The sequence below is a fragment of the Falco biarmicus genome, chromosome 7 (genome assembly GCF_023638135.1).
Source record: "Falco biarmicus isolate bFalBia1 chromosome 7, bFalBia1.pri, whole genome shotgun sequence".
Taxonomy (NCBI): domain Eukaryota; kingdom Metazoa; phylum Chordata; class Aves; order Falconiformes; family Falconidae; genus Falco; species Falco biarmicus.
Window position 1 is genome coordinate 44,842,127 of NC_079294.1, and position 115,047 is coordinate 44,957,173.

General features: G+C 43.2%; 2 protein-coding genes and 1 long non-coding RNA gene across 6 annotated transcripts; 1 reads left to right on the forward strand and 2 right to left on the reverse strand.

The window, feature by feature from the left end:
- Positions 1–1,730: 1,730 nt before the first annotated feature.
- LOC130153031 (uncharacterized) lies at positions 1,731–7,430 on the reverse strand. Its single transcript, XR_008823187.1, has 3 exons — positions 7,215–7,430; positions 5,643–5,848; positions 1,731–5,542 (listed from the first exon to the last, which is right to left on the reverse strand). It is a non-coding gene; the product is annotated as an uncharacterized LOC130153031 (long non-coding RNA).
- Positions 6,558–81,387, forward strand: AKT1 (AKT serine/threonine kinase 1). Of its 4 annotated transcripts, none has more exons than XM_056347437.1 (15): positions 6,558–6,749; positions 8,337–8,411; positions 13,768–13,949; positions 45,997–46,125; positions 52,715–52,826; positions 55,620–55,767; positions 57,559–57,690; positions 57,855–57,920; positions 59,618–59,686; positions 60,407–60,532; positions 61,808–61,936; positions 66,222–66,436; positions 74,434–74,521; positions 79,248–79,350; positions 80,069–81,387. In XM_056347437.1, the coding sequence occupies exons 3-15, from the start codon at positions 13,904–13,906 to the stop codon at positions 80,146–80,148; spliced, it is 1,443 nt and encodes a 480-aa protein (XP_056203412.1). In that variant the 5' UTR covers positions 6,558–6,749; positions 8,337–8,411; positions 13,768–13,903; the 3' UTR covers positions 80,149–81,387. The 4 variants fall into 4 exon arrangements, with proteins under 4 accessions (XP_056203412.1, XP_056203413.1, XP_056203411.1 ...); XM_056347436.1 differs by lacking the exon at positions 6,558–6,749 and adding an exon at positions 6,781–7,236; XM_056347438.1 differs by lacking the exon at positions 8,337–8,411.
- A 17,698-nt stretch (positions 81,388–99,085) lies between these two features.
- Positions 99,086–100,858, reverse strand: SIVA1 (SIVA1 apoptosis inducing factor). Its single transcript, XM_056347442.1, has 4 exons — positions 100,699–100,858; positions 100,374–100,562; positions 99,831–99,987; positions 99,086–99,315 (listed from the first exon to the last, which is right to left on the reverse strand). Exons 1-4 carry the CDS (start codon positions 100,814–100,816, stop codon positions 99,258–99,260), a joined length of 522 nt encoding a protein of 173 aa, XP_056203417.1. The 5' UTR covers positions 100,817–100,858; the 3' UTR covers positions 99,086–99,257.
- Positions 100,859–115,047: the final 14,189 nt, after the last annotated feature.

Here is a 115,047-nt window from a genome sequence, read left to right on the forward strand (position 1 = left end):
TGGAACCTGTATGCTTTGAAGTATCTGAGTACTGGTGTTTTACTGACTTGCAAAGTTTTCCTGGCCAAGAATAAATCAAAAATACTTCAAACAACTGCAGCAAAACTCTTTTTCTCATTTTTTCTCATAATCCGTCTTTAGGAAAGAGTAACCTCTTTGCTGACTTAAAAGGTGACACCGGTGAAAGGTACATGGAAAATAAAGATGCTATAATGAGAAGAACCGTGAGCACGTTCAGAGGACATCTGCTGAGATGTTATCGGTGGCACAGAAGCCCTGCCCATTCCATTCGGTGACATCATTTTCTACAACTGCCAGCCTGTCCTGGCAGGCTCAGGGGCTGCAGCGGGAATGCTGTGTGAGAGCCAGGCTGGATGTAGCAGAAAAATACCCTGGGCCCGATTCCCTCCCGGCTGGCAATGAGTGTGTGGCCGAGGAGCAGCTGCTTCTCCAGCTGAATGCAGATGGCAAGGCTGAGGGCAGGGAAGACTGCAAGGCAGGTCAACAGGTTGATTTCTTTCACAGTTGCCTTTATTATTTTTATGTTTAGTGTCTGTTAGATAAGCACCAAGAAGGTCCTGCAGAGACTCCCCTTGGCACTGGGCACGGACCTGCCAAGAGGTAGGTCTTGTTCCACACAGCCCCAAAGGGATGGTCGCATCCTGATTTGTGCAGGCTCTTGGTGGACCCAGTTTAATGGGTGAGCATTCTGTTCAAGGCTGGGATGGGAATTTCAGCAAACAGGCAATGTCGGACAGCTTGAGGCCCAAGAAAACCAGTTATGTGCTGCGTATGGGGGGGGACGGGGCGGGCAGGACAACTAAATAGGTCCTTGTTGTATCAGTACACAAGCAAGTTTTTTAGCCTGAATTTTGCAGTGTTTATGCATGTGCCTGATTCTTATTCCTAGTATCTTCTTAAACTACTACTTCTTCCTAGTATCTTCTTAATTTCTGGATGCCTTCAGCTCATGTGGCAGCAACGTTTTCAATGCCTGTGTCTACATTGAATCAGGAGTGTGCTTTTAAAGCAGATCTCCTGATTGTACCAATTCACTGTGCTTCGGTCTGTATCACACGGACCAGTCTAGGAGTGCATGAACTGGGCCTCCTTCCAGTGAACCTAAACCAGTGAGATCCTTCAGACCAGTCCACATGAACTCTGACTACCACTGGGCAAGCAGTCCCTGGGACCCTGTTACAGCTAGCCCGAAGCCCCCCCCCCCCCCCCACTTCACTGCAGCACCTTTGGTGTGGAGATGGGATCCTCAGCTCCAACCGGATCACTCCAGAAAACCACTCCTGTGGCCAGTGCTGCTCAGGCATCATGGCTTGCTGCTCACAGGGAACTGCAGGCTGGGGTAGGGGAGAGGAAGAGGATTTGGGCTTGGAGGGGACCCTGTCCCTCAAAACACGACGGGCAATAACTCGCTCTGGCCACAGGGTGCAACAGCCACAAACCTCTCTGTAGGTGCAGCTAAGAAACCCAGCCTAGATGTAGCCAAAGGGTAGCAAAAGCACTTGAAAGCTTTGTGACAGTAAGAAGTCAAGCAGAAAAGGAGACCTCAGTGATTTCAGTGAGGGCAAACAGTAGCAGGAGCTCAAACTTGGTTAGACATGAAAGAGCTACAGGAGAGAGATACTCAAGCAGCAAAAGATATATTTTAAATATATATTTATTTAAATTAATAAATGATTTATTGAATATAAAAATTACTATCAGGACTCTTCTTTCGTAGAAGTGCTTCTTGTGTGATAAATAAGCAGAAACTCATCTGGGTTTTTTCCTCCATAAGCTGTTGCATTTTATTTGGTGTCTGATCAGCGTGGCTGTAGAAACAAGTACACAACAGGGCTCTGAAGTAAAGAGTGCACCAAAGATAGGAATTTCTTTCTTCGCTTTTCCTGTTTTTATTCATGGTAGTGTCATCTCTTACCTATGAGATGTGAATACAGATGAAGACATCACTAAGTGCAATTTTATGTCTGAAGTAGCCAGAGGGTCAGACCAGAACGATGCTGAAATGATCACTTCTGCCCTTAAAAGTTTCCAAAGGATACAATTTTGAAGTGATCCAAAGGACAGCAGATCTTCACGTGCATGCAGATGCCATTAAGAATGCACTGAAGAAATTAAAAGCAATCCCTTCTCCTCTAGCGTTAACATGCAAACAATAAAAGCCCCTGCCAGTCCACTGGATAAATGTCATATGTATGACATTTTAAAGGATCTAGGAAGCCCCTGTCACCATGATGCCTCAAACCTTAACAGCTCGATTACAGCTCTTGATCTCTAGGAAAACTGCACGTATCATGAGGAAGATGACCTGCTCTGCACTGGCTTTCCCCTGGAGCTCAATGCAGGAGGACCAGGGCCCCAAGAACCCATGGCTGTGCCAGTGTCCACATCCCGCAGCATGGCTGCTGCTCCTTCCACGTTTCCACGTGAGGACTTGCAGGGGTGATCAGCCACTGCAACTGCATCCAAAGGAATATGCCCACATTGTATTCAACTCCATAATTTTGGGTTAATAGCAGAATCAGGGTTGGGTGTGTGAGAGTTGGGAAAGCAACAGGAACCTGACAAGTTTTTATTTTTCTTTTAATGTATGTCTATACCTTCAGCATTTCAGTCTCAGAGGATTTGCCTTTCTGACTGTGGTTAAGAGCATGATGTTTCCTCCCACAGATCATTGAAATTTCAGCATTTTCAGGTATCTTCCCTGAACTAAGAACTCCTGACATGTTACTTTATAAGCAATGCAGCGGTTTGAAGCAGACTTCAGTCCTTCAGATCAAAGACCATGGCTTATGATGTGTCTCTACAGTGCTAATGCTGCCTGGTTCAGACTGGGGCTTGTGGTTAGTACTGTAACAACAAAAGCAACTGCAGTGGTATATGGGACAGAACTGATATATTTGCTATTTTTATATGTTCTATATCTAACTAGCGCATTTTCTATGCAAACCAATGCAGTTCCTGTTTATATACCAAATTCTCCAGAGCGTGTTTGCTGCCCCTTGTCATGGCTATGCTTATTCCTGGTGAAGGGGGCTGTGCTGCTCGCACCGTGGAGTTTGTCAGCAGCATTTGTGACCCAGCCAGAACAGCTCTGCTGGACTGTAAATGCGAAACGTGCCTTCTTCCTCCCACTCCAGCTGCAGAAAGCAGACTGCCACCCCGGGGCTGCCCAGCTTTAGCATCCTGGTGACCAGGAACAGAAGCTGGAAACCAAACCTAGGTCTCCTGCCTGACCTCTGCCAAGGCCTTTAGCAAGCCATTGGGAAGAAGAGCTCCCCAAAAATGCTTCAGCAAACAGGCATCATTCAGCTCACTGCTCTTCGTGTTACCAGTTTAGCTGATGCTTATTATTGTAGGAAATTCGTTGGGTAATTACAAACATAATCATACAACTATTGATTCACAAAATTAATTTCTAAAAAGTAAAACTACAATGTTTCAGTATGACTATATTTATTATTTTTTCCAGATAGCCTGTTATTGTTTTGCTATTGAGAAATAAACCTTCAAACACTGGATTCGTTCAATTTTAGAAGCATAACTTGTGTTCATTATATTTGGTGCTGTGAAATGCACTTTTAATATGTATTTTTATTGAGCTATATTTTTGTCTGAGACCAAACCTGAGTTGTTTGTTTAAAAGCTATTAATGCCTAGACTGAGATACTAGCTCTGTAATTCTAACAGGATGTCATATAGTCTCTTCCTTTGAGTACCTTTGAGTACAGCCCACCTTTTAAAAAGGGAGGAAGAAACTCACTGTTGGCCCATAAAAATGCTGTCATTACTTGCAGTCATGGAACAGAACTTGTCCTGCTGGGGTTCAACTCAATAATTCCACTTCATCTTAACATGCTAGTCTTTCTTCTTATGCTTGACTGGATAAAGAACATTTTTATCCAAAGCTGCAGAATTTCAATGTTTTAAAATAACTTCAAGAAGTTACATTGAATTACATGTTACTTACCTATATATATGTTAAAAATGGATGAGAACGGGAGTGCCTGCTCTCCTGCTGTGGTATCAATACACTGTTTGGCAATCAATCATTCTTTGCCACTAAACCCCTGTGTTCAGTATTTTCAGGTAATATAAATCTAAGGAACAATTGATGCCCCTTATTCTGAAGCACTTAATAACCTGGAATCAACACATATGAAATTTGAGGAAGCGCTCTGGGAAATCTAGGGACTTCCCTGAAAATTAGGGTTTATAGACTATAATCCTATTGATGATAACTAAGTGATAAAACCCACATTGTTTGCATTTATAACAATTCTTGAGTGATTTCATTGTTCTCAAAGGAAAAAAAAATGCTGCTTTTGTTCATTGTTAATACAAAGTCACTTTTGTTGTTGCAGACCAGGCACTTCCTACTTTACCTGGGTATTTTTATCCACAGTACTTTGCTGTGTTTGAAAGATAAGCCCTTACTCCAGAATCTGAATTGCACTTTCCCCTCAAATCTGGGGCATGTCAGGTCCAGATCGGGATCCAAACTTTCTAGTTTGGGCCTGTCTTTCATCATGGTAAATCAACAGTCGGCAAATCTAAACAATCTGTTCGTGTTGAAATTTTGGGGTTTTTTAATTGTACTTCCTTTCTAGCAAACAACAGAGGTTTATTTTGTTCTCTTCAGGATGGAAAACTGTTTACTGTATAGCTTTATTTTTTAAACTGCTGCTTCATTTGCAAGGGGAAGTCCTAATGACCTTGCTCACCACGCCGCCTGGGAACTTATCAATCAGGACAGGATTTGGCAGGAAAGCAAGAAAGCTCTCCTGCAATCAGATATATTACCAGAGATCCCCCTGCCTGGACAGAAGTGTCTTACAACCAGTGAACTCCTGTACTCACACATGCTCTTTATTGCTAGGTGTAACTGCAGTCTGAAGACTCAACATTAGCTCCTAAATGAATTTCCTTCTTGTTTTTGTGAAGTTTGGTACATGTCCTCTGAGCTGCCTGCAAGATTTGCATACTGTCGATTAATTTAATTGTCAATATATCTTTAATGTCTACCTCCATTTTAATCTACACTGGATATTCTGTACATAATGCACAGTGGGTCGAAATGCAATCACAAACCCAGGTTTTTCCTTTCCTCGGCCTTTGCATCTTAGAGACCTCTCACAGCCATTTCATTCTGCCCCGCTATCAGCAGAAATCTTTCCACTGACTGCAGCAGATGAAGATCTGACACTAAACGAGGTAACTGAGCCTGTACCACGGGGTTTGCTTATTCTGCTAATGCCTGAATGGTACATTTTTAAAACTGTGCTGAAATATGCCACAGTAAACCTAAAGGTGAACCACAAAAAATACAATGCTGGTGTAGCAGGAAGGGCTGTTCCTTGGTGGGAAAGGCAGTCTCAGCCTTTATCCCTCCACCACAAAGAAGAGTGAAGCCTCTTCTCCTCTCTCCCAGCGTTGGCTCCTGTAGCACACTGGTATACCCAAAATCCAGCCATCCATTTGACGCTTGGGAACCCTTGTGACAGATACGATTAGGCAGACCTGGCTGATCAAAATGAAAGAAGAAAGTGAATTTCACTGAACATGTACAATCATTCAACTGATGTGGTAGAAAAGCCTCTTATGATATCAAATAGGCTTCCTACCCGTGAAAAGGCAGAGTCGTAGTCCCCAGCTTTACCACTGTAATGAGTTTTATGCACCTTTGTGTTGTTAACAGTGCAAAGCTGTGGGAAGATGTGCTGTTTTCTCAGGTCCAGCTAGCTTCCGAGTGCAGAAATGCAGTCATTGGTGATCCCACATTTCTGAAGAAACCCCATCAGTTCTTGCAGCCCAGTTGGTGTTTATGGCACTGTCAATTAGAAAATAAACAAAATCCCTTAATGACCAAAGAGGCCAAATTTTGATGCTGGAAGTGCGGAGAAGTAACAGATCTGTTGAAGACATTTCCACAACATCGTTCTTCAGAGCAGAACGGCTCTTCAAAAAAATCTCACAATATGTTGCTGTGCGGTAAAGCGACAGCTCAAGTAACTGGTGGTGGTGGGAGCCATTCCTGCTGGGAGAGCGGGATAGCCTGGAGCGCCGCACCCGTGCTCACCGGCCCGGGCCCTGGGGCCACCGCCCACCCTCCCCACCGCTCAGGCCCCCCTGCTGCCCACCGGGGGGGTGAAAAGCCCGCTGGGGCCCGGGACACCGTGGGGTGCCATCAATGGGCACACGGGCAGGCTCCGAGCGCAGGTGAGCGGGCTGGCACCCCGCGCTGCCGCTGGCGGCCCCCCGGAGGTTCACGGGGCCCTGGCCCTTCCCCGAGGTTGGAAGGCGGGGGGCTGCCGGGCCTCTCCCCTGCGGCCGGGCCGGCCCCCGTGTTTGGGGCGAGTTGCCCACGCCCCGGGCGCCAGGCTCCTAATGCTGGCGGCTTCCCGCGAGGCCGGGCTGCGAGAGGCCACAGCACCGCGCAGGGCCCGAGCGCCCGGCCCAGGCAGCCGGGACCGTGCCGGGGGAGGGGAAACCCCCGCCGCCGGGCCGGGCCGCGCCGCGCCGGGGTCCGGAACCGCCGCGGGGCCGGCCTGGCGGGTGGGCGGAGGGCGCTGCCCCGCCGCGCCGAGGGGCGCTCCGAGGGCGGCGAGGCGGGGCCGGGCGGTGAAGTGCCCCCCGCCCCGGAGAGCGGCGCGGCGCGGGGCGGCCCCTCGGCGCGGCGGGCGGGAAGCAGCGCGGCGGCGGTAGGACCCGGCGGCCGCTCCCCGGAGGATGTGAGCGAGCGCCGCGGAGACGCGTGTGGGACGAGCCCGGCCCCGGCTGCGGGAGCTCGGTCCGGTGGCGCGGGGGGAGGCGGCGGCGGCGGCGGCTGCGGGGGGGGGCTGCTGAGCGAGGCGAGGGGCGGCCTCCCCCTCCCGGCCGGAGGCAGGGCGGCGGCGGGGGCGAGGCGGAGCGGCGGGGAAGGCGAGCCGGCAGCCGGAGCGGGCGTGTGAGCCCCATGGGCCGAGAGCCTGCGAGAGGGGGAGGAGGAGCCGCCCCGCCGCCCGCCGCCCGGGGATGGTGAGGAGGCGGCGGCTGCCGGCAGCCCAGTGAGGCCTTCGCTCGGCACCCGCCGGAGAGCCCGCCTCGCCAGCCTCCCCCTTCCCCCCGCTCGCTCGCTGGCTCGCTCCCCCCTTCCCTCCCCTTCCCCTGCCTCCCTCCCCGGCTCCCTTCCCCTGCCGCCGCCACCCTCCCATCACCTCCTCCCCGGGCTCCAGCCATGTAAGTGACCCGCTCCCCCGGCTGGGAAGGGCTGGGGGAAGGAAGCGACGGGGCCGGGGCCTGCTCCGGTCGGCCGCGCCGTGCCCGCCGCATTGTGCGAGGCCGGGAGGGGAAGGGAAGGGAAGGGGGGCGGCCGCCGTCCGCCTTCCCCGGGCGGCGGCCGCTGACCCGCCTAGGCCGCGGCGGCGGGTGGGGGGCTGCCCCGCCGCCCCACCGGGCACGGCCGGGTTGCGGCGCGCCGGGGCGGCTGGGGGGGTGAGGGGGGCCGGGCTGCGGGCGGCCCCCGGCCGGCGTCCTGCCGGTGGGCCCGGGGCGGGCAGCAAGCTGTTGGCTCCCGCGGGATGCGGCGGGGGGGGCGCGGGGGGAGCCCCCGGCGGCCCTCGGACCTGCCCCCACCCGGCCTCCCTCGGAGCCGCGGCCTCCAGCGCCGGCGGGGGCTGGGGCCGCCCGGGACGTGCCCGAGCATCCCCCATGGAAACGGGGGTGGCGGGGGGGGGGTGTGTGTATTTCTAAAACTGTGGCAAATAAAAGTAGCCGAGTGCCCCCGCTTCTCCCACCTCACCCGCCCCCATTTTTTCCCCTTGTCTTCTGTAGCCGCGTTGTTCAGCCCAGCTCCGCTTTGCGGACCACTGTTTGCCGACGGGGGTGTGATTATCTCCGTGGGCATTTGGTGTGTGTAGGTGGCTGTGCAGCGTTTGGGGACTTGATTTTTTTTCTTTTTTTTTCTTTTTTTTTTTCAGTCTTGTTTTGCAGAGCTGTAGGGAGCTGTCTGCAGATACACCCACCCCCCCACCCCCATCTCAGGTGAAATTCTGCAGTTACCAAAATGTTCTCAGAGACTTCTAGGACTTTTACTTCTGTTTCCTTCTAAAGCACATAATTATAATCGAGTATATGAGCGTGCTGTGACTTCTAATATATTTTACTGACAGTATGCTACTGATGCTAATGCAGCTTGCACCTTACAGTATCCCCCCTGCTCCTCCCAACCCCCTTGGGGAAAGTATTTAACTGTTCTTTTTGGTTTGCTCTCCTACCACCTTTTAACATTTAAGAAGCAAATCCCTGATTTGCTCTTGTTTGTTTTATTTATACCACAGGAGGGATGTACATTTCAAAATACAGTTATAAAGGGGAGTTACTAACACTTAATTCAGAAGAATATTTGTTTACAGGTAAATAAATTTGACATACTGCATGACTAGTAATTACTTTTATGTAGTAGTTAATTTTCTGATGACAGCCACAACATTTGTCTGAGTTAACAGACTTAAAGATGCTGTGGAACTACCTTTGATTTTTTAAGTAGGAGGGTTTTTGTTGTGTGTGATGTTTATAGAACTGGTTTTGGTGTGCAGCGATGGTAAATCAAATTCAAGAATTGATCCAATGTCCACAAATAACTTATAGCTCCAGCATTCACTTGGCGGCTTATAAAAATGTCCTGTAAGTGATTACATTAAGAATGAAATAGGTTCATGACTGACGTGGTTTGTTTGGGGACAGAACAAAACTTCTGTTATAAATACGTCAAAATGGAATTTGATTAAATGCATCTCAAGTTGGTACAGAAGTTCTGAGCAGCACAGTTCTTAAATTATATGAGCAGAAACTGTAAAAGGGCTTGTTTGGGAACATAAAGAGGATTTTGTCTGGGCTGTGTCTTTGACAGAGAGGGTATGAAGAAGTCTCTTTTCTGCCATCATTCAGTTTTGAAATAGCTTAGTTTGTCCTATCAAACCGTAGTTGTAGTTGCAGCTTGGACAGCTGGATGTCGTAACTCTGGCCCCCTCACCTGAACAGTGTCAACCTCCTGTCTATTGATCAGCGAAGGCATGAGAGCACAAGTATTTCACATTACAGTTTTGTAAACCTAGATTAGATGAACAGACTGAAAGAAAAGTGGATGTGGCTTTAGAGATTTTTTGTTCTCCACTTACCATTTTCCTTGTAGCTTAGTATCAGAGAAGCCTTTCTGAACCTTGTGATAAGCCGCACTTGCTGCCATGAAGCGTAGACGTGATGTCATTCGTCGCAGAACATACGGTAGCAAATATTAGTGACCACACCTAACTCATGGGCCACAGTATGTTTTTGTAAAGTAAGCTAAGATGCTGGAACAACCTGGTCCTTCGAACACCGTCTGCCCAGATTTGGTAACTGGGTCATGGTGCGAAGCTGCTGCAGGCTTAGAGGGCCCTGAGCACATTGGAAATGCTGCTGCTCCTGCAAAATATCCAAGGCAGGATTTGTGCAATGCAGGAGATGTACTTCACTGGTCAAAGCCTGGTGGGGACACGTTATCTCTATGCTCCACTTGAAATGTTGGCTGGAGCCCAACTTTGTTGTGTCAGTGCTGTTCAGGTGCAGTTGGCTCTCAGCTGTGAGCTTATGCTGGGATGTGGGATCTGCTGTGGGAAGAGAGCTTAGGTTGCTCATGGTATAAATGTAATGGGCCCAAACACACACACACCCCGCCCCACTCCAGTTACTGCGTGTCTCATCTGCTCTCATGACAGTGTCATGTGGCCAGGGTATGCAGGCATGAGCAGCTGGATCCTTTTTTGCCTGGTGCTGCTGCTGTGCATTGTAACAACACCTAAGGATGTGTAGTGCGTTAGGAGGGCTCAGGGTATTCTGGGAGCATCAGGACTGTGCCACACCAGGGCAGCGGGCATCAGTAACTGGTGGTGTGATGGGCAAAGTGTTAGTCCTGGAGCATGCTTTGCTCTAACCTGCTTTCTGATCTGAGCTAACTTGTAGAGCCTGAGCACAGTCTAATGTGCCAGGTGAGGCAGTGGCAGGGCTGAGGTTGGTGAGTGTGATCCACATTCAGTCTCTTACTGTCCCTCAGGAAGATGAGGTGATGACCGTAGATGCTGCTTGCATCCTGTAAGCTTAGGTTTTGGCCTCAGTATTATGGAAGAATTCCTTTCAGAAGGTGAGCATAATAAATGGAAGAGAACGAGCGAAGGAGCTCTGATGTAACTCTCCCAAATACGGAAAAGATGGTTCTGCTCCACCTTCAGTTGGACGGTTGGTTTGACTGACTCCTTAAAGCAGGTTTTGCTGCTGCTGCAGTGCCTAGGGAAGTGAGTTATCTCAGTATTTATGAAGAAGTTAATAACCTTTAAGGAATTAATATACACGTAAAACCAGTGTCACCGTGATACGATGCTGATGTGCTGTTCGTGATTTACTGCACTTCAGCATGTGAGGAATACGTTGGTATTGAAAAAGGTATTACAGAAATGCATATTGAAAAACAAGCAAACATCAGGCTAAGAGAAAGACTGAGTTGTTTAGCTTTTGACAGTATTCAGTCATGTGCAGACACAGGCTGGAGCAGCCAGGTCATACTTACCTCAAATGCCCTCAGTTCGCTGGGAACCATTCCTAGATGGCCATAAATGAGGACTGTAATCATTCCTTTTTTTTTTTTTTTTTTCTTTTCCCCTCTAAGGATTTTATGGAAAAGGAACTTTCTCTGGTTTACGCATCTTCAGTAGTACATTGACCTGTAGTTAACTTGCTCTTCTATTCTGAGAAATAGCTCTTACTTGCTGCCACTGTCTTCAATAGCATCTTTTACTAAAATAGATATATTAGGCACAGCTTGAACTTAGTTTTAAAATATAGCAGATAAGAGTGGGTTTGCTGCTGTTGGAACTGTATATGGACATCTTTTTGGACAGCGAGAAGGGATCCCCAGCTCTTTGCAGTGTGAAGAAAAATAAGCTTAAGTTCCCCCTTACAAAATACGCGCTCTGGCATAGCTGACTGAAGGACTGAGGTGGAGCCCATGCTGCAGTTTGGTGTCGGGGAATGTTTAGCGTTTTCCCACTTTGTTGTGCTGTACTACCCAGTCTTCTGTGCGTGTCTCATTTATAATACCCCCTACCACCTTCACCACCCCTCTCCCCTGGAAGGAGACAGGCAGGTAAGGACACATCCATGATAGCAGGGTTGCGGTAGCGAGTGGGGAGTGTTTCTTGGGTACAAGTTTAAGGGAAAAGGCAGTCCAAACTTTTTGAATGCTGCAGAGAGTAGAAAAAAGTAGTTCCTCTGAACTTTGAATTTCTTTGTTGATCTGCTTTTTTGGGCTGTATTGTCATTCAGATTAGGAGATTTCAGTTTGGATGGGAGCAGGAGGCTGCCAAGTGGTAATTTTGGCAAGCGTTAACCCAGAAAACCTGGCGTAAGTTAGCTGCAGATTGCAGAATTTTGGGCCTTCGCGCTTTTTTCTGTTTTTAGTAATAGAATTGGCCTTTCTACAGACTAGTTTGGCTTGTAGCTTCCTTCTTTATGTATGGTTATTGAAAAGGATATTGATTGTTTAATGCAGCTAAATTGTTGAATTCAAGGTGCAGAGGTGGGTTGCACAGTCCCTGTGTTCTATTATGGCACGTTAGAAGCATTAACTTTCACACCTGGGTGCTGCATTTCCAGATGTAAGCTGTGATAATCTTAGGGGTTTTGTTTAACACCTTGCAAATGGCTTGATGCTTAAACGAGGCCTCTAAATGAGGTCTGGTCTACCCTTGACATGAACAAGTAAGTCTAGCTTGCGTGACTCTTGTGCATGCAATTTTGAAAGGAGAATGAAAGCCTGCAGTGGTCGTCAAGTTCTATCCTAATTCCTCTGGAGCCAAAGGAGTTTGTTCCAAGGTAACTCTGGCAGCTGTGGGTTACTGGTCTCTATTCTGCAGCATATGGTGTTCTCATATTTATTAATGAAATTAAGGCATTCTTACATGTCTTTTGTTCCAATGTCATTTTTTTGTGTGTGTTTTCCCTCCCTCAGGCAAACATCTTATCTGTTTCTCGGAGTTGATAATTATAGCCAGTGAGATATGGCAGATTTGTAATTTGAAAAAACCCAGCCCCACTACTCCTTGTTTCTGGGGGAAAACCAGAAAATAAAAGTGTTACTGGAAAAACTGAGGAATAGTGATAAACCGTGAAAGTTCATAGGCAAAGTATCAGGGGAGGGACCTCCTTTCTCCCAGTCTATTTCTGCTGGCAGTGGTGGGACTTGTTCAAATTTGGCCTCCCTGCTTTGAAGGCTGCCCATTTCAGAGCACTGGCGATGTACGGTACAGAGCCCTCTGGCCCAGCTGGGGTTTCAGTTCTGGGTTGGATTCATTCAGATCACCTGTTTCTTCCATCCAGGGTTGTGTCTTAATGAGTTATGGGGAATTAGTTGCTTTTTTAATCGAGTTTCTGATGGATGGATATCACCTGTGTGCTCAGAGATAATTGATACATGTGTGCCAAATGCATGCAGAGATGGTAAATATTTTTCAGGTGGGAATGTGATGTCTCTGTGGTTCAAAAGTGACTGCAGTAAAAAACAGGTCTTTGGTGGCGGGTGACAAATGCTGCTGAGTTTTGTTTTATTAAACTTCTTCGTTACTGCTGGGAATTTGTCACCAATTACATTTTTTTGATCACCCATGTAATACCAAATTGAATGGCGGTATGGACACTTTGGAGAGCACAGAAGTCATTAAAGAAAAACAAGCAGAGAACGTTTGTACCACAGGCAGAAAAATAATCGGATTCAATTTAGAAAAATAATAAAAGCTAATGCATTTGGGAAGAGATTACTTTCAATGAGGGAGAAAAACGCAAAAAACATTTCTGTGGTAGTCAGCCATGAGCTAGACACGTTTTCAATAAGATAGGGCAATTTTAAGCTATTTAGATAGGGACTTCATCTCATAAAGCAGAGGAGTAAAAATCCTAAGTTGTATTTAGATGTATTTCGTTGCAAGGAAGACAGCAGCAAACTGCGATGCATTCAGGGAAGAGCAATAACATTGATCAGGGTGCTCTAAGGGCTGATTTAAGATAACAGAAAGGTATGTGAGCTTATCTGAGACTTTGTGTACCTCTAGCAGAGGCAGGAGTTATAAATAACAAAGGTAGAGAAGACACTTCCTGGGGAGTCGAGGAGATCTGAGTGGGATTAACAGGATGATGGTGAAGGTAGGAAAATCTGAAGCAGGGTATTGGGAATTTTTATTGCCAGAAGTTTATCTCTAAGATGCCTGTGTGTTGCTAGTTGATAGACTACTATACATTAGACTGTAAAAAAACCACACCTTCCAGAAGAGGTTCTAGAAGTCGTCTTATCAGGAAATACTGAAAACTGGACTTTGTGAAATCTCAGAATTGTTATTGTTGTGGAGAGTGAGGTGGTGTTGGAGAGATGGAGGTCTGCTGGGCAAGAGCTTGCATCCACCTCTTACTCAGACAGCATCTGGTGATATTGTGAGTCTGTCCACAATTGATCTGCTCAGTGAAGAAGCAGGACTTCAGCAAGCATGTATTTTGTCATCTCCACCCACGAGATACAAAAATCCTCGTAAAGAGCTAAGCCCGCATTTAGGATTTGTAATAATAATAATAATAAAAAAGTGCCCAAACCAACAACCCAACAATGAAACCTACTCCCTGTTGTATCCCTTACTGTACATATGTGACATACATCAAAATGACAGTTCACTCTTCTTTTGATCCTTTTAGAAATAGCTGAGAAGGAGGAAAACGGGAAAAAAAACCCCAAACCATCCCTTTTGTGGAGCCTTCTGCAGGAGTTCAGGAATTTCAACAGAGTGATCTTTTGGCATAAACTGGTTTTTCAAGAGACATTCCTGCCATTATGAATGAAGTAGCAATAGTGAAGGAAGGGTGGCTTCACAAACGAGGTAAGTGTCTCTTCACTCCAGGACAGTAGACTGACTTTCGTGTGATGATCTGTCCTTTAGCAGCATGTCCTCAAATAGTCTGCTATTTTTCCATTCACCCTAACGGGCAGTGGCATGTAAGGAGTGTGCGTGACTTTCTCTTAAGTTTGAGAAATCACACATAGAAGGGGTTTTCTTCGCGGGTGTGCGTGTGTGTACGCTCACTGAAAAGTGTCAGCTGCTTTGAAAATGGCGATAAAGATAGCAACTTAGGAGGTACTGCTTGGAGCGTTAAAGGTTAAATTGTTCTAAATTATTTTGGTTTATATGTAAGTCTGCAGCTTTTCTTTTTATGTTGGAAGGTAGAATTGTCTTGAGGTGGATCTTCATTTGAATGGTGAAAAATACGCCTGTATTTTGTGAGCAATGCTGAGCTGTTGCAGAGACTTGCTAGAGAATGCACCGTTTGGTTTGAGTCTGAACCGTTCTTGGTACCAGTGTCTTAGTCAGGAAGAATAACCTTGAGTTTGTGCACCCTGTGCATTTCTGTTGTACCACTAATGGCGTTTGATTTTTATTTAAAAATCTTTATTCTTGACTGGGTGGCAAACGTGAAATAACATAGCTATTAGACTTCAAATGTCTGATTCCCAAAACACCGGGGCTGTTTTTTTGGGGGGGTAAGGTGGTGTTTGTTTTCAAGTACTGCAGCATTGCTCCTATAAGGTACTTGACTCACCTGTTTCTTTGTATTCTGCTATCATTTCTTGGAAGGGATTGAGCAGTGTTAGGTACTTTCCGTAATACCGTCATTTTTTTGGACCAAAAACAGAATCTGTGTGCTCCAGCAGTAGGGAAGCTCGCATGGTTCTGCAGGCTCAGGATTTTTCTAGAGGGTTTGCAACAACTTGCCTGAAGGTGCAAAGGTGTAGCATAATTATTTCTGGAAGAAAATGGAAATGTATTATCATAACCTTGATAAAGGCTGGTGGTTCTTCTGCAACAATAAGAAATTTCTAAGAATTTGGAAAACATGATGATAATCTGTGTTTTAAAAGGGTGAAAATAGAGATTTCTAATAGCTGGATGTGCAGCCTAGCTTAGCATATTGTCTGATGATGTAAAAATATTTTGATAAAGTTCTTTGTTTGTTTGTTTGGTTTTTTTGTTCTTGTTTATTTCGGGTAGAAATGCCTTTCCACTCATTGCCTTAACTCATTCAGTAATTTTGGTGTACCCAGGCTACCTTGTTCTGATGAAGTATTTGAGAATTATGCTGTGTTTGGGTAAAACAGGAGAAAGTAACACAGAATTATGCTTCCCATTCCCATTTATTAATTTAGAAACTCTTCAAATCAGAGAGATAAGTTTTTAGTTTTAAATTAAGTGATTAAGCTTTTTTGTAAACTAACTGTTGTTACAATTCTTTCTGCACTTACCTGTAACTTTAAAAAACCCAAAGTGTTACTTTGAGGAGCACTGAATGAAAACCTGAGGGAGAAGCATTTGTTTTAAAAAGTAAAAAATCCTGGGGAAGAAGCATTTATTTTAAAAAGTCCAAAAATCTGGGGGAGAAACATTTAAAGTGTGAAGCTGGCTTTGTATTGTCAGGATGATTCAGAGGCAGATGTGCCTGAAACTTTGAAACAGTCGTGTTGCATTTCAAGCTTGTCTGTATTTACTCTTGAGAATTTACTTTTCATTGTTTCTAGGATTATGATAAAGCTACTTTCAAGTAAGGAGACCTCTGGAGGAGCTCTTAGTAAAAGATGCCCTGATATTTTTTTTTTTTTTTTCAATTACCTTAGAGAAACAGATTATGATCTTTGATGGTTTGGTGATAATATTATGATGAGATTATCTGCTGAACCCATTTCCAAAATGTTACTCTGCATGTTCTGCATATTTGAGACTGCAAATTTGTGCCCAAATGCCCAAACTGTTAAGCAGGTGTTTTTTGCATGCTAGCTTTCCTAATCTTTTTAACCTGCTCCCCAATGCCTTTTTGCCTTCTTGGTATGTGTGGTGACACCTATTGCATTCCACTGCATTGACTTTGCAGCTGTTAATTTGGTGTTGTCCATGCAAGGAGGATTTTAGAAAGCAGTGCTGTCTCTCCTCCTCAGCGTGCCAGCATGTCTGCTCCGTTACTCTCTTCTTGGTTTTTGTAGCTGTTTCAGGATCAGTTGACAAATTCAACTTTGGCTGGGGGTGTGGGGGAGAACAACTGATCCACTTGTATGCGCGTGTGTTTTCTAGAGGGTTGTGGGTTTTTTTGATCATGTACGTTCACTGCCAGACCCTATCAGTTTGCTGGCTCTGCAAGATCAAGTGCTTCAACCACAGGATGTTTCCAAAACTGATGTCTGATACTGTGAGCTTCTGAAGTTAAGGCATAAACAGTAATTACTGCAGGGAGGGACTGCTAAAGAAGGATTTTAGATATAGGAAACTTATGTTGTTTGCCTTTTGGATCATTTATAAAACCAAAAGTTGCACTGCATGTGTTCTTTAAAGATCCTAGGGCTTTCCACATGCAGATATTTTAAGTAGTGACTGGCCAAAATCCAGTTTGGGCATCGATGCTGTCTACCTAACGTTCCCCTATAGCTTTGGTTGGATATGGTGTTTTGTAGTTCACGTCCTGAGCAATTGAACAGCATGACTGTGTGCAGTTAAAACAGTTGGCTACATCTCACCCCAGCAGTGGCTTAATTTTGGTGGGTTTAATGATTTGTGTATGTGTAAATCAGGCTGCAAAGTGCTCTGGAGCCCTTCTGGATGGCAGGTGTATATAAGCATAAAGCAGTCATTAGCAGGAGCAGGTGTTTTGGCCTGGCAGGGAAATAGCAGGGCTTTCTAGAATTGTGGGGTTGTTTTCTTCTGTCAGCATGCTGTACATTTCTGTTTTTGTTTCCAAGATTAAAAATACAAATGGAGAAATGAAATTAAACATCGCTGCCTGGCCGAGAGCTCTCAGCAGTTCTGTAAGTCAGTCCCTTAAAGGAAGCTGTACTTCCAGTAGTGCAGACGTTTGTTTATGCAGGGGCCAGAGTCATCTCCATGACATGTCTAGTCTCAACCAGGCAGAAATAGAATAATTAATGAATGAACTTTTTTTTCCCCTTTTCCCCATTGGCAGTGCTTTGGTGCTGTTACACAGTGAGGCGGTACTCTTGTGTGAAGACGGAAACAGTAGATAAAATACTAACCACTCTTTGAATAACTGCGTGGCTGAAGTATTCCAACACGCACGTAGAAAATGTGAAGAAACTCAGACTTGGAGTTGGTGTATGTGTATGTCCGGAATGTGTAGTCCCTGATTGTGTTACATTGAAGGTTATTTTAGTAGGAGAGGATGGGGGAAATGGGTCGATGCAGAGGTGCTGTAATTGTGATTGGATATGAGGGGAGAAGGAGAAAATTATCTGCCCAAATTGCTGCTTGTTGAACTCTGAGATTATAGATTTTCTGTGTATGTGTTGTGAATATCCTTAGTTTTGGTTATGTGTTGTAAAAGAGGTATGCCCAAGTGTACTTTAATTGCTTTACTGATCCGTTTTAAAGATCTTGCTGGATTTCTTGCATCTTTCTGCTCTGGTCCTTGTTTATAAAGGTCCTTCTATTGTCTTCAGTCTTCATCCTGTGTGGGTTTTTTTATTTTTTTATTTAAAAAAAGTCTTTCTGCAAGGCTAACAAAGAGGGGGATTGTGCATTTTGATACTCTGTCATCTCTGTCTTCCCTAGTATGTCCGGCTTTCTTATTAGGGCATAAACTTGTATAGAAAAAGGAACCTTTTGGAGGCAGGGAAAGAGGGGGAGGGAAAACTGTACACTGACATTTGAAAAAGGAAATGGAGATCTTGATTTCTCACTCTGAGAACTCCGAAGCAATTATAAGCAGCAGGAGAGACTTGTGTATTCATCAATTAATATGTAGCAGCAAATGTGGAGCTACTTTTTGCTTTGTTTTTAAATAGGTTATAAACACCATACAGTAATTTTAACAGTGAAAACCAATGTGAAGTTGTGCGGACTTTAGGCAGGTGAAACTGTTTGGTTAGGAGTCAGGCTTCCAAGATGATGAAAATTACTAGAGGTCCTTGAATGAGAAATTACACACAAGATACTTATTATAGGAATGATACAAAATACATTTATTCTACTTATGGAAATACAACTTTTGTTTTGTTCAGAGAATTATTTCTGTAATTAAATGGAGTGATACAGATGTCATAATAAATAACCAGTAGTCCATTGTGATTTGTCTTCCTGTAGCTTCATTCATAAAATGAATGCGGGATCCATATGTAAAATACAAGCCAGGAATTAAATGCTAATTGTTGCTTTTTTAACTTTCTCTAGGAGAAATGCACAGACTGTGAACTTTAGCTTTGTTATTTTGAGCACAGGTTCATACTTTGGGTATTCTGTTAGTATGAACCAAAACAGAATCTTATAAGGTATGAGCAAAGTTAACTTTTTTTTTTTAAAAAGCCAGCAGATCTCTTGTGTTGCTGTTTTTCTTCACCTCTTCTTTCTTCTCTCTTCTCTGTTCTCACCATGTTCCCTACCTCTTTGTGTGTGTGTGTGTATGTGTGTCTTATTTTGGGGTGTTTTTTATTTTGTACCATGGTTTCTGCCTGTCCCTGGGATATAGCAGTGCACTTTCTTGATGGCCTGTGTAGCCAGAACCTTTGAGGTTCAGATTAGTTCAAGGAACATCTGCCTTTCATGGTATTTCAAAGGAGTGGCTGTGGCACTTGATACAAAGGATCCTAAGACACATCTGAACTCTGAGGATGCCAGCTATGGAGGGCACAGCTGCTTCAGAGGAAAAACTGGGGGGAAGAGGAAAGGTAAGAAACAAGGTAGGGGCTCAACAAAGAACGGAGGGGTTGTAACAGAGGGAAAGAAACTGATGCCACTTCCAGAGCTGAAGGGTTGAGTTTATAGGGAAATCTGTTGCTCTTCTTATTGGAAACAAAAGATAAGCTGTGTCAGTTTGTGGTTTTTCTTGTGTGTCTCTTTTTCAACACAAGGGGCAATAATTTTGCAACGCTAGCTCTCGGTTGCTTTTATTTTGCTTGCCTTGTTCTGGGAAAAGGAGATTGGGGAGGAACCAGGAAATTGTTGACCAATAAATCTGACCTTGGTGGTAGACAAGATGCTAGAGACATTAAGAAAGGATGAGATCACAAAACATCTGGAGAAATATGAGCTGATAATGGCTAGTCAGCTAGACTTTTGGAGGGTAAATCTCATCTGATGGAATTATTTGTGGAGAGATCACAGGAAACAGGCTGGATCCAGTGTACTGTGAAAAGTCTGTTTTGGATGACAGGGCATTCAAATGCTGAGAATTACCTAGTACAGTGTAACTATACTGTACTACATCTTTGAAAGAGCTAGTGTAACCTCGAGATTGCTCATCTTCCTTCCACTGAGCAGACTTCTTAAGTCTTTTACCATCTTTGTTACTTTCCATTGTCCTAGAAAAGTCGTTGTTTTGGAACATTTTTTTCATGTAGCAAAACCCATTCTTTAAGCCACAGCTTTACATTTTTGAAGGGCGAGGTATTTCTTTTTTTCAGTAAAAATTACTCCCCCAAATTTTTATTCTTACATTTTCCCCCACCTTTTTTGCAAAATACTTCTAGTTCTTTAGAGAACTCATGCTAGGTTAGATGTTTTTCTCTGTGATTGTAAACTGGAACTTACATGTGAGTGACACCAAACACACTCCTGGTTTGAATGGCAAAGAGGATGAGCTCAGGTGTTGATGCCCACAATATTTATGTCAGTCCTGGAAGTTTACTTTCATATTCTGTATTATTGCACATCAGAAGCAAAACAAACCAGGTCTCAATTTTATCTCTAAAAGTGGGGTAGCATCATAAATTACTGTTACTTGTTGTTAAAAGAGATTTGAGAATGAGAGATGTAGCACGTTGCTAAACCTGTTAAAGTCAATGTGAGAATGCTTGATACGTTGGGTCATGCAGAAACTGCTTGAATTGGCTTTGATCCTCTTTTTTCATAGTTCCCTCGTTTTCAAGAAGGAAAAGGTAGGCCTGTGCAAAAAAAAAAACCCAAAAACAGTTGTCCATGTGTGGTTTTCTGTTCTTTTTTTCTCTCAGTAAGCATATTGAGAAGTCATCAGGTTTGGATTTAGGAAGAAAGAAGTACTAAGTGAGTATGCTATTTTGAGGTAAGGGAGAGCACGAGAGTAAAGCTTGTTCGTTGTTCTTGCAGGAGTGGTTTTAGGCAAGGTACGGTGCCATGCATTTTAAATTTGGTGCCTTGTCCTTACTTGAAAATATTTTCTGTAGCCTCTGTGATGGATGCCAGAATGTTCCCTCCCTTCCAGCATTCCCTGCTGGCGGTCCCCCTGCCTAAACACCGTCATTTGCACTCCTCACTTGTGCCCACGGCTTCCCCTGCCTAAACTTCCTCTGTGTTAGCACACTTAGCCCTAGACTTCACCATCTGAACAAGCTGGTTAGGACTTTGCTCTTGGAGCAATACATGGTGACATGCACTATATCTTCTTTTATCCACTTTTTATGTTACTAATAATTCTCTTCAAAGTTAGGATGTTCATTGGTCTCAGACTCATTCAGAAAACAAACCTGAATATGTATTGGAAAGAAATATGCTTAACATTCGAACATTTAATTTTAATGCATTTTAAAAGACATAGCATTGTCAAAACAAACAACTGTCAGCCTTCTGGGTTTTTTTTCTCCCTTTTAATATTAAAGTAACTGATTTACTAAGAAAAAATAGTTAAATCTTATTTAAATAGTCTTCTCTCATGGGGGAAAGACAGAGGAGGGATTATTATTTTCAGATGTATTATGTTACAGGTACAATGTGCCACTTAAAGGGGGAACAAAAACCAGGAAACTATGTGAGGAAAGAGGAAGAAAAAGAATGGAGAAAGAATAGCACCATATTAGGTGTGAAGTACTGTGCTTCTGTGAGAAATATTTACTGCAACTGAAAGGGGGAAATAATGAAGACCAACTTTGAGTGCAGTTGGAAAACAAGTTACGGAACTCTGGGATTATTCTCCCACCTCTTCAAGTTGAGCCAAAAATGTGCAAAAGATAGCTGGTCAAACAATATTGTGAAATTTGTCAGTTTATTCAAAAGTGCATGGTCATGTTTGAGGACAGCTGAGATAAACAATCATCACAGACTGTGGGCAAGTCGCTTACTGTTTCCCTGAGTCTCTTGGGTAAGTGAGGAGAGCGTGTTTTGAAGTGCTGTCCAAAGCCCAGGCCTTTGGTGAACTGCATGTAGAAATATGCTTTGGAGTCAGTGGTTCTGTGAATGAGTGCTGTGGTGTTTCATGCTAATAGCGAGTGCAGCATCCAGATCATTTACAGGGCTATCCTCTGCTTGCGTCTTACTAATGTGCCCTTAACGAGTCCCACAGAACATGCATACAAGAGGAGTGGGTTTTGTGTCAGTCGTGAACCACCTATGAAATACCTTCGTAGAAGATAATTGTTTTGGGAGAGAGCTCCGGTCTTAGAATGGTTTGGGTTGGAATGGACCTTTAAAGATAATCTAGTCAACCTCCCTTGCCCTGGGCAGGGACATCTTTTCAGTAGCTCCGATTGCTCAAAACCCCATCCAACTTGACCTTGAATGCTTCCAATGATGGGGCATCTATAGCTTCTCTAGGCAACCTCTTCCAGTGTTTCACCACCCTCATAGTAAAGAATTTCTTCCTTCTATATAGGTAGTCTAAATCTACTCTCCTATAATTTAAAACCATTACCCCTTGTCCTGTCACTATAGGCCCTGGTGAAAAGCCTGTCTCAGTCTTTCATACAAGCCCCTGCGATGTAGTGAAAAGCCGCAGTAAGGTCTCCCTGGAGCCTTCTCTTCTCCAGGCTGAGCAGCCCCAGTTCTCTCAGCCTTTCTTTGTAGGAGAGGTCTTCAGGACAAGGATTATTATGCTAATATGAAAGTCTGACTCATGAGGTTGACAATGGTGTTACTGGAATGGACTTCAGCTGCTGATGGAGGTCAGGGCTGCTTAGAAGAATTGCTGCTAATTGTCAAATGTGAAGTGAAGCCCTTATGTTTGTGGTGGCTTTATGAATCAGTTCCCACCTGTAGAAGTCACAAGATTTTGAGAGCTTTGCCCCTTTTTCTTTCTGAAGTGGAGGAGCTTGCTAATCTTCATAATGTAGAAAAAAAAAAGTGGAAAACATAACTGGAGTGCCGCCTTCACAGTTTAGACAAAGGAGAAGAAAAAAGGCTGTTTATTTATTAGTGAAAAATCTCAAAAAGTAGAGGATTTAAAATAAATAATTTATAATGTGTGTTTTTATTTTTCTGAGCTCTTAGTCTTAGTAGTATACCCTACTATTTCTGCGGTTATGTCAGAGCATCTGGGCATCAAGAAATGCATCCTGATTACACTTCAGTAAGCAAGTAATATGAAATGATAACTTTTGTTTTTTTCTGCAGGAGGCTCAGTGGGTCTGATGGCTAATAGAAACATACAAATGAAACTGATAAAAAAGCAGTTAAAATATAAACTGCAATTAAACTAAATCTCAAGATGTAAGAGAAAAGTATTTAAAATTTTTGCCATGTGTTTTGATGTGACCCTTTGTACATGCCATATTACGCCTGCCAATGTAATGCCACCTTGTTGAGAATGTTGTAGTTACACTGGTGTGGAAAATACTTGCACTAGGTACGGTTTATGCCCTCAACTATAAGGGTACATGCTATTCTGTATATTCTTCCCATTATGCCATAGTTGGAGCTTCACAGTTGCAGTGTCAGTAACAAGTTACACCCTTGAACAAACCTGAGAGGCAGTTCAAAATCCATTGTCAGGCCTCTTCATAGCTGCAAAGTGGAAAATGCTACCTGTTATTTGCTAGTTGCTTTTCAGGGGCTTCCAGGCATGGATTGTCTGGACTGGTGGTTTTTTGTGTGTTTTATACATCCCTGCATCTGCCTGTGGTCTGTAAACCTTTTATAAATAGCAGTCAGTTAACTAAATGAAAGTGTAATGCATATTTGGGGGAGGGGGGTGGTTGGTTTTTGTTTTTTTGTTTAATTTTTAACTTTCAGTCATGTAGTCTCTTTCCCCTTCTATTCTTGTTAAGTAGAAATGAAATTTCTGGGAACACCAAGAGAAGAGAAGGCATTTGTTTCATAATTCAGTAGTTGACTTAAATGTGTCATTCCATAGGTTTAGCTATATTATATGTTTCTTATTCCACTGCAAGTTTATATGTGGAGCAAACTAGAATTCAGTTGTGATAGTCTATGGTGACAGTGCTGGTTCTGGGGCTTGGAAGTAGTTTTATAGGTGGAAATTGATTTGTGGACATAGGATATGAATCTTTTGCCACTGTAAATTCAGTAATCAAGTCATTCTGTGGTAAAGTGTTCTTTGTGCTGCTCTGGCAGTGCCTTGAAGACCATGCTTTAGATTGGGAGGTTAAATGCCACTAATCATCGTGACTTTTACTTTTGAAGAAGAAATCTTGCCTTTTTACATGGTTGCTAATAGAAAAAAAGGTTTCACTGCTTTAATACTACCTTTGGTGGTGTGTTTCAGGCAGTGAAGGAGTAGGATAGCGCTTGACTTTTTCAACTTGAAATTTTGTGTCAGACATTGTAGTTCTAGGTCATCTTTTCTGGTACAGATACATTTTCACTATTGTATGAGTATTTGAAGGTGTACAGCTGATACATCTGGAGTGGAAGTCAAAGTTATTACAAGAAAGTTGTTACTTGCATGATAGGAAAAGTATTTCTTTTAAATAAGAATTGGGGAAAACCAACTTTTTCATATATGGAAAATCACTGCGAATTTGCCAGCAACAGCCTTCAGCTGACCTGCAGAGATACTGCCTATTGAACAGTGTTGTGACAGCTTGTTTCTGTGGTTTTCGCTGAAGTTTAGCCTGTAAAGTCAAGATATCATGATCAGAGAGATGGGGAGATAGTTAAATTACATCATCATGGAAGAATACCAGCATACTTAGCTTTAAAGCCATTCAAGACTACATTGGCACCCCTTTGTTATACAGTGTAGCTGAAAACGAACTGCAGCAATAATGAACCAATCCATCTAAATCACAGCAGCTGAACAACTGACTGTTCTATCTCAAAATGCAAATGCCTTGTGCAGAATGGATTTAATTGTAAATGTTTGCTTAGTAGGGAATATGAGCCTTTTAGTTTGTGACAATAATCGTGAATACAAAGACCCACAGAATTTTAGGGTTTACATAGCTTGTCCCTGTTCTCATAACAATCTTTCAAAGTCAGTTTTTTAAAATGTACCATTTGGCTTTTTTCTAGCTAGTGAATAGAACTCTAAATGCCCAATCTCTAAGCGGTGTTTCGAAAACTGAAAGATAAATTTAGCTCTATGTATTTAGATCAGACAGGATTTTCTGTTGTATTTCTTTCAAATCTCTGTTAGGGCTTTTATATAGCTTCAGATAATAAGAGGGAAAAGTGCTGACTTTCAGAGCTTGGATTTGTTCTTGCAGTGCAGAAATGTTGAGTATAACTTAGAGTATTAGCATTTTCTTTGAGGCTGTAGTACGGTGCCTCCAACAGTTAAAAGGTTACTGTTAGAAATTTATTTTCTAGTCAGACAGACAAACGATTCCCCTCCATATCAAAATCTTTGGGTTTTGTTAAATTCTTCAAACCTGGCTGCTGAATGCAACTCATGAGGATGAATTTCTGTCAGTGATTTGAATGAATTAAAATGAAATAGTATTGCCATTTTGGGGGGGAAAGGAAAAAGCTTACCAAGCTTCACAATAAAAAGAGAGACAGCAGAAATACCTGCTTCCAGGCTGCTCCTAGGTATCTTTTTGTATTAGGAAAGACAGATAAAACTTTGAAAACACACACACATGCAAGTGTGCATGTTTATGCCTCTGTTGGCATTTTGTGTGTTCTTTAATAGCCTTCACATGTGGATTAGTCCTTCTGAAAAAAAGAGGGGGAAAAAGAAAAGACAACCGGAGCCCCCTGAAGAATAGGCCTTTGTGACACTGGAGAAGTTTACTGTGCCAAAGTTATGGTAAGAATTTGTAAATTTTGGCTGCTGGAGTACTTCCTTCCCCTGCTATAATGCTGGAAACTTGTAAGTGTGGAATAGAGGGTGTTTTTTGGTTTGTATGCGTGTTTTGTTGTGTTGTGTTTTTAAATAACAATGCAAACATTCATTTTACAAACTAAACTGCCCGTTCACATGATGCTGCTGGCTGTATATAAACACCCTGTTGATCTTGTTCTGCAGAAGTCTTTGCTGGGCTTCCTGAGTCATACAGAAATGCTCCGCTGCTCTTCTTAGGGCTGTGCTGTGGGCTTAGGCTGTATCTGCTCAGATTTATTTTGCCAAATTAATGTCCCTGAAAGAAATATCTTTACTTGGAACAGGGCCCTCAAAGCTGGGATATTTTTCTAAGTCTCTTTTTTCTCTGTGTGTTTAAAATATTTCATTCTGCTGTCTTGGGAATGGTTTTTGTTTGGCCTGTATTCCTGAAATAAAGCTGAACCTGTTGGGGAGGTGTTTAGTATGTCTGGTTTTGTGGGTAGGAAGACTAACTTGGGCTGAGAGGATGCTGGTAGCCATGCTGCCAGGTGAGCCTTCCCGGCAGCCCGGGATGCGGTGACAAACTGTACAACACAGTTGACTTCACAGGGGTGTTCTGGAGTGACCGAGGGCAGAATTCGAGTCCAAGGCTAGACTGTCATGGTGACAAAATATTTAGAAAACATTTTCTTGCTTGAAACAAAAGCTTGGATTGTGCAACACAAAGTACTGTCCCAGTGTAATAAACGATGTTGTGTGTTTTTCAAGGGTTCTGTGTGTTCCCTGACCGTCAGCTCTTGCCAGATTCAGCATGTTCAGGTAAAATGAGGGATTTTTTCCTCTGGACTGTTGCCTTTACAAGCTGGGTTAATTCTCTCCCTTTGCACAGTGGGGTTGCAAAGATGTAGCAACCAAATATGGCCTTGCATTTTGAACATAGCAGCCAGCCCTGTTAAAGAACAGATATGATGGAGCAGTGTCTTCCCTTCAGCCATGGTAGCTCAGCTGCATTAAGAGCAACTGCTTAAAACTTACACCTTGTCATTGACACAGACTGATCTGATCACACGTGAGCTCTAGAACTAGACCTGCTGATTGCTTTTATTGGGTTAGAACGTGCTTTTCTTGCCTGCGTTAGGAACCTTTTGTATTGTAGGTGTTTCATCCTTCCATAGTAACTGCTATAACTTTTTTTTTTTTTTTTTTTTTTTAATGCCTGAGGTTTTGAGATGTCCCAGCCTTACTGGTAGCCACCCTCTGACCTGAAAGGAAGCCAGAGGTCTAAAGTGGCTGTAGTAGATTGTTCATTGGGAATAATATGAAATTATTTTGATTTGAGCAAACCTGTGACAATTGAGTGAAGACTACTAGCCAGCCACTACAGCTCCATTCAGCCTAACTGCACCATTTGGAGTTAGTGCATTTTTTCCCAGACTAGTCTGTGTTTCCTGGGTAATATCAGTTGTAATTTCTGAGAAAAGCATGATTTTACATGTATGCCACCACCTCTGCTTAGAGCAGCAGGTGGCCAGATTTCTTTCTGAAACAGTGACTTGTCTCAGCTCTACAGCAGCTATAAACCAGATTGTCCGCAGAGTCTATATTTTTTGATCCTCAAAGAAGTTGGTGTTTTCAAAGTGGCTGTATTTGCTGGAGTATACTGTTACTCACAAAAATGGAAAACAAAAGCAAAACGTGGAGGGCTGGGGCGGGGGACGGGGGGGTGGGGGGAGGCGGAATATACTTCTTGAAGGTTTGCATCATCTTGTATCTTTGTATGCTTGGCATGTAACAATGTCCCATTCAGAGTGCTGGCCTGAGCAAGGCAGAGCTCGTTCTTTTTGCCTGCTGCTTTGTTGCTATCTGCTAGTTCCTCTGTTGCACTGAGCTGCAAAACCAGCTGCTTTTGCTTTTCATACCTATTTTTACCATCTCTAATTTGCTATTAAGTTGTTAACTTCTGCCTTCAGTTAGCCTAGCATGTCTCTATACTGCGACTACAATGCAGGGGCAAGCAAGCACTTCTGTGCTTTCTCTTGTGTTATACTTTCACACTTGGGAAATGGTCCCTGTAAACAGCTGCAGTACTGCTTTATTATCCCCTTTAAAAGCTCTTGCTCCTTGTGTTGCTTATAAAAGGCTTTGACGAACTTGCAGTGCATGTGTACTGAGACTGCTGTTCACTGTGATGCCCAGTATTGGTCCCCCCTTTTTTTTTGTGTATGTGTCTGTCTGGCCTTCTGTTGTCCCTGTCCTGTAACAGTAAACCCTGCAGAGCAGGGGCTGTCTCGGTGTTTTATTTGTACAGCAGGTGGCTTGGCTCCAGATGTGTGTCTGAAGTTGCAGTGTACTGCAGTAATACAAATCATCATGTTATAGAAAGATGTATCTAAAAGGGGGGTGGGGGTGGGGGGGGGAGAGATTTACTGTGATAAGTTTTATCTGGTTTTAAGGGTGCTTTTTTGGTGGTGGGTTTTTTTTGTGGTTGTCTTTTGGGTTTTTTGTGTTAACCCTCTTCACAGGTTACTGGCAGGGATGTGCAAAACTTCGAATATATGAAGTTTTCTTCCCATTTTAAGGAATTCTCCTCCCTATGGCCAGAGGAAAGCTGTCTTCTCAGTAGCTGCTCCAGGCTGCTAGGAGTGGGCTACTTCATAACACCTCTTGTTGGGGTCTTGAAGAGGTTTGTTTACTCCCATGACTAGACTGGGTGTGCTTATGGCAAAACCTCATGTTTCTGGAGACTTTTCTCTTTTCAGGCACTGTTTTAGAAGGGGAATGACACGCACCAGGATATGTGGTTGTAGATACACGTTCACACTTCAGAGGCCCTGCATACCTTTCTGACCATGTACAGTCCTGTGCTATTTCTCTCATCATTCATGTGGTGAAATAAAACATGGAGGAACACAGAATGCATTTCTCGTTTTTATGCCCAGTACACACACAGAATGTTTATTGATACTCATCTTTCTGCTGACTCTTATAATCCTCAAACCAGTTACTGGAGGCAAGGAGATTAAAATGAGGGCACGTGGCCAAGCAGACTTGAGGTTTTGTTCCTTGAATTTGATTTGAAAGTTGCAGTCTGATAAAGTTGCATTCATTCTATTTTTTGCCTTTGTATTTTTATAATTCTCCTGAATTTCCTACACGTACTATTAGTGTTAGGATTTCTTTTGTAGCATTTTGAATGGCCCTGCTTTGAGTGGACAGTTGGACCAGCTCACCTCTGACAGCTCCTTTCAACATCAAGTATTCTGTGATTCTGTGCTGCTTTGATATTGGGAATCTCATGCAAAGCCCAGCCTGATTTTGAAGGAGAAAACCAACCCTATTTGTGGAAGTGTTTGGTTTTAGTTTTGATATTCCTTGTGATGGCCGTCAAACAGAAAATAAATAGCAATTCTTCTGTTGTCAACAGGCGTTTTCATTTTTCAGTGTTGGCTGATCTGTTCAAATACAGAAGTTGAGGTTTTTCAAGGAAAAGGTTCAAAACATGGAATAATAAACAAACCTCGCTAATTTACTACTTGTTAGTGTTCTGGGTCTGTGCTTTGGAACTAAAAGTTGCTTTTTGCTTTAATTACTAGAATGTCTGGTTTACTAAGATTGCTATGTAGCTGTGAAGCTGCTGGGAGTTTTGCTTTCTTTTGTTTGTTTGTTTGGCTCTTGTTGCTGTGAGGCTTGCTTTCAGAAAATAGAAATGTTTCTAACCTCATTCCAGCCTTTCTCCTTCACTCTTTTGTAGTCCTGGTGTAAAAGAAGGGGGAGAAATAGGGGTAGCAGGGTGGGTCATAGGGCTACCTCCATTTTTCTGGTCCTCTCCAGGCAAGGCTTCAGTTACTTTATATCACTGATGGAAGTTGAATTAGGTGCCATTAAGGTCACCTTTGGCAACAGCTGGTTGGCTGCAGCTCCTTGACAGTCTGACCATGGCAGAGGATGTGTGTGTTACAGGTGGCTGAAGGTTACAGCAACAGCCTGTTATAAAAGTAGAGGCCTGGGCCGCAAGGTCCACCTTGTCAGCAGCGATTGACAGGATAGTCTACTGATAGCAGAGGCAACCTGGAAGCTGAGCATGGCTGATCTGGTGTCCTCGGCTAGCACCAACTCATAAATTTCTTCCTTTGTCCCAATCAGTAGAGTGACCGCATCTTTCATCAAGGCCTTTTTTGTAACGGTTAGAGTAGCAGTCTGTCATCTTTTGGCTGTTATGATGAGCAGACACCTTTTGGAGTCAGACCCAATAAACCAGGTAGTCCTTAGGGTGATGGATCTCTGCTGTTTCTTCCAGGGTAATAGTTACCTCAAACAGTTGGCATTAAATGCTGGTTTAGGAATACCCTTCCTTAAGTTATAGAAGCTTATTTCACAACTGGTGCTCTGGATGGCTGCAAGTGGCGTCCCAAAGGACAGAGTAAATTTTGGACCTGGTGTGCCATTTCACTCAGAAAAGAGAGCCTTTGAGGGCAGGGTTGAAATCTTGCTCAGCCAGAAATGGAAAACCTTGAGCAGTCTCCAACCTCTGGAATTTGTTTTATCTGAGACAAGATTGTTGTGTGAAGTGTGGAACCAAGGTGTCCATATGAAACTACGTCAGATTTGTGTTTAGATCTGTGTCTGAAATGAGATAGCTGTAGTTCTAAAGAGATTTTTTTTTATTTTATTTCTTATTGTTTTATAACCTAAAATCTCCAGGACAAGTAGGTTCTTGAAGGATGCATGTCTAATACCAGCTTCCTATTAAAACTTTCACCAATTATTTTAAAATTGTGCTCATGACTTGCCATGGATTATTTTTTTTCCCTACTCTGAAAACTTGATACGTCTTCCTTCCTTTTCCCACAATGCCAGGATAGTGCTGACTGTTTTGGAAATCGTTTTCATTGTTCGGATTTGGACTTCTGAAGGCAAGCAATGCCTGCATTGCCTATTCCATTTTTGCTGTGCTGTTAGTAAAAGCTGTAGTAGGCATTCCCCATTCCTTGTTGCCCAGGGGAGGTAGGCAGGTTGGTCAAAATTAAGGCAGAGCACCTAGAGTCTGCAGAGGTGGCTGGTGTATTATACTGTCCTGGAACTGAGAATCGAAGCCAGCCTGCCCCCCGCCCCGCCCCCCCCCCCCCGGCCCTGCTCTGCCACAAACTTCCTCCTATATGATCATCTCGGATAAGGTTATTTTTATCTCTCTGTGCCCCAGTTCCCTATCTGTAAAGTGGTGATAACAGCACTTCCCTACCTCACAGGGATGTTGTGAGGACAAATGCAGCTCAGGTTGTGGGGCTTTTGGATACTGTGGTGACTGGGAGCACAGATGGAAGAAGGGAAATGTTCTGCATAAAAGCTTTCTCTCTCTTTTTTTTTTTTTTTTTTTTTTTTTTTTTAGCTCGGTGGTAGGTTAGAGCACTGGTGTGAGTGTGGCTTCCACTGAAGTCGTGGCTTGACTGGTGTTAAGCCTTTTCTCCGAATGTTTCTTAGCTCACTACGGCATGCATACCAGCAAACCACTCCTTGCTAAATGCTGTTGTTAGCATCCTTGGCTGCAGGCTCTGAGAGCCTAAGAGCCTGGGTGAGACTTGCTACTCCTGCGTTTGCCAGTGTGGGCTGCTCACAGTGAGTGAATGGAGTATGTGCTTCTGGCAACAGCCACCCAGTGCATGTCATAGGCTTGCTCAGACCCTGGAAGGAGTTAAAAATATGTATGAATGGATCTTCACTTGTGAAATTCAAACTACTGTAGCAGTTACTCTGAGCAAGCCCTGGACTGCAGCCTGACCAGAAGAAAGCAATTGTCCTGATATAATGGGTTAAATTTCATAGAAACCACATCCTTTGTGTTGCCACTGACAACATAACATTCCTTAAAGTTTTATTTTCAAGCTGTGCATGCAAACATACTTTCTTCCGAATAATTTCTGTCCAAAGACACCAGAGAAGAGTGCAAACCTTTCTGTTTTACTGTGGACTTTGTTGTGCTTGTTTATATATAGTACAAGCAGGTAAGAGACAGGAAACCTATCTGCTTAACATTTACATTGTCACATGTCCAAAGGGAAGGCTGTGGTGAGCTGCGTGTTAGTTCAATCAAATCTCGCTCATGCAAATTGAAGTGTGTTATTGGGGAGTTTTTTGGGCCAGGAGGTAGGAGTGTACTTTGTTCATTGCTTGCTCCTTGAAATGTGTGGCTCATGTCATCTTCCTTGTTCACCTGCTTTGATAAATTCTATATTTAGTTGTCTCTGCCCGTCCACTTGAACAGGACAAAAATAACTTCAGTGTAATCCATCTTCTCTGTCCTTTCCTCTCCACCCCTTCCCTCCCCTTTCCTGCTGCTGGGTTTAGGGCATTCAGTTGTTTGGGAAGTGGTGGATGTTTTGTTTGTTTTGCTTTGTTTCCTTACAAGTAGGGTTGGGGGGCAGGAGAAAACATTTACACCCTGCAATAAAATTGTTGTGAAGAGTATGCAAACTGTCAGAAACACTTCCTCCTCTCTTATAACATTTGCTGAGGGGTCAGAGTGTGTGCAGAGTCCGTGGAGGGAGGTGGAGCAGGGAGGTTGGGAAATGACTTGCATGTGGCATACATCTGGCTGACAAAAAGCCAACCGTGCCAGGGGATAAATGGACAAACAAATAGCGTTTCTGTTCTGAACTCGGAGGTTGAACCTAAAGTTTGCGCAGGAGCAACTCTTCAGATAAGTTTCTGATGGACCTTGACTCCTGTTGTGCAAACATGTAGTAGCTAGAACAGAGGAGACTGTCCCCTAAATCCCTGCTCAGGAGAGATCAGTGCATAGGCCATGCTTTGCACGGCTTCTCCTGTGTCCCACGATGGGCATATAGATACATATATGTAGTTATGAAGTCTGACACAAATCACCACTGGCCAAATCCCCCCGAAGTATTTAACTGCCTAACCCCTTGACTTTGGCATTAATTAAGCACAGAGTTACTTAAGCACTTCTGTTAATCTAACTGTGAATGTTGACTGGTTTTATCTGTGAGCTGGATAGAGAATGTCCATTGAACTTACCAAAATGTTTGCTGCCTATGTTATCTGAAATATTATTGTCTTCCATTATTAAACTAATCAGGATTTGAGGGAAACTGTATTGTTTTGGTGAAACTGCATTGAGATTCAGCCTGCCAAGTTCTGTATCTTAGACTGAGTGTTGGGTATGTTGTGCCCGACAGAGACATTGTCTGGAGATATAGGAGGGGAGTGTTTGCTCCTACAAAAAATACCATTTTTTGTAACTTAAGCAATTTTTAGGTTGTGTTAAGGTGGTGATGAGGAGCAGAAAGACTGAGGGGAAAACCCCATAGGATGCCCGACAGAATTAATTCAAGTTGTTTCTTCATGAAATTTTTCATTCAGTATCTGCTTTCAAAAGAAAATGAGATATTTTTTGTTGTTGTTTTTTTGCTTATTGTTGCTTTTGTAGAATTACTGCAGGACAGGAGGAAGAAACAACTGGTTTTGAAAACTGGTCGCAGTGTTAAAGATTAAAATTCTTTCTTCCTCCTCTTTTGCTTGTGTGCTGATGGAAACCTGAGCCCCATGGCAGTGCTGCCCCATTTTGACTTGCAGCACCCCAGGTGACGCAGGTGTGAGGGACAGCTACTTGGAGGGCACCAGATCACATAGGGGCTTCTGCGACATGTGGACGTGTGTTGGGCAGTACGGTGAAACTGCTAACCAGACCGGGCTTTCACTTAGGAGCCTAAATCCCTGTTTGAACCCACAGGCTATGAATTTGTAACAGGACTGGCTCCTGGAGCCTGCCTTGCCACCTCACCTCTGTGGGGTGGCATGTGATTGCCTTGGCCCCTGTGCTCGGTCCTGCTTTTAAAGCAAAGGGCGCTTTAGGTTTTAGGAATGTTAATTCCTTACTTTGCAAGCACAAATATATGTGCTGAGTGTTTGAAAAGGAGAGGGCCCTGTCTTACACTTCAAGGCATCGTGTAATCCTGTTAGGAGTCTGGGTTGCTGGGATGGTACTGGGCAGGCCAGGCTGCCTTGCAGGCATCTGCTTCTCTGCCTATTGAGTCAAGTCAATATCCTCAAAACTGTAATTTTCACTGTAATGATGGATTACGCTTGTCATAGTTTACAGATTTTTGTCTTGTGTGTTTAATAAAAGAAAACAGATTCTAATGCTTATTATTTCTGAAGTCCAATACGTCTGAACTAAAGCTCAGTGTATGCAAGACAAACTATGCTTTAATTTTACAATTGTCTGATGGGACTTTGCGATTTATTTGTTGTTACTTCCTTAATGATGTTGCAGTCAGAGGCACTGTTTTGCTAAATGTTGTGTAAAAAGTAAATTGTAGCACAGCAGATGTTGGTATTTGGATGGATGTCGGTGCAATGGGGGGACAGCAACAGTCATCTCTGTCAGCTGTCTTCAGGCTCGGCAGGCCTGCTGCGTGGTTACTTTGGTGTGTAAAAACAGCTCGTTTTGCAACTGGGAAGTTTGGCATTACATTTGGCACTGAGCCATGTAACTGGGTTAACACAAGTGTTTATCCAGCAATTTTCTGAAAATTGGTAACTTAGAGAAAATGTTTATTAAACTTCAGTACAAAGGAAAGGGGAAATATGGCTGGACCTCTGATTTTTAAAAGGTACTGATGTTTGTAATGCTAAAACCCATTTTTATTAATTCCGTTTATTTCCCCCACCCCTGTCTGTCTTTTTGATGTTTCATCACCAACCTTTATGCAGCTTACTGTTTACAGTTTCCTTTTTAAAGATTAAAACAGGGAAGCATGCCTGATGAAATGCAGAGTATATAGAGTACCATAATCACCTTTCTCTCCATCCTGTATTCTGTCATGAATTAGGTGCAAAGAATTGAGGACTGCAAATGAAGCTATTTAATTACCACCAGCCCCTGTTTGGAAGAAATTCCAACTGCAGTATGGAAAGGGAGCTCTGACCTGCAGGGCAGTTGATTTTTATATGATAGACTACTGTAAATTTTACCTTTGACCTAAGTACAGGAATCCCTGCAGGCCATCAAGAATTTTTCATAGAACTTTTGTCAATATCAGACATATTTGTTCACAGCAATAGCAATTCAGACTGCATTTTTAGTAAGGAGGGGCAGGAGAGAGCAGTAGTTTTGCAAAGCAGTAGCAGTTTCAATCAGATTTTATACCTGAAATTGGGAACCTGTTGATTTAAAGTTCATTGGGAGAATTTATCATAATGGAGACATTTAGTTTGGATTAATTTTTCTAATCCATTTAAATCTGGTTCTGCCCCCGATTCAATAACTTAAATGTTTTCATTGTGTAAAGGCTCCCATTTCTTTTGGAAAAGGGAAGATGATTAAAGTAAGAAATTTGGATTCTTTGGTGAGTGGAAGAAGAGTATGAAGAAAAACATGTTCTCAAACCAGTGACAGTGACCCAGTAGTGGACTTGTGCATCAGCTAATTTTGTCATTGGACTGCAGTTTTATCACTAAACATAGTATCATGATGGTAATTTTCATGTGGGTCCTTTGTTCTTTTTTTTTTTTTTTCCCCCTCTTCTTTTTTTAACGGAGAGGGTGTTACCTGTACCTTCTCTAATTTCTGTATTGAAGCGTGGCTTCGTTTAGAAGAACATAATTTACCAGAAGATCTGCCCACTACAAAGATTCGTTTAGTGTGCTGTGGATAAACAAAAATTGCAGATTAGCCACTGCAAGTGTGCAGTGAATGCTTTTTGGAAACATTTTTGTTTCTTCGCTTGATACTGAAACTGTAATTCTAATGTTAAAATGGTTTTCTCACAGTATGGAGGGGGAAATAAATGCATGAAGCATTAATTTGGGAATAATCTAAAGTTTATGGCTTTATGGCTTTCTCAGACCAGAGGGTGGGCTGAGTGTTCATGGCCAGTCTGACTTTCGAAAGATTTCACTGTGAGTGTTGGCTCTGCCTGTGAGGGAGTGGGGTCAGTGTGCAGTGCTCATGGCCAGCCTCTGCGTTAGCTCTGTTCAGTGGACATGCATAGGGGTGTGTGTATTTCTAAAGGATGTAGCTTTGCTGTTTAAACTTGCTTGGATTTGGTGATGTTTCCAGAACAAGATCCTGAATGGGGAGCAGTACTCTCTCCCTGGGCTGGATGCAGCCTGCCCTTCCAGCTCCCCCTGTTGCTGCTGGGATGGGACCAGGACCAGGACTGGTGATGGCCACATGCAGAGCTTGTGTGGCCTGGGGTGAGGGTTAGGCTGCCACCTATCCCTGCCCTGCTGGTGCTCTCAGCAGCCCAGTGCCTTCCCCCCTGCCCAGCAGAGGCCCACTAGGAACACCCCCGCTTGTCCCTTTGTCAGCATCCTCCTCTCTGATGCAGCAGACTCCAGCTATAATTTTGGTACCGCATCTTGGCTCATGTCTCTCATGCTCTTCAAACCTCCACAAGGTGCGTCTGTGCTCCCCCACTCTCCTTCTCCCCTCCTGCCTTGCTGCAGCAGCAGTGGCGTCTTCAGGGTGGCCTTGGTTGGCTTGACCCCCGGCGCAGCAGAGGAGCCCCTAGCAGCTGCTGCCTGAGCTGATAGCATCAGATCAGGGACCAGTGGAAGAAAGTGCTGCAACCAGTGTGTGCTAAGCATTGAACGACAAAGCAGGGGTTGCGTGCAGTGTTTTCTGTACGTGTGCATGTACCTTCCTTTGCAAAAGTCCCTGAGGCATGAACGTTGTCTCAGATGACCTTCTTCAGGAACATTACCCTGGGTGACCTGTAGGATTTTTCTCTCTCTTTTTGCCCTTTTTTTTTTTTTTTTAAATTAAAAAAAAAAAATCTTAGAAACTAGACAAAGCAAAAAAACCCCTCCTATGAGTTCAAAGCTTTATTTATGGCTTTCTGATGTCCTTATGCTCAAAGTATGGGAATCTAAGTCTCCTGGACAGCTGCTGTGGTTGTTGAAAGTTCTCCTACAAACCTGAAGAGTAGCTGCAACCCAGCTAGGCAAGGGATGTGTTTTGATGTTTGTTTTACTTCTCCTCTTTGGGGACATGGTAGTAAGAGTCAGAAGATGAACTACACAGAGCAGACTGCTCAGTTACAGGTTGGAGCTCTTAGGATTCACTTGGTAGAGGCAGTCTTCATGGTGTGCTGTGCTTGGAAGATCAGTTGCAGAGGAAAAGTGGGACTGATGCAGCAGTCCCTGACCTCTGAAAATCCAGTGGAGCAGGTGCCAGGTTTGATGCCCGTGGAAACTGGTGTGAGTTTAGGGCTGACTGGGGTTAGAGGGTAATGTTTGTTTTCCCCCTGGGAATAGGAGCGGTTTTAAAAGAGGAGTTTGGAATTTTTGCAATGTCTTCCTCAAACAACAGCGTATGGCATTGCGGGCTGGAAAGTGTAATTGAAGCTCCTATCTTCCTGTGCCTGTCTGCTTTTTGCTTCTGTGTGGCATATACCTTTCATTTTTGATACTTTATCTAAAGTGAAGAGTGGCTTTAATGTAGCAAGATGTTGTTGCAACATGAAAATTAATTCATGGTAACAATGTCAGGGAGGTGGGTCTTTATTTCATTCTTCTTATGTAAGAAACGGATTTTTGTGTCACTGGAATGCATCTCATCTGGGGCTTAAGCTGTTAGGGAGAGGTGTGATGAGCTTACTATAATAGATTACTTTGGGGTTCAAAAAATAATAGTCACAGTTGTATGTATGTAGTTTTAGTAGTACATATGTATATTTCAATATTACAGGGCTAAATAGTGGTACTAGACAATCCAGCAGGAATTTTGCTGTTTGAATATATTGAGACTCGGTATTTTTTGTGATGTATTGTGAAAATAAATTTTAATAGTGTTTAAAGTGATGGAAGTGTGTCTAGCTGAGCCTGTGTCCCTTCTGAGGCAGCAGCATGGATTGTGCTCAGCTTTATAGTGATGACACACCTCAGTCCAGAGCACAAAAATCCTTGGCAAAGTTTCTTATGTCAGTGTTACTCAGCTGAGCTTAGCACCAGAGCTGCAGTGACAGTTTGCTCTCATGTTACCCAGCGGTGAAGTTGCTTTAATAAATAGTCAGTATGCAATTAAGTTACTTTGCAAAATTCCTCTGGACTGAACTGTTATCTGGAGGAGACTTTCATTGCTGAGTTTGGGGTAGTGACTCAGTAAAAGTTATCTGTGGAATACTAAATTTGGAGGTGTAACCAGGAGGTTGCCATGATAACAAATACTAGAACTTGCTTTCTGGGAAGTGCTTGTAATTTTTCCATTGATGGCCATTAAATGGCTCAAGATAAATGAAACTTTTTCTTAGAACTAACATGGTCTCCATGTGCTCCTCCAGGGTTTTACAGACTTGCTAGTGATGAAATGAAGAAGGGAAATGCAAATTAGCCCCAGCCATACAAACAGTACACTGCTTTTTTTTTATATTGCTTCTTATTTTTGCCATTGAAATATTTACTTAACTTGGCTTCTATGCATCTTTCTATAAAATATTTACCCAGTAACTCTTTGTATAAACATGTTTAAAATTTTGCATTGATTTTTTTTTTCTTGGCACTTTCAAAGATTTCCTGATGCACAGCATGATCACACAATTGCTGGTAGAGCTTTTATTGTAAGTGGCCTAAAACAGCTCTGTGTATTTATGTTGAAAATTGGGACTCAAACCCAGAAGCTAAAGGATAACAATACAATGTGTTAATTTCTTACCCTCCGTGAATTGCTTATTTATAAAAGTCCATGTTCTGCAGCTTAGTTTTTACAAATAGAGCTTTTTTTCCCATTTCAAACTTCCTCTGAAGTTTGTCCATATCATCTGTTTTAAAAAAGCTGCTGTTTCCATAAATCTCCCCTAATGTCCCTTAGCCTTTTTTCACCGTTTCTTTGCAATTCCCAGAGGTTTTGATTTGCTTTGTGAATGACACAATGATCTAGTAATGGGAGCCTAGAAGAGCAAGCCAGGGACATGGGAGTCCTCCCCACGGATGTTTTCTGCGCGGCTGCATCCTCTTTTTCCCTCCCCTGCTCTTGCTTTCCTGTATGCGCTTACCCCTCCAAGTTACCAGCTTACCTCTCAGCTTCACCAGCTTTGGGATTTTAATGGGGAGACTCTGCTGAGTATTTTTCAGGTTTAATGTTTGCAAAGCAAATAAATCCATCGTAAAAATCGGTCTTGCCTGAGTCTTTGGCTCTCCTAATTTTTTTTTTAATGTGACAGAGTAGGGGAAGGGACCTAAAATAAGTTTTTAATCAATTAATGATGCTTTTCCTGAACATCATCTATGTGCATGCAGCCCTAGGAATACAAGCTAAAACTGTGCTTTTGGACTTATTTTGTTTAATCTCTGGAACAGCTTTGGTTTGTCTGCATTTCTTTGCTTTGTCCCCTTTTACACTATCTGTCTGGCTCTAGACAGGATTTACTGAAGAACAAAACTGAGTATGTCATATACAAATACAGCACGTGTTCAGATAAGCACAAGAGTCACAGCTAAGGATGCTTATGCTAAGAGGTAGAATAATTAAATCAGCTTTTAGATGATGTCTAGAAAAGCCCTTCCTTGTTCAAATACATCAGGGTGTGGTGTGTTTGGTGTTTTTCTTTTTTTCTGTTTGCATTTTTAGTAGAGATCATAAAATCTTTGGAGGATTAAGTCACACCCTTTATATAAATACATGCAGTGTATTTAAGAGCCTGACTTGCAGAAATACTGATTGTATTAACTTCATATTGAGCTCGAGGAATAGTTGTAGGTACCTCCCTCCTTCTAAGGGAAGGTATTTAAAAAGTTGAGGAGGCTTATTAGCTTAAGTGCCTTGTTAGCTGCTTGTGCTATTTTCCATCATAGTGTCAAGGTAAAAATTACTTGGGGAGAAATAATTGTTCCAAGCATGCTTAATTCAGTTCAGTGAATGTGACACCTCCTCTGTCATTGTTATTTATTTATGAAAATGACAGCGAGTTGGGCACCTGTCAAAAGCAGAGGGATACGTGACAGCACTTTCTGTTATGGGAACGTTTTACTTTGTTAAAATGCTGTAGCTGCTGGTGAGCATATTACTGAAAAGATTTCTCTCATTGTGTTGGACAAACTCATGGTAGTTTTAAGTCCTTTTGCTCCCACCATGAGGTAGTGGAGATGCAATTCACTCTGGTTTTGGTGTAGCTTAAGAAATCGCTGTATACTTTCCTGTAATTTATGTAGCTATCATTAAAACTGCTGTTTTTAATGAAACTTCATTTACATCTTCTCCCACTGGAGACAGCTGTAGGTTAAGACTGGCCTGACTAAGCTGTGCCAAAGGTAGGAGTAAGGAGTTTTTTACATGCTGATTAATTCTCTTTTGCTCCTTTGGGAATATCTGGTATTGCTTAAATTGATTGCTGTAAGCAATATGGCAACATTTTTGACCTTCTAAACTGAAATTCAGCAAAAAAAAAATAAAGAAAAAGATAAGCCTTGGTGTTTCAGTTTTACGTAACCCTACAGTGATAAAAAATACAGAGGTGTCATCTTCTGTGGTGGTGGTGTTGGCTGGTGAACTCAAACCCTTGGACAGAGATGGAATTGGGGAACGTGGTAGTTGTCCACTCCCTGCATGGAGAAAGTATTGGGTGAGAGTCTGTTTTTCTTTCTCCCCAATCTGACTTCTGATCTCTCCCATGGCCTGGCTTTGTGAATCAGAGCACCAATTCCTGGCCTTTGGTAGGTGTTGCCCATCCGCGCTGTTGTGTAGCTAAAGGCAGAGGTAGCCTCCCATATGTGTACTTTCCGCGGAGCTCTGTGGGAGGTGCGAAGCCAAGGCTGTTTGTGGCTCTCTGAAGTTCAGGTACAGATGTGGGGTGCCAGGTGACCCGGTGGGGCTGCCTTTGTCGCTCGAAGGCCAGACTGCTCAGCTGTCCCCTCTCGCCCCACCTCCAGGTCCGCTCTTCCTTCCCTCGCTCCGCATATTCCCCCAAGATATGATAATGAGGCAGGTGCCCTGTATTGCAGCTTTCTGTGAGCGTGAGAAACGGCAGTGGGTTTAGAAAAGCTGGAGCCCAGAGGAGGAGGAGGAGGCATTTCTTCTGAACCTGTTGGCAGCCCCGTCAGTCTCGGCGTTGGGCACACCGCGCGGCCCTCCAGCTGCCCAAGGGAGAATAAAGCGGGGAGCAGATTTGCTGTGCCCCGAATTAGCCTGCCGTGACCGTGGGACCCCGTGAGGGCCGCAAGAGGCGTGGGCGGCGAGGCCTGGCGCGGGCGGTGGGCTGCAGGCTGACCTCCCCGGCGGCGGGCCGGCCGCCTCATTGAGATGCAGGGCACAGGCAGTGCCTCCGCAGCTGTACGCTGGAGGCGGCCGAGGAGGCATCCAGAGAGGGGCCAAAAAGAAAATCATCAAAGAACCAGCCCCCTTCGCTGCGCCTCTGAATAGGCAGACAAACCAGAGGTCCTTCTCTCTCCACGAGTGTGTTGGGAAAGACATTAGCATAACCTCCTTTTTTTCCTCTTTTTTCCTCCCCCTTTTCTTTCTTTTCCTTTTTCCTTTCTTCAAGCTACCAAAACCCTGGCACCGTGTTTAAATATCTTGTTTTGACAGTTTGTTGAGGAAAGAGAAGAGTGTCCCACCAGCCTGATGGGTGTCTCTGCAGCTATTTTTTTTTTTTTTTTTTTTTAAAATACATATTTGAAAGAAAAGATTTCATTTGGGTCACCCTAGACTTAATTGTTTGGTGTCAAGTTGTTAAGATCCAGAATTAGCTTGCCGCATTTGGAAAGGACTTGCTTCCGGGTGCTTTAGAAATGCAAAGGCAAGTTTTCAAGTCCGGCTTTCTTTTTTCCAAATCTGTTTTGATTTCAGCTGTTTTTGAAGCAAGCGGACACTTACCCTATTTACTCAAGCAGCAGAAACTAACTATAAATCCCCGTCCCACTCTTCAGCACACGTGAGATGGCAGCTTCTGAAAGCTTCTCGTCTTTAAGGAAGCTGGCATCTGTTCCACCGAAACCTTATTAGGCCGACAGGATGCGGACCCTTTCTTGTGACCATTGAAGGCTCAGGAAGGAGTCAGTCCGCCTTGGACTGGTGGCACGTTAGCACTGCGACTGGCACACCTTCCGTGTTTCCCTCAGACGGTTCAGGGCTGCACGATCGAGGAACATCTTCGGAGCGTGTGGGACCATAGAGAAGGCTTGCCTAACTGAAAAGCTCCAATATTTTGAGTGTTAACCTTAATTGTAATTAATGGTGCTGCTTCTGATGCTCAGAGCAGAAAGTTTAATGCATTATTTATCCATAGATTTGTGGTAGCTACTTGAGTGCATTTCATATCACTGAGACCTTGTTTTCAGGTTGTTCTGGTTACTTTGGAGCATAAGAAAGTTAATAGCTGGTCCAGTGCTTTTGTACATATCAGGGGTATCATTGGATACTGACTTGGTTAACCTAATGATATTTTTTTTTCCAAACAATTGGTATTTATGAGTTGATTTAAAAAAAAAACAAAACGACCAACAACAAAACAGAGGCTTCTTAAATATAGTCTGTTCTGAATTAAAGGGTGTGGTGTTGGCTTTGAATGAGCTTGATGCAGCAACAAGCATGCAGCAGTTGGTAAATAAAGATGGATTTTCTTTTGTTCTGCTGGTGCTTGCTGCTCATTATTCTCCACTTACCCCGTGAGCTTCCCAGGGAGTGGCAGCTGTTTCTGATGTTAGACACTCTATCAGTGGTAGACAGCTCCAGATTCGGTGAGATACTGTTGTGGGGAGGAGAGGAAAATAACCTAACCCTGCATTATTGTAAATCCTCAGTAGAATTAACTTTTCATGAACCAAAAGAGTTTTGTGTTTAACTTTTCCTGAAATATTCAGGCGTAAGTGCGCTTCGCAGTACGTGTTGCTGTAGAAAAGCTTTTCTGGAATGAGATGGATTTACATTCTAAGTGTGTGTTAAGTATTTTAATGTGCAGTGTGTGGGGGCAGACACAAAGCAATAAAGGGAAATCGGTCTATAACAATCTTAGTGGATATTTCCAGATATATACAGTTTGGGAATCTTTGCAATTTGGAAATTGCTTGGAGTAAACAGAATGGTACATAAAGATTTTAAATAATAAAGCTAGCAGGCTACAGAGGAGTCTATTTGGTTCCAGGATTTTATATGTAGGATTTATAACCCATGCTTTTGCTTTCCTGTCTCTGCAGTGTTAGCATTCTGTTACTGAAAACAAAGAAGGCTCTGCCAGGGCATTACACAAGCAATGAATCACAGAGGAAAAAATGTTTTGCTTTGTAAATTGTTCACTTTTCCATGGTGGTTAGTTTTTTTTTGTTTTGTTTTGTTGGTTTTTTTAGTGTTGTCTGATAGAATTTGCCACACATGCTTGCATTTACTGAACGCGGTACAATCCTTCTAGTGTGACTACATAACTACTAATATTAGTGACTTCAAGTAACTTCTTGCTTATGATTCTTAAAAACAAAACCGCAACAGGAACAAAAAACACGGGGCAGAAATTGAAACAGCTCAGTTCACTCTTCAGGCATGACAGCTTACTGAGTGTATCAGAGGAAGGAAAAGGTGTTAATGTTTTTCAGTCAGCTTTGTCCCAGCGGTTCCACATAATTATTTTTTGTCTGTATTGACAAACTCCTTGTCTACCTAAAATACTCAGATTTGCTGTTGTGACAAATGTAGCCCTTCTCACTTTAGCTGATCAGAAAAAAAACTAGTTTCTTAAAATGTACAAATTGCGTATTCTTCTTGATGACTGCATTGGTGATTCTGTGTTTTGGAACTTGTGTAGAGGAACAATAGTTTGCTCAGGCTTGAATGTAAAATTATATTTACAGATTGTCTAGTTGGGAAGTCATACACCAGGCAGCATCTTGCCACTTTGCTGCAAGGTACTGAAGTATAACCTCAGTGTGTTATATAATAAATTTTATACCACAGATGCTGCAGTGTGCCTCACACTGTCCTTGGCAAGAGCAATAATTAATAACATGTATGCTTGCAATAGTACAGTATTCATTAAGCTCCAGACATGTGGAAAAAGTTTGAAATCATGTTACTTATTTGCAAATTAAAAAGGTGGATCAGGAACCAGAACCAGCTAAAGCAATGAATAAAGGAAGGTCCAAGTGGAATGGTCCTTGCCAAATGCCTGGCAGTAATGAAATCCTTGATTTTTCACATAGAGTGAAGAAAGAGTGAGTGTGGAGGAGGATGCTATATATGTATGGAATACACAATTTTAAAGACTGTGATTAATCCTGTTAGATGATGTGTTTCTAGCAGAGAAACAGATCGGTGGAATAAAGCTGTAAGAAAGTATGAGAGCCAAACATAAGCATCTAATCTAAGAGGAAGAGTCTCTTGTGACAGGACAGTGTAATTTTGTGTAAAATTATTCATACTTCACTGAAAATAACCAGATAATAATTTCAGAATCTGCAAAAAGTAAATGTCTCCTCTGCAAATACCGATGGGGAAGACATGTAGCATAGATAAGGGAGCAAGGGAAATGGAAACTCTCTGTCTTGCTGCTCCTCAGATATTTTTCATCCCATCCAATTTGGATTTAGTCCTAAATGCAGGTATGGTAAGGGACATGTGATGGTTCCTAGGTCTCCTGGCAGTGCTTTATGCAAAAGAAGGAAATACCAACGAGTCACGTATGTAACAGTGCGTTCTAAATTTGTGATAGTCTGGGCAGCCACCTCCCTGACCTGCTTACCTGGCCAACCTCTCATCAAGAGCTAGGCTGAGCATGCCATGTGTCGTCTTGTCCCTGTAGTCACATCTGTGGTGTTATAGTAATGAGATTGGAGTAATCTCACTGATCCGGGCTGAGTTGGACTGATAATTTAAATGTGAAAGGCTTCACAATCTCCTACTGATCCCAGAAAGTTTTCAGCTTTTAATTAAGGTCAGAATTAAAAAGATGATGATAAGAAAACCTTCTACATTTACTGCCTGGATTATAAATGTTAAGACATGACAGCTATAGGCTACTTCTGAAATTCCTAAAGTGATGGTGACATTTTTGTAAACCCCTTATAGATGAGCGTAACACAGCTGTGACAGACTTCTCTAAAAGAAAGGCTGAGAAGGTCTGTGCTCCTTTTCTTCTTGTCTTTCTTGCCTCACGCCCTGTTTCATCAGTGCTAAAGGATGTTTTCTGCAGACATGACTGCTGGCAAGCTAGCTCTGCGCAACTCTCTCCACTGGTTCAGTAACTTGGTTTTTTGCTTTAGATTAGAAAATTAAAAGCCTAATGAGTGCTGAACAGCTGAAAGCAGCAGCTAGGGCTGTGTGCACCCATGGCTGTGTGGCACGGGCATTGGGGTTGCTTGTGCTTCTGTGTGTGGGAGAGAAAAGTGTGAGTCTGAATGAGTGTGAGTTCTTCTGAAATGACACAGCTGGTACCCGAAGGAGGTTGAAACTGCACTGCAGAAGGAGAGGAGGTCTGCGGGGAGAGGAAAGAGGCAAAGCAGCTGCAGGGGAGTTACTGGGGCAGGGTGCACATTGCTGGGAGAGAAAAAACCAGCGGAGAAGAGCTGAGCAGCAGGAAGAGAGGGTGTGAGCAGAGCCTGGGAGAACAGGAGAGCAGCAGAAGATTGCCAGAGCCAATAAATCTGGGGAGCCTTTTTTTTTTTCTCACTGCTCCTCAGCGGTTGTATGAAGAGCTCGCCAGCAGATAAAACCGTGGGCACTGGGTACCAGCCGCTGCAGGGGCAGCATCACCCCGTGCGCAGGCGTGCTCCTGCTGTGGCAGACCAGAAAGAAGCTTGGCTCCTAGTCTGCTCCCTTGTCCTCTCCCTGATGTTGAACAAACAAGCAAGAAACCATACTGGAGGGAGCAAGGCATAGCTCTGCCCAGCTGCGGGTGCTTTGTAGTGACCGCTTGCTTTTTGGTGGGTGGTTGTTTTGTATTTTTTTTAATCAGTTGGAGGGGTAAGCAGAGTTGGAAAAGTGTGACTGGTTTGAATAGCACCTTGAGTAAGGCTATTGTGATTCAGCCGAATAGAAACATTACTGCAGGATCTTATAGGACTTGGGGGGCCGAGTGTAACACCACATAAAGCTGTTTGAGGTTCTGGGGAGACTGCCTGAGAAGGTGACAACATGAACAATGAGCCAAGGGGGAAGCTGAGGCACATTAATAAAGTCACCCAGAACAGCCCCAGGTGGAACCCTGGTCTTCCTTCCCTGAAGCCCAGCTGAGGAAATCCAGTGATCAACTCTTTCCTTTTTATTCTGCTGCTGGACATTTTGGATGTGGCTGTAACACACATAACTATCACCTGTGCAGATTACTCAGATGAGCAGTAGCATGGTGTAAGCAAGGGATGCTTTCTCTGACAAAGAAAGGTGGAATATCTTTTGGAATGGATGTTTGTTTTCTTCTTTGTGGTGGCTATACATCATCCAGTGTTTTCCCATTCATATTGTGATATATCATCTCGTGTTTCATGCTTGAGATGTTGTGAGAGGGGTGAATGATGTTATGTAACATAAGCAGAGAATTATCTTCTAATGTTCTAAAAGTGACTGTTGGTTTGATAAAGCAGTTGACTAATTAGTAAATTACCCATTGTTGTTTGAAATACTTGCGCTGCAAAATGTAAACGAAAAAAATTTCTCCACTTGTCAGTATGAAAAATGACAATAGCAAAAATAATACATAGGACATCTGCTCTGATTTTTTTTTTTAAATTTAAAATGCATTTAAGGCAGATGTTGCAGAATTTGAATGGAAATCGGAGTAGATGGAAGAACAAAACGTAGCTGTTTACCTTTTATGAAGTCCCATTTTTATGGTTAACATCGCTAGCAATATCTGACTCAGTGCCTGTATTTTTCCACTGTTTGTATTAGAATGAACAGAATGTTCTTAAAACTGCTGCTATGTCAGGATGACATATAGTTTCAATATTAAAAATAAAATTATTGGTGAGTCAGTGTTTCGGGGTGTTTTCTGATGTTCTCTCCCTTTGCCCATCCTTTCTTTCCAGGAGAGTACATAAAAACATGGAGGCCGCGGTATTTTCTTTTAAAGAACGATGGCACATTCATTGGCTACAAGGAACGACCGCAGGACGTTGACCAGCGAGAATCACCTTTAAATAACTTCTCAGTAGCTCGTAAGTGTTTTTACCTGTTCCCTCATCCAGTTTGGGCGTTGATGTCATCTTGCAGTCAGAAGACCACTAAGCTGCGTCAGTAAAATTCGAATCTGCCCAGAGCGATGTACCTAAACACTAAATGTGTTTGAGATGATAAAACCCTGCTGTGTTTCTCAGGAGTGACTGTGATGTGCAGGTTTGATGCTGTGCTTTTCCCCCTCCCCAGTCCCCCTCCAGTTTTCTACTAATTTACTCTTTCTGGTTATAGAATAAAATGGGTTTATTTGATAACATTTTGTATGTCTGCTATTCAGCAAGCTGCTTGAAAGTGAAAAGTAAGCCAGGTGCATGTCTCGGTACTTGGCAGGTAGGCACAGCCAAAGCATTTCAGCCTCTGTTCTGCTGCCAGATCTGGAGTCAAGTGGCGTTGACATAGGTCAAAGTTACTTGATTGTTAGCATAAGAGAATGCAGAGTGAGCGCTTGTTTTAATGAAACACGTTCAGTTTTTCTTAATTTTGAACACAAAACCATATTTCTTCTGTTAGAGCCAGCAAAAGGGTTTGGAAATAATAACACCTCCTAACCTCTGCACTCTGTCCTATGCAAACATTTCCGACTTTGCTCAGGTGCTGCAGCAGAGGATGTGATAGAAGACGCTGAAGATAATTTCCTTTTCTTGCTCATGTTTTTAACCTTTCACTGTATACTTCCAGCTTTTATTTTCTCCTGTTCTTAATCTTTCCTGTCTCATGATCTGCCTGTATCTCGTTCCACCACTTAAAAATAGATCATTGTGGCACCTGTTATTAACACAGATCTGTTCTGCCTTCCTGGTGACTAGTAGAAGTGAAGCTCTGCAGAGAGAAGGGGTAGGGGCTTTCCCTCTTCAGTACAGGGTAGCTTGAAATATATGGGGTTCATCTTTGTAGTTGACCTTCAAGCAGACAGATTTGTTTTGGAACACCCTGGCCCTAGAAGAGGGCTGGGCAGTACTAGGAGTTAATGCAGATGTTAATTTTTTTTCTGCTGGTAGCAACATATACCTGTTCTGACTGATGCTGGGAATAAATAATGGACATGCTGTGGCCTGGTGCCTCCGTGCAGGATGCCAAGAGTGCTTTTGGGTTTTTGCCTTGTTTTTGAGAGAGGATTGTTGTAGTGTTTTCATTTTGGTAATGACACTATACTTTCCTCTTTAGACTGGTATCTCCTTATGGATCAAGAAGGTAAAGAAAAGCAGCGGAAAGCCATTAATTCATAAATTAATTCAGTATTTGGTCTGTAGCCAGAGGCTTTTAACAAATGCACTTTTTGCGGGACACTTCCATCCTGTTGCTGCTAACTGCATTACTTACCATAATTATTTACTGCAGCTCCGTGCTAAGGAGTAAAAAAAAGATGTATCCGTTGCCTTCTGTTAGTCGCAAGTTCCTTTCAAAATGGGTTAACTTAAATTGGTTTTCACAACAGGAATATGGTGCTTTTTTTGGCAGATTAAGCCCATCGGTCTTGGCATTTATAGATAAACAAGTTTGTTACCATGGTATTGGAGCATTGTCAAAAAAGATGTGACACATGCTTACAGAGTAAGGTGTAGCCCCTGTGAAGGGGGATTGCGGGGATGGTGGTGGGTGGAACGATGTTCTAGTGTTGGCTCTTACCTGGTGAACCAGTGGCAGGTTGGGGAAGGACTCAATGATTAGAGTGGGGGCCTCCTTGCTAGCAGTCATTATTGTGGCTTTGGGCTCACAGAAGCAGCTGTTGCCCCACCAGGATTTAATTTCTCATGTAGGCACTGGCATGCGGTGCTGCCAGCACCTGATGTGTGGTTCCCTTCTGGGTGCCCTCCACGCTTGTATCAATTGGATGTGTTTTGCACCACAAGTTTTCCCTTTGAACATGCCTGCCTGGTGTTTTCATTTGGGTTAAATTGTTGAGTTAGCGTGAGTGAACTCCAGCTGCCTCTGGAGGAAGGCTCAGGCCAGAACACAGCCTCATGCGCCTGTAGAAGCCTTCTGCCAGTGAAAGGTGGGGGAAATTTAGCTTAAATATTTTGTAAAAATTAATCCTTCCTGTGCCCCCCGAGATCATAATAGCCCTTTTTTGTTAATTGGTGAATTAGAGATATTTTTTTTTTTTAAATGAGATGGCAGGCTGTCTCTGTCAGTCTGTTCTTTGGAAGTGGTCCCATGTTTCTGATTAAAATCTTTACCTTCTTCTGTTGTAAAATAGTGTAGGCTTTTTTATCTTTGCAAGTAAAAGGTGCTTTTTTTCATGACTAGGGGACTTTAGTGTACAGTTTTTTTACACTTTTAGTGTAAAATTCATATTGAGTGATTTTTGTCAACCCCTGAGAGGTAGGAGACACTCAGTCCAGGAGAAAACAGTGAAAGAAGGTAACACTTAATGATCTGTCCTTTCTCTTAACAGGTATGAGGAAAGTATTAGCAATAAATAAAGTGTGCTTTCTGTGCGCTTGACTCTCTTCTTTCTCCTACCCTAGCCTTTTCCTTTCAGTCTGTGAGGGGTTTTGATCATATGTCCTTGAAAACTTGTTTCTAGGACCCCCCAGTGTGTAAAGAGAGGCTCATATTTTTAGGTACCTTTTTCTCCACTTAACTTTACATTTAAAATAGCCATATATCTATGTTTTAAATTTAATAATATGTTGAAGGAGTTTATTTTCTTTGGAAGTTACCTGTTGGTGATTTATTTAAAAAAATAAACAAAGGCAGAAACCAAAATCAAAGCAAAACTTCTGAAAGATGGTGCCTGAGCATTTAACTGTGATTTTTGAGTCATATTTGTGTTCATGCTAGCAAGACAGAAGGAATAAAAAAGCCTGTACCTAAATAGTTCTGCTAGACCCTGCAGATAAATAACCAATAGAGCCTGTGTTGTGAATCTGCAAGTTAAGTAGCCTTCATACCGATTGTAATCTCGGATTATCATGTATGTCTGCCTATTAGGTTATAAGCCTTTAAAACCATATAGCTGAGAAGAGCAGTATATTGTGAAAAACCACATGGAGAGAGAGGCTATTCCTGTTAGAAAGAGGGGATTATTTCTCCGACTGCCAAAAAGGAGGGTGGACTGTGGTAGTTTTGTTTTACAGCTGAAAACATAATTGATCAACAATATGCTCGCTCCTTTTGGGACAGGACTACGTGTCTGCAGTCAAGCATTTATCAGAGGGCACAGGATGGCCAGATTAGCGGACAGATCTTTTGTCTGCTGTTACTAGAGGCCATCTTAGCCCAGGTCTGTAACGCAGGGCTCCCAGCTCCTCTTTTTTGCCATGCTGAGCTGTTTAGGGGTGAATCTGTCTGGTGGTTCTAGCAGAAAAGGAGTACTTCAACATAATATGCCTGTTTCCCTTTCCAAAGTTTTATTTGTTCATCATTATTCTTGTCTGATGTACCTCCTTTTTTTTTTTTTCTTTTTTTGTCTTTCCCCCCTCATTGCCTTCCTTAAAGAAACCAAAGCAGGAACGGGAAAGACTTTCCTTGACATTATTGTTTTAAGTGTGATGTCATTATATAGGGAGCAGAGTTTGACACTTTTCATCGTGAGTAATCTGCCTTTTAGCTTAAGTGCTGGGGAAGCAAATATTGTGACATTTTAGAAAGTCACTGGGATAATACTAAGTGTCTTTCAAATACAAAATGGTAATTTACATTTGAATGCCTTGGTGTCTATTCCTGTTAGGAACAATTTCTCTGTCCTACTTACTTTAAAAGACCAAAGCCAGGAAAGAATCAAGAGGTTCTTTAGAGCAATTTAAATCATTTTTAACAGGCTGCTGTTTATAGTGCTTACTTTGTTGCAAATGGGGGATACTTACACTGGCCTGTTTGACAGGAAAAACTGTCTTCAAAGCGGGTAAGTGACCTTTGGCCCGCGTTTGAATGTTTTTATAGCAGAACCCCCAAACATGCCATGAATCAGACCTAGCATTATACAGCATCTCTCTGTGTGCTCTGCTGTAGTAGTGCATGTTGTGGTACCTGATTATAGAAGGCAGGTTTGGTGCTTCTCTAGCTTGCCAACTACAGGAAAGAGCATGGAGTTGGTTTCAAAAGAAAAAATCTGCTGCTTCATCGTTTTGCTGATAAAATCCATGTGATTGTTGTATATGGGGAGAACTAAGTGGTAGCTTCAAAGTTTCTGAAACCTATGTGTCACAGCACTTTGGTAAAGCAATTTAAAAATAAAGCCTTCTGTATTTCTTGATATGTGCTGTTATGATTGAGCAGGGTAATTAGACAGCATATTGTTCACTAAACAAAACACTTCTATGTGACATACTTGAATTATAGTGGTTATTAACTGACAAATCTCTATTATTCATCTTGCTGTATGCCTTAAAGATTGCTGGATCAGCAAGCTTAACAAATATCAATGGACAGTGCTGATTTAGGGGAAAAGTGGTGATGTTTAATTGGTCGCCTTCTATGACAGAAAATGCCTTGTGTGGTTTATTATGCTGAAATGAAATGGTTAAAATGTAGGGTTCATGGCTAGTTTAAATACTGTGCTGCTACTTCAGAATGCTTAATCTGAGACACTAAATGTGAATCTAAGGTCTGTTTTAAAATAATAAGCAAAACCTCTCAGTTTATTTCTTTGTAATGTTGCACTTCTGGATTAGTATAGCAGAACAGTTCTGGATTAGCATGATCCTAGAAATATACTGAATTTGGCTGAAGAAGAAAATTGGGTTCTGTTAGGGCTGTGTTGTGCAGGCTCATAGAGGACAACCCCAGCCTTAATTGAACGACATTAAGCAGACAAAAATGGGAGGCAGAACAAACAAACAAACAAAAAAAAGAGCAGCTGAGCTAAGGTGAGCGATCAGGAATGTGATCTTTCGAGCTGAGTTTACCAGAACTGGGCTTACTGGGCTGCCCCAGCTTGTGCAGTTATGTTCGGCTTTCACTGCCATTCTGCAGAAGAGGATGGAGGTGGCTGGAAGGCTAAATATGGCAAGCACGGCTGCGTCGCTGTGTGGAAGTTCTTTAATCTTGGTGAATGAAGGAGTGCCGTTCATCACACTAAAACCTTTTCATGACTCATTAATAAACTTTCTTTTATCTAATTGCAGTGCTTTAGTAGGATGCAGTATAACCTCAGTGTGCTAGTAAAGAAAAATTAGATTTTCTCGTCATGAAAAATGCAAAGTTACTCATTGAAAAGCTTATAATTCCAGTAACAAATGAGGCATGAAATATATTGTCAAAAATACAGCACCCAAAAACATTGGTGGTAAATATTTTATCTTGGTGCTAATTAAGATCTTGAATTTAAAACTGAGCATTCTGAATTTTCACAATAATAAAATTAACCTAACGATACCAGTGTAGCCTTAGTAACATGCACTGTTATTTTGGCCAGATTCTGTCCTCAAATTGCGCATTGCTGATGGTGGAGGATGTTCATAGCTAGCAGTAAGCAAACATTTCTTCTTGTCTTCATAGCGCCTTTTTATTTACTTAGTAGTTGATTTAGGACCTGAAGACCAAATAAAAGCAAGCTTGTGGTTTCATTAACAGCAAGGAAAAGAGTTTAATGTAAAAAGAAAAAAAAAAAAGCCCAATTATTTCCCATCCCCACCCCGCTCACTTGGTTTCTTAATTTGACTTTCCTTTAACAGGAGCTGTTTAATTAGCATTAGATTTTCTAGTAATATGAATCTGAAAAATGTGGTGTTTTGCCTTCTCTTGTTATTTCATTGATTTTCTTTTGTTTTTCAGATCCTCTTTTTTAGTATAGCTAGTGTACCTTTAATAAGGGGCATTTTCAGGCCCAAATCTGAAGGATAAACACTCATAACATCTTACGAAGTTTTAAATAGTAGGTGTGATTTTAAAATAAAAAATAGAAATTCATAGCTCGAGAGAGAGCATTTTTATGAAGGAAGCGGCGGTTTTGCATGCAGCCGTACTTCTGTAGCCTGTTTAGGTTGTGTTTAATTCCTGGCAATGATGGAAGCTGTTGGCTGCCTGTCCTGGAGCATCCAGCCACTGTCCCGAAGGCGTTTCGACGGGGTCTTTTCTGGGGGTGCCTGTGCAGTTTGATGTTCCCTCTAGTGTTTGAGGACTGGAAATGCTGAGTCTGATGATCGTCTGATTGCTGCAAAAGGCCAAACACACTCTCTACCAACTCCTTGAAAGCCAAGGACAGGGTTTTATGTCGGGAAAGTCAAAGGGAGGGAATGTGGGGGTTTGACTTTAATTTCAGTGGGTGTAATTGCTGCATTATCAGCTGACTTAGTCTGTGTGCCGTGCTCTGGATGACCTTTGGAGTGTAGGACCTGAGTCTGAATGGCTTCTGTGTCATCACATCATGTTTCTCCTTACCTCTATGGGCAGACCAAATGTGGAGCCTTTCTAAGCAGAATTTGATTTCGGTGCTGCTTAGATGACTATCTCCCAAGCTATTTATTGGTTTCATCAACACAGTAAATTGTCTCAAGTCTCCTGAAGAAGTACTTACAGAGATTTCTATGGCTGATTAATTGCAACAGTTTGCTAGATAAGAATAAAGACAAATGATTATTTAAACCTGCTTATGTACCATGACTCTTTCTTCCTTGATTGTGGTAGAGTGCCAGCTGATGAAGACAGAACGACCTAAACCAAACACATTTATCATTAGATGCCTCCAGTGGACCACAGTAATTGAAAGAACATTTCATGTGGAGACTCCAGAGGAGCGGTATGTTTCATTCATATTTAATACATAAACTACTTGCAAAAGCAGATGCAAGTGTTCAGCATTAATAGCGAGTCCTTTGCTGAAGCTCTTATTTATCAGATGATGTACGTCTAGACTGAAAAGCAACAAATATTTTTTGAGCGTCTCAGTTTCAGAGCATTCCAGTATAAAAGGTACCATAAATGGGGTTTCAGGGAGTGGATTTCGAGTAGTATTTGTAAATGAAGTGTTGTTACGTTGGGTATCCAAAGCAGACAGATGCAGGTGTGCGCCAGCACACAGGTAGTTATTTCTGGAAACTTAAGGTTCATTTCTCACTGGAAATGTTGTGGTATGTGAAATGAAGGGTTTCTGACCTGGGAGTTTCTGGAAGAATGAGCACCAGTGAAACAGAGATTCAGGCAGAGTTGAGTTGTATTGAAATACTGACCTTATAGAGTCTTTTTAGACACCTTGTTTTTAAAGGAAAAAAGTTAGTTGTGTCATTGCTGATTGCTAATGTTTTATGCAAATTAGATAATAAAGGTGATAGTTATCTGCTGCAGGTGCAGATTTCTGTTTCAGCTGTTAGGAAACAAAGCTAAGAGCATGCATCCTGTGTTCTCATCATTGGAGAATTGATCTCTTACCTCCTGAGAGAACAGTTTTCCAGCACAGCTATTCTACAACTACAGAGTATTTAAATATTTACTTGCTCTTCAGGAACTGAATTTAAATTATTCCAGTACCATTGCCCTAGGGGAAGGGGTATTTTAAAACCATTGTCCTCCCTAGATATGAAACCGGTACATGTTTATTTTGAAGACCAGCGAATTCAGCCTAATATTCTTTGCTTTTTTTCTTGCACAGCTTTTGCATGCGCTGATTAAAAGGAAGTTCCTGTTTATTGCTTTTGATTCTATTAGAATGATCAGAAGGAGGTGAACTCGAATTAAAAGCAAAGAAAAAGAAACCGGTCCTTGTTTCTTTTAGTAACTTTTTGGTCAGTGACCCTAAAGCAAGTGAATAACAATTTCCACTTGGGGGAAGATTGTGTTGCAGTCTTGTTTTGTTCCCTCCTAGCCAATTAAGTCAGCTTTGTAACACTTCAGGGCTCAGAGTGTTAGTCACCTCTGTCGTGTAAGCTTGAGACTTGAAAGCTGAGGGTGAAATGCTGGTCTCTCAGAAATCAAAGATAATCACTCCAGGAGAGCTGAGATCTCAACCAAGTCAGTAACAAATCTTAAAAGAGATGTGAAATGTCTTTTGCTTTCTCTGTGCCTTTAAAACCAACACTTGTTTTTTGAGAGAGTTACAGAGATAAAAATATAGAAGAAAAAGTTCTTCTTGTAATCACTCTGAATATGAAAAATTACCAGTAAGTAAAGGAATGTGTTTGTGATGGTGAATGAAGTAGTCTGTGCTGGGAGTATAGGGGGAATGTTCAGAATGTTTAGCATTACCTTGCTGCCCCAGACAGGGCTGGATAGTGCATGTTCAGACAAAATCACAGATAAAAAATGTACAGGGTGGGAAAGACCTTATGTGTCATTGGTGCAGTTTTCATTAGAATATTACATTGGGTACCTTTTTGCATGGACTTTGCTTCCTCTGGGGTGATCTGCTTCTTCCGTCCATCACAAACTGAAATTCACATGTTCAGATATGATATTTCAGATTTTTTTTAATAACGTCACAGAACCAGTGAAATGTTTTACATTGCTAAGGATGGTATGGCTTCACTGCAGATTGTAGAGTTGTTCAGTATTGGCTACTTCTGTTTCTGCCGCAGTAGCAAAGTTTTACCTGCACTGTTTTTGGGAGAAGAGTTTAGCCAGTGCCCGGAAAATATGAATTAAACACTATGTCCTTTTCCCTATGGATGCAAAGGTAGTAAACCATGGTAAATTCACATAGCCCACTGAATATGTCTTCAGCCCCTCTATGCCTTAAAGCCTGTCCCAAAACCTTGTAAAACCTTACGAGCTGTGTGCTTTATGTTCAATAAATTTGCAGTGAAATGAAGTGAACGCCAAGAACTTTCACTTCAGTAGTTTCCAAAGGTGTGAAATTTCCCAAAGAACACTGGAGTGGAAGTGGTCTCCATGGATGTCGAAGGGGTCAGTATTAGAGCACCCATTGCTTGAAACAGCTGCGGAAACTTTTATTATGACCAAGACCTGTGCCTGTGCCTAAGATAAAATGTCACTGCTTTTGCTGACATTCTGCTAAACTATACACAGGAATTGCTGTACTTCTGTCATCATCTTCAGAATAGAGGAATAACTTGACTGTCCTGGGCTTTAATACTTTCTTCTAGAATACCCCTTGCCATTAAAATTCAGGATATGTGTGCAAAGAGGTGGCACGGTGACCCCAGCAGTTAGATATGTTTGTTTCAGTGTGCCACAGAAGTGGAGAAGCTGTGTTTAATTGCTTTGTGTTGCATGGGAACCTTTTGCTTTTTGGTTTTGGCAACCTGTTTTTGTTATGTAAATCTCTATTACCAGGTCATATCTGTAGCCGCTGATTGAATGCCTGTTAGAAATTCTGTTCTCAGAAAAGCCTTGTATTGTATCCAGACTGGGAGAACTTCAGTTGTTTCTTGTTTTTAGTATGATTTATAAAGGTTCATGTTAAACGTGCTCTTAAAATGCATTTTTACAGAGCTTGGAAATGCACATGATTCTTTGTATGTTGCATTGATTCATCATCAGAGAACGTTAGTTGCTCTGTATTCCTTTGTGACCCTTGCCATGGCAGACAGTAATCTAACGTCACAAGTAACAAATGTCTTTGATTATATATTGCCAGGGAAGAATGGACAAAAGCCATCCAAACAGTAGCAGACAGTCTCAAGAAACAAGAGGAAGAGATGATGGATTTTAGATCCGGCTCTCCCAGTGATAATTCAGGTGCTGAAGAAATGGAAGTTTCTATGACAAAGCCAAAACACAAAGTGGTAAGTGAGCAGAGCCAGGAATAACAGTATTCTCTAGGTCTTCTTGAATGTAGACAAGGAATAGCCATCAAGACATACCTGTTCCCATAACAATTACATGGTTGTGGATGCTGCTTCTGGAGAAAACCATTATCTGATCTTAGCAAGTACCAGGCAAAGCCTGTCTGGGTCCACTGGAGTTCTGAGTTCAGATGTCGTCACTGGGTGGCCTTTAAAGGCCAGCTCAGGTCTGGATTTGGTTTGCCTATTTTCCTGTGGTACAGGGCCTGAAATCATAGCTCCTGCTGGACCATGTGATGGTGTAAACTTTTGCAGGTTGGTGCAAAGATATTCCAGTGGATTTGCGGGATTTAGGGTGGGTCTAGTGGATTTAATTGCTCTGGATTAAGGGTTTAGGCTAACTCCCAGACAGATGCTGCAGTGTGTGTCCATAGTGTTCCTAGAGCTTGGGTTTTTGCATCAAGCACAGCATTGCCTGAATGCACAGGGACAGCTCAGCAATGGCTTTCCTTGAAAGGAGTATGTGCCAGGGGAGATCTTTGCCCTGTAGACCCCTTTTAGCTATCTGTCTTCAACATCCCTTAACTTCTTTCTACCCCCTTGTGGTCTTCTGTTAGGTTTCCATTGCCTGAACCATTTCCACCCACTCTTGTAAGAAAGAATTGATAGAACCTTCTCCCACGTGAGTGCTATGTCGGCGGATTGTACCAAGGCACTTCTTTGTGTCCTTACCTCACCATCATCATCCCCACTTACTTTCATAAGTTTGTTTCAGTTTTGGGAAAACGGATGAAGTTTTTAAAGAAAAAAGATATCCATCCACCAGCGTCATCACTAAGTATGTGTGTCACTCTTGTGTCACAGGAGCAGCAATTGTAGCTGCCATTAGACTTCTGTGTCCTTGACTGAAGAGATTACCATTCTTACTGTGCAGCTCTTCATAGAAATGCAAGAACCAACTTGTTGGTCAAATATACACGTTCTTCTGAGACAGTGACTGTCTCTGGGCATGTTAGTGAGGATAAGCAAAATGATTACTGGGGTTCTGGATTCAACAGTATTGGAATAATGATCAGAAAGTCTCCTCATCCAGCTTTGGGAAAGAATATGGAGGAACTTTGCTGTTGGGAGCATCTTAAGTTTTTTTTCTGCCTGAGGCTGCAGTAACCTTTGGCTGCGTAAGTCTCACTGTTGCTGTGTTGGCAGTGGTCATTGGTGTGACAGTACGGAGACTATCCTCAGCCTGCAACAGATTCTGATCTCCCCCAGCATTTTTTCTAGTGGTGAGACAAATACGAGTGAATGGCTAATCTGTGAGGCGGGTTTTTTTCTGTGAGTTTTGGTGCTGTTCAATGAAGCACAAGAAAGCTGGTCCCCTAGAGCGGTGGGGAACATCAGAATAAAAGAATGGGTTTAATCTCTGGAATTAGAGCAACGTGTGACTTTTACTAAAAGTCTGCACTGACAAAGTGGTCAAAATGTCTATGGAATAATCATATGTTGAGTGGTACTTGCACAGTTGAGTGTTGAGTCATGTGAGAGTGTTCTCTTAATTGAAAGCTTACGGTTTTCCCTAAATAGTTTTGTCAATTATCTTTGGGAGTGCACTGGTACTCATTTTTGTGGAAGAATCACTTCTGCTCCTGAATTCTACTAAGCAAAAGGATTAAAAACCTCACATACGCAATATATGCAAAGCATTCTCATGTGAATGAGAAGTTCTAGTCTGAGAATAATGTACTTCTTGTTGGTTCATGTCATTCAGTTCTTGTTTATTTGTATCTTTAACAGACCATGAATGAGTTTGAATACCTTAAACTACTGGGAAAAGGCACTTTTGGAAAGGTCATTTTAGTTAAAGAAAAAGCAACTGGACGGTATTATGCTATGAAAATTCTGAAGAAGGAAGTTATTGTAGCAAAGGTGAGTAGATGGGAAACGGGAATGTAGTTCATCCTTGATACAGCCTTCGGGAAAGTCATACCAAGGATTCTCTGAGTACTTGTAGAAAATTGCGCTGTTAGTGTTTGAAATGAACCCCTGATTTGGGGAATCGCTTTGCTGATCTCCTTCTGCTTGTGTTGCAGGATGAAGTAGCGCACACGCTGACAGAAAACCGGGTTTTACAGAACTCGCGGCACCCATTCTTAACGGTAAGCATTTCATCCTCTTGAGTGTAACTTGACATCGTGACAACCAAGGCTTTCCTTATTTTTTCTATTTATTTGTAGAATACATCTGAGATCTGTGTTTTCAGAGCAGCTGTGTATTTTTGTACCTTTCCATTTTTGGGTAGCATAAATTAAAATGCTTTTTCAAGCCTTCTGATTCTTGCAGAGCAGGTCCTCAGTGCCTCTTAAAGACAGCATTTCAGGGTGTGGTTTGACTTGCTGGCTCCCGTGTTTAATGGCTTCTATGTCCGGGAGAAATATCTGCTTTCCTTGTCCTCCAGATGCTTGGTCTCTTCTCTGTAGCAGAGATCAGGGTGATCCTGATCTTGTGACAAACAAATTTAGGAAGATATACAGTGGGGGGAAAAAACCCTTTAATTTTGCCTTTTATTTGTTGGGTTTTTTTAAGCTCCCAGAAGCAGCTTGCTATGGAGTCAGAGCACTGGTAATGCCAGCCAAAGGATAGTGGTGGGAGCATGTGGGATGGGACAGGAAAGAGCAAGACCATGCTTTATCTGCTGCTTTCCTTTTGGATTGGCACAGCTGTAAAATCAAACCATATTCTCAGTTTAGTCCTCCAACGCCAGCATTTCCCTGGGTTGAGTTCAGATACCTAAGTTCCACCTCAAGATTGTTTCTAGTATTTGTTACAAGTTGGGTCTGAATTGTTTCCAGCTGCTTAAGCCCTCTAAGAGACCAGTGTAGGATCCTGGTTGTTTCCTTTGTCCAGGTACACAAGGGCTTAGCTGGAATTTAGACCTTTTAAGCGTGGCCTCTGGAAGTAAATATTGGCTGTATTGGGTATAATCAGGAAATGTTTGTTGGCATGTCTTAATACCTGATCCTCCCTTTCTCTGCAAAAATATGACTGGTTTAAAAACGCCCTCTCTAGTAATGAAGACAATGATACCGTATGTGGAGTTTTCTTTTCTCTGATTTTCTTTCATAAACCCAAATATCCAAAACAAGGGCTGTCTTGAGAGGTCAGCTACAAGACTAGGTTATGACCAAAAAACTTAAGACTCTGACAAACAAGTTGATGTTACTCTTGCCACAGGAGCACATGTGACAGCACTGTACAAAGGCACCTTGTGACGCTCCATCACACCCTCTGTCTGGTCTGTTTTTGTGAATTGCTCACAAATTGGTATTGACAGCATTGCTCAATCCTCTGGCAGGTTGTCAACAGGGAGCAGTTGCAGGCAGCAGGGCAGAGAGCAGAAGGCTGGTGTGTCTAAATACATGTGTTTCATGTAAGAGGGCTTGTAGCCAGGACAGTAAAACCTTGAGCTCTGGCGTTTGGTTGTGGCCCCTTGTCTGTGAGGTGAAACTGTGGGAGCTTGTGGCCTGGGGAGGAAGCTTCAGAGCTGCTACTGGGACGTTTTGTATCGCTGCTAACGAGCCAGGGCTTTGTCTCACAGCATTATAGATAGGCATTGCTGATTGCTTCTGCAAGGGAATGTTTTAACGTTTTATTCAGTTTATTTAATGAAATAAGCTGGTGGTGGATCAGTTCTCAGCTGCAACAGGGAAGTGTAAGTATTATATAAGATCCGAGGACAAAAAGTCCATTAAAATAGAAAATCTCATCTCTGTCTACATTTCTGAAAATCTATTAAAATGCTTTTATAACTGTTGGTGTGACCTGTCTTCTAAGTTTTGGTTTGAATCTGTTTCAGGCTTTAAAGTATTCCTTTCAGACACATGATCGCTTGTGTTTTGTTATGGAGTATGCTAATGGAGGGGAGGTAAGGGAAACGTAAAAATGTTTAATACTTCAGGATTTTCCTTTACTACTACTAATTCTGCTTGATGTTATTTAGCTGAGGTCCATGTTTGCAATTCCAGTTAATCCAAGTTGTCCCAGTTAAACAGCTGTTTGCAGGTTTAACTAATACTAAGAATTAAGACTCTTAATTTTCTTAACTCCATTTTTAGAAAATAGAGGTTTTGGGTGTAGCTTCATATTTTACGTGACAGTAATGTTGTAATCTGACATCTAGTAATTCAAGAAGGCAAGGCTGCTTCCTAGTTGCTCTTTGGACAACTTTTAACACTTTTTAATGAATACTGTCAGCGCTTGTTACTTTGGAGGGAGAACCAGAAATAGCAAGCTACTGTTAGACAGTCAAGAAGGGGAAGCTGGAACATTAACAAGTCTCTAAATCATGGATTAAGCTGTAGTTTTAATGTGTAAATGTAGTTCAATCAAAATGAATTTTTGTCATTTTCTGTACATACAGGAATGTGCAGCACATAGACTAGTTATCAGTGTGCGTCTGTGAATATGAAATATAATTGTTTGTTTAATGTATGATGCTTTTTAACGCATTTGGGAACCCAGCTGGGTGAGGATGGGAAGGGGGTTTCTCTCGGGTACTACCACATTCCAAGCAGCATGGCCTGCAAAGTGCGAGACAACTCAGAAACGTGTGCAGTCTAAGGGTAACAAATTGTTGTTCTTGTAGTTGTTTTTCCATCTGTCAAGAGAGCGTGTCTTTTCTGAAGACCGGGCTCGGTTTTATGGAGCTGAGATCGTTTCAGCACTGGATTACCTGCATTCAGAGAAGAATGTGGTTTACAGAGATTTGAAGGTATGTAGAACAGTAATTTCATAGGCTTTGGGGGTTTGGTCTTTTTGGTTGTTAGTCACAAAAGCAAATGAGCCTGAACTATTAGAAAACCTTTCCTGACTGAACTTTTACGTAACAGTTATTGCAGCTGTTGGATGGCTGAACACTTGTATAGTCTAAGAGGTTGTACAGTGCAGTTATCAGGACCCTGGCAGCGTTTAAGAGAATATGAAGGGGTACCGAGCTTCTTGGGTTTCATTTTCACTCGCCTGCTTATGTTCCAAGAGAAACCTTGCTGGCTCTTCTGTGTGGCGGAACATAATCCTGGGCTCTTCAAGCCAGGCCTTAGCAGATAGCTGCATATTCGTACTGCGTGGCTGTTGTGCTTCCTTGCAACGTGCTGCACAGCACTCTCTTCATAGTACCTGCTTGCAGTTAGAAAATCGGGTAAGCTTGAAGTTGCTGATTTGTTTGGTGAGCACAGAAGGGAAAAAAAAAAAACCCCAGTCAGACAAGAAATCTGCAAACCAGCTTGGGAAGTTCTTAAGGAAAATACAACAATAGCTTTCCACACACCCCCACCCCCACGTGTTTGCAGGAGAGGATGAGGGGATACTGGTAGTTCATGTAACGTTTTCAGGCTATGTCATAGTCATTCTGGGATTTCTGCTGGGATTTGGTCTCCCATATCACCATGATTTCTTTGAACGACTGCTTTATTTCATACACAGTGGAAACTCTGCCCTGAAATCTGGATGACTTTCTCAAAAATTAGTGGCATATGCTAGGATGAATGCCACGTGCTGAGTAAATGTATAAAGTGATTCTCATGTGAAGAGTCTCTTTGGAAATGGTTCTTTAGCCTCCCTTGCATTTGATTTTTGTTTCATTTGCTATCATTTGCTGGTATAGGATACTTCATAAAATCACGTAGAGTAAAAGTAGGGATGGAGCTGTATGAAGAAGGGGAATACTTCATATACTTTTAAAAAAACAGGTGTTCTGCTTGTGATAATATTGCAGAAGCATAAATACAATGCCTGCATACTGCGTTGTTTTTGTATATATGATCAGTTACTCAAAAGACTGCAAATCAGTTACGTAAGGTTCCCTAAAGAACCGAGGAAAGTGACACAAATGTATATTTACATCATACCTGCTTTGGCAGGTACTATGGTTCTGACCCCAGTGAGAATGAGGTTGAAAACTGATCTGCAGAAATTATCTTTCATTGGCTTGCTCAGGAGCCATGTATGTTATACATAGTAATGTCTTTCATTTGGATTTTCTTCTCAGTTGGAAAATCTTATGCTGGATAAAGATGGACACATAAAAATAACAGACTTTGGACTATGTAAAGAAGGTATCAAGGATGGAGCAACAATGAAGACTTTCTGTGGCACTCCAGAGTATCTTGCACCAGAGGTACACCTATGTTGGCTGTTGTACTAAATTATCTTCTCAAATGCCATCCATGATACCAGCATGGATGCTAAAGTAAAGAAAAATTCCTGTGCCGTAATGTGTTCATGCAGTAACTACTGCTATGTCAAAACACATACTGAGAATCTTTTATTCATCATGTTCTGGGACTTATCTTCAGCATAACAATATGTAATAATTTTTGGGCAGGGTAGTATTTTCCTTCCACTTCAGGCAATATTTACATTTTACTGGAACAGTGCTTGCTGCTTGTGTCAGAAATCTAATTAAAAAACCCGGACTTCTAAATAACTTCAAATATTACATGATGAATTGATGCTTCTTTTGCAGTTTGTTTGCTGTGTGTTGGCCTGTTTGAAAGCTATCAACAGGACTTTGCTTAAGATGTAAAAGTATTGTCCAATTCTTTTACTCTTTGAGGATAGTATAAGGCCATGTTTTCAGAAAGAGGACAGACCAAGCTTTTTCTGCAGCGTTTAGAATGGTATGCATTAAAAGTGCTGACTGTTTTGTGACTGTAAGAGCACAAGATGTTTTCTCAATGTTAATTTGAACTTTTCAGTTTCGGAAGAAATAAATTCAAGCAGTAATCTCTTGATCAAACTGTGTATGTTTGGGGGATTTTTTGGTACTAATTTTTTTTTTTTTTTTTAATGTGGAATGCAAATGTGAGCTGGCAGCTTTCATCCTGGAAATAATCCTAAAAGTTGTGCAACGCAGGTGGTGTTATAGCTGTGAGTTAGTTACGGGCAGATCAAAAGTGAAGTTGTGTGATAGAGGATATATGTATACATGGTATTTTGCAGGCAGACGCTAGTTTTCTCTGCCCACACTCTGAGCTGTCTGGAAGCAGACTCACGGTATTAGTAGGGCACGGAGCCTGAGCTAATGCGGTGTGTCTCGCAGAAGGGCTGGTTGCCTTGCAGTGGGTGCTTTGCTACCCGTGGTGTTGAGGCTTCCATCTAGCTCAGAGCACAGGCAGAAGCAAGTCTTGGGCTGCTGGCAGATTATGTATTGTTGGCACAGCCAGGATGTAGCCTTTCTTTGGGATGAGAGGCTTGGGGATTGCAAACCTTTCTCGAGTTGAAGTATGCAGAAGTACAAAGTATGGAAAACCAAAGTGGAGGAGGAATATTTGTAATGAGAGCTGATGTCTTTGCTGATCGGCGCTTTTGCGCTCTCTGCTTGCATAGCAGTGTGCTCAGTTTTTGTTTGGTGGTTGTTTTTTTGGTTTTGGTTTTTTTTTTAACTCCCAGCTGCTTCCAAGGGCCTCCAGTCTCTTTGTAATAATGAAGAACGTGGGCACCTGTCGAAGTAGCTTGCAGCAAGGAGGTGGAGCCAGTTTCATGATAGCTGCCAGCTCTCCATGGATCACTAGAAGTCTTCAGTCAATCTAAATTGGGGTTCATGCACCACAATTTGAGTTTTACTGATGCAGGGAGTAATTAGCAGCATGGCAGAGTGTTTATTATTCATAAACATTGCTGTTATTTTAGCTTCCCACTTAAAATCAATTGCTGAACTTCAGTTTCTCATCAAGGATTTTATGAGGAGACTAAAAATATTTACTGTTTTGGTTTTGTTTTTTCCTAACTTGGAATGTGGGGATTCCCTGTGCAGGCGTTATGTTGTTCTTTCTGTTATATTATTTGCTGCTATTTTCCTTTTTAATATTTATGATGAGTTGGCTCATCCAAAACCCTGAAGGACAAATCCTTTTGATTAACCCAGCACTCTCCCTTACTTGCCAATCCCATCTGCGAGTTGGAGTGTTAAATTCTGGAGGCTTTTGTCATCTGGTCAATAGCATGCAAAAAATCTGGGAAATTGTGCATGAGCAATATTCCATGTGTCTAAGGTCATACATCCTTAAAAGCAGGGGTCTCAATCTTCTTGTCTGCATTTGTAACTTGAGTCCGGCATAGCGGTGTGTCTGTACAGTTGTTGCATCGCTGGGTTTAGGCTCATACTGGCATCTTGTGCATGGATGACAGTGACTGAACCATGTCAGCTTTGATGTGTCAGATGCATCGATGGCTGTGATGTTTACAGCTGTTCTGCCTTCTCTTTCAAATTCCATCTCACAGCAGTCTAGAGCTGCTCGTTAGGAAATGATGATCCTTTAATTTAAGTTAAATGACCTTGTTACTTTACTGCTCCCCAGCTATCCTGTGTGTTGCAATAAATCATGGATGAGTGCAGTACCTTTTTTCTTACGGTGTATTTTTGATACTAACACCGTTGCTGTATTTTGTGCAGTCACTAATATGAGTGTATGCTGGTTGTGATAAAGAACTTTGAAGAAACAAGCATTTTATATTCTGTTTAGAATTAATGGAGGTGAAGGAAAGAGTTGTTAGTAACCTAGATTATAATACAGACTATTAATATGTTTACTAAAGTAACGTTTGAAGTGTTTGCTGCATTTCAAAAGCACCTGTAGCATTTATTAACACACACAACAAAGGCCTCTGTGGTTTTCTTCTTTCAGTCTCTCCTACTGCAGTTCTTGCGGCAGTTTAAAAAATAAAAATAAGAATTGGAGGCCCAGTGACTGTTTTATTTTAGGTAACCCAAGTGTAGGGGAGTGCGAACAGGAAGCGCTTCTTGAACAGGGTGACTCAGAGCGGTAACTGCGCTGTCACACAGTATGTCCTGCGAGCTGGGGGGCCGCTGCCTCGGGAAGGACAGGGCCGGCTCCTGGAATTCTGGTCCGGCCGGCAGCTGTGTCGCCGTATACATATACGGGGCAGCTGCACAGCCAGCTGTCGTTTGGTGTGAATCATACGTCAGGGGATGCTGTAAATAGACCAATGTGGGGTAATCTAATACCTGGCAGCCTTTTGAATTTTACTGCAGGCCCTTTCCCTCGTTCAGATAATTAAGGGGAATAATTAGTGAATAAAGAGAGGCAGAGTGCAAACGGTTGTTACGTAGAGTGTCTCAGCACTTCTTTTTTGTGTGCTTAACTTTATCAAGGTTTCTAAAAGGTTCAGATCCTGCTGCTGTTAAACTTGTGTTGATTTCATTTGGCTCTTTCACCCTTTTAATTTTGGGTGTGAAGTACTCTGAATTGTAGCAGTGTAAAGCTCGCACAGACACAGTGCAACCAGAGAACACGATGGTGGTGGTGTGGTCATGGTCTGTGCTCTTAGCAGTTAAGCGCAGGCCTGTGAAAAGAGTAAGGATGACAACTAAAACCTGAGGACAGGGTCTGGAACATGAGACTCCTGGTGTCAGCTACAGACAACTGTGTAGGAGACACAAAGTCTAGAGAAGTCTTCGTAACATCCACTCTCCAAGCTGCAAAACACTGTCTGCTCCCCTCAGCAACCTGCAGTGCAGAAGATCAGAAGAAATGCACAATGACAGGGCTTCTCCAGGGCAAGCGGGAGAGATGGAGGGCACTGCTGGGGTCCTGAGTCCCAGCCACTAGCTGGGGCTTTTTTAGGTGGAGGGACACAGGGGAAGGGAAAAAGGAGCTGCGCTGGACTCCTTCTGCTGTGAGACCTGGCAGAAGTCCACGCCACTGACAGTTCCTGAGTTTGCAACCCTCTAAGCAGAGGCAGGAGTGCTAGAGCTTGCAAGCAAGTGCCTTTGGAGGGAGGCAGAGGGGAGGAAGGGAAACATTTCCAGACAATTTGGCCACTGTTTTACATCTTTACAGCCCTTCAAATGTTAGGAGTGGCATTCTGGCTTTTAGTGTTTAATGTAGATCAGTCATTTCATATTTGTGCGTGGTCTTTCAGGATGTGCAGAGCCACCCTTTAGGGGGGTGCAGGTTGATATGAAGAGGATGGGGATGTTTGGCTTGTCGCTTTGTGAAGTAACAGGTTGACTGTCTTTTCTCCCTGTACTGGTTTCTTGGTGGTTTGGGGATTTTCTAAAAAATTGGATCCCATTTGGAACAGTTTGTGATGAATAAGTGGGAATTTTAACAGCTGCCTCTGTAAGATGAGAACAGTTCTCAGCTTTTGGGCTTTCGAAGGTTGTGCTTATCATGACCATAATGTGAGGGAGGGTGGGAGGAAGAGAAGAAGGAAGCTGCCATAACGTACCTGCTGCCTCCTTTTCCCCCTTCTGCTCACCTAGAGCGGTGAAGATGGATGCCAGTTCTTTTCAAATGGGTCTTCTGCAAATGCTCTGCTGGTAGATTCCGCTGTGATGTGAAAAGATGAACTTGCTGGGGTAAATTTTGCCTCTCAAGTTCTGTGTTCATGCCTGGTTTGGGAATGTCTTCTAAAGCCTTTTCCTTACATTTCTGCAGGTGCTGGAAGATAATGACTATGGTCGTGCAGTGGACTGGTGGGGTTTAGGAGTTGTGATGTATGAAATGATGTGTGGCCGGCTCCCTTTCTACAATCAGGACCACGAAAAGCTCTTTGAACTCATCCTTATGGAGGAGATCAGATTTCCACGCACTTTGTCACCTGAAGCAAAATCTCTCTTGTCAGGTTTGCTGAAGAAAGATCCTAAGCAAAGGTGAGACTGTTGCACTTTTAAGCACTTGTGTCCTCAGAAATACCAAAAACAACCCCCAGGAGAAAGAATTCTGGTAAATGTGTTAAAGGCTTCACAGAGAAGTTAATAATTGTGCTGTGCAGAGGCATGTCTATGAAAGGGAACTATCTGTAAGACAGGTGACTTAAAAGTGTCTGGTTTTGTGCTGCCATATTAAATAACCATATACCCATCATTGAAAACCAGTTGAAAATGGTACTGCACAGATGGCTTTTTTCTTTATTTAAAGTTGAGGAAGGTATTTCAGACAAAATTGCAGTTTTGTTTCTAATTGATTCAAAGTGATTATCCAGCAAGGTGCAGCAAGTGCACCTCCTCATTTTTTAACTTTTGACGTGAGCTGATACCGCAAATAGCAATGTGAAGCAGCTTCGGTGATCAGAAGGCTGAACTTCAGGATATGATGGCTGCCATTAATGCAGAACTGTAGCCTGGGACAAAGCAAGCTAACTGTCTTCGGCTATAACGAATCCAATGGCTGTTGTGGGTTATAAGCTGCTGTACTCTGAAGGCTTTCACCTTCCGTCCCAGTTCGAGTTGCTTTCCGTTTTCCAAATTTTTGTTTAAATCTGTGCCAGTGATTTAGCATCCTGCTTTGGACAGTAGGTGGTGGTGTTTGTACCATGTTTGTGGTGGTTTATGCCATGCTTAATCTACTTCTGTTTCCTCCTTCTGGTTTTGTTTCTTTGATTTTTTTTTTTTTTTTTGCTATGCTATATTAAAGTAACTCTTGATTTAAAAACAGAAAAAAAAATCAAAACAAAAACCATAAGCCCTTAAAGCTAACAGAAAACAAAACATGATCCAAAAAGGGACGTTGACCCTCAGACAAACATAGATGTCCGTTTAAAAATCTGCCATCTTGTCAACCCACACATTTCAAAAACAAGTAATATTGTGACTCTGCCCTGATGTCCTGTTGCAAACTTTCCACTCTAAATGGGCCCCAAATAGGAAATCTTTCATGTGAGGTGCAGGCGGAGTATTCTGCTGTGCTTTCTGATGTTTGTTTAGTCTGTGTGTGTGTGTGTGGGCTTAGCAGGAAAATGTTTTTTGCCAGTAGATGGATACTTGTAGCAAGGATTTTTGTCATCACTGTAGGCTGTTTCTATTGCTGTTTTTGATGGCAGATCCTGTTGCGAGGTCTTCTAATGCAAATCCACAACTTGTACTACTGGTGGATTCAACTTTGCAGTGACATGGGGAGCTGGGAACAGTTGGAATCAGGAACATGGCCAGCCTTGTACTGGGTGGCAACAGCTGCACACCCCTCCTGAAGCCGGTGCCTGCAAGGGGATCTCCAGGAGAAGGTTGTGTAACTGATCAGCAGCCCCCCAGGCACTGTGCTCTTCCAGCGTGGTTGCAGCCCCTGCCAATGGCAGTGTCCTGTCCGGGAAAGTGCTGGGTTAAATACAATTGTGACCCTTTTGTAGCTTATTCAGGTGGGGCCTTTCAATCATTGGAAACACAAACAGCATCTGCTGTAATTTGTTCTCTTAAAGGAGCATCTCTGATGAACCAAAATGCAATTTGTTTACAAACAAAGAACACCCACTTGTTTCTAATTACAAGGTTTTCCCAATGCCAATAATGACTCCACAATATGCTCACTTTATACAAATAGCCACTTCTTCACATGTATCTTCTGCAGGCTTGGAACCAACGATGCTCTGATCTGTTGGACAGATGATTTTCATGCTGCTGATAGAAATAACTATAGACTAGACAAGCCTGCACACATGCCTGCAGCTTGCTAATTACACTGGTGCTTCACACGCTTTTTGGCTCATGGACCGTTCGTAAATACAGGTTTCTCACCAATCACCGTTGACTGAACTTTTTAACTGAAGTTGTGATTCCGCAAATCCCCTGTGCTTCGTGCTGTTTCAGGTGGTACAGAGAATGAGCTGAAAGCACTAGGGGTAGAAGTCCTGAGTCCTGGCCTTGTAGTTTTATGTTCTTTTTACTGTGTGGTCTGTATGCTGGGGTGGACGCCTGGCATACTTGGTAGTTGACTCATAGTTCATGGAGCCATATTGAAGAAAAACAGCCAGATAGCTACAAAAATACATGCAGTGAAAAGTTAAATAGTGTGTGATAGTCTGGTTGGCATTAGTCTGTTGATGATGCTTTGGGGAACCATTGTGTGATTCAAAAGAAGTCCCCTCTTCCACAAAGCCCAGTGGTGGACAGAAGTTGGTGTCATCATAATGATGTATGTGGCAGAAAAACATGAGAATTGGCAGCATTTAGTAACTGCTGATGAACTTCAGAGTGGGATGAAGGAGACAGCCCGAACCATGAGAAAAATGAAATTGGGAGATGTTGTCCCTTCCTGTAAAATTCTCAAAGAAACCCACCCCAAAACAACCCACTAGCCAAATAAGGTTGATACAACGAAGCTCAGTGACAAGGACATTTTAAGTTAAATATCAAGGAACTAGGGAATTGTGACCTTCATCAGTGAATTAAATCTTAATAATTACCTGGTATAGCTGAGCTGGATATATAGAAGCAGTCTTAGCACTCTGCGTTCAGTAATATCGGTTCAGTCTCAAACTCACAGGCATATGGGGAAAATGTGAAGAACAGTAAATTGCATTCTGCTTTTAATAATGGCCATTTTCTAAATTTGGTTATATAAAATCCATTTTGTAAGAGAAAAGGAATTTTGAAGTTCCTTTTGGGATTGATATAAGTTTATTAATCTTGCAATGTGAGCCCTAATTTTCCTAAGAAGGAAAAAATGTATTCTGTAAATATTCCCTTTTAATGTGACCAGAAATTCTCCTTTGCTGCTTTGTGACATGCATCAAATGGAAGGAGGTAATCAGAGCATTTTTTTCACACATAAAATAGCAAAGTTTTTTACTCTTATTATTCTTTCTCTCGATAGAGAGACTGCAATCTGTGAAAGTGGGTATGGATCAGTTTGCCCTGTGTAAACAGGCTGGCGGGTGGGTTTGTAAGCAGCAGGGTGTCTCGCAAGCTCTGAATCTTGGCAGGTTTAAAACTTGAGAAAACTTCAGCATGGTTTCATCTGAATTTCGATGGTGTGTTTTCATTACATGTGTTAGTGCTCCCTGTCATAGGTCAGCGTCATTCAGCCTGTTTCGGATGGGGTTTGTCACAAGCTGCTTCATCTACTTCTGTCTTCTGTGGTGCTGTTGGACCTTGCCATTCAGGAAGAATGAGCGGAAGAAAATGCAGCATTTCAAAAAGCCTGTTAAAAGATGTAATGACTTCACAGAGTTGTAGTTGTGGCTTTGGAGTGCTGAAGGTAGTCACTGGGAACTGGTGATCAGTCCTTGCAGAGATCTGACACTTTGTTCTTTCCACATCCAGAGTGCAACACTGGCTGCAGATGCTCAGGTATATCAGGGTCAATCAAGCCTTTGCCTGTATGAAAACCAGACTACTTGGGTTTTTTCTGTGTGAAAGGAGGTGGTTTGTAGTTAAGGTGTATGCCTGTGTCCTCTGTGATGCTCTGCTGTGCGAGGGGTAGATGGCTTGAGCAAACTTGCTGTTCAGACCCAGCTAGGTCTGCAGTCCACGCAGCTGCTGCTGGAGTTGGAAGAGGTAGAGGTGACAGTCATGGGGACTGCAGGATCCTGGAGGTGGTCCCAGGTAGCTGGTGGCAGGCAGGAGGAGGTAGCCTTGAGTAGGTGGACCTCTTAGGCAGCAGACTTCATGCCTTGTGGGCATCTGGAGTTTTGAAACCACACATGACAGGTGTCTCGTGTTTGCCCTCAAATGTGTGTGTCTTGAGTACAAAAGTGTTTCTGTCTCCAGATAACTCCGGTGTCCTGGCCATCACTTGAGGTGCAGAGTGCTCATCAGGACTGCAGACGTGTCTCACCAGGTGCTTTGAGGTAGACTGAGATTTAGCTGCTGTGTATGATAGTTTTAGTCTAAATTGGTTCAGTCCAAAGCTATTCAGAATGAATCTGGAAAAACTCGCACAGTTCACCTGTAAGAGATCCAGATTGAAGCTGAGGAAAACATAAAAGGCAAATTTGAAGAGGTTGCCCCACCCCACCCCAGCTTTCTAGAAATCGGTAGTTTGGAGACTTCCCAAGCCTCAGCATCCTCACACATGACTCCTCCATGGTTACTGGTGTTGAGGAGGGGGAGTGTTCCCAGTGTTACTGGATCTGCTATGTTTATGTCTCATGCATGTGCTTAATGAAGAGGTGGGGGAGTAAAGCTCAGCACAGAGCTGGGAGATGCCTTAGGTTTTCCAAAAGGCTTAGTATTTGAGCAGGAAAGCCCCCCAAAACTGTGTGTATAGGGCTTTGGGAAGAATGTGGCCTTTTCCTTCCGAATCTGGAGTCATGAAATCCTGCTGTTCCCAAAGCCAGCCAGGACTTCTCTGTGCTGATAGTGCGGGTCACAGGAAAGCGATGTAGATGCGGTTCCCAAATCCTTCCCTGTGGCTATTAGACGCCTCTGAAGGTCAGAGCCATGGTAAAGTATGTTACTAGTCTCCATCCTGACTGTATTGGAGAAGGAGAAATTACACGTCTTGTGCTCTGAGCTGGTGAACGCCAGTAGCTTTTGCCAAGCCGATTTTCTTGAGCCTGGTGGGTTTATTTGCACTGTAGAACCAGGTTTGGCATTGGGGGGGTAGAGTCAGAGAAATCACGTGAAGACAGAATGGTAACAGAAGCGGTGCCTAAAACTGGCTGTCCTCTCAAATGAGCCTGGTGCGTGTGCAAATCTGCAATCAGCAGAAATCTGTCGGCGAAAATCATGACAATCTCTTCAGATGAGGATATGCCCGCAGTCAGGGTCTGTATTGCGGCTCCTGATACGGTGAAGCTTGAGTTTGTGAATGGGTTTTTTTGGCAGGGCAGTGAAGGCAGTTGCTTTTTGCTTTCCTGCACTGGAGCCTGGCTGTCTTTACTGTAGAAACTTCTTAACTTTAAAACTAGAAGTTTGTGGGTTTCTTCTTAAAGAGCTTGCAGTGGACCCAGGCGCTGAGCACCGTTTACTTTTACACAGACAAGTAAAGAAACAGTATATTTTTCCTGTGGTAATAATACTTGCACTGCTGAGTGTGTGCTTATACGCTGTATTTATATTTTTATCTATATATAAAACATAGTACATAAACTTAAAAAAATATTTGCACATGATTTGTCTGTGGAATGATAGCTGATTGCCCTTGATTTGTGGAACACAGGCTTTTGTTGTTAAATGATTAAAGGAACTTGCAAGCGATACACAATTTCATAAAAATTAAAAATGTGGAAATGTTTTCAGTTTAATATTGATGTTGCCCTTTATTAATTTTGTCCTTGGGATTTAGCTGAAATAGAGAAACAAAGGTTCTCAAACACAGATGGAAGTTAAATGAATAACCACAGTTGTTTGACAGATTTTTTTTTTAAGGAGACCAGTTTAGGCAGAAGTTTGCATTTTGAGGGTGTTGGGGGGGGGGGGTTATTGCTTTTTGGCCTCTACACTTTGTCATATTTCTTTGTGTACTGTAAATCTCAGTAGCTTTTTTCTTTTTAAGTCCTATTTATACTATTTTTGGTCGGTTTGAAGGCTTAAATGCGCAGAATGTAACTTTATTGTACAAGAATCTTTTCAAGACTTTTAGTCCTGCTATATTTCTTCAGTTACTGCATGTCCTTACAAAAGACAAACCTGCTGCTCTTTCAGTTCTCAGTGGTGCTTAACCATGATTTTTGCGTTAGCTGCTGATTTTAATTCTGCTCTCCTTGAAGAGGGTCCTTTCACAGTAATTCTGAAAAACAAGAGTGTATTTTGGAATAAGGCCATATCCAAAATATGAGGTTTCTGTTGTTTCCCATTTGCTTTGAATGGATTTGTTCGATAGTGTAGGTTTTTACAAGGTAAGTAAAACATCTGGGGTTTTTCCTGGCATTTCCCTGAGTATGTGTTTGCCCTTCATGGAACAATCGTGTTGGGTAATGTATTCTCCGAAGCACTCATACATGGCTGCAGCCAGCCAGCCTTCCTGTGTGCTTCTGCAAAACACGATTCGCATTCTTCTTAGCTCACAGTCACTCCTGAACTTCTGTGCAGAAGTGCAGGCTGTTGACATCTGTGGATAAAAACGATTAACTCCACCTGCTTTTTGACCGGCCATCGTCACCTGTGCTGGGGAAGTAACAAGGAGCCTGGTAGAGACTTGGCAAAGCCTCTAGATCTGCGGGGAACCAGCCGAGAGATGATTACTCAGTTTGTCTGTGTTCCAGGCTGTTCTGCAGCTGTGTCACGGGCTGCCAGGCAGGTGGCTCTCCCTGGCTTGGGTTGGCCTGTGGGGACTCTAGGGTGAACTTAGGCTTGGTCTTAGTGCTTGCCTGGGGGGAAGGAGAGTGGTGCCCAACACTTTGCTACTGGAAGACTGGGAACCTGTTCCACTGGGCATCTCCTGAAGGAATGTGAAGGAGGAAACCCTTTAGGTTGCTATGCCACTGGATGGAAGAAGGCCGGGAAGCAAGCATGGACTCCGAACTGTCAGGCACCTCTGCTGCTTGGTCTCTCTGGGACACCTGTGGCCTCTGCCAGCTTGTGTTCTCCGAAGACAGTGCTTGGGCATGGCTGAGAGGGTTGCATGCCCCAGGAGCCATTGCCAGTTGGCAGTATGGCCAAAGTGTCACCATATTTGACTCCTCTGCACTAAATGATTGTGCAGCGCTGTCCCAATAGCATTGTCCCTTCAAGCTACATCCCAGAGCATGCAGCGCAGTCTCAAGCTGTAAGAATACCACTTCAGTGGGCTTTAGCCCAGCTGTCATGTTATCTCTGATATTTTGAACCAAAACTCTGCCCTCTATCCCCAAAGAATCATGTATTAGGGCCACAGGTTACTGCATGTCATCTGGAGGGGATTCAGGGCCAGCTGCTGTGCAGCACCCATGAGGCCTGACCAGGCAGCTTGGCTTCAGGTTCCAAGAACAGTCCTTGGCCCTTTTTCTGTAGTGGCGTAGCTCTAGCCTTGGTCACGTAGAGCCGTTTTTCCAAGCTCTTAAACAGGGATAATATCTCAGTTTGTCAGTGGCACCAAGAACCGGAGAGCAGGCAGGCACTGGAGGTCAGCCTTGATGAACATGGTGGCACCTCTTGTACTTAAAATCCCAAGCGTCGTCTTCACCTTGTTACCTCAGACTAAGTCTGCAGCTGATGGCTCAATATGCGTTTTGTTTTCTCGGTGCATGTCTCTGCTTGCAGACGTGGTTCAGTCTTTTAGAGAACATTTTAACCTCCACAGCAAAATTTAAGCAGCTGTTAGCTCAAGACTGCACCTAAAATGATTACATCTATAAGCTGTGCGGACAGTTTTATTTTGGAATAAAAGTGCTTTATCTTGATATACCTTAAGTCAATAAAACACCCTTTGTGCTTTCGTGAAGCCAAGGAGGAGGAAAGATTTGCATACGACATGGTATTATCACTGCAGTTGTCAACTGTTTTCTTTAATGGAAATTTAAATCAGGTTGCATAAATCAGTTTGTCTTTAAAAGCTTTGCCTCTCTTAAACTTCAAAATCAAATTCAGTTTTACTGCTGGCATCACTCTGCTCTAGAAATTTCTAAGGGCTGGTCACTTGTTAATTTAGAAAGAGAGAAGGGTGTGTGGCTCAGACCTTTTACTTGCAGGATCCACTGTGATCTCTAGGACAGCATCTTTCCTGAAGGGCAGGTCTTTTGAGTTGTGATTATTTTTCTTTTTATTTTGTTTGTTTGTTTGAGAGACCTTTATGCTATTTGTTAGCATGTTTTCAAATCTCTTCGTGGAACTCTGCTGAAGCCTAAAATAGACTAACCTGCAGCCTTTACGCAAAACCTAAATATTAAACAAATGCTAGAACTGCTCCCAGATGTATTATGTAAACTCAGAGTTTCTTCACTACCATTTAATAAAAATTGTATGAGAAAAATAACTCTACTCAAACATTTAATTATGTATTTTGCCCCAAACAGGTTAGGTGGCGGTCCTGATGATGCCAAGGAGATTATGCAGCACAAATTCTTCGCTGGCATTGTTTGGCAAGATGTATACGAGAAAAAGGTACTTACACAACAGTTGTCCCAAGGTGAACTGTAGCTATGGATATACTGAATGGTTCAAATTTTATTGCCCTCTGTAAAGTATGCAGAAGCCATCCATGGAAGAGGTTTGCAGTTGTTTTTAACAAGGCTAAATTACTTCATGTTTCTTAAAATACTGTAATCAGATTACTTCTGAACCAATTTTTTTTTTCACAATGAGACACTTATTTCTGTGACTGAATAAATAGGATGTAACCAAAATTGCTTCCAAATTTAGACAGTAGATAAGCTTATAAAATAGCTTTTCCTGTGAATTTTTGTTGCCATTTCTTGCTGTCAACTGACATATCCCTTGCAAGCCCAGGAGTTACTGTTGGTTCCTGAGCATCTGAAACAAAACTTCCTAGAAACAGTAGTGGAAGACGGGCTGTTTGTTCCCTTTGCATTTTTCCTGCCTTGAATGATGAAATTAGACTGAACAGGCAAGTGCAGAGAAGTGTAGGCTTCTACATCAATCCAAGACATATTTTTTTTATTTATTTCCTTCTGGTAGCAGAGGGCTGATGCGAAGTGTCTGCACTTCATGGTGTTTCTCATTGGTTTTCCTTGAGACCCAGTGAGTTTGTAGGCTCTCCAGTGCAAGCCACTGAAGTCAAAGAGCGCATGCCTTTCCATATGAGTGTATTTCATCAGTTGTCTACACCTCACTGTTCCTTCATTCAGATAACTGATTCCACTCCTCCAAGATGCCCTGCTTCACACTGTCAGGGCAATCTGCTGTTGTCCTTTCCCATTTGATTCTCACCAGCCACATTTTCCATGATGCTCATGTGAAATGTAGTTAACTAAAACCTAGGTCTGGTGATTCAAGGGTCCCATCTACTGGTGCCACGTGATCTCACTGAATCCCAGCCTTTCCCGATTTCGTTCTTTCTCCCTGCAGTCCTTCATGATACCAAATTTTGTTCGATCTCTAGATAACATTTAGTTCTCCCTCCAGTTGGTGGGCACAGGTAAGAAACGTAGCAGAGACTGGGTTTTAATTCTTGGATTCTTTTGGTAAAACTAACACAGTGATGTACTAGCAAGGTTTGTATTCTTCAAAAAATAGAGTGTAACACCGCTGGTTGGCATACCGTAGTGGGAGAATTGTCCGGTGCCTGTATACAATCACAAAGCATGCTGTTTCCTTCTCATCTCTCACTTCTTCACAGATTTGTGTCACTAAAGGGAACTGAAAAATTCTAAGGTTTTGTGCCTTGAAAGTGTAGATGGAGTTTAGACCTGTCCTTTCAAAGCATCCCGAGAGAGAGAATTGCTTGCAGTCATGAGGGCAGGAGGGAGTTGTGTGGAGTTTACTCAGTGTAATGTAAAAAGGATGTCAGAGTTACTGTTCTGAACAGGAGGTTATCCCCATTTTCACCCGGCTGACAAGCTGAATACTTGGGGTTTTGCTATTTTTTGCAGTTGAAGGAAAAAAGTTGTCTTCAGTGAAGTTGTTACTTGATGGTAGTCCTGGTTCCCTGTATGCAGGAGAAGTCACAGAAGCTGGAGGCAACTTATTTATCCATAGGACTGAGAAAATTCCCAAGTTGTCCTGTAGTAGTAGTGGCTCAGATTGTTGTGAAAACTACCAGGAAATTCCAAATGTTACATATTTTGGAGAAAACGGTGTGCTAATTGAGACTTATTTCTGACCTTGGCATATCCAAGAAGGCTCGATTCTGGTTTTGCCCCTGTCCTGTTAGCATGTGCATCTGAAATAGTCCATGCTATGCAACTGAAGAGATTTCAAAAAGCCTGTGAGTAATTGCTGCCTACTTCTAGGTGGTCCAAAGAGACTCCTGCAGGATTTACCTGAAATGCAGTCTCACGGATAAAAGCTGAATTTGTCAGCTGCCTAGAGGTGTTCATGTGCTAAGCTTGGTTACCCACTATCTCCAGATGATGGTGAATATGTTTATGAATATAGGCTTGTGGTAATTGAGAACACTTACTTTGTAATTAAGCTTTTTGGAAACACAGCTTTCCTTTGAATTATAAGGAGTTTTGAATAGCTGGGGTTGTCCCAAGAATTTTAAATATTCATTAGACTCTCCTGGAAGAGTGGTGTTATTTGTCTCTAGTGCAAAGGAGGTGTGATTTAATTTGCAGTATTTTGCCCACCCACGAGCGAAACATACACAATGAGATTTTAATCACATGTTTTCTTCTGGTCTTTTTTGTCTCTTAAACCAACATAAGCCTGCGGGTGTCATGCTGGTCTGCAGCAGTGGGAGGCTACAGGTGGCACCTCTCTACCAGTTGAACCGCAGAGCTATTGCAGTGACAGCTTTTCAGTAAAGCAGCATATTTGCTTGGTAAAGCCAGCGTTAGAGCTTTCTGCGGCTTCCCCTCTGTTTCCAGCTTAATGTTCTGAATTTGACAGCTAGGGGGAAAAAAAATGTCTTGTGGGTGCATCATAATCTGTCTCAAATTGCTTTTAACAGATACTAAAATAAAAAGGAAAATGATACAGGCAGCGCTAGCCCATTACACGTGTGTTCTTACTTAGGATCGCTGCTCCAAGTCATTCTGATGTGCATAGTTCAGGTGTCTGTTGCAGTGCCCAAGTCCTAAATCACTCTGTGCTGTGCACAGCAAGCAAGAGCAACTGGGAGTATTGCGGGTGCCAAAACCACCATTAGCTTAAAAGGACAGATAGAACTTCACAGACATGTGCACGCACAGTTCGTCAAAAACAAACCAAGGTTCGCTTTGAGGAGTAGGCAGGAACTGCTGTAATGAGAAAGGGAATAGAGTCAAACTGTGAAAGAAAGAATGCTCATCCTCAACAGGGTTTTTACATATAATACGTTTGTGTGACTTGATTGAGAATACTGTTATTAACATTAAAATGTGAAGTATTCCCTCTTCAGTAGCTTTAGGAGGACTGTAAGGCTCAGAGTGACTTTGGGATATCCTGTTTCCATTTCCTTTTAAATTCAGGACATAAAGACCACTTCTAAGGCCTTTTTTTTTTTTTTTTTTTGGACAGGAACATTTGCGAGGTTGCTTTAAGCCATTCTTGTGCACAGAAAATAATGAGTAATTAAAAAAAGATGATGATGAATGTATACTACAACTGTGCTCTCTTATAACAAGCAAAATTTCTATATTCCTTAGTTTTTAAGGATTGATTTTAAACAGTAAATGTTTCTTTGTATTTGGAAATACCACCATATATGTAGGTTACATTTCTTAAAAGTCTTTACATTGAAAATGAAGGAGCTTCATTGGATTGTTGTTTGGAAGATGGGACAACACTCTTGTTAGGTGCTCTCAAAACAGATCAGAAGGACGATCCTGGCGATAGGGAGCTTGAAGCCAGTGCTTTTCTAATTTACCAGCTTGCCAAGCAAATGATTCTTCAGATCTATGCAGGAGGAAAAACTGGGAACGGGGAAAGATGTGTTGTGTAGTCAAGAATTGCTGATGTTTTCCAGATAGCGATTTCTGTCAGTGTCATTCTTATTTCTGTAAGAGCAGAAGTGCGAGTCTCGAGGTCACTGCTTAATTCCACTTGGAGCAGTTCACCATTTGCCTTGATAAACCTCTCTCTGCAATGTCAGGTTGGAAGCCGTATACTTCCTCAATCACGCTCCTGAATTGTTGCCTGGTGTGGCTCTGCGCTATTAAAAGATGGCCACGCTTAACCCCAGTGGTGGGCGAGCTGAAGCCCAGCGCCGAGAGCTATTACATGTCCTCTGTGGGAGGGCTTGGAGCAGTGTTTACGTTCTGTTTCCACCGCATCGTGCAGCAGGGAGGTGAGCAAGACCTGACTCCCAGCTCCGTCGCCCTCCGAAGCTGTACGTGTTCCAACTCGGTGCATCTGTATGCAGCCAGCTCCACCACGCCGCTTCCCAGGCACACTCCTCCTCCAGCCCCAGTCAAGCAGCTCCGCTCCATCTGCAGTTCCTCCTGCCAGAGCTTGCCTAGGTAGACGGGGATGATTTCTAGCCTGTCTGCCCGAGCGAGTATCAAGAGTAAAACCCAAATAGTGCGACTCGGGGTGTAACGAGACGAGGCCGTTCACAGCTAGGTGTGCTCCGGTTTTTGTAAGCACGGCAGTTTTTCTAAGTTCAGAGTTGATCTCAAACTGGTTTGGGGGACTGGAGGTATAAAAGCTTAATGTTGCTTCTGCCTTGTCCTAAATTCTCCCAGTTTGGTCGAAGCGACAGCACAGTTGCTGTCAGGGCTGCATGGGCACAGGAGTTCTGCAGCTGAAATGTTACTGTGAATGTTACAAGCCTTGCGGGGATCCTCGAGTCTAGCTGGTCAGTTGGGCACCACTAAACATCTCTCTTACTTCTTTTCATCCTCCTGAAGCGTAAATCTGACTAGATGCAGTCGACCATTTCCATATAATTGGGTGGGGAAACACTATATACAGTTATTTTTAAACATTTGTAAGCATGTTAGTTATTACTTGCAGAAATAAATGTTAGGATTCTAGGTTTTATTCTGTGCAGTTAAATCCTAGAGACAAAATTGCCTTCAATGCCCCATAAATAGGAAGTGTATACCTAAATAAATACATTTTTCTCTATACGATTCCTTCTTTACAAACTGGTGCTTTTAAAACTTATTTTAGGAATGTAGGAGAAGGCACAGTAGCTTGTAACTTTATTTTAAATTCTGCCTGTTTCAAACAGTACTGCAAGAACCTGTGAATAGACAGTGTTTGCCTTTTTTTTTTTTCACAGCTTGTACCTCTGTTTAAGCCACAAGTTACATCTGAAACAGATACAAGATACTTTGATGAAGAATTCACAGCACAGATGATAACAATCACTCCTCCTGACCAAGGTAAAGTTTTGTCAGATGTCTCCCACTGTGTTCTCCAGACCACCAGAAATAATTTCCTGCAATGTCACTTGGTCTCTTCAGACCACGTGAAGAAGCACTGGTGTAAACTTGCTGGTTATCCATATAGGTATTTGACCAAGGAGTCAGTAAATTAATGTGAAACTTTGCACATATCATTCCAGTTTGGGAAATTAAAAAAAAACCTGTTTTAGAAGACAGTGAAATTATTTGTACTGTTGTCTTTTCCAAATCTGCGCATTTCCACTGGGAAATAATTCTGTTCGTGAGTTTTGCCTGTGTACGTCTGCACACACGCTGTGTATATGCGAGCAGTCAACTGAGTTTGGACTAATGTCCATATTCAATCAAAACCCATTTTATTTTCATGGTAACTGAGCATGTTTGATGCTCTGAAATAGCAGTTGCCAGAAATTCGGACCACAGAATATGGGTTTAGGCAGTGCAGCTCCTAGCAGTTTTAAATGGACATCCAACCAGCTGTTTACATACAACAATCAGAATCTTCTGTGATGCCCATTTAATGGGGTGAGATTTAAGACTTCCTGTTTCTTTGTCCTTTCAAGTTGTGGAAGAAAAAGGTGACAGTGAAATTTTCTGAAATAACTGCACCATGCATTATCTTACTGTTTGTTTACTTAAAATCAAAAAGGTAGCAAATGTTATCTACTGGTTTGTGTTTTTTTTTTTCATTTTTCAGATGACAGCATGGATTGTGTAGATAATGAGAGAAGACCTCATTTTCCTCAGTTCTCCTATTCAGCCAGTGGAACCGCTTAATGTTTTGCAATGTTTTCCCATTCAGAAACAAAACAGACTGCATTTTGGGGACCTTACTTCAATGGACACTAGAGAACTTTCTATATTATCTGAATTACAAACTGTGTTTGTATTACGATTTAGATGAATTTGTAGGAAGCCTCACAGATTCTGTATTTAAAACAATTCTTTGATGCATTTTTGAGAAGGAAAACAAATCCATTCTTAAAGTATTACGTCAAGGCTTTTATGCTGAATGACTGTAGGTTTTTAAGAATATACACCAAAACTGTTTACTTTAGAAATAATTAAGGTATTCAACATATCAGCAACTCTGACCAGAAAATCCCCTTGTTTTATTTATTTCATACAGTTCATTATCTAAATATAGAATCTGCACTCTGAACAATTAGATTTATATAGGAAGATATAAGACTTTAGTAGCTAGTGCAATAATATAAGCAACAAAGTGAACAAACTCTGGAGGGTTAAGGTTCAAACTCATTTTGGACAGCAGTGAAGTGTCAACCAACTCCAGAAAACCAACTATAGGAACAGCATTAATGGCCTCAGTGAGGTAAATCAAAAAGCAAAAGTTATTTTTGTTATAACATCTGCTACAAGACATTACATATCAAACGGAATCCAGTGGAATTGCCACATCGTACAGATGAGTATTTCATTCTTGACAGTGCATTTAATTATTCCATTTGCATAGAGTTTAGGAATACTTCATAGGATTGGCTTCTCAGAACCTAGAAAATGCTTGATTTACCAATCTAATATGAAATGCAACGATGCAAAATCACCCAGTTTCACCACTGTTAGAAATACCGTACAGGTCTAAGGGAGAAATCACCTTAATGAGTGAGTCAGCCAGACAAAAGTACATTTTGGCACTGAAGTAATGACTTGTTGCCGCTTTTTTTTTTTAATGAAAAGATACATGAATATATATAAACACTTAATGATTTTTTGCGTCATGCCAGATCATTTCTTCTTTCTTGAGTGCATTAAAGGTATCAGCCAACAGTTCATGGTGCCTTCTCACTCTCGAAGATTCACTTTAACAGTGTTTCCCATGTATAAGAAAAAAAATAGGTTGAAACTTCATATGTGTTTGAATAATAATGGTGTTCAAAAACTGATTTTTTTTTTTGTTTTGTTTTTCATTTTTAATCTTAGTGGAAAATTCCCCACACCCTATTTTTGTTGTACCATGTTTCTTTGTAATTTTCATAAAAGCAGTCTTATTCTGTCTCTGCTGCGAATGAATTTATTCCATTGTAGGTTGCGTTCTCTTAAATTGCCTTTTTTTTTGTTTTTCATTCTCTTGACTGTATAAAAAATGATGACATGTACTGCAGTTAACTAGCATTTATTTTTTTTTTATTTGAAAGGGAGTATGTTATGAACATCTTCGCTTTCCCTTTCCATCAGAAACTGCTGTGTTTGCACAGGGAGCCCATCATCTTGACTTTTTCTTTTTAACAACATTCAACTTTAGTATTTTTACTCATGATATGAATTTTTCCCTCCAAATACTTAAATAAAAATTGCTTTAACAAGTTAGGTTCTTATTTCTTGTGGTAGGAGCCTTCTGAATTTGTGGAGATGCAACAGCTGCTCCAGTTCCGCGAGTTTGATGTGCATGTAACGGAGGGATTTAGGCTTTTCTGCCCCCCCTCAGTTGTGTCATCTCTGTACTGATCATTATGCAAAGATAATTTCGGAAAATTTTTGTTAAGTATGCTCTGTGCCAGAAATAGTTTCATCTTGAGGTGAACGAGGACAGGCCACATTTTGCTGTTCTCTTGATGCCACTGAGGTTGTGTTACCAAGGCCCTAAGATTCAAAGATATTTCTGTTCCAGTCACTTGGGCCAGTGTACAATATGTAATACTGTGTTTCCTTTCTAGGGGCTAAATTAACCACCTCTAGGAGGTAATTGTACAAGGCTGGAATGTCCTCTTTCAAACAAGAACACAGAGAAAAATACAAGAATGTCCAAGAACAACTGCAGTATGCTTCAAACTAAACACAGAAGTTGCAACTGTAGTAAGCCATTAAACATCCAAAACATTTTTTTGTCCAAAGAATAAGCTATAATTCCCAGTACAATTTACTGCATGTTTTATGCAAGGAGGCAAGGTGAAAGAAGGGATCTGTGTCTCTGTACAGACTGATGCTGGACAGCCTGTCCCATTCTGCAAATGATCTCTCCTAACTGCTCTCCTTCCTTTGCTTCCAAGCCTTCATCCGAGTTGCCAGCCAGCCCAGGGATGGAGTCCAAAGAACTCTTCTGCAAGTCTGCAAGCCCCAGCGAGCTCTGAACTAACATACTTTGTGCATCCAAATATAGGCAGCACAAATGAGCAAAGGTTACCGTAATCTGCCCCAGGAAAATCGGCTCTTTCAAATGCAGGAACAGACACGGATCAGGTGGTTTTGTTGAGGTTGATCCTGTCTCAGAACAGTATTTTCCTGCCGGTTGTTGCTAACGGATTTTTGGTTTAATTCCCATATACAAAATGGAGCTCAAAACCCCCCAAAACTGCTAAAAAGCTGAGAATCTTAGTACTGTCAGCAGCAGAAAGCTGGGAGGGCCACACCTGAATGCAGGGTCTTCTGGATGTTTCCCTCATTTTGCCTGTCATTATTCAGAACACCGTGCCCGTCATCTGTAACTGAGTGATTGCCAGCGTTACAGCTGTCTACCTGCACATGTAGAATGTGTTCTTTACATTTTGATTTAGCACAAAAGCCTGTGACCTGAGTGTCGTTCACCTTGGATTGCTTTGGTATGATATACGCAGAGACTGCTTAAATCTTAACATTCCTCGAGCTCTTTTATTTGGAAACTTAAAAACTTCCCTAACTCTCGGTACAGGCAAAACCTCCTCGTTCTTCCTTCTGGCACTGAAAAATGTCATCCTGCTCTGGTTTTGTGTATTGCAGCAAAGATGGTGCATCCCCAGTGCAGAACGCTGGTAGTATACATGTGTTACAGCCCAGGAACTTGGTTGTAAACTCAGGCTGGGAGAAAAACAGGAAAAAAAGTCACCTTTGCAGGAGCAAATAAGTAACATGCAGTTCTCTGCATGCCTCTGACTGCCGACAGAAGATGAGGTCAGCTGAGGTCTGGTCAAAACGGAGGCAACGCTGCTGCTTGTGCTGTTTGGGGTTAAGAGACATTGGCAGAAGCCAGGTAATTGTGGAAATCTTCTTTTATATTCCCTTGTGTAACTAAAACATCCAGTACAGTCCCATTAGGGTATGGCAGGTTGTTCTCCCTTTAAACTGGGTGAAGATCACTGGTTTATGGCATTACAAACTATGACCTCCCACCCCCACCCTAATAAATTAAAACTGTTCTTTGTTTTTCTTCCTACACAATTGCCCCTCCAGCAGGTAACCTCCACCTGCTGCCCCGCTGCGATGCAGACCTCGAGTATCTCAGCTGCTATTTGAATTTGGTCCCAATTTGCCACATGAGAAACAAATTAAGAGAGTTTTTGGAGGTTTGAGGGTAAGAAGTTTATGTGTTCAAACTGGATGATCTTTGTTTTAACTTGGGTTGAATTTCCTTGGCTGCTACTTTGGATTGTTTTTGGGCATTTAAATGTTCAGTATGAGAGTACTGTGTTCTTCTCACTCCTAAGCGTTTGTGGTGTTTCTTTAAATCTTTGTCAGAGAAAAGACCCTTTGCTTCCTAGAGGGCATATACCAAGCCAGATTTTTATCTCCAGGAGCAGGATTTAGGATGGTGGTTCCACATTAGAGGTCACAACCTATAGTGGGAACCCAAACTCCAAGGAGATGGAGCTGCAGAAAAGAAGCCCGCGCACATAAAGCGCCTGTGAAAGCTGCATGGGTGTTCTGCTCGCGAAGTTTGGGAAAGGATAATTTAGGAGGAAGGTTTGATTTATTTCACTGTAAAAGCTTCAGAGGTAAAAACACATCTGAAGGAATGGGTGAGCATAAAAGGGTCTTGTTTCTTCTGTGTTGCAAATGAGTGTGTTTGTCTCCCACTTTTAGCTCAATTTTCTTAATAACAGGGAGGTTAATTGCCACTAGAAGTAAAACGAAAAGAACACACAGTGCCTATAGCAAACAGGAGCTTATTATCCCCAATGCAGCTGAGTGTACAGACGTTGGGTAGCTGTCTAATGGAACATATGCTGCATTCTAATCAGGTGATGACTAGTTGCTCTGTGTCTGACATCATTTTTAACAAAACCGTTTTGTTGAAGTAGTCCCTGCATGCCACCTTTTTTTTTTTTTTTTTTTTAATTTGAATTTTTGTAACTGCTGGTCGCCATCCTAGTTTTGTGAGCGTGGTGAGTTTTTTCTTAAGGATCCGATCAAGGACTTTGTATGTGAAAGCGCTGCTTCCCTCTCTGGTTTTTCAGTGCACATGTTAGCTGGGTTCTCAGCTTCTTCGCTGAAGCACCACTTCATGTGGTGGGCTCACTACTGTTTTCTCTAGAGATGGACTTTATGAACTTCTGCCTGTGTTAAATGTAACCCTGGTCTGTGTTAAGGTTCCATTTTTATGGCTTTTTCCACACTGTTTCTTCATCTCTTCTGTCATATTACTGTAACTGCTTGTGTTTTGCATCTTGATTAGGTCTTTGTTTCAAGAAGCTAATGACAACCCAGACAGCAATTACTGTATTTTCCGAATTCTGAGGGTCTCTCAAATTCTGCACATTTTTAAAGCAACGCGTAACTTTCACCCCACAGAAAGGACTATAATTATTTTGAGGATGAGACTGAAAATTCTTCACAGAAACAGAGGAAACAATTCCTACCCAAATATTGTGACCTTTAGTTATTTGTAAACTCTACCGTATTTGTTCCCTTGCGCTATCGTGCTCCTGCAGTACTGATGCTGTTAGCTGCAAAACTGTTGCATAGCACTGAAAGAACCTGTATCAGAACCAGAAAATAGTAACTGTGATCTTCAGCACAGTGCCTGAAATTGAAATTGGATTAAAATGATCAAATACATGCTTAAACATTATACTGTTTTGGAAAAAGGTAAAACCAGTAATATCATTCTTCTTTCACCTTAGTGAAGTACAGTGATTGGAACAAATTGGACTCCTTTGGGGGGAAGTCTTGCTGGACATGCTTGGGGCAGAGGCACTGGGTTAGACAATCCCCAGAAATCCCTGCAAAGCTCAGCTAGGCTGTGAGTCTGTTTAATGATTTAGGTCCTGGGTTTGAGAGCACGTGCTTTAATGAAGGAGATTCTTCATGGATTTTTTTTTTTCCTATCATCTCTGGTATGTATTTATACTTCCAGACTGCCTGCCTGTTTACTATTTTCATAAAATTTATGTGACTTGGTACCAGCCTTGCTTTGAGGTGCTTCTAGTAGTACAAATCCTGCATTTTTCTCATTTTCTTTTGTGTAATTGGCCCTGGTCATCCCAGGTTCACTGCACTTACTGTATTAAGCAAAGTATGTATCTATCTTGAATTTGTATGTGTTTTATTGCATTATAGTTTGGTCAGTAATTTTCTCAGGGATATGAAGAGTATGCTGTACTCTAGTATGTTGTCACGTACTGAACTGGAGGTTGTCAGCGCGTTCCTCTAAAGCAGGAACACCAGTGCTTGCCCTTGCGTTGCTTGAGATGGCTGCAGGCAGGCTGGATACTCTGGGTTTCCTCCTGGTGTGACGAGGTGAGGAAACCCTGAGAGATATTTACTCTTCCAGGTGAAGGATGACATCTGCTTTGCCTTAGGATTTGCACTCTTCACAGGCAGGATCCTTTGGCTGTTTCTGAAAGGTGGCGTAAACAACATCACCACCAGACACTTTCATCTCTGGTTTTGGTGGTTGCAGCTTTTCCTTTCGACAGTGTCATGCCCCAAATAGATCCCTTTCGTGTTCTTTTCACCTGTCTGAGGCAAGTCGCTCACAAGTTGTTTCTAGAGCAGGCTGGAGCTGCCAGCTCCCTTCAGGTGGTTTGTACCTGGAGCTGCACAGCTGGCCCCCGTGGATTCACATGTGCCTCCAGTTTGCCAACTGCTGTTGGAAAGGCCAGTTCGAGGGGGTCTCCGGACAAGCCCGAATCCAGCTGCTCGCCACGTGGCACCAGTGCCTCAGTCCGGAGCCCCAGCGTGGCTGAGGGCAAGTTTGTGCTGCAGAGGCTCTTTACCCTGAAATTGCCTTTTTAATTCAGTGGAGTGCAGATCTGACTTCAGAGAACAATTGCAACACCTTTTCCTGCACACAGGCTTGGAGGCGATAACAGCATTTGAGTGATTTTTAAATAGCTCATTAGCTTCTCTAATATATTTGATAAATTGCTCCAGTGATTTTTAAAGGCGCTATGGATGTGCAGAAAGATGAAAACATAAGCCCTTTAATGAACTTTAATAATGAAATACGGAGTGGTACTAAGGATGATTGCAGCATATAGTAAGATTTCCATACGACATGGTCAGCTGCTGCAATTGTTCCTTATTCCAGTATTACTGGGGAAAACAAAACAAAACAGGAAGATGGGAATACCTGCCGACAGTCCAGTAATGAGTATAAAATGAAACTGAGTAAAAACAGAGGGGAAGGAACAAGGTCACTTGGTGCAACTGCAGACTGGGAAGCTGCAGAGGAAGGGAAGTAGATGAAAGCAGAACAAAATGTACTTACACAGGTGAGGCTGTCATAAATTTAATGTGTAACTAAGATAAAGGGATTAAACTTATTATCTCCCTTTACTTGATTGTAAAGCTTGTAATCATGTTACCTTTCCAAAGTTTTACTTTATGTGCTCATTTGTTCAGCTGTTAAAGAAGTGGAGATCAAACACAGCTGCTTGTTACTGAAAAGGGATTTAATTTTTTTTTTAAATTCTAATAGTCAGCTCACTTAGTTGTGATGAGGGTGATGCTTTCTGGACTGTCCAGTGAATTTCCAGGTAACTTTGACAAACTCATCACACCAGTGCTTTGTCAGAGGTAGGAGAGGTATCCTAACGATGTAAGAAAGCACCGAGATTGACTAATGAAGTCAGCGTGTGAGTGGCACAGCATTGTCTGCAAAATGTGTCAACTTTCTTTTCAGATCACTGCCGGTAACTCAGTTTTTATTAGCAATCTTTTGATAATGAAAACCACAGGTGCATGTTACAAGAAAGGAAAAATCAACAAGGATACCTTTCAAACATGAAGAAAATCCTAGATAGAAATACGCTTATTTTTCTAATGGGTTCAGCTGAAACTTTTGCAGTACCAATATGCCTGTGTGCACATGTCTGAACAGCATATGATCTGGGTACACAGCCTGGTGGAGGCCCCGAGCACCCGAGGGCTGCTGGAGAGGAAGGCTGTAGCAGCACAAAGAATCTTCCAACTCCCCATCTGGAAAAATCCCCCACAGGAGCGCAGGCAATGGCAATGCCATCTGTCTTTCTGCAGAGCACAGCTCCTCTCCAGGGAGCAGAAAAAAAGCTGGCACATGGAGGTGGGCTTTCGCTTCCCTGTGGCACGAAGGTTGGATGCAGATTGCTGGGTGTTACCTGTAGAGACCAGGCTGCTCTATTCTGTCCCTTCTCTCTTTTTTTAGTCAGTTTTGTCTGAATGCCAGTTCTCTTTCTTTTGCCACCTTTGTCTTCCCCATCTCTTCCCAGCAGACAAGAAACAATGGATTCCTTCCTCCTCTTTCCCCCTACTGTCTCTCATCCTTTTTTATGCCACCTTAGCCTGTTTTTGATCTTCTGCAGTTCTTGCTAGAGAGTGTGTTATAAATTGCCATACCATGTCTAACTTTAAATAATTATTTTCTCTTGGCCAGTGTCCTGATGCTGGATGCTTCTTGAGTTCGCTGTGGAGACTTCAGAGACCCAACACACAGTTAATCTCCCTCTTAATTGGCAAAAGGAGGGTGGAAGAACCTCTTCCCTTGGTCTCTCTGGCATGTGTGGATTTAATGAGCAAATAGGAGGTATGGTAGTTACAGGCTTTATCTGGTGTTAGGCTTTATCTGGTGTGGCACGTGGACTGGGCAAAAGTCCTGCCAGAGCCTCCAGCGTGGGTCAGGGCTGTGCCTGCTGCTGATCTGGGCATGGTGGCTTTTCTAGAAGATGTAAAACACTGAAGACAGAAGAGTATTTGACTTTAGGGATTTGCTGTACTCTTATCAGTGAAATCTGATTTTGGCTACTGTAGTTACTTAATGTAGCAAAGCTAGGCAAGTTGAATTCTGTCATCTGACCCAAACATATAGGACCACCTTACACAGTCTATATAAACCTACATCCTCAAATTTCCCATAGAATCCTGACTGATGTATTTTGGCATGAAATACTGGCCTAACCAAAGAAGAGAGCATGTCTCCTATTGAGTTTTCAAGTGATTTCATACTCCTATTGATATTTTTAATATAAATTCTGCTGCGAATGCACAACTAGAAGTCACTGGGGTAAAAAGAGGAGATAACTGCCCAGTGCCTTTCATCACACACTCTGATTTCTTTAGTAGAGTGGGAAGGGAGTCAGTTGCTTTCAGAAAAGAAAAAATACCACCAATATGGTCATCCCTCGCTGTCTGGCATCTATTTCTGTTCCAGGGCATCCCTAAATTTGTGTGGTTTTCCAGCTGATAAATATAAGAAACCTGGGGAAAGCAAAACAAACCATTTCTTTGACCTTTATCTAGCTTATCTTTTCCGTTGCAGTGTGAACTATCAAGTTCAACTATTCGGAGTTCTGTATAAAAACAGAGTTAAATCCCTGATAAGACAGTAACTGAAAATCGCTGATGGAAGACATTTACGTATCCTCTTGAAAACTCTTAAGAACCCTTTTAAGATGTGGGGAAACCAACACCAACCTTCTTCAGTCTAGCATCCTCAAGTTCACTGCCTCAGCCTGTGGACTGTCCATCTTGAGACCTCTTGAATCAATTTTTCTCATGATGTGAAGGGCTTGCAGTCCAACTCAACAAAACTGGTTAAACTCTTAGAACACAAGACTTAATCATGTCCTGTCCCATCCTACTTATGCAGACCCACTGAGGTTTTCCATCTCTGGCACCCATCCCTCATTATCCCCTGGGTACCCACTGATCTAGTTTTCTAAGAGGAACTGGAGGTTAGTCCTGCCAGGCAGCTCTGTGGCAGTTGCCCAAGAAGTTTCAACACCCTATTCCTGGACGATACTGTCCCATCCTATAGTTACCCTGCTTGGCTCCAGCTAGTCTGCAGATGCATCTTCAAAACAAAATCAAGACAATATAACCTCCATATTACTCCCTCCCCCCCCCATATTTAGGCAGCTAAGTGAAATACAAACATATGGACTCCATAAATTCTTTTGTGAATGGCCTTATGTTAAAATACTCAGCCAAAGCAATGGTTATCATTAAGCAAATAATGACAGTGCTGGAGTGTAACACAAATTACAGGCAGGATGAGCTCCTGGCTGTGTAAGCTCAGTGTGCCCAGCGACGCTAGGCTGATTTATACCAGTCCTTTGGGCTTGGTGTGGTACAGTCAGCCAACTGCTACAAAACCAACAAGGAATCCACGCTGTCTTTTGCAAACCTTAAAGAAGTGCTCTTGCAGCTTGCTAATGGATGAAATGTTTTGTAGTGTTTGCAGAAGAACAGTACGTGAACATGGGAATGGGCTGCTCAGGGAAGTGGTGGAGTCACCATCCCTGGAGGTATTTAAAAGACATGTAGATGTGGTGCTTGGGGACATGGTTTAGTGGTGGAGTTGGCAGTGCTGGGTTAATGGTTGGGCTCCATGATCTTAAAGGTCTTTTCCAACCTGAATAATTCTATGATAGCAAATCTTTCAATAAACATACAGCATAATCAAGAATGTATCCACAGCTACGCAAACCACACTAAAACAACTGAAATAAAATACTGCTGGAAACACATTTAAATATAGACTGACTCAAAAGCATGTGAAGAGCAGTTCTGCTGGGGCGAACTGTCTCTCAGTAATATGAAATGCCACAGGGAACATGTCAGAACAGTTTGCTGTAACAAATAAACATAGACACACACACCCCCAGCCTACTGAACTTTTTTGGTAATTACCGGCACATTCTTATGTGCAGTCTAGGTATTCCCAAAGCTTTCTGAACAGTAATGAAACTTCAGAGCACATTACATTAAAATAAGTATCAAAATAATGATCTTAAATTTATGTCACACCTTCACAGGAGCTCAGTTCATAGCACTTTTGCTTGTGTGGCATCTGACCAGATTGTCAAACCCCATTCTTACAGGGTGCTGCAGGGTACTATAACTTAAGTGATTCATGCATGCAGCTGTTGGAACTGCTTGTTGGGTTGTGAAAAAGCTGATGGTGCCAAGTGCTGATCTAAGAGAACTCAGATCTCCATCAGCCGTCTTGGCTCTGAGTAGTTACTGAACAACAGATGGTAGCATGAGTTAAGCAAACTCAGAATAATATTCTCAGTTAAAAGCCTCACAAGAACTGAAATTCTCGAGAAAACACAGAGAACAAGTGTTGAGGTTTGAACTAGTTTTCACGTCCAAGTGATGTATGCCACTAAACTTTAAAGGACAGTCTCACTTCTGACAGTGTTCCTGAAGCACTCCATTATGAAAGTTTTCATTTAACTGGGGCAGAAGAGACTACGTGTGAAATTAATATTACAGACATTTCAGATACAGCTCAAAGCCAGAACTCTTGCCTATTAAGCGACACTTATTTTTTTTTTTGCCTATTAAGCTACAATTTACTTACTGTAAAACACAACCAAAGAGAACACCTGGCACTAAGGAAAAGGTGAAAGAACCCCAAATCACATCATTTTGCAGTAGATTACAAGCACCTGCAGCAATGAAGGGACAGCATCAGGAGCTTCGACAGTCTCTTCAGCAGAGCAAAGACAGCAAGGGCTTCCGTAAATGGAAAACTTGCTAGTGGTAGGGGGAACAGAAGCACACAAGCTTTTGCTGTATCCATACCAGTAGCATCAGCACAGAACGGACAAAGTCAGAACAAGATGTAAGAAAAAAGGTTATGGCAATGAGCCTAAACAAGTACGTGGATATATGAAAGCACATGGAGTAAACAGAGTGGAAGACTTGTGGCAGCAAACAGGGAAAATCCCTCTAACTTGGTTTACGGTACCTTCTAGCTCTTGGTCTCACCAAGACAGTACACTCCAGTACTGGACAGGTGAGGAACAAAGGATATTTTCAGGACTTACAGATGGTTGTGTTCAACAGCACTGACACGCTCTCATGAATGAAGCAGTTTTCTACAGAACTTCTTTACTCCATGTGATGGCTGAGTAAGAAAGCTCTTGCATTCACTTGAAAATCTGATCCACCTAAATATACAGGTGTTGTAAGATTAGCTCTGTAAATAGCAACACGTGATTACAGCCAACTGAGACCAAGTTCTCTCATTTTCAGAGAAGTACACATCGTACCTTCAAACAAGGTATGAAGGAAGTCTTCGAGCTGGCTTTCTTTTAACATTTTTATGAGCAGACTGAAAATTTGCACACTGACTAAGTATTGTCAGCCTTACATTTTACTATACTTTAATTCCTTATACGGTTCATCTAAACTGACTACAGTCCAGGGTTTCTGAGCTTGTTTTTACTGGGTGTAAAAATACTTTAAAATCTAGTTTGGGGCAGTAAATAATCTTGCAACCATGGAAAGAGAAATCAGAACAATCAGATTACCCATTTAGCAAAGTATTACTCAGTGCAAGAAAGCGTGGGAGAATCAAGCTTCTAAAATGAAACTCGCTGGGACTGAGATACAAAAATATAATGCACATCTATGTATGTAAGCTACTTGGTTGAAATTTTAATTATTTAGGCTCGGGAATCTATATTCTGCAAAATGCTGCAGTCTACAGCACAGCCCACCAAAACCATTAAGGATGTGAGTAAGTTTCATCATAGCAGTAGTTCTAGCAGTGTAAACAGGATGTAAGAGTGGACATACTGGGACCACATACCCTTTTACCAGTCCCTCATTTCTGAGAGCTAGCAGCTGTCACTGCTTCGGAGAACAGAAGAATGCAGCAGGTCCAAGAGTGCTGAATTCAACGGTACTGTAAATTCCCCAGTATATTCAAAAGCACCACACATGAATACGCAGCCTTGCAATCCCAAGAAAAATCAGAAAATCCTTGTGCTTTTGATAGACTGAAGGCCACAGACATGCCCAGTCTGTGAACTGGAAGTCGCCAGGCCGCCTGCCCCTCCACATTCTCTGCACCACAGGGTCTTCAGGACAACTAAGGCCTCTGCATGCAAGATACCCCCTCTGGACCATGCACGGGGGAACCGCGCTGCCTCTGCTCTTGTTAACGCAACCCAACAACCTTCGCCATGGCAAGGACACGCTGACTCAGGTGCAACCCCCTGCAGGACACCCAGGTCCTTTCCTGCAAAGCCGTTGCCCGCTCAGTCAGCACCCAGCCCGGGCTATGGGTGGCATGAGTGTCCCCAGGGCAGGGCCCCGCGCTTGCCCTCCCCAGCCCCAGGAGGCCCCTGCCAGCCCTCCCCCGTGCCTGGCTGAGGCTCCTGTGCTGCCACCCTTCAGGCACGAACCACTGCCCTCAACACAGCCTCACCCGGGGACTGGCCAAGCGTCTGCTCTGTCCCACTGTCCAGGTCATTGGCAAAGCCATCCCATAGCATCGGTTCCAGTAACAACCCTCCAGCAAGGCTAGTGGTAACCTGCTGCTAGTTGAGTTTGTCCTGTCTGTCACAAGCCTTTGCAGCTGACGGTCCAGCCAAGCCTCTACCCACCTCGTCCCCCCTGGATACAGCTACAGCAGCACCTGCAGGGGCTGTGTGGAAAGCATCGCTGACACCAAGGTGAATGACATCCATTCTCCTCTGGTGCTGCTTGTCTCATCAGAAAAGGCTGTTAGCTTGGTCAGACCTAATTTGCCCTTGATAAATCTGTGTTGACTGTTGCCAATTGTTTTCTTGCCCTTCGTGGGCCTGGGTGTAGTGCAGGATACAGCTTTTGTGAGGATTCACACCGTAATCTTCCTGTGGACTGGGGTCAGACTGACCAGCCCATAATTCCTCAAATTGTTCTCATCTAAGAATGGCGTAACCCTCACCTTTCCTCAGTCAATCAGGACCATCTCCCAGTTGTCACTGCCATTCGGTGATGGACAACAGCCTTCTAGTGATGTTAGCCTGCTCGCTCAGCACCCTCCAGTACCTTTCACAGTCCAGCTTTACAGTCCTACCCTTGGCACAGCAATCACCTTACTCTTTCGCATCTTTATGAGAAGAAACATATGTGCAGTATGTTAATTTAATGCAACAAAACATAGAATGTGGGTGTTTGGTGTATTTTGGGGGAGGGTTTTGGGTTTGGGTTTTTTTTTTGTTGTTGGGGTCTAGGTTTTTTTTAAGAAAAAATGTGATATAACTTACATATTGTCTGACATAAACACCCTTGTTTACAATACTGATACATTAAAATTCAAAGAAAAAAAGAATATAATCAATTCATGTTTATGCACGATTTACATTTTGCTTTTGTCTTTCTACACACCAAAGTGACCCATAACTCTAGGCTATGTTTTATGAAAGTAGAAAGTGCTTTGATTAAAAAAATTGTTTTGGAAACATTTTTTTTGGACCTACAGATTATGAGGGGGATATTTAAAAAACAAACCAACCTCTCCCCGCCCCCCCCACAACTAGTAATCCAATTGTAACATACCAATCAAGCTGTGAGGACTTGGAAGAAAAAAAAAAAAAACCACACCAAAACCTGAGAACTTGGGTCACAATCGACACAAAACTAACATAGCGATGCCACCCTGTGGCTACAACATGAAACTCCTGCTGACAAGGGAGGACGAAAAGTAGTTTTTATCTTGTTTTCCATCAACTGTATTTGTCAGGGAAAGAAGAAATGGAAAAACAGATGTATCTTACAGGGTTAAGTGACAACAGAACAAATGAGAAGGGGATCATGATTTCAACTATTACACAATGTAAGAAAATACATTTAAATAAATCCCAAGGTTTAAAGTAAATCCTACGACCACAAAATGTTTAAGCAATAATCTCTGCACGAGATGATTAATACAACAGCTATCACTAGGTTTAATGGAAATCACAGCCACTAGATCTAAAAACTTGTAATAAAATTGTAAGCTGTAATAATTTGATTCCAGCTAAGGCTTTCCCTAAAGGAAAAAACAAAATAACCAAAGCCCAGAATACACAACACTAGCAAATGTCATTAAAACTTCTATTACAATGGTTCAATGGTACAAAAGTAGTTCAAAATGCAGGTATGTTTTTTTCAGTATCTTTTGAAATCAAGTACCTCTACAAAAGAAAAAAATAGAAGAGTTCCATGCATGCAACTGTAATAATCATTAAAATATTATAAAATATACAGTGTCTGATCACTTTTGCTCTATTGTAATTTTATTAATGTAAAATAGAAAAATTTAGAATAATTTTCTTCTGATTTGCTATCCACAAGCAGCGTTGGTCTTTGAATTACACAGCTCCTATTTATTTTTTACCGAAGCATTAACATTTTCTGAAGCCTCTTAGCTACTTTAATACGTTAACCGATTTGCTTCAATATGAACAGAGCACAACGTTCAAAGCTTTGCTACCTCCCCCTGGAAAATTCAGTAATAAAAACCCCTGAAGAGAGCGAAGGAAACAGCACAAGGAAACTCGACATCGGGGTGCCCGTGGCCTTCCTTGGCTTTATCTGTCCTTAAGCAAAAGCCCGCTGGCAGGAAGGTGCTCTCTTGGCAAAGCCTCCCACCGACCCTCTCATTTCACATTTGCAAAGCTGTGACACTCCATGTTAAGCTACAGTTTGGCCCTACAACCTTTGTGCTGCTGTAGCAGTTTTGTTCTGCCTGTTGGTAGCGTGCTTGTGTGGGGTGCGGAGATCTGCCCCCCTCCACCCCTGCCTGGACAACACCACACGTTACTACAATCGCTTGGGATCTAAGCTTGGCCTGACAATCCATGGTAAACCACTGCAGAGGACAAGCCTGACATAAACAGAATAAACTATGGACATATACCACCAGTCTATACTAACTGGAGCTTCCCCAAGCACTGAGGACATCACACCTAGGTAGTCTGCACCAGCTAATGGTTGCATCACCTGCCGTGGTGAAAAAATAGCGTAACTAACCAAAAACTACAAAGGAGCAATATATCTAGGTTTGCACGCGTAGAGCGTAGATGGGAGTTTACTATCAATTCAATTTCACAAGGATTCAATTTTTTAATCCAGCCTGACCTTGTCAAAACATAAAACCATCATGCAACTATTGGTAGGGTCCTGCACGGTGAGAGGTATGCATTACCTGCATCGTGCCAGCATTTGCTGTTGTCTAACCAATTCACCAAGAAGCTAGTTGTGTGTTTTCAAAAGAATCAGACCTAACAGACCTAGGGGCAAAGATACTGTCTCCACTTCTACTTCTTGGTTGCACCTCACCTCTCCAGAAAAGATTCAGAAGACTTAAACCATTTGTAGATCGCTGCCACTTTGTAGTATCTCACAGGTGATGGCACCAAATACAGCACAGAAGCAACACGTGTCTTACCCATATTCATAAAGAGGAGAAGGACATCACCTTTCACTTACACCTAAATAACTTGGGGTTTGTGCCTAATCTAGTCATCAGCTGCCCAGAAAGAATAATTAAATAAAAAGAAAGTCTATGATTTGGCTACAAGTCAGGGTCCAAATGAGTAGGACACTAAAACCAGGGGAAGTGGCTCAGGTGCTGGCTCTATTAAACCAAAGATGTACCAATCACACAATGGCATAGTTAGATTTCTGTCCTGAGCTAAGGATTTGTTTAAATTTTACTTTTTTTTTTTTGGTTGTCTGGATCACCTGCGGAATGGCTCACTTTTCTCTTGGAAAGCAAACAGGCTTCTGACCTGATGTGCAAAACGTATAGGAATTACTCACCGTGCATACAGGACTAAGGTTGTTTGTGTCACCCCCCCAGTCTGATCTACCCACCAAAAATACAACACTGCTAAGCAGGATGCACGTAACGGATAAATGCTACCGAAGGAGGTAAGAACAAATACACTTGAGTTTTTTACTGAAGTTCTTCATACTATTCTGTGGGTTTGTTCTAATGCAGATTGTAGATACTGGAGACTGAAATCTTTTAACACCTAGACTGGCCTTAAAGGAGTATCTGGTACCTTTGAAACCATATATTTCTACTATCTGCTCACACATTAGGATTAAAAGAAATCGTTTTATCCTGATCAGGTATCCGTTGACTTCCTTTTAAACTGTGCTCTTTGAGACTTACTTTACCAGTAACGATATACAGATCTCAAAAGTTTCCCATCCACCTGTAAAATCATTGCTGTAAGGTATTTTCACCCTGGTTGTCCCCTCAGAGGACACTTTGTACTGAATAGGAGGCAAAGAACATATGACAATAACCAAGCACAGTATAAAAAGCAACTTAGAGAAGTGATTTCTGGTTGTAGGGCCAAACTTTGTAGCTTAACATGGAGTGTCACAGCTTTGCAAATGTGAAATGAGAGGGTCGGTGGGAGGCTTTGCCAAGAGAGCACCTTCCTGCCAGCGGGCTTTTGCTTAAGGACAGATAAGGCCAAGGAAGGCCACGGGCACCCCAATGTCGAGTTTCCTTGTGCTGTTTCCTTCGCTCTCTTCAGGGGTTTTCATTACTAAATTTCTCAAATTTAGAGAAGCAATTTAGAAGCAAGTGAGCTGGTAACCACTAAAAAACATTTCTCACAGGTGTGAAGCACCACCCCTATCCAAGAGTTGAGAGTTCTGTGCCCTCCCACCCTGCTCCTCCCAGCCTCTGACCTTTCTCTTCCAGCCCTTCTTTTTTTCTTCTCCCAGCTCTTCACTCCACATCGGGTATCTGTCCTAACGAACAACTGTCTTTCAAGAGGCTGGCTAGAGGATAAGTAAGAACTTTGAGCCATGAAATCTACGTCATTATTTACAGGACAGCTTTCTATGAAATACAGCAGTGACTAAATGAGCCAAAAAAACATATCTATTAACTACTTTGAAACATAAATCATTTGTAAACAACATGTCTCATCTCTCTAGGAGCCTAGAAGCAAAACTGTATTTTCAGTCTCTCACTCTCAGAAGAGAATGAGAAAAAGCAGACACACACTTAAGGTTTCAGTTTGAAAAATATGCTTGACTGAAAAAAACATTTTTGTTCACTGCCTGAAGCTTCAGATGAAACAAAGCCAAGATTTAAAATTCTTTCCTAAAACTACCATTTAAATGCAGTAACCCACAGACTCTTCCCATTCATAAAACTCAGCTTGGCGTTTTAAGATGATTACCATAAGAACATTTTTATCTGCCCTACGATACCTGACAGCTGGGCACTGTACCAGAGATCTGCCATCATCCTGGCTTAACCTATTAGTTCTGAAAAGACAGTTAATACTTGCACTACTAGCTCACCTGACTCGGGGTTTTTTTTGTTTGTTTTGGGAGTAGGCACAAGATACGTTTTACACTTGCTTAACATCAAGACTGGAGAACGAACTAGTACACTCTCCCATCTTAACTGGCTACAAAGCATGCAGAACAGGGGAACAACCGAGCCTGCAGCCAGACTAGCCTAGCACGCAGGTGGCTGACACAGTAAAGCACCCCCCCAGCACTCTGAAGGACACACATTTTTAAAAGTCTCCACATAATTATCCAAAGTATTACACTGGAGCTCGAAAGCAGGTCACCTTACACCTCATCGTGGCCGCTACATCCAAAGCCACGCGCTGTGCGGCTGTGAAGTACAGCCCTTCAGCAACAGCTATCACCTTTGTTAAAGCATTGCTAGTGTTCTGGTTGGTTAGTTGCAGTATTCTGAAATGTAAAAATACCCACTATGCTTCTCGACTTGCATGCAAGGGCCTTTCAATTTCTTCAAATGGAAGTGGCTAGGGTGGAGGGAAAGAGGTAAAAAAAAAGTTACTCCATGCAAAACATACTAATCACAGTTGAGAAGACTGGGAAGCATAAGTGGCAGACTTTGCTTTGTGAATTCAGGGGAAATAATTTGGGAAACAGCATTAGCTGCAAGTGCCCCAAGATTCCCCCCTCTCCCACCAAATCTGTTCCTTTTTTTTCCTACAGTCTAAAATCAGCCACTTACATCATCATTTTCCTGAGGTAAAGACCACTGTAGCTATGCATATCTGGTTTGCAAGATTAAAAGTCTGGTGCTTTTTTTTTTTAAACATAGCAAAAACAGTAGAAGGAAATTACTTTGAGGAGCTTTCCAGTAGTACTTCATGATAGCCTTACTCTTGCAGCACAAACAATAATAGTAAGCAAACCGGTCTCTGCAGTGATATGAAAGGAAAATGAGGAATGAGCTCATTTATGGAGATGTACACTTGAGCACTGACCATTCTTCAGACCACTTCATGTGCTATTTTTGAGTGGGTGCTCAGGACAATATGAAGTTTACAGTGTAGATGATCAAGTTATATATATGAGCTGCCTTCCAAGAAAGACACTGCAAGGAGGGTACAAGAAAATTGTCTTTGATACTTAACTACTGAGAAAAGCTTTCTTGCTCCAAGCTGGTGTACCGTTCTTTTATCAAAGTTGCCATGGAAAGAACAATTAAAACCATTCAAGCTGTCAGTAATCATGAGATGTTTGTGACAGTTTAAAAAAATCTAACCAGAAATCAGCAAATCCAAAATGTTGCGTGTCCAGAATAGATTTACACTCACCTGAAAGCACACAAGGAACAACTAATTTATATAACACAGAAAAGTGTGTCCTAACATGAACAAGTGGAAAGACACTGGATGAGTATTTTGAATTTTTTACTACATAAGGAACACCAGGTAAGAGCATAAAGTGGCCCTTTCCAGATACGCATATATCACAACTAGGGAAAAGGAGAAAGTTGACTCAAAATAATATAAAAATCTTCAAAATATAAATGTTTATTTAGCTACAATATTAAAAAGTACAATATAAAGATATAAAACACAGAGCTTCCATATTAATTCATGTGCTAGAAGAATTAATTGACCAGCCGTAAGGAGGAGACTTCATGAAATTTACAGACATCTTAGCCATAAAGGCTATTTCATCAACTTTCAGACTTGAAATATTGAACAACCATTGCAGAGAACTTGCTCTCCCACATCACCATAACTGGGGGAAGGGGGGGGGGGAATAGGGAAGAGAGAAAGAAAAGCAAATCATAAGAAATAGTCAGTGCATCTGCTGTTTCTGGAACATAACAAAGAATGCCACCCTATTCCATTATCAACTGTAACCATGGGATTCCCACACAGCACACTCAACGTATTTTTGTGGGCATAGAACCGTTAACAATGATTACAAAAACATAAGATTACTGCTTGGGAGCGCATTCATTCATCACTAGCCAGCTTACAATATAGCTGGCAGGAAAGCAAAAGGAATTTTTGCCTCCTAGAACATTTACATGGGAAGCTAAGCTAGACATGCACTAAGATTGATTGGACTGCTTCACGTGGCATTATATTTTCTGCGTTTCAGACCATTTTACGGCTGCTAAAGCACCACGGGAAGAGTTCAAGTCTTTTACACGGATGAGCGAGTTATCTGCTGGGTCTTCGTATGCTACAGACAATTTTCAGGGCACATACAGTTAAAGTAAGTTCAAACATTGAAAAGGCACTTACTCAACGGTGGAGCACGAGGAGCAGGTGAGGGTGTTGCAGCAGCTGCAGAGCCTGCTGCAGCTGGGGCAGACGAAGCGGTCGCACTGCGTGCACGCCTCCTTCACGTCGGCAGCTCGCACACAGGACGAACAGGCTCGGGATGCTCCCACGGGCGGGACTGCTCGGAAAAGAAGCCGTTAAGGGGCGCGGTACCGCGCGGCGAACGGGAGCGGCGCGGGGCGCGGGCTGGGCGCGCAGCTCCGGGGGCGGCGGGGCCGCGGCCGTGACGGTGTCGGTGGCTCCTGTGCTGCGGGTCAGGCCCACGGAGAGTCCCCAGCGGCCACGCACGGCGGTTCTGCGGCGACCGGTGGAGCTCAGACCTACCGCTTCCTTCAAACACGGCGAGAGGAACCAGGGAGGGACGGAGGGACCCCCCCGGGCGGGACCCACCCCCCCAGCCCACACACAGAGACACCCACCACCTCCACCCCCCCGGCGCACCAGGGGCCCGGCCCGCGCTGCCCGGCCCACACAGCAGCCGCCCGCCCCCGCGGGGCCACTCACCCTTGGCGGCGGCCGAGCGCCTCAGCAGCCGCCCGTCGGGGCCGATGAGGAGCTGCCCGCTCCAGCGGCGCCCCGCGCTGCCGCCCTGGGCCTCCTCAGCCGGCTCCGGCGAGCGGGTGACCGGGCCGCCGGCGGCGGGGCCCTCCATGTACGCCTGGGCGCCCCTGAAGAGCAGCCGCCGGGTCCTCTCTGCGGGCGGGAGAGGCGAGTTAGGGGCGGGCGGCCCCCCACCACCGCCGCCGGGCCCGGGGGCGGCCCGCAGGCGGGGCCGGGGCCCGGGCCCGGTGCGGCAGCGGCCCCGCCGCCCCCCCGCGCCCCGCCTCACCGCAGACCTCCCGCCGCAGCTCCTCGCCGCGCACGCCCCGGCTCAGCTCGCGCGGCCCCACGCGTGTTTTCCGCTGCAGCGGGGCCCCCTCCCCGAAGGGGCAGGAGCGCTTCGGCATGGCGGGCCCGGCGCCGCCTCCCACGGGGCCGCCCGCCGCGTCACCGCCGCGCCTGGCCAATGGCAGGGCGGCACGGGGGCGCGCGGGGGGGTGGGCGGGGCGAGCAGCCCGAGGCGCTCCGAGGCCGCTCGGTTGTTCCCGCCGGGGTACACGCGGGGCGGGACGGCGCAACGCGGCCCCGGAGCCCGGGCATGCCCATCAACCCGCTTTCCCCGCCCCGGCTTCCTTCCCGCAGCCGCTGCGGCTCCGTTCGCGGTCGGGCTCCCCCCGCGCTTCCTAGAACTTACCGTAGTGAAAACCCCTAAAACTGCTGCGGGCAGAGGTCAGGAGCAGTTAGCAGGGTAAGAAGGACGTTAGCGGCGAAACAGGGCGGGGGGCGGGAGCTCGGCACGGCGCCTCCAGAAGGGGCAGTTGGTGCCGATGCAGATGAGCTCCACAAGGATGTAAATCAGGAGCCTTCTGGCTCCTGTGGCAGGAGGAGATCAGCGACCTCCTACCCAAGCGGCCCCCACCCCGAGGAGGGTGGATCCCACCCGGGGATCGTGCTGATGGAGGTTAAAACCAGCCCAGCGGGCATGTGTTAGCTTGGCAGGGTGAGCGTGGGCAGTAAGGAATGGTTAGAGTGGGCAGCATGGAAGGGCTCACCTTTAGCCAGCTGATGGTTTAAGATAACAGAAACTAAACCACAAAGGCCGCTCATGTATGCAGAGATAAACAGGAACTTCAGCTAACTGCCCAGGAAGGTGAAAAGTACATCTGGAAGAGGCACCAGAGGGAGGAGATTCTGAACGTTCGCAAACCTTATGTATATGGGTGACTTCGTCTAGTAAGCGCCCGGCTGCTTGTTGAATCAGGGGAGCGACCCCCCTTGCACCCAGCGCCGCCATAACCGCACCTGCCCGTAACCCTCCTCCAGCTGTGGGGGTCAATTCCGCACGTCAAACTGAAACCACCTGCCAAAGCTTTAGGTGTCTAAATGCTGTAGGATCGACAGAACTGTGCAAAAGTGCAAGAATTCACTTTGGTTTTTTGTAAAAAAAACAGCCAGCAAGGAGGCTGCAGAGCTGCTGCCACAGGCCAGGCCAGGGCAGGTGCCCAGCGAGGCCTCAGGGCTGACGCTCGGTTCCAGGTAAACCACAGAGCTCCCCCAGGCTTCCCACTTCATCCTGTGGCAGGGAATTACTGCAATTAATTTGCTATTTATAGCTAAGCTGTCTATACCAGCCTATGTACCATTCCATGTATTAAAAGCACCATGTTCAATCCAAGTAGCAGTCCAGTTACTATGTATATTTTGAAAATACTTTGTTTTTCTCAGGGCAAACATCTTCAAAGCGTTGGTGTTGCCAGTACTACGTTTTGCAGCATTTAAGAAGGTTATCACTCGCAAACAGCTGCATTTCTTCCAGGGAGGTGTCTGAATTCAGACCTTCACCTGTATGTACACTAGGATTCTGGACAAAATCACAACCAAGTATAGGAGCGATTTTTTTCATCAATGAACACCAAAACCCACATTCCCACTAGCTACTGAACTGCTACTAGTTTGCAGGTACAACACACTGATTTCATACAGATTAATATGATTTTTTGTTTTGTTTTGTTTTTGTTTTTGTTTTTTGTTTTTTTTCTGTACAGCTGATCAGCCCAACCTCGTGGTCTGCAGAGTGGAAGCTATGGTTGTAATGCACAGTAAGTCACAGAAATCCCTTCTGAGCTCTAACCTCCAAAGCCCAACTCCTGCCATGCCTTCTCTAGCCACAGAGATTCCTACTTTGGCTTTTTCTGCATGTACTTACAAATGAATGCTTAAAGAGGTTCGGCAATTTTCCACTGCACATTGAAAACTCTCAGTCTTCTTTTTCTCTCTAAGGCAATTTCTTTGTAAATATTCATTAGATAGACACTCCAATGTCCCTGAAGCTCTTTGGGGATTATGGGTGAATCACAATGTAATCCCACTCAGATGGAGCCCTGTCAGGACAGAGGGAAGCAGATCACTCATTTCCTTGGCATGGGATCAGTGTGGATGCAACTTGAATGTCTGAGAACTTGACGAAATAGAAAGAAGCTAAAAGTGTTGCTTTACTTTTGAAGGAGTGTTCTGAAATGCTGATCTCAGAATGTTAAATTGTATTGGATTTACATGGCAAGGTTTTGGTAGCTGGGGGCTACAGCGGTGGCTTCTGTGAGAAGATGCCAGAAGCTTCCCCCACATCCAATGAAGCCAATGCCAGCCGGCTCCAAGGTGGACCTGCCACCCACCAAGGCCAAGTTTAACAGCAACCGTGGTAGTGCCTCTGGGATAGCTTATTAAGGAAAAAAAAAACCAAAACTGCACCGGCGAGAGGAGTGAATGTGAGAGCAACCACTCTGCAGACACCCTGGTTAGTAAAGAAGGACGGGGAGAAAGTGCTCCAGGCACCAGAGCAGATTCCCCTGCAGCCCATGGTGAAGCCCATGGTGAGGCAGGCTGTGCCCCTGCAGCCCAGGCAGGTTCATGGTGGAGCAGATACCCACCTGCAGCCCAGGCAGGTTCGTGGTGGAGCAGATACCCACCTTCAGCCCAGGGATGACCCCACACCAGAGCAGGTGGGTGCCTGAAGGTGGCTGTGACCCAAGGGAAGCCCACACTGGAGCAGGTTTGGGCAGGACCTGTGACCCCACAGGGGACCCAGGCTGGAGCAGTCTGTTCCTGAACTGCACCCCATGGGAGGGACCGACCCTGGAGCAGTGTGTGAAGAACCACAGCCCGTGGGAAGGACTCACATTGGAGAGGTTCACAGAGGGCTGTCTCCCATGGGAGGGACCCCACGCTGGAGCAAGGCAGAGTGTGAGGAGGAAGGAGCAGCAGAGACAACGTGTGATGAACGGACCGTAACCCCCATTCCCCATCCCCCTGTGCTGCTCGGGGGGAGGAGGGAGAGAAATCGGGAATTGTTAAGCCTGGGAAGAAGGGAGGGATGGGGGGAAGGTGCTTTTCTGGTTTGAATGGTAGTAAATTGAACTATTTTTCCCCAAGTCGAGTCTGTTTTGCCCATGGCAGCCATTGCTGAGTGATCTCCCTATTGTGACCCACGAGCCTTTTGTTGTATTTTCTCTCCCCTGCCTGGCTGAGAAGGGGAGTGATGGAGCGGCTGTGGTGGGCACCTGGCATCCAGCCTGGGTCAGACCACCGCAGAAGTAGATTTGAAAGTGAGCAGCATGTGCTGCAGTGGTGCTGCTGGTGCTGTCACTAACAGGTAAGTTTAAAGGCACTTTCCCCGAAGGCTGATTACATTTGACATGTGCCACCACTACCCCACTGCAGGGCAGATGCAAAATCTTCTGTTGCAGCCATCTGAGTCAGTCTCAGGTGGTGACATCTCTTAATTGCTTTGCAACCCTCTACCTTAACAACATCTGTTACTGATCAGCTATTTCCTATTTGTAAGCTATGAAGGAAAATTATTCTGTCTGGTCTCTACCAACATGCCTTAGCATCCTGCAGGGAGGGAACTGGTTCGTATGCCAGTCTGTTGACTTGTTATCCAACAGAATGATTCTAAGTATTAGTTTCATAGCAGTAAGCCTTGAGGAAGATGCACCGGTGATTTGGAAGTAGAAGAAAGCTGAGATCTGGTCTGGCAAAGCTTGCTGGCACTGAGCATTCATGAAAATTAATGCTGATGATTTCCCAGGTTAGTTAATGGGATTGTGTGATACGTTATGCGGCTTCTGAATGTAAAAAAGCAGCCCAAACAAATCCCAAACCACTAACAAAAATTGTGAAATTCTGGTTTATCCTTGAAAACATGTTTGTGAAAAAAAAAAAGCAGGGAATAAAAATGAGTCTTTTTCTTGCCACTTTGCTTCTCCTGTGCCTCTGTGAAAATTACAGACAAATTGCCTGGTTGATAGCTTTGTCACTTACAGAACAAAGAAAAATTGCATTTCATTTCTTTCAGTAGTTTCCATTTGCAGTAAGCAGATTTAAAGACCAAAATAAAGACCAAAATGACTGTGATTGCTAGGTCTGTGTTTCCTAATATTCTGGTTCTACCAGTGCTTCAAGAAAGTCAGGGCAGGCACCAAAGGACTCTGGCCATAGTTAACCTTCATTGCTTCTAGCAGTTTAATGTTCAGAGATTTTCTGAGCCAAAATTTCCATGTGGATCTTAATGATCAATAGCTGTCAGTAGGCCACCTCTTCATTAATTTGTCCAGCCCCCTTCTCAAAATCAGCAATGTTTAATTTTCTATTTTGTCTAGCAAGGTCTGTAATTTAGCAATATATTACTTTAAAAAAGATGCTTCATCAGGTTTGTTTTCAGTTTGCCTCCTGTTAATTTCCTTGGGTGTTGCCTTTGTCTGGTTGTATAAAAAATAATGAATAAACATTCCCTATTGACTCTCTGTGTAACACCCGTGACCATAAAGACATCTGCTCTAGCATCTGCCTTCACCTTTTATTCAAGCCAAAATATTTTGCCATGATGAAGCACTCCCTTGCAGTGTGTCCCACCCCACATCGCCCATGCCACGTCCTGGTGCACGGCACGGGAAGCCTCGAACGCACACCAGTGCTCTGGGGAGTGCCTGGAGTGGGTGAGGAGGAAGGGAGGGAGCCCCAGGTGACTCAAGAGCTCAGGGCAGTGGGGGACGAGGTGGCCGAGTGCCCGCAGCATGCCCAGGCTGCAGGGCACAGACAGCCTCAGATAGCCTTTTCCATACCTCTCACAGTCTCTAATGCCCTTCCTGAAGCTGGGTGGCCAGCGCACCTGCTGCGGGCATGCTGTGCACCCAGACAGCACAAATCTAAAGGTGTTTTCTTCTTGGTCCCTTCCCTAGTAATTCCTAACATCTGATTTGTCGTTCTGATTACTACTGAAGTACCAAACTGATGCTTTCAGGGAACTATTCATAAATGGTTCACAGCATCACCCCCCTGAGTGCTAATCACTTAATTCAGAACCCATCACTCTAAGTATGTAACTGAGATTATTTTTCCCCCACGTGTACTGCACACTTACTGATACTGTCAATTTATTGCCTGTTTGGTATCATCGCAGCCTTGAAAATACACAGCTGTAGCTCTTCCTACTTGGCTTTTGGATTTGACTTTTAATAATAATGCAGCAGCAAACATGATACCTCACTGCTCATCTTCCTCGGCGTACTTATAAATACATTGAATTGCTAGAAGCTTCCTCAGGTTCACCAATACACAGTCCTCAGGATCACACTGACCCCTTTGTAAGAACTGGCATTGCATCCCTTTTGCACTGAGACCGATATTAGTAAATATATCACATCCAGACCTGAACTACAATAGACTTTGCCTATAAAATGTGTAGATTTAGATCTTAAATACTCCAGTAAGCAATTCTGGATTTTAAGATTTTTGTTTCGGATCCATCTGTAAGAAAATCATAATAAATGTTTGCCTGTCAACCACTGCTTCCAACTACTCCAAATTGCAGTTAGAAATAAACATGCAGACTAGAACAAAAGTCACAGACAGTGTAAATCACAGACATTGCAAATCAAGACTGCAGGGTTTCTTGAAAGGAAAAGCACTTACAAGCTTGGAAAAGAGCAAACTGAGGAGAATTCTGCCTTCTGTTTTAGGCAGGGTCAGACCACATATCCACAATGTCCAAATTGGCTTTATGAATCTAAATATTCATCAGTCTCCTGTCTTCCCCTCTGTGCCTTGTTTTGCAAGCAACCTTTATCCATTTACCGTAACAAGTTAGTGTTCCATTTTAGGAACAGGTGGCAGCTAAATAGCAATCCAGGAGATTATATTAGCTTTTGAAGTGTTCCAAATGCCTAATAGTACATTCCCGTAAGCATCGGAAGGGCCTTAAAACCACGTTATCTTTCCCTCCAGCTTTACTTATGCTGGGGTGCATCAAAAGAAGTGTGACCAGCAGCTCAAGGTTGCTGATGCTCCCGCTCTGCTCTCGTGAGACCCCACCTGAACTACTGTGTCCACAGCATAAGGACATGGACCTGCTGGAGCCAGTCCAAAGAAGGGCCACGAAGATGCTCAGAGGGCTGGAGCCCCTCTGCTATGGAGCAGGCTGGGAGTTGGGGCTGTTCAGCCTGGAGAAGAGAAGTCTCCGGGGGAGACCTGACAACACCTGCCAGTGCCCAAAGGGGCCGACAGGGAAGCTGGGGGGGGCTTTTAATAAGGTTGTGTAGCAACAGAACAAGGGGTAATGATTTTAAACTAGAAAAGGGTAGATTTAGATGAGATATGAAGAAGAAATTCTTCCCCGTGAGGGCGGCGAGGCGCTGGCCCAGGCTGCCCAGAGCAGCTGTGGGTGCCCCATCCCTGGCAGAGCTCAAGGCAAAGCTGGACGGGGCTGGGAGCAGCCTGGGCTGGGGCGGGGGGGTGGGGGGGGGGTGGGGGGGTGGTCCCTGCCCATGGCAGGGGATGGAATTAGGTCTTTAAGGTCTTTAAGGTCTTTAAGGTCCTCCCAGCCCAACCCATCCTATGGTTCTCCACGTGCTTGTAGTCAAAATTCCCCATTTATTCTATTCTTTAATTATTAGGCCATTTAGAAAGAAATCCAAACACAACATCTAGAGGTGGGACTCTGTCTCTTACACCACTTTAAATAAGAAGCTTCCTTAATGATTCCTCTCAATTTGTACTGATATAAAAAGAGTGAATTTTGGCCAACTTGCTGATTCTTTTCTAATGTTTTCATGCTAAACCGTTGAGAGGAATATTCTGGAAATTCTTTAAAGTGGAATACATATTCTAGTAGCTGATGTGCATGTGCAGCCCCTGTTAAGCTGGTATCAGGACGCACACACATCCTGGTAGGACTAAAGCACCATGGGCCATGCACTCCGTCCCACTGTACAATCCTTTCTGTGCTCTGCAATACGGATTTGATGATTAAAAAACACTCCTTGAATAAACCTGCTTTTAATAGAATAGCTTGGGGCCATTTCCTTTCTTCCATACTGTTTTCTTTTTGCATACTACGGTAGCACATCAGCCTTCAACAGACTTGTTTACAACTCTGATCAAAGTGCTACACACCCAGTTCAGATGTTATCTATTTGCAAGTGCATGTCATTTTACTATGACTCGTTAGCAATGGAGTTCATGTCCTCATCTTGATGAGTTGGTTCGTGCATCAAAAAATGTTTGATAAGCCAGTGATGCGCAGGATTAAGGGCTGGCTCTTGAAGTATGCTGCTAGTAAGCCGGGGTTCTGCCACCTTGGCATGGCACACAGTACTTGCTCTTAAATTAGCATGGCGTGCTTGAATTTCATGACATGTTACTATTCTGCCAGCTACGAGCTACACCAGTTCTGCTCAACAGATCAAAACACTCGAAGGTCCCACTTACACCAGAGGGCACTCTCAAGACTATAAACTGGTTTTGCTGTTGCAAAGATTGTCACTGTTCTGATGACAACAACGTCCAGGGTTTACAAAGAGGCTGCTTTCTCCAAGTTTTTTTCATAATGGTTGTTCCTGGCCTTTCCAGTTGTGTGCCTTCATTTCTGCTGCACACGGTTTCTGTTTATTTTGCCTCTTTCCAGATTATTTTAATGTATCAACAAAAAAGAAAATCAAGCTCTGACAGTGATAACTGCCATTCCTGACCTAACATGGTGCACGATGTTCCGGTTTCTTTCTCTGCCGGCAACATTTTTCATTTAATACTTGGTGGTGGTCCTAAGAATTACTTAAATCTGTGTCCAAGCGGTGCTATTCCATTATTCAATGTGGATTTACCTGGGAGAGGCTGCAAGTACCTCTGCCCTTCGACCAGCCCTACGCAGCAGATGGAACATCCTCTCCCTCACACAGCATGGGAAGGGCTGGGCAAAACCTTTCTCCCTCCACACTACAGCTGCAGCCAGCCCTGGTCTTGTTATTTTGCTGTGGAAGTGAACTCTTGCTTCGAGGCAGCTTTGTATGCTGTTGCCCTGCACGCTTGCCTTTACCCCCTCGCTAAAGCAGCTGCTTAGCCGGAATAACTCAGGGTACATCCATCAACTCAGGGTACATCCATCCAGCTCAAAGGGACTATGTCAGCACACGCTGGCGAAGAACTTGCCTCTCTGCACTATGTCTAATAAACAATTCCCCAGCAGCAGCCCACAAAGTGTGTTTATTTTAAGTATGTGTGGTTGTATTGTCAATCCTGGATAAAAAAAATCTCTGTCCAGAAAACAGAAGCTGCAGAGAGTCAATGTGAGTCCCGGAATGCTGCCAGGATAGCATGCCGCAGCTACAGGGCCCATCTCTTGGGATAATGTGGAAATTTTCTTAGTACAGCCTTTTTGGTTGGAATCTGTTTACACTGGGAAGTCTTGAAGGCACTAATTCACTTTGCTGTTTGCTGAGCAGTTTGCATGAGGGCTGCGATAGAAGCTACAAAAGTAACGTTCAGTCCTAGGCCTACCATTCAGAGTGCCAATAAATAAAATGAGACCTTTTTTGTGCTGCTGGCATATTTCCCCTAGATGGAAATCATCAATACATTTTGCGTAAGGCTCAGGCTTCCATCAGTACCAGCTTTGGTATTTTAATTACGTAGTCTGGTGCAAATCAATCTCTAATAGACAAAATGTCTTATCCCATTTGTAACGCCTTAATTAGCCAACATCTTTTATTTCTTCCACTCGACCTCTTTTTGATGTACATGAATATGCATTACAACTTATTCTATATATTTACACTCAGTATGTTCCTGCCATGTATATCACACAATCCCAGAATGGTCAGGGTTGGAAGGGACCCCTGGAGATCCCAGCCCAACCCCCTGCTAAAGCAGGGTCACCTACAGCAGGTTGCACAGTTGCATCCAGGTGGGTTTTGAACATCTCCAGAGAAGGAGACCCCGCAGCCTCTCTGGGCAGCCTGTGCCAGTGCTCAGTCACCCTCCAGGTGAAGAAGTTCTTCCTCATACTCAGGTGGAACTGCCTGGGTTCCAGTCTGTGCCCATTGCCCCTTGCCCTGTCACTGGGCACCACTGAAGGGCCTGGCCTCATCCTCCTGGCACCTGCCCCAAAGATACTTGTACACATTGGTAAGGTCCCCTCTTAGTCATCTCTTCTCCAGGCTAAACAGCCCCAGCTCCCCCAGCCTTTCCTCACAAGGGAGATGCTCCAGTGCCCTCAGCAACTGTGTAGCCTCTGCTGGACCCCTTCCAGTAGCTCCCTGTCTCTCTTGAACTGGGGAGCCCAGCACTGGACACTGCACTCCAGGTGGCCTCACCAGGGCAGAGCAGAGGGGCAGGCCACACTCCTAACACACCCCAGGATCCCACTGGCCCCTTGGCCACCCTGGCACACTGCTGGCCCATGGACAACTTGCTGTCCACCAGAACTCCCAAGTCCTTCTCTGCAGAGCTGCCTTCCAGCAGCTCAGCCCCAGGCTGTGCTGGTGCCTGGGGCTGTCCCTCCTCAGGTGCAGGGCCTTTGTTGAACTTCATTAGGTTCCTCTCTGCACAGCTCTCCAGCCAGTCCAGGTCTCGCTAAATGGTAAAAGGCTTCTGGTGTGTCAGCCGCTCCTCCTCCTTCTGTACCATCAGCAAACTTGCTGAGGGCACACACTGTCCCTTCATCCAGGTCACTGGTAAGTTGAACAGGACTGGACCCAGCACTGAGCCCTGGGGAACACTGCTGGCTACAAGCCTCCAGCAAGACTGCGTTCACCTTTTTTCTTTTAAAAAAATCCTTTTTTTTTTTCCTGCATGAAAATTTCAGAGAAGGTATTGGTGCGACCAATTGTATCTTCTTCTACTGTATTGTTCCTATCTGCAAGATTTGGAAGACTTTCAGACTGATGCTCAAGATGTTCAGTATTGCTTGTGTTTCTAATACTGATTCTTTATCACTACCTGAACTCCAGGAAGGACTACCTATATATACACCAATAGATCACCACTGAAACTGAGGCAAATACAGAAGTGTACCATGGGCACTGAATAAGTGACTGAGAAACGGAGGAGAGTAGCCCGACATTTCTCCTAGCTCTTCAAAATTCACAGCCCTCAAGCGTCCGTCCCAGACACTGGTCATTCTTTTGGCCAAGTACAGCACCCAGCACACGAGCTTGCTGCTGTTTTATTCCAACTTCAGTTCTTCTGGCAAAGCTGGAGCTGCTTTTTTGCCCAGCCCCCTGTTTATTTCAGTATCCAATATAGGCAAGAAGAGATCCCTGAAGGTATATTCTTACTTTTTATGCAGCATATATATCTACTTAAAATCAGTGGACCAAATCCTCAGGAAATGGGTTTGATCTCTTAGTTACCTTTTCCAGTAATCTTCTTTACAAGCTATAGATAGAAACTTAATGCTGTTTCAGAATGGCAAGGCAAACCTTTTATAAACTTACTCAGTAAATGCCTTCGAACTACATTTTATCTCACATGGACATGATTATGGCCCCACTGGTACAGATATAAATTGCATTCCTGAATCCTGAAATAATGGCTCTATACAATTGCAGGGCAGGAAGAAATGCTTCTAAAAACCATTCAGTTTGTGAGTGGTGTTATCTGAGAACTGAAAAATTAGTACTTTTAAAGGAGGCACTGAAAAACATTTGTTGACAAGCAGAGAGTTAATAGTCTAGATCAGGGGTCCTCAAACTACAGCCCACGGGCTGGATACGGCCCCCCAGGGTCCTCAATCTGGCCCCGGTATTTACAGACACACACCACCCCCCCCAGCCTGCCAGGGGTTGGGAGGGGGGGGGGAACTAAGCAGCCACAGATGACTGCCTGCCACTTCATCCGCATGCCGGCCCCCTGGTTAAAAAGTTTGAGGACCCCTGGTCTAGATGAAGTAGTTTGCAAGACTTCAGCAATGTTTTTGAGGAAAGGCTCACTACAAAAAATGGAGGTAAATGCAAAATGGACTTAAAAATAATGAGCCCCAAGTAGCTTGGATAATAGCTGATTTTATAAACAAAGGAAATGGAGTTGTTATAATCTATTTAATAGACTTCACTAAGCATTTGATATAGAACCACACATGGAATAATTAGTTACTAGTTAGGGATTAGTATAAAGTGAACAGAGAGCTGGATAAGGGAAGACTGAGTGGCTGACGTTCAAAACCTGTGTATTAGCAAGCAGTGCAGCACTACAGGACCAAATACGCAAAGCAGTTGGTGCCCAGGACCCAATATCCACATTGTACGCGGAAAGTTGCTTCTGCCCAGCTCTTGTCCAGTCCCATGGACTGAACTCTGATTGGCATCTGGAACATAGTGGGGGCACTGCTGGAGAGCATCTCTTGTTCAATTTCATGAGAAAGGAACCCAGTTTCCATGCTGGGTACACTACTACATAGTGCAAACCAAAGCGTGGAACCGTGATAACAGTCGTGGCAGAGCAGGATGAAGCCACCGCAAGGGCACAGCCTCAATGGCTGGAAAAACTGAAGCAGAAGGAAACTGGAGTACAAAACACAAAGTTCAAAATACATGAATCGCCTGGTTTTGACGCTATATGATGCTAACTAAGCAGTGAAGTTGTAACTGTAGCACCGATGTGCATGTCACTATGCCATGGGACTGTAGCTTACCTATGGCAAGGGTGATTCTTGCAACAAGGATCTTCTCCCCAGTTCTCCTTTTCTTTTTCACCCATTTACTAAGGACACAAAACATGCTATTACAACGGGTGCCAGTGGACATTTAGCACGAATCAGTGGTACTCACCACCAACATGAGTAATGGGAAATAACCTCCCTCCATCTCCTGGCATAGCCCTGTAGGCCATCTGCTTTATTCAAGATGCAAGAGCATCACTGGCTTATAGTCACCCTGGCCTCTGCTGTAAACCTCAGGTCCTTTTTAGCAGAGCTGCTCCTCAGCCAGGTGCCTCCCAGGCTGTCCTGAGACACAGGGAACCCTGAGCTTCTTCCTGAGCATCATGAGCTTTCTGTTGCCCAGCTCTGAAGCTTATCAAGGTCTTTGCCATTTGTTGTCAGCCACGCTGGAATTCAGAACTCAAAGGACAGGTTTCCATTCATTCCAGAGCACTGCACTATTTTAAGAATCTCAGTGGAAACGTAACTCTAAATACAACAGGTTTCTAACTGGGAGTTTCCTCATCAGAAGCAAGAAACACCGTTTTATGAGCGACTGCTAATGCATTGTATTTACCAAGTTTGTCATTGTCAGACTCACCAGAGGCTGACTCCAGCACCCCTTGCATGGGTCCATTTACAGCCAGCCCAGCTTCCACAAACCTCAGCGGCAAACACCGTTTCCACACAGTTGAAGAATCAGGCCCAGTTAGCATTAAAAGTTTTGTCTCATATAGGGCAAGATGAAGATGGACACTGCCACCTCTGCTGTAAGGCCATGTATAGTTGACTATATTCAACAATCCTTAAGAAAATACGTCTCCAGTGCTTCTGCCCAGGGTATTTTAAGGATTTCAGCAGCCACCTAAACTGTCTGAAGCGCTCTGCCACTTATCAAGCACTGTAAAGGCATCTCCTGAAACCCAACACTGTTGTCTGAGGCGCTATTTACAGGACTGTAATGTAAACTCTGGTGTATGTACTCAACTTCTAAAAGGTAACGCCTGTCAAAGGAAGGGTACGCTATCTCAAGATTGCAAAAACATTCGAGTGTTACATTTTTTCTTGACAAAGACATTCCCTTGCCAAAGGCATTCTGCAGACAGTGATACAATTTCTACTGTTTCCAACCACTGAAAAACACAGCTGCTCATCAAAACTTTCTATATTAAAGGAAGCTATAAAGTGTATGTGCTTACAGGAAGACCTTCTTGCCTGTTTGTTAGCTTTTTTTTCTTAAAGTCTCTTAGGACTGATGCATAGTCTTTACTCCAGAAACGTAAAGATAGTAACAACACGTGAAGCTATTTCAGAACAACTGATTTCCTTTGAGTTTTTAAGAGATTAAAAGGCAAAGTCTTGAAATCCTTACATAGATTTTACTTCTTTAATGCCTCACTCTATGGCTCACATCTACAAGGATAATTTTTTACTTTAAATTTGAGTGATATGTAAGGGTTCAGCCAGCCCCATCCAAGAGTAAAAGGTGTTCCTTACCAAAGCTTGTTTGTGATGGACCTGTGATTTGGGAAGATCCCATTCTCCGATCTCCCTGAAGCAGGCTGTACAGTACCTCTTCTCACACACCACGAACCCCATGCAGCACTGTGATGATCAACCAGGCTCCACGCCTCAGGGACCCTTTTTATTCATTGGCGACATGGATCTAGTAAAGCGACAAAACCAGCACTAACAAACTATTAAATTAGTAGCCAACAAATCCACAGGCTACTCCCCAGACAGAGTGGCTATACCACAAACTGGTACAACTTCTACACGTAAGATGGTTGGAGCTGGATTTTTTTCTTGCGTGATGCCTGGTTAAAAGGGTGATGTCAGTTCATCCTTTTGCAAACCAGCCTTGAAACCAGCTCTCTGACAGATATGAAATGTTAAAGGAAGCTGGGCCCCTTCCATGAGGAATAAGGAGCGGGCTAATGCTTGACCTCATGTTAAGTACTACTAGGAAGTGGGTAGGGGCAGGAAATCATCTATTAGTTGCAACTCTCCGAAGGCAAGACAGTCGCATTGTTCCCATTTTTACTGGGCTGTCTATCTTCTTTCATCTCTCCCAATTCTAAGACTCAGCTCTCCAGGGTGACAGACAACAGCCAGACCAGGAACAAACCAGAGTGTTTTCCCTGTGGGTAATTTCAGCAAAGACAGACTCCCTTAGTTTTGGGGGGTTCTGGCTGCCTTGGGTGTTGCCAGTATCATTTAGAGTTAGATGAAACTGCTTCCAATGCTTCAGCTACCAAAGGCCATTCGATGTGAATTTATACATATATATATATAAACCGATGCAATGGAAATGAAGAAACACTAGTTAATTACCAAAGCATTTCTCATAGAGCTCTCAGCCATTGCCCTGAATTGTGTATTAACCTGCTGTTAGTTACTGGAGGTCACTCACCTGCTGTTCCAGGCTCCTTCTAAAACAGATGAGAAAAAGAGTGATTTCTATAAAGGCTTCTGAAAGCCCTAACAGTACTTCTCTGAAGGCCACCCAAATTTTAGAGGTGATAATTACTTATCTCAGCCAGCACCTACCTTTTCTTTCTAGCACAGGCTGTTGATAAAGAGCTATATGGAGTTCACATCAGTTCTTCTGAGCCAGCTGCTACAGCAATAACATTTTTGCATTCATTAGAAAATGAGTTTTTTCTTCAT

Bases quoted from the DNA above. Each gene is read 5' to 3' on its own strand.
- AKT1 (XM_056347437.1), top strand. From the start codon at position 13,904: ATGAATGAAGTAGCAATAGTGAAGGAAGGGTGGCTTCACAAACGAG. The intron at 52,827-55,619 runs GTATGTTTCATT...ATATATTGCCAG, and splicing joins GTGGAGACTCCAGAGGAGCG to GGAAGAATGGACAAAAGCCA. The intron at 61,937-66,221 runs GTACACCTATGT...ACATTTCTGCAG, and splicing joins CAGAGTATCTTGCACCAGAG to GTGCTGGAAGATAATGACTA.
- SIVA1 (XM_056347442.1), bottom strand. From the start codon at position 100,816: ATGCCGAAGCGCTCCTGCCCCTTCGGGGAGGGGGCCCCGCTGCAGCGG. The intron at 100,563-100,698 runs GTGAGGCGGGGC...TCCCGCCCGCAG, and splicing joins GCTGCGGCGGGAGGTCTGCG to AGAGGACCCGGCGGCTGCTC. The intron at 99,316-99,830 runs GTAAGTGCCTTT...CCCTTCCCCCAG, and splicing joins TCCTCGTGCTCCACCGTTGA to TTATGGTGATGTGGGAGAGC.